General features: G+C 45.5%; 2 protein-coding genes and 1 non-coding gene across 10 annotated transcripts in view; 1 reads left to right on the top strand and 2 right to left on the bottom strand.

Moving 5' to 3' along the window:
* The first annotated feature begins 26,843 nt into the window (after window positions 1-26,843).
* hdac7a (histone deacetylase 7a) lies at window positions 26,844-126,210 on the top strand. Of its 8 annotated transcripts, none has more exons than XM_088915319.1 (26): window positions 26,844-26,964; window positions 57,878-57,946; window positions 89,085-89,281; window positions 90,062-90,149; window positions 94,057-94,174; window positions 94,928-95,031; window positions 96,099-96,221; window positions 97,809-97,918; window positions 99,569-99,670; window positions 100,257-100,431; window positions 102,625-102,824; window positions 103,515-103,721; window positions 105,071-105,281; window positions 105,525-105,658; window positions 106,351-106,471; window positions 107,149-107,198; window positions 110,701-110,808; window positions 111,434-111,489; window positions 112,516-112,603; window positions 113,570-113,689; window positions 115,052-115,149; window positions 116,957-117,075; window positions 118,831-118,964; window positions 120,218-120,302; window positions 121,801-121,954; window positions 122,868-126,210. In XM_088915319.1, exons 1-26 carry the CDS (start codon window positions 26,946-26,948, stop codon window positions 122,917-122,919), a joined length of 3,042 nt encoding a protein of 1,013 aa, XP_088771445.1. In that variant the 5' UTR covers window positions 26,844-26,945; the 3' UTR covers window positions 122,920-126,210. The 8 variants fall into 8 exon arrangements, with proteins under 8 accessions (XP_088771445.1, XP_088771488.1, XP_088771471.1 ...); XM_088915336.1 differs by lacking the exon at window positions 26,844-26,964 and adding an exon at window positions 56,727-57,438 and having other exon boundaries at window positions 100,257-100,404; window positions 105,074-105,281; XM_088915327.1 differs by lacking the exon at window positions 26,844-26,964 and adding an exon at window positions 56,727-57,438 and having other exon boundaries at window positions 100,257-100,404.
* On the bottom strand, window positions 56,003-56,095 carry trnar-ucu (transfer RNA arginine (anticodon UCU)). Its single transcript has 2 exons — window positions 56,059-56,095; window positions 56,003-56,038 (listed from the first exon to the last, which is right to left on the bottom strand). It is a non-coding gene; the product is annotated as a tRNA-Arg (tRNA).
* A 4,359-nt stretch (window positions 126,211-130,569) lies between the features above and the next one.
* The window catches only part of twist3, a 17,419-nt gene continuing 4,174 nt past the window's right edge, over window positions 130,570-143,814 (bottom strand). Inside the window, exon 2 of the mRNA XM_088910346.1 lies at window positions 130,570-131,752. The gene's annotated coding sequence lies outside the window, so the exon portion shown is untranslated. The remainder of the gene's footprint in view (window positions 131,753-143,814) is intronic.

The following is a 143,814-nucleotide window of genomic DNA, read 5'->3' as shown; positions in this document are numbered from 1 at the left end:
AAGACAGATGGCTGTAAAGTTTTAATTGGGTCTTCATTCTTCCTGCAGCATGCATGGGCACCAGTGGGCCATGCAACTGCATGAGGTCAACAGTGGGGCTGTCCGTGCCGCCCTGCCCCTGCCCTGCGAGAAAAAACACAGCCCCATCTTAACAGGGAGGATTAAATGGAACACGAGATTTATTTTCTGGTGAGATCTGGATATTTACCATCAATAAGTCTTAAATCCCAAGGAATTTCTTGACTCGTCTCTGTATTTCTTTTCCTCCTAAATGCTACCATATGTCTCCTTGTGGAAGTGCCAGAGTATCTGCAGTGGGGAGACTGAGGCTGGATCCTTGATAGCAAAAGGAAAAGAAGAGGTGGTGTGTGTGTGTGAGTGTGTGTGTGTGGGGGGGGGGGAGGTCAATACTCGCCATCGCCATCATCGGGTCACATCAGAGACGCAAATTAAGAATGAAATGAAAAAATCAAGTAACAAAGCATATTCCAACAAAGGAGGCAGGCAGGTCAAACCCAAGTAGCTCCCCTGTTTCTTATTACAGCCGAAACCAACAAAATGTCTGTGCAGGCGAACAGATGGCCTGGGAGCACACTCGCTTTCAATCAAGGGCCCAGACTTTATATGAATCCTAAATCTGGCTGTGCCCCCCCCCCCATACACACACCCTCAGTCTGGCTTACGTAAGCCAAAAACAGATTTTCAGTCCCCTGTCCCCTTGTTAAAACAGGGTAGTGGGGCCTTGACTTCAGGGGAAACACCTTCAGATTCATTTTTTTAAAATAGCCTTGGAAAACTAAATGTCTTTGACAAATTTATTATATAGCTGTTTCACTCAGGTACACTGAAAGAGAAAGGTTTGTGGATTAAAGATGCCTAATTTCACCTGTAAGAGTGCCAGAGGTAAAAGTTTTGTTTCAGTAAACGTCAGGGGACAGAACAAATCTGCTTCTTCTGCATAGCTTTAACTGAAGCCTGTGCAGGCCTCCTGCTTTTATTGCTATTCTGTGATAGTGGAACACATAAACAGACCTTCTTCTGGTTGGATGTTCTAGAAACAACTATTGCACTACCACCTGTGTAGTTAGAACTGAGTTCTGTAGAGAAGATTTGATATAAATTTGAGAAGTGCATTCAAAACTCAGACCAGGAGGTACTACCTTACATAAAGAGTTGTGGTTGTATGGAGCAAGCTGCCCAGCTATCTTGTTGAAGACACTTGATGTCTTTCAAGAAACAGATGAAACCCAGGGATCCTCCCCTGGTTTGTGTCCTTTCATATGATCTTTCACATGTGCTCAGCTGGAACTGAAGTTAACACGGACAGCCATGACCTCTTGGTCCCTAGCTACTATTTAAAGCCCTGCCTCTGACCCTGGTCCCTTTGCCTAAGTCAGGTTGCAGGCTGTGTTGAAACTCCTACTGGGGTTGACTTCATCTTCTTGATATTTAGTCTCTGAGCCAAGGGCGGCAGGCGTTTTATCCATCTCGGCAGACACCCTTTTTTTGAAAAGCTCTCAGTGATTTGTAGCTTAACAGGTGATGACCCTCTCTTAAGGGTCCTTAATGTTTAAAATGAACATTGACAGTTTTATGGTGACAAAGCTATAGTGTGTAAAGCATAAGAGAGGAAAATTCTTTGCTCTGAGCCATCAGAAACATTTATATTGTCAAACGCTCTTAAAGTGCTGAGCTCCAGTTCTGCTGAACAGAGGCAAGAGAAGTAACCCATGTTCAAAAGAGCTGTGGTCTGCTCTAATGGGTGGTGATGCTGACCCAGTTTTTATTCAGTCCTTATTCTTCATCACCGGCTTTTCATTTCTTTCAGCTCAGCGTATGAAACTCAGAGATCCCCTTGTGATCATTCTTCCGTTGTTCTGCAGCGTCATCCACCAAAAACTAGTTAAACACAATTACTGTACGTGTTTTTCTTCCAGATTTTAACCTATTCTTGCGTTGTAATTCTCAACCGATTATATACAGCCGGCACGTTGCAGACATTAATTTTTTTTTTTAAGGTGACCAGTTTAAGGCCCTTCTTTAAGTCTGTGAGGTGGGGTGAAGTTATGGGTTTCTAGTGTTCTGAGAGCTCTGGTGTCATTAACAGGCCAGGAGCAATGCGACTTTTGCGAAGGGGCTTCCTTGTAAAACCACAGCACCCTGCTATGGTGACAGCTGCTCTCCAGGACACCTGTACTGACTGAGACCTCTATGTCTGGGGCTGGCTGCCTGTGGTCACACTGACCTACTTTTGCAGCACCTTTCTCTGTTCTTTCTCAGAGAGGTAGAAACTTGCCAGGGGAAATTCACAGCTGTGTTTTGCACCTCCTCTGTGCTTTTTAGCTACGTGCCTAGTGTCCTTTATTCCATCTTCTTCTCGTGTTTTAAAGAGAAAGCTAACTGACAGCAGGCAAATTGACTTGAGTCATCTTCTGTTAACACTGAAGAACAAAGAAATCCTAACCTCTAACAGCTTGTTGGTTTTCTGGTTTCCTTCATGCTTACTGGGGCTTTACGGGGGGAAAACGGGATAGTTTTCAGGGTGGGTGAAGATGGTTAGACCCCACTGGATTAAGTGCGGAACACAAACAGGTCCACAGCTCTGAACCACAGTGGGTCTCGTGATTAAGGGGGTGTCAAATGTCAGAGAGGGTTGTTCCTCATTACACCCTAAGTGCCTCCTGTTCTTAGTTTTAAATGCACTTCCACAGGGTTTCCATATAGGTTGCCCTGGCCCTGTGATTTCTAATTGGTTGTGTGTTTTGCTGCGGGAGCCTTGTTGTGAAGGGGTGTTGAGTTTGTTTTTTTTTTTAGCAGACAATTCTGTTTGTAACAAAAAATGATCTCTATAAATTAGTTACCACAGTCCTGAAGTCACTTGGTGGAATTCCCCTTTTATGTGCAAGTAATGCACTCTAGGCCTCCAGTGCCCACAAGAAATCTTCTGAAAGCAAAACAGTACATTTAAAGAAATAAAGAGGTTGGTGAGTGCTAATTCAATCCGCTGCCAAGGTTTACATGCTGCGTCAGTGGCCAGTCCTCTGTAGAAACACTGCAGACGTCGAGCTCAGAGCAGGCGTTGGGGTTCTGCTCCACGTTCTGCTCCACTTTGCTGAAGCACAGTAACTCAAAGAGGCCGAGAATGCTATGGCTGAGATTGCAGACAAGATTGTTAATGTTGTGGTTGACAAAGGATTGATTGGAAAGACTGGGGTTTTTAGTTATTCTTTGGTATCAGAGAATTATGTGCTTAATGTAAGGCCTTGGTAGACATTATTTTTGTTGCTATTTTAGAGCCTTAGTTTTTTTTTAGCATTACAATGCTAAAATTAGTCAATTAGTCTCATGATATCATTTTCTGGTAATCGCTGGTGCACAGGCGTTCCGCTTATATCACTGCTGTATAACATCTTTTTTTTAATTTCCTGCTCTTTTCTCTGTGATAAAAAGATCCATCTTCAGCCTTTTTCATGCCCCCCTGTCTCTATCTTTCTTATCTCAATCTCTTTAAGACAAAAAGATCACTTCCAGCTACATAGCTACGTTGTACAGTATGTCTGTTTCTATGAGGCGATGAACTGATCTGTCCCAGATCACTGCTGCAGTGCTCCGCTCTCTCGATCTCTTTTCTTTTTCACTCCTTCCACTTCCCTGAAGGAACAGCCTTTCAGAACCGCAGACCCTGCTCGGCTGTCGCTCCTCGCGGCCACGGGTCTCGAGAAAAGAGTCTCGCCCACTTCTGCACTTCTGCCCAGCTGGCTGCAGGTTTTCTGCAGCTCTAACCGCTTCTACTCTGTGGTGTTGCATCCTGCGTAACTAACGAGGTTTTAATGAACACAACCTCCTCGATCACAGAGGGGCACGCTCTAGCTTGGGCATTTCAAACTGAATGCACAGTTGATACTCTGTTTCCTAACATGAACCTTGCCACACCTGAAAAGCGGTGTCACACACGGTCCGCAGACAGGGCCTGTCTTGTCCTGGGTTTTGCGCTTGGGGAAGAGAGCAAAGATCCGAAAAGCACATTGTTTTAAATTCCGGACTATTTTTAAATCCCAGCCTGAAAAACAACTCCTTCACGCCCTAGGGACTATTCCTGATTGGACCAGCTGGCTTCCATTTCTCTCTCGCCTCCCTCCCTCCCTCTCTCTTTTCTTTTTCTCTTTCTGTCTTACCCTTTAAGAGCGCTTAAGTGAAAACAAAAACAACATCACTGAGTGCAAACCTAAAAAAACCTTTCACACAAGTTCCTAAATATAGCTTGTGGGTTTGCTCTGCGTTTGTTTATTTTTGTATCTGAAAAAGGAGATAATTTTGGCTAAAAAAAAAAGAGACTGCTTTCTGTGTTTTCAGAAGTAGGGGATAGTTGAAAGATGATAAAGTAAGGGCAATTCTCACAAGGAGTAATATGGAATCAGTCCTTTGATAAATGCTTGTTGTCTTTTAAATCCAGTGAAATGGTTTGAGTTTGTATCTGTGCTGCAGGCATGCAATCTTGTGTGTCTGTATTGGTAAGCACAGAAATGAGGTACATGTGAGTGAAAGCATTGATCAGTGTGTAGTCTTAGACAGAGCAGTGTCCTCGTTAGTTAGGGGCTACAATAGTATACCTCACGGCAGGGCTGCAGCCTGATAGTTCTATGTTATGCACTATCCTTGTACTTTATTACAACAACTGGCATTCCATTTCTTAAGAATATAATGTAAAGCATACCAGTCCTGTTCAAATCCTGTCATACTCTTCTGGTCTGATGTTACGATTTTGTATTACTTGTCATTTTCTCTTGTATTATTCTAAGTGGGGTTCATGCCAGTAGGGCTGTCGTAACTGTTAATTTCTCTCCCCCTCTTGCTTTTGGTCATCCTCTATATGTCTGAGAGTCAGTGTGGCGTGTGCCCAGTATCTCTCTGTCACCTGTGTCAAAGCCTAACATCTCTCTGCTCTTATTTTTCTCCGTTTTAATTTGGAAATTTAAAATTTGTCTATTTCGTGGTTTTATTTTTTGGGGCGTATTATTTGTCTGAGGCTTTATCCACAGCCAATTCAATTGACTTTTTTAACATGCGATATTAGATATACAGTAGGTTCATACAGTTGAATTTGTTAGAGCATACTGGGCGCTGTACTGTACCTGGTTCACTGGTACTGCAGCAGTTTCCCCTCTCTGGGATTTGATCCATAGGAAGACCATAGCCCTAACACCTCCTCCGCGTTTTACAAAAAGTCATTCCCAGAAGAGAACAACTTTTTCCCGAGTGACTGTTTTTGAATGCTTCTACTGTATATCTGCCATCCACGGGCCACTGGGACACGAAGCACCCCCTCTAAGCACACATCGCTCATCCCTCCCTTGCAACCTCTCCTTTGACTTTTCTGTTTTTTTTTTCTTCTTTCTGTCCTTTTCTCACTTTCCCGAATTCCTGGCTCCTCTGTCTGATCCAGTCATTGTGTGCGACTGGCCCGGTTCCTTTGTAGTACCTTCCTCTCCCTCTCCCCTCTATCTCCTCTCTCTCTCTCTCTCTCTCTCCCCCATCCCTTAACTTTCCTGCCTAGCTTGTCTCTCGCTCCCTGCCTCTCCGCTCTCTGTCTCAGCGGCTGCCCCCTTCCCTCTTCAGCTCGGCTCCCAGAGGAAGGGCCGTTGGCTGGGAGAGCAGGAGGAAGTGTGTGGGGGGAGATAGGAATCCTGGAATAGGAAAAAACTCCTCAAGCCGTGATTACTGCGCCGCGCAAACACAGTCACACCGCACTGCCGGCCTGGCCTGGTCCGCTAACAAGGCAGGCGAATGCTGCATTAACATCGAGATAGAAAAGCAGTAAGTTGAGGTTAATCTGCTGCTGCTGGTGGCGAAGGGGGTTGTGAACAACGCGTGACCCTGCCCTTTGCACCGGTGCAAAGGAAAATAAGCAACGAAGACAGCACTCCACGCTGGTCAGGATGGATTGCTGTCGAGACCGTCCGTGAAGTGTTGTTGGTGAGAGCTGCAGGGGCCCAGTTCCAGCATGCAGCCCATGTCGAGTAACGGGATGCCTTTCTCCGGGGCTGCCCGCTGCTGATTCGTTTCGCAATGTGTGATAGGCTTGGGCTCGTTCGAGTAAGTGGGCTCCAGGCTCTCCGCGATGTGGACTCCCAGACAGAATGCTGTCGTTTTTTCCTCCTCGTTGGTCCAAAAAGTGTGAATGCAGGACATTAATAACCCTGGCTCTCTCATACAGTTGCCTGTTATTGTTTCCCTGGAAAAGGTGATGTAGTGGATGAGGTGTGTGTTGTGGGGGGGAGGGGGAGAGAGGGGGTTGTCAGCTTGCTGCACCGCTCAAAAACCCACTGAAAGTCTCTTTTATATTTCCTGCTTGGACAAAACAAATGACCCCACATGATAAAGAATGATCATGTAGATATTGTATGGATAACTGTAAGTACAATAACATGTACTGCATTGTAATCTTTTAACCCCACCGTTACGCTCTTAATCTTCCCCATGTCACTTCCCGTCTTTCAGATGCAAACATTCATTTTGGAGCTGGATCTGCGTTAAGTCTTTTTTTATATCAGCTTGTCGGTTTCCCCTGTAGACGTCCAGGCAATTAAGTTCCTTTCTGTTGCTGTTTAAGTGCAAAGGTTAGTTGTCATGGTGAAAAATAATCTGAGGAGAAACACTTACAGTGCATTGTGTGGAAGACGTCTATTAGGTTACACGGCAAGTGTGAAATGAAGTTATCTGCAAAGGTCAGATGACTTAATTCCATGTCATGAATGCTGTACAAGGGGACTGGTTATCTAGATATGTGGTCATGTGTCCATACTGGAGTTCAGGGGAGGTAAGCTTATCCATAAATGTTTATGTTTACCTGTATAAGTTTACAGGGTGTTCTTTGCCATTATACCACATTTTTACCATGCATTTACTTTTCTTTTTAGTGGTTTTCCCCAGTGAGAAGAGCATCATGTTTTCAACGCTTCTGTACACTGTATCATGATTGTGCCATGGTTTCTCTGTGTACTTTTCTGTTCATGGTACTGTATATCATGGCCAGGATGAGGTCATGTCCTACCTAGTACATAAAGGAGCAACTTCATTTCCATCTGTTGTTCAATTTGTTTCAAGGGCTCCTTCGAAAATATTTCTTTGACTGCGCTGTGTGCTGTGGACAGTTCTAGGGATTCTTTGTGCTTTAGTGGCAACTTAATGAGCAGGGAAAGGCACATGTATGTATGTATATATGTGGAAGGGTTATTGATTTTTTTTTTATTGCTCACATAATGTTCCTCTTCTGTCTTCGCTGATGCTTAGGTCATCCCCAAGACAAGGCTGTCCGTTCTGGGTTCTGGAGGTTTTCTAGGTCTCTTCAAGGCTTCTTCAAGGGCTCTTCAAGTGCTGGAAGATTTGAGAGAATCACTTAAATGGGCTCTGCTCATCCAATAATTTACAGCGATTTAGGCTGTTAAGAGCCTAAATTGGCATAAAAACCTGCAGGCAGTCCAATACCAGGATTGCTCATCTGTGCCCTAAAGGATAAAAAATCAAGCTGTTTTCACCACCGCGTCTCAGAGCTGAAACCCAGCAGTTAAGGAGAGAAAAACATGCTGGTGAGTCAGTGATGGGCAGTGAGAGCTGCTTTTTAAGGAAGTGCATTCACAGGGCACTTGGGTTTAGACTCTTTTGTCTTGGTTGTTTTCCCCTGGCTCTTTCTTGGCAGTTCAATTTCTTATTTATTTTATTTGTGTTTTTGCGTTGTTTGTGTATGCAAGTTAAAAATGGAATGTTTAACCAACATAAGACATTTCCTGTTTTGATTATTCCCCCCCAACTCTCTTCCCTGACACACACTTTCTCTCCCTCCCCCCCAAGCGTCCAGGGCTGTTCTGAGTGTTTCTAGTATCGTCTCCTTTAAAACCTCAAACTTCAGGTCTTTCACATTTTCCTTTCAGACTTATTTTTAACAGGGAATGAGTGACAGTGAAGTCACACTGAAGGGTGTACGCAATATGACTTTAGAAAGGCTGTCCCAAGCCTTATATCGGCAGTTCTATCCTGGATAATGTGCTGCTTTTACTTCATTTTTACGAGTCTGTGCTTGAGAAGGTATGGATGATTAAATATGTATCAAACAACATTATTTCAATGATGGTCTTTAATACATTCCTCTGTGATTGTACATCACCCTTTGTCAATCTCACTACTGAACTTGTTGTGTAACTTCTTAATATTAGTAATTAAAGTGTTATTTCATTTAATTAAACTACGACAACAATATACCTCTCATGACACCACTTGCATTTTTGTTAATTAAGGTGTTTTCCCCATCTTTGCAAATCTATATAAAACATATGTAGCTTTATTTACTGAATCACGTGAAGCCTTGTTTGTCAGGACATATTTAGCTTTCTCTCCAGTTAATTCCTCTGTTAGTCTCCAGGCTACTTTGCTGCCCATTATTTGATACAAGAAGCTCAGTATAGCTGTCTCGTTATGATTATGCAGAGAGGCCTCCTAGTTAGGCTGTTGCTGAAAGGTATTAGTAGACCAGTAGGTGGTGCTCTTCACTCTGCAAACCTTCCCTTGACAATTTTCCCATCATCCTAACTTCACAGCATTGCTGTAGAATTGGTGAGTATCTGGGGTTTGCAACTCACAGATGTTTGGGACATGCTGGTGTTTTCTCATCTTCTGCTGTGGATGCTACTGATTTGTAGAGATACAAATTTATTTGCCATTTAAGACGGCTCTCCCTAGTGAAGTGGGTGCAGCAGCCCATTAATTATGCTCATAAGTGACATTACTAATTGCAATTTAATGTTCTGTTTTACCTATGAGCTAGTTACTCTCTGGAGTAGCCCTTGCCTCCTTTTTGTTACACCATTCCTGGTGTTTAAATTCAACTACAGCAAGATATTGTCAGAGTGATTTTACGATGCAGTGAACCTGGTGACTTTCACAGAACTGCAGTTGAAGATGTAGCAGTCTTCGGGAGAAATGACAATACCAGGAAGACCGGGAACATTTTCCCACGGGCAAGGCCTTATCCCCCAGTGGGTTAACAAGATCGTCTTGAATTCAGGCCCCCATCTTCTCTCAGTCCTTTTCCTAGTTTGCTGGTGTAGCCTAGATCTCTGAAACCCTTCTCCCTGGTGCTAGCTGCCCCTCACTGCCAATTTGTTTGGTCATGGTGGCTCAGTCTGGCTGGAGCATGGAAGCTGATCTTTTAAAGTGATTTAAAGTTTAAAACAATCAGCTATTTGAATTTTTTTATCTTAAAATATTAACACATGCATTACTTTATGTAGTCTTTCTAATTTGCTGTTTAGTACCTCAGTCTAATTTAGGATCACCCTTTGAGTTTTTAGAGGTCACCCTTAAATCATCCGTTTCTAAACACTTTAAAATTAAGTGGTCAATTTTACCGTAATGACTCAAACAGATGATTTGATCAATGAGATAGTTTAGAGGTCACTGGAAATTAAACTTACCAACACCCTAATGGATATAGTGCTGATGGATCACAGCTGTCCATTCCTGACATATTTGAGCCAATTAACTTCCTAAATTGATACAACCGCAATTGTGCTGTTTCAGTTGTGTGTTCCATATCTTTATAAAGTGATGATTTAAGGGTGAGGTGAACTACTGTGTGCCTCAAATGTAAACGCTGAGAAGGATCAAACCGAGAATTATCCAGAGGAACAGCAGCGCTGTCAGGAGTCCAGCTGCACCTGACCTAGCGATCTAGCTGACATGTTGGAGCTGGCCATCACAGAATTATACTTGCTTTTTGCTTCATCTAATTTGATTTTCATCAGAATTGAGTTTGCAAACTGAACACCAGGACTGTGTGTCTTGCTACTCTCAGGAGCAGAGCCCCACATATACTGTACATCGAAGCAATGGCCAGCAACACCGTTAACGTTCAGCATAAGGCCCTTTTTCTGTACCTGGAATCTGAAAGATTTAACACAATTTCAGGTCTAAGTGATTACTACATACGCATCTTTACCTTCTTGGGCATATCAGCTGCACATGATTGGATGTTTCACCTTGTTTATCTCTGTGTTTGACAGTAACTTCACCTTTGACATTAAGAAGGCTAGAACAGCTATGAGCAATTCTGCAGGAGTGATGAAATACCCATCTCACATGTTTATACGAGCAGGGTGATAATGCAAGGCTTAGATGTGCAATCAGTGTCTGTTCTCACAAAGTGTTACATTTTCATGAAGGAGTCCTGCACCAAATCAGAGGTAGAGTTTTAAGTGATGTAGTTATTTTTTAAAAAGGTCAGACATGATTGATCAACAGTTTTTTGGGGGGGAATTGTGCACATGATATAGGTGTGGAGGGCTGCTGAACAGCTGCCTGCTAGAAATGTTGCATTAAAGAAAGTCTTCCCATTTCCTTTTTAATTGCTGCCCCTTGGTGTGCTGCTACAGCTCTTCAGTTAAAGATCAAATAGATCTTGCCGGGACTGGTCACGAATGTTAAAGCATGCAAACACTTTTGCGACATGCAAACATAATTGCTTTCGATTTCACATGGGGACAGTTCAGTTTCTTGCATTAATTGCATCATTGTTATATTGTTAATTCTGTAAGACTGCAATCTCAATGATGTTGCAAGGCAAAGATTCTGTTCGAACTTCTGCAGAACTTAAGATGCACACGTGTTAAGTTGTGAAGGAATGCATTGGTATGGATAATGCAAACCAACCTGTTTATTGAATCAGTCCGAAACTGGTTTTCCATTGTAAAAATAGAAGAAGCTCTTGTTAATATTGCTAATGAACAGAGACAGGTTATTGGTTGGTCTTGCTATCAGTTCTTCACGAGATCTATGTGGTATAAACAGTCATGCTAACACCTCGGATTACTGGCTTCCCATTTTAATTTGCTTTCACCATCTTGAAAAGGCCTGTAATAACCCCTTAGCTTTTTTAAAATTCATTTAATAAATTCCTTCTTGCAGTTTGTTACCATGTCTTCATATTCCCAACACTTAAAATATACAGTTATATAGCATTTGTACATTTCAGACATTTCTTTTAGTTTAATAATTATTAAAGTGCTCGATACTAAGGCATTTCTGAAGTCAGGAGAAGGGAAAGCAGACTCGTAATGTCAGGGCAACGCCAAACACTTGGAGAGGTTGTGGGAATGGCAGTTCTCTTAATTCCTCACTTCCAGATTATCAATGTCACGTTGGGCAAAAAAGCACTTTTCATTGCATGAAACACTGGCTGGTGAAAGTCAGTGTTGCTGAGCACGAGGAGCTCGGGGGGGAGGGGGCGTCTGACGGAGCTGGGAACAGGGCAGCTGGAGCAGGTCTCACAGACCGCACCGGCGCGATGTGCGAGCTCATCACACAGAGCAAGCGAGGGCTTCCGCTAGCGCAGGTGCACCGAGGCAGGATCTGTACTGTATCAGACCTCAGCTACCGCAGCGATAAATAGATAAACATGGCCGCAGAAAACATTCTCCTGCCAGAGAACCATCTCAAAGGGAATGGCAATTAACGAGCTTTTTCAGGGTGGGGGGGTGGGGGTACAGACTCGCCTCATGGGCCCCCCGAGCTGGTTCGGGCGATCCAGCTGTTCCTGGGCCTCTTCTGCTGTTGCGGTGGCAGCTCACCAAACAGGTCCCTCTCAGGGCAGTGGATCCAAGGCAGTGGGTTGGTGTTCAGCTCTAGATAAGCTGGTTCCTAGAACTGAGAGAAGATTCTGTACTTTCTGGTGATGTGCTTAACCTCCCCCAGAGCACCTGGCTTCCCCTGCTGTTTTAGCACGGCAGCTCACAGAAATGTGTGCTCAAACACACACACATTTGAATCGGGATCGTAGTGTAATGGGAATAGACTCTTGGTTGTTTCCTCACTCACTATTCTTCTCATCGACAGTGCCTCCAGGTTTTTGGGTGGTTTGTCAAACTGTGCCCCTGCACAGTGACTTAATGCATTGAACCCCAAAGTCCCTTGTGGTCACTAGCACAGTTGGAAAGGTGTAAGCTATTCAAAAGCGACATCTGGTAAAATAGAAGGTTGAGTGATCCTAATGCTGAAAGCTCTCAAAGCCGTGCAAAAACCTAGATGAGAAGGACAAACAAAAGTGTATGAAATTTGCCTTGGTAAAGTCCCATGACGCCCTTGTCCTGAGACATGCAGGTCTAACACTTGTAGCTGTGCCCCACAAGCCATGTGCCATGTGCTTAATGATTCATTTATTTGGCCCATGCTTTCATTCGTAGCAGTACACTTTCGCAAGGTTGCGGGTTTGAGTCCCAGATGGGTCACAGCTGCTGTACCCTTGAACAAGGTTCTTCACACACATTGCTCCAGTAAAATGCCCTAGTTTATAAATGGCTACACATTTAAGTTGCTTTGGTTAAATGCATTAACCAAATTAAATGATCTTATTAGTAAATCCGTGGTGCTGGGTCATGTGCTGTGATAATAAATAGATTATTCTATAACGGACTTAACAACCAATGACTGTCTGGAACCATTGACGAGTCCTTAGGCTTGAGGAGAAAACCGTTTGGCACCCAGGAAGATCTGGGGGGAAGGGACTTTTTAATGACTTTAAAAATAAAAATTGATTCATGAAAAGTCTTCTTTTAGAACTGTGCGTGTTGGTACGCATTTGCCGTGCTTCTGAAAGGCCTCGCTCTTCGTTCTGATGTAACCGTGTTGTAATTGCAAAAGCCCCATACAGGTGCTACGCCTGTGCTCTTATCACAGCGAGAGGCTGAGCCGAAGAGTGAGAGTGTGGTTTGAATTCCTCTGCTCTTGGCAGCCTGTTTCGTGGTAAAAAAACCCCTCTGTGCCTGTGTGTCTTGTGTCTTGGGGCTGCGGATTGTGAGTGTGTGGGGGAGGGGGTGCGTGCACAAGCGCACACACAAACACTGCACCTGTTCATGAGATCGCTATCACACTTCAGACCACCACCCTGCAGTAACCCTACAGGCACCCGCCATCGCTGGGATGGGCTTACTAGAGTTGCCTGCTGCAGACACCCCTTAAATAAGCAAATTGTTTTCAAACACTTAGGTTTGCATCCAGTCTCTTTTCGGTGAAGACTGATGGGTTAAAAACACGACAGAAGTTTAGGAACTTAGTTGTTTAACTTAAGCAATATGACATTGGTGTAGCTTCTGTATATGCTTATGCTTGTGAAATTTGGTTTATAAAATTTTGGCATCTGACATTGCAAAGTGAAATACGCTGGTATCAAAATATTTTTCTGATACAAGTCCAGATTGAGTCTAGTAAAGGCCTTTACTAGACTCAATAGAAAGAATAAAATGCTGTGTTGCTGATTATTTAAAATGGGTGTTGAATTATGCTCTGTTGTGTTAGGACACAAATGTCCTAATGTCAATTTGTCTGTCCCAACCTTTGCATCTTGATAAGTCAACGCAGAACCAATAATCATGAGCAATGGTAACCTGATCAGGAAACGTTCTACAAGGCAGAAGTCAACAAAGGATGAAAAACGATCCCAGCCACGCCTCTTTTGGATTGGTTGGTATTCTTCATTACATTATGGACATTATGTCCTGCAGGGTCTTCACCATAATTAAAAGAGATGGGAGTCCTGAAACCTAGTCAGTTACTTCTAATTTAATGATATTTCCATTAATGTTTGTCTGTATTGTTTGGCAGTTTGGATATACTAAAACATAAGTTCAGGTGGGTAGCTGCGTCAGCATGCGTAGGCTGCAAAGGAACAAGTAATAGGTTTATTCCATGCTGAAAAAAAGAAGAAAGAGAACACAACGTTTCGGCCGTGGAGCCTTCTTCAGGTGTGTCACACACCTGAAGAAGGCTCCACGGCCGAAACGTTGTGTTCTCTTTCTTCTTTTTTTCAGCATGGAATAAACCTATTACTTGTTCCTTTGCATACTAAAACATAAGACAGGTTACAAATGAGAGGAGGTCGCTCAGTTTGGTAGTTAGTAGCTTGTTGATCCAAGGATCCCATCCAGCTGTTTCTTGAAAGAAGAAGAAAGAAGGTATCGTCTGCAACCAAAGTGGCCACAATGCTGAGTAGCTAAGTCCACACTTGCACAACCCCTTGGGACTCCTATACTCAGTTTTAAAAAAACCTTCCACGTGCATCCTCCGATTCATGTTTAACCATTCATTCAGGAGAAGTCCACTGGGTTAACATTGCCTGTGAGGATTTTGAATACTTGTATCAGGTTCCCTGTTGTATTGAGGGGCTGCCTGTAGCTTCAGTTCAGGGGTAAGCTTACATAATACGGTACTTTAAAATTATGCTTCAAAACAAAGTGGTAGGTCAAGCTAAAAGCTGTAAATATGTAAGTTAAAGACGGGATTGTGCGTCCGTTCACGCTGCAGGATGGCAGCGACACCACATCTCTGGCTGTTGCTTTTTAATGCGATAGCAATAATTACTGTTCGTTTAAATCCCGTCACAGCTGCGGGGGCTAAGAGTAATATCATGAATGGGATGAGGCTGTCCTGGCCAGTGAATGAGATGAGGTCTCTCAGCCTGCGGTCTATCCCCTCTCCCGCTGAGCTCCAACCCCAGCTCCGCTGATGTGCCACAGCTGTCCCCACCAGGCACAGCCTTTTCTTGTTATTTTCTTATTTAGTCATCCGCTACGTCTACACCATTGTGCTAATTAAATCCACCCTGCTGCTTTTAAAAGCCCTCCTGTTCCCTGTATCCTCCCAGTAAATAAAACTGCGCCGCTCCTCCCTCCTCCCCTTTCCAGAATCCCAAACCTTACTGCACCCCAACTCATACAGCAGAAAAGCTTCCTGTATTATTGGAGTCATGGCTCCCCCTGGGACACAGCCCCCCCCCCTCACCCCCACTCAGCCTTCAATTTTTTTCTCTCTCTCCCTCTCTCATTACAGCTGTTTTCTCTCCTCACAGAGCCACATTCTTCAGGGCCTGGTTCTGGCAAGCAGGGTCAGTTCAATGATCCACTGCTGAGCCATGGACTGTGTGTGTGTGTGTGTGTGTGTCTTTCAGACTGCGCAGACCCACACTTGTGGGTTTGAGCCTCTAGGAGTCTTTATTGCCTCATTCATAAGCCCTGATATTGTGCGTTTGTAGTCTGTGTTTAGAATGATGAGCTGAAAAATCATTCTGTCCCGTATAACGATTAAAAGCCACACAGCGTTATCGGTGCCGCAAGAATGGAGTGCCTCAGCAGGACTCCTTGTCACTCCATCCAGGGAAGAGAACTTTATGAGGGTTTTTCTTTTTCTCTTTCTACAATTTCCTCTCTCTTTGGGTTCATTCATAATGCTAAGGAGGTAACGGGGAACTAACAAGCATTTAGCATGGGTCTGAATAGCACTCGTCTTTGCACGTGCCATACTGCTGTGCTACTGTACATGCGTGCTTGGAAAATTAAAAAGGTCCTGATAGGCGGTTCACAGCTCCACAGTGCTGACATGCCCCTCCATTAAACCCCACGACCAGCTTTGTTACTTTTAGTCCATTTCTTCTAAACAGCCTCCCCCTTTCCCACCTCCAGCCCCCCTCTCTCCCTTCCCTTTCTTCCCTCCAGCTATTTTTAGTAGCAGACAAACAGTGGGACAGGCCACAGCCCCACAACAACTGGCCCAGTGGCCTCCACTTTCCCTCCACTTTCCTGTCTCTTCTGTCCTGTTCGCCACTGTCATCGCCGCTCTGCGCACGCTCGGCATTAACGGAGGGAATTTGGAAAGGTCAGGAATAAAAGGTGTGTTTTTTTTTGGCTTTCAGTTTTTAGTTTATTTTTAATTGAAGCGTCGTGCATTGTGACGTACTTGTGTCTAAAAGGTTTGTGCATACTCCTTGTCATCGCCATATTGCAGAAGTCTGGAGAATGAATTGTACTGAAATCCCTTTACTGTGCGGCACCAATGCATTTCTTGGGCCTGACAGTGTCGTTTTGTGTGCCCAGTGTGGGTTAGATCCCTTCTGAGGTGGGTAACACTGAGAGTTGCAGGGACACAGGTGATGAGTCATGCCAGTTAAGGAAAATCTGCTTGAATTTGTTCAATGCTGCTGCCTATCCCGCTTTTTGCTACCTTTCCTCTGGAGCTTTCAAGTATTTTTTGCCTTGTCATTTACTTTCGCAAAGTGCTCAGCAGTGTCTCCTCGCTGTTTGCAAGGTAACTGACGTGCATTTATACAGGAGTGGAATCACTGGTTCTGTTGCATGGCATTGCGTGATGTAATTGCATCTACTGTATTCTTGTTGTTTTGGGAAAAATACATTGGTTGATTTTTTGCGGCAATTTCTGATGTGGTGTGGAGTGAGACTCTTTTCTGTGCCTGTTAAAAACAAAATCCCCAAATCCTTTTATTGGAGATGTGTGTTGGGGGGTGGGGGATAGGGTGGTATGTGGTCAGAGCAAGCAGGCAGGAGGTCGGACCGAGAGCACATGTGGTCCAGCTTAGTGCTGATCTCCAGTGTCTCTGGGATGTGACACCACTGACCCCTTTAAGCACTTTTACCCCTGAGGATAAATATAGCTATTAACTCCTGAATCACAGAGCAATTCAGATCAATTCATTAAAAGGCTTTATTTAAGTGCTTGAGGGAAAGGAACTGTTGGAAGAGTTGCGTAGGTTTGAACAGTAGGAAACATTCAGCTGCGCTAATAAAGTGTGAGGAAAGAACAAACTGCCTGCAACTCCTTAAAATCGATCACCTGTGTTAAAGGTCTTTGTTGAACTGTATGTAATATCACCCATCTGCCTGCCATTTTTTAGTTAGAAATCTCAGCCCCAGAGCAGATGTGAGGACAGGGAGGCAGAAATCCATAGGGTTAATTTCTGTACCTGGTGCAGTGCCGCTGTACAGTAGGCATCTCTTGGGTGTTTATGGTTGCAATTCATGTGCTTTGTAAATGCATGAAATTCAAGATATTACAGTGTTTAGGGTCATGATTGCATAATGTGTTCTACAGTAGGATCCCAGAGTAATAAATCCCTTGGGAATGGAGGTTGGTTATAATTGTTCAACCGTCATGAGTGTTATGGTAGAAAAAACAGAGATCCATTTAACATATTTTGTCAAATCATTTGGTTCAACATTCATTTTTTGTGCAAGAGCGTGTTTATAAAGAACATGAGCAATATGTGGGGTTCCAGGTGAGACTGAGGTACCTCTTGGGTGGGGTTTGCATGCTCTCCGTGAGTCTGTGTGGGTTTTCTCCAGGTGCTCATGTTTCCTCCCAACTCCTGCAGACATGCTGGCTGGGTGAGTCCGTCTCTCTTAATTGACCCTCTGTGTGTTTGTGTGCTCCCTGTGATGGACTGGATACCCATCCAGGGCGTGTAGTCCAGTCCTGTGCCCTGTGTTCCCAAGATGGGTTCGGGTTTGCTATAACCATCACTAGGATTAAGTATCTTTCTAGTAACAGATGGATGTAAAATACTGTATGCCAGCTTCAAGGCCTTTTCTCTTTTGCTCCTCTATAAAAGTAAATCTTGTGTTCCCTCCTCTGATGTTGTCTTGCTGTTCCGTTCTACATGAAAGGTTAAACAAAACCAGTAAGAAACCTCACCAATCGAAACAAGCAAGCGAAGATGACAAGAGCTGTATTTAAACTATTGCAGAATGTTGTTAAAAAACATGCAGCAACTTTTTTTAAAGGATCTCATTTCAAACTGTCCTAGAGTCAATTCTGCTGTACCTCAGGTGGTATCGGTCCGTGCAGGACTGTGCGTGACACATTGTCACAAGGTTAGGGTCCCATTTTTGAAGCACACTGTAGACACTCGTCAAAACTGTGTTTAATCAGGGGGATACAACAGTGCTGGCTGTGTAGTGATTGTTAGCACAAGGAGAGCTTGGCACACATTCCCGCTGCTCAAAAAGCTTTTAATTGTTTACCAAACACATTAACGCCACATTGTCAGCAGAAATCATGTCAGACAAACAAAGAGGGGGGGAGTGTTAACAAACTGAGCATCACGCCAAGCTGATTAGCACAGCAGCATCTCACAGCTACACAACCCCCCCACCATCTCTCGTCAGTAAATGGAGGGGACACGTGACACAGCTCTGCATAAATCGGAGACATGTTAGCACAGCAGTCAGTTCCAGTTAACACCTGGGAAAGAGCTGGCCAGGTTATTTTTGACGTACAACAGCGTAAGCTGACTTTAAAAAACCTGAGGAGATGGGAAGCTTGTTTGTTTCTTATCTCTCCTCACAAAGCACTGATTAACAACTGCTGCTGTTTTGCAGTTTCCAGGCGTTAATTGTCCCAGCCAGTGATATTCTAACACCCTCCCAGGAAATACGTCCTGAATAAATATTTTGCAGTGTTCAGCTGATGTCTTTCTTGTCTCCTGTGCACCGTGCAGGAGATGACTCAGGCCTGGTTGGAAAAGCCCGGCCAAAATACTAGGAATGGGAATAGGAAATGAATGGACTCTTTGAGTGACAGGAAAGCACTGGTGGTTGTGAAGCCTGAGACAGGATTTCACTCACATTTCCTGGCCAAAACAACCCACTGATCTCCAACTGACTGAAAATTGTGCACTTTAATCCCTCCAACTGTTATCCTCATTGTTACTGTACATCTTCGACTGCTGAATGGCAGAAAGGGACGTGATTGGGCCCTCGGTATTTCAGAACAAAGTGGGGCAAGCCTGTTCAGGCTGTTCCTGAGCTGCTCTCTGCTTGCAGAGGCCCAATGCATTGTTTCATGAAGGTTTGTAATAGTTTTGCGAGCGAGTGCAAGCATTCCGCAGGCATGGAAAACTGGAGAACTCTGCTACGTCCGAGAGATTGAGTTTTAACTGGCATGGCTATGAATGAATTATTGAGATTGATCTGGTCTGCAAAACTTTGTCAAACCCCGTCTTAAAGCATGCACATGGATACATCCCCAAAACCTGGATAATGGGTAATTCACACCCTGCACCCTGTCTCCTTTTAATTGGATTCCCTTTGATTCTGCAGTGTGAGCCCTCTGTGCTCTGCCTGTCGCTCTGCTGTGCTTTGCTTCAGCCTCAGTAATGTAGCTGGTCTCAGAGGTCTCGTGAACTGTGCTTGGCTGATGTGTAGGATGTTTACTCAGGCAGAAGGGGGTTTGTAGCTGATCTCTCTCGTCTTCTTCTTGGACTCTAGTGCTCAAGCCACAAATTTCCAGATGATTTCAGCTCTTAAGGTTTCAGGGTTCAGGTCTGTCTTATATCAGTCCTAAAGGCTTATTTGTTTTATTTAGCTGCTTAAGAACCAAATTAGATTTCAAAATATATTTTTACCCAAGAATAACATTTACGTGATATAAAGCGCTGCACTCTAAGTGTACATTTTTTTCTGAGGAAGAAGAGATGTTCGTGGTTGCTCATAGTGGAAAGCTGTTTTCTACACTGTCGTGCAGGTTTTCTGAAGAGGCAGCAGCATTGCTGTGCCTGTACAGAGAAGATAACCCCTTTAATTCATTAGTGATCCTGGCTTGTTGATTATGTGTGGAACAGGGGAAAGGGGCCTGGCCTGTTTCCAGTCTCTGCTTCTCTGCCTCTGGTGCAGGTATCTCTGGGAAAAGCAGCAAAAACATCCCATCGGAGCTACAAGGAATCACGGTCGTCTCCTGGTGGAAGTGGCTGTGGATAAACCATAATAAACAAGTCAAGGACTTGCACATCTGTCGTGCTCAACCTTGCAGTGTTGATACTCTGGGTCCCCAGTTGGTTTCTTTTCGTGCCTGAATAGCTGGAATTGTGGACAACCTAAAAAACGAAGGATTGCAGCCTTAAGGAAGCTCTCTGACATTTTGTGTATGTGGTCAAAATACCGAAGTTCAATGCTTAGCGCAATGGAAGCAATGTTAAAGGGGAGATTGTTATGTGTTTTTTTTTCTGAAGTGTTACAGTTTGTCGCAAAATTGATTCCCTTCTTTGTTACTTCTGTTTTATTCATTGTCCCGCAATTTCTGCGTAGAGGTAATAGGAGGCTGTTCATGGTTAAATCATTTTGAATCTCACATGGCCATCATGCGGATTAAAGTGGAAAATATCACTAATGCATGGTCACTTCATATTCCTCCAGAAGGTGTTATTAGAAATCTCGTTCACAGGACATGCTAACCTGACAAAAGAAATACAGTTTTTTTTAAAGGTTTCTCAAAGCTAACTAAAAGGAGGAGCACTGGGGAAGCTAATGAGTATCACACAGCACTCTGAAGGCTTTGATGATCCAGATGCTTCTGCCTGTGCGAAGCCATCGTGCTGTTCACGTGACACTATAGACTTTATCCCCCTGTCAGCACCAAGGAGCCTTTCCAGAACAGTCTGTTTTGGACTCAAATGTGAGCCTAAGCAGAAACAACAGCAGAATTGCACGGTTCACAGATAATAGGAAACACAAGATGTATGAAAGGGAATTGGAGGTAAAATGCTGATGATATAATTTTCTCCTGTGAGTGATGAATTAAAAATACCTGGACCACATTCTGAGCTGTGATCCCCAGGGGCTGGGGTTGTGTACCATTGACAGAAATGTGACAAAAACACACTGTACGTCTGCACCTTTCAGAAGGGAGTTCAGTGTAATGTAATACCTCTGACCGCTGTAGTCAAATTCTTCTCATTTATTCTGTCAAAACTTTGCAGTTGTTTTCACTTGTAATTTATTTTTTTTCTTGAGAATTAGCAGCATAAAGGAGATACTGTAAATGACTCGAAATTCTTCAGAGGCCAGTTGCCAGCACGTCCATTTTAATTTTGTTTCTGGTTGGACCTCGGAAATCAATTTTCTTCATCTGGAATCACTGCTTGCCCTTGGATATGAAAATCCAAAATGTTTTCATATATCTGATCCGTTGTCAGATTCGCATTACAAAAGAGAAGCTTTGATTCCTCTGGACGTGACACAGCTCAACGCCCCTTTAAGTGATCCCTGTCAAACAGCTCTGATTTTTCCTTGCGTTCCAGTTTCATTCCTGCCAAAGCCAGAAAAAAAAAAGACAAAAAAATATTGGAAGGGATCAAAACTATTTCCCAGTGAATTCCTTCTCTGTGAAAATAGACGATAATAGAATAAAAATGTGTGTCCAATTGTTTTGTTTTTTTCTAACAGCAGTCAGATGTAACTCATTTTATCTAACTGGGTTAGCAAAGGTCTGGCACTGAGAAGGTTTTTTTTCTATTTTTTTACTCTACTTTTATATTTTGCACTGCTGAACGGACCGATAAGCGGTCTGCGTGTCCCTGAGTCAGCCCATCCAAAGGTTTGGGTTCTGGAAGATCCGATCAGTCCTTCAATCATTCTATACACTTAGCACTTTACAATTTGAAAGGGACCCTCATTATCTACCACTGAAGTGCAGCCCCAACCTGTTGTCATTTCTGGCCATTCTGCACCAGCTGATCAAGGGAATGAGTGGGGAAATGGATAGATATATAAGACTTTATTGATCCCGAAGGGAAAGTATTTCACCAATGGAATCGAGAAGGAATTTTAGGGAGGCCCAGAGCAGAATTTAGCCGGGACACCTTATCTGAGGGACACAATATCCTACCCCTGTCCTCTATCGCTATATTGGGGCATTCATTTGGAAAATCTGGTCCAGACAGAGGAGAGCCACCTACTGGGCCACTAACACTACTTAAAGCAACAGCCCACTTTCCCATGGAGGGCTCCCAGTCCAGTACTGACCAGATCGCCTTTTGAGATTTAACATGGTTCAGAAACTTGATTAGATCAAACTAAAATTTAAAGGGTCATACTAAAGGGATGGTTATTCTCACAAAACGTTGATAATTTGTAGGTTAATTAAGATCTTTGGGGAGGGCTTTATAAGGCCTTTTTTGTTGGTTTTACAAGAACTGCTGTTGATGCAAGGAGACAAGGAACAAAAACAGAGACAAAATAGTCTATGAGTAGGATAAGCAGGCTTAGGACACGTAAAGTCTTACTTTCTTAGTTTACAAGGTCTGGCTTTGCATTTTGTTTGCCTTGGGACATTATCATTGGGTCATATTAAAGGTCTGAGGCTTAAACGAAAGCCTTTCTAATATAATCAGCTTCTGTTGCTCGGTCTGTGATGGTTTTGAATGTCCACTGGATAACAGGGAAGAGTTACCAATACAGTTGGTGTCCAAACCCTGATTTGAACCAAGGCCTAATGAAGCCGTTGTCGAGCAACAATAGGACCCTCACAGATGATTCAGTTGTTTCAGTGCGTGTTTTTCTAAGGGATAGCATTACCGAAGGCCGATCCAATTTGAGTGACTCACGTTGTCTCAGAATCAAGTTCAAGACTCACTGCCGGACCACACAGCAAGAAGGCCGCTCAGGGTTTTTGTGCGTTCACATACACAAGTGTTCTGATTTTTAAGTGCCAGATTGCCGTTTGTCAGTCCTTGAACCCCTTCCCCTGTTTGACACACCTAAATCCAAGCAGCCCTTCTGCTTCTCTCATGTGCCCGTTTGTTTTGGGAGAGGGGAAGTCTGTGTAAAAGCCGAGAAAAAAACCCTCCTAATTTGAGTAGAAATGTTTACTTCGTTCGAAGTTGGTTAGACCACAAATGGTTTGATTTGTGCCTTCAAGAGATTAAAATAAACAGAAACTCTTCTTAATGTGCGGTGTGCCGAGGTTTAATGCTACAGAGCTCCCTGCAGGATCTCACTTAAGTACTGCTTCCTTTCGGCTATATAATCAGCTCTTGAAGCCGAAGACTAGTGTGCATCGACAAGAACAAAAAGGACACTGTGGAACAACAGCTCACCATTCAGCCCACTCATGTACATCCTGTAACCTAATTGATCCTAACAACGCATGTAAGTGGTGCTCTGAGAAATTCTGTTTCATTTTAGTGAAAATGTACAAAGCAAGGGTATCGGAAACTCATGCTGTATTTTGGACCTTTTAAATGTTTGGAAACAGCTCTGTGAATTTTGATTTGGTTTATTTTATGGCGTATCACATCTCTCGTATTTAATTGCAAGCTGCGCCCTCACTTGAAAGTGAGCTGCGCAATCCCACTCCCACAGCACATATTTATTTTTCCTGTCAGATATTAATAACACATGTCACTTACAATTAAAACAGCAGAACAAAACCTTGCTGGGCTGCTGTCATATGGAAATCATTATTAAACAACAGCAAACAGGAATCCGAGGAACACATTCAAATTTGTTGCTTTTCTTAATAAAAGCTTGAGAAACGATCTGTGTTTCCGGAAGGGGCAGATTTGTCCCCCACCACCACCTCCAGAAGTGGGTGTGGCGTCGACGGCCGGGGTGCAGGCTGGGGTGCCTGTGAGAGGCTCCTCCAGACCCCAGGGAAGAGGGGGGGGGGGCGGGACGGACGCGTGAGAGACGGAGCAACATGCCCTGCGATTGCGTCACCAGGCCCCAGCAGGTCCCGTCTGCTCACAAATTGGAGGGGAACATGCAAGGAGACTGTCCCTCCCCAAGGCCCCCCTCCCTTCAGTGTTACAGACCGTCCTGGGACATGGATTGGTGGTGGGCGGGTGGGGGTGGAGGGGGGGGGGGCTGTTTCATGACCTCAGTCTACTCGGAAGTGACCACAGCAAGAGCCCAGTAAAACTGCTGCTGAGAAAGAGTCCTGCACAGTCCTTTCACATAAGAAATGTGTTTCGCAGGAACCATTTCGTGTGTGCATGCTTTGCTTATGCGGTATATAGAACAGAGAAATCGATCAGATAACATCAGTTTTGGTTTTTTTTTTTTAACAGCGGAGGACATCTCTTTTTCTGGTTAGGCTTAGCATTTCCATGTTATAAAGCAGGAGACGCAAACCTGGATTTTGAACTGATCAGAATCTGCGGTTAAATCCCAGCAGGGCACGTGTAGCCAGTTCACTGCACAGGACTTCCTCCTCCTCCGAGGATCACAGCAGGGCTGTTGGCTCTAGCCTGTTCCACCACACGGCCGATGCGATTGCAGGAGCAATTGAAGATAACCTCGCCAAGTAGGAATGGCATTCTGTAACCTGGCCGTGCTGCCTGCAGACGGAGAAAGCTCTTGTCTGTATGAGTGGCGGGATCGCTTAGTGTAGCTCCACGCATGTCATGCCATTGTGACCTCCCTGCAGGCTTTCTGTCCTCAGCTGATTCAGACACTCAATATTCCCATTCCGCCTCCAGACACCGCCTCCGACTCACGCACAGTTATTGACTGGGATGCTCCGAACACACTTACCCAAGCCAGGGCATCCAGTCTGTCTGAAGTCTGTGTTTTTCACGAATGTAGCATGGCTACCCCTGTTTTACGCTGGGAAACACTCAGCACTGTGCGCCTGGTGTGTGCCATTGCCTGAGGGCCTGGTTAGCTGAATCACATCATCCTAAAACTCCCACCTAAACCAAACCTACATCTTTTTAAGCACTGAAACCTTTTCTCCCAGGCCAGTCTTGCTTTGTCAGGAAAGCAGAAATAACCCACCGTTTTCCACATATCTTTTGAGCCAGTCCCTGCTATGCATTCTCATTTGATTTTGGGTCAGAACGTTTTAATAAGGTTGTGTGGGACGATGCCTGAAAATGAAGCCGTAGCACAGAAAGTGATTCCTGGTGATATTTTTGTGATTTGTTCACCCGACATAAAGAAACCCATAGTTGCTCAAAAACCGCGATGGTACGTCTGTCTGCTTTCTGCCAGTCCCTTCTTGTTGTCCTCTGAGCCTCTCTCCTGGTTCTGGGACCATGTTGTTTAAAGCTGCAGGAGCTGCACAATGTGAATGTCCAGCATCCCATAACGCAGGGGCTCTCAGCCTCTGAAACAATGCCCCCCTTTCAGTTGACACAAAACCACAACCCCCCCCCAGCCCCCTCTTAGGTGTATGGGCCAATTATTTGAACTTCAGTTGCTATTTGTGAACTTAATTTGACATCCGTGAAAAATCATCTTTATTTTAAAAAATAGTGGAAGAGATTGAAGGATCTATGATCCAAATGCATTTTTGTTCAGTTTTGACATTTCCGGCTCTGTGGAAGGAAGACCGCGATGCAAGTCAGCTTCCACATCAAGTCTGCTGCGGTGCTTGTTTTAGATCACCGCTTTAGATCATTAGATCACGCAAAAAGATTTTGCTTACAAGAATTTGCTGGTTAGTGGCAAATACAAGTCAGTGGCTATAATATGGAACATCGGGAGCTTGATTAGAAGACAAGTCTTACGTTTCTTTAAATATAAATTAAAAATATAAAGCTGCCTATAAAAAGCTCTCTCACCCCCCTTTGGATCCTTATATGCTCGCTTGGGAGGGCGCACCCTGCCCGTTAAGAACCCCTACACTAATGGCAAGCCAAGGGAAATACACGAGGAAGCAATGAGAGAGGCAGACAGAATGTTAGGATATGTAATCAGAAGCGCACGTTAAATGAAGGGATGCTAAATTTGCCCGATTTATTAGTAAGGCGATTGCTGTATGTGATTAAATATTGTGTAGCGTTTTTGTTGACATTGCCACAAAAAAACTATTGCTGTCCTGGAATCGGCTTAACAAACAGTATCTTCATATGGTAAAAGGAATGTCTCGTGCAGAAAGACTTGAGCAGAGCTCACTGCGAACACGCAGCTTGTCTTCGTACAAAGGCTTATGGGAGTGTGGAACAAGCTGTGCATCCGTGACTCTCTCAACAAAATGGATGAGATCCTCTGATTAGTTCTCTGCCAGAAACTTAGCTAGATGGGCTGAAACCCCCTCTGCTCATTTGTAGTCTTTTCTGTGTTCTTGGGGCGTGAAATGAATGGACAGTAAATGATGCTACGCTAACAGCTGGACAGTTTACTTTATAATGCTTCAAACATCCAGAGGTAGGCAGCCCGTCGCCTCTGGGTCACATGAGACCCTTGGAGAAGGTCTGTGGGATGCCAAAAATTTAATCTATCGAATTTCTCAAAGCTAACAAAGTTTCCAGCTGATTTCGGCTATTAAGGACAGCTAGAAGAAGTGAGATGCTGCTGCTTTGTTGACTGTGTTAATGGCTCTGAAGGCTAGTTACAGGGAAACAACTTCGTTTGCAGCACATCTTTTCAACATGCATTTTGTTTATGTGTGAATTAATTACGTTCTTGATTGTTTAACTGGACAATCACGAGGGTAGGCTAATTAAGGTAGAAATATATCTCTTATCTTACTGTTCATGACATTGAATTATTACTGTAAGTTGGGCAGTACTCCACTGCTTTTTGCAGTCTTAATGAAGAAATAATGCAGCCATTGTGTCTTTTGCATATACACTGCTCAGCGCTCTGCTGTGCTGGAATAACAGCTGCCTTAAGTGCATTCTCTCTAAACTGTAAGAGAGCAGCAACTTGAGGCCACATGATGTTAGCATGGCTCTGCAAAAGCGAATAAAAAGCAAGTGAAATGGAAAAAAAATACAAGCTCTTCTGCATTCGTATTCTGAATTTCTGCAGATGAGCATAGACTCAGGATAATTTAATTTTCCAGATTGTGTGAGCGGAGTGATTTCAGCACTGGAGAGTAATTTGTGTCTGAACAGCGTTAGTAGGGTTGAGATTTTGCTGCAACCTTAGCTTTGGTGAAATACCCTGGCACCCTCATCTGAACACTTTTATAGACTAATACTAGACTAATTGCATCACTTTAACAACTGAATAACATCTGGATCAAAACACAGCTCCTATCAAAGTCCTATTTTCTTGTTTCTTTACATTATATGTTTGTGTATTTTATTTGTATATATACAGGGCAGGGGCTGTGAGTGTGTTTTTCTTTTTTTTTTGCGTCCTGATATAGTGTTTCCTGCCATTGTCTCACACAAGACTGCCTCCGGGACTTTTGAGACGGTCCCTCCCCCTTTTCCTCTGTGCTGTTGGCAAGGCTGGGCTGCACTGACAGTAATGCACTCAGTGATAGTCGAGAGCAACTGTGCGCTGCCTTTCGCTACGGACCCTAACTCACTTCCCAGCTAAAGCCTTCAGTGTCCACCGCTTGCCATCTGACATGACCCGGACCCTGTAACTCTATAAAACTGGATGTTCAAGCAAGGAACTGGTAGGACCTTTTTTTTTGTTCTCTTAAGACAGTTTTTCGTCTGTGCAACCAGCTCCTGCTTTAGTTTTACTTGCTTGTAAGTCAGCCAGTGGGTAATCTGGAGTCTCCCAACACAGCACTCAGCAACAGGGAAAGTGGATTTCTGTGGGATGCTGATTTTGGCTTTTTTACGCTTTTTCTTAATGAGGTCAGGAGATGATTAACCCTCTAGCGTGTCGGCTTCCTTCGTTTCTTAGTGTTGTGTGTGTGTGTGCATTGTTCTTGTTCTGTCTGCTGCCTGCTGCCTCCACACACAGCTGAGTGCCTTGCTGGCCGGCTGCTGCCCCATGCAGGGGTCTCACACACACAGTATCTACTTGCCTTAAACCCTGCAAAATGTTGTCGCCCTCGTAAAAGCGCTCCCCAAGCCTGCACAAGCACTTGCTTTTTTTGGAGGTGTCTTGGCTTGTGGAGTGGGGGGGGGAATCAAATTGGAAACAGACCCACCCACCCCTAGTGAGCATGGATCAGAAGTTCAGGAGCCTGGCGGAAAAGGAAAAAAATCTCAGAATGCAGAAAAATTGAGGAAGAATCCAGGGAAATCTCCGCTTTTCCCAAGTTTGTGTTGCTGAGAAAGGCATGAGTTGCAACAGCGGCATGAAGTGAACTGATCGTGTTGCTTTGAGAGATGTGGTCTGCCGTGTCCCTGAATGCTGGATAAGCCCTCCCTCTCTCTGTTCACACTGCTGAGGAGCTGTTGCAGGGGATGTGTTGTGTGATCTCACTTCATTTACAGCTGTTCTCACCACCTACAGGAGAAGCATACCTGCTGACCTTTCGATCGCCTCTCGTGGGTAGCTAAGGTTTGCAGTAACGAGAGTAGTGTCTCTGTGCATGTGCCAGGGCTAGTTCTGCATTAAATAATGAGAGTTTGCCACATATCCTCTGCACTTCTTGATCTGATGCTGTTTTATTTTTGACTAGCTTTGCTATCATTACTTTCCTTTTCTGACAGTGATAATGTGTCATGAGTGTTTCATGAATGCATTCCAGTGTCTTCTGTGAATTCTGGCTTTCGGAACTACTGTAGATAGCCTGTAATTTTCCTTTTAAGTGTCCCACTGCAGCATGAGCACAGTGAGCCGTTCCAGGGCCACTTGAAGGCCCAGAGCACGACCCGTTCATTAGTGTGCAGAAGCTGCTTGCCCCAGAAATGAAGAATGCTTGTGATTTAGTGTTTCTAAAAATTTCTAAAAAATGTCCACCCGATTACAAATCAACAGGCAGCTGTGGTGCTGCTGTGTGGGGAAAACAGGTAGAAACACATGGCTGTGTTGTAGATCACCTTCGTCAAACTGCGGTGTGACCAAGAAATGTTAATTGTACCATAGTAAAGGCAGGGGGGAGGTATTTTTTCTAGAACAGGGGTCTGCTGCGCCTTCTGGTTTTTGCTACAGCCGAATTCTTGATCACACATCCATTGATTTCAATTTTCAGTCTTAGACATATTATTACATTTGCTTCCGGTCCTTTAAAAACCTGCAACCTAAAAATGTTAATTTTGTAATTGGTATCAAACCAGTTCCGTTGTCGAGGACTGCTGATCTAGGGCATTCAGTAGAATATGTCTGTTTATAGCGGGCTAATTGAATCTCTCAAATTCATTTCTTAATTTATTAAAGTGTAAGGAACAGAGATTTGAACTGTTTGCTTGTTTCTCCCGTCCCGTGCAGGGTACTGCTGTTTTTGTATCACTGACTGGATTCTCTTTCTTGGTTGAGATCCACCCCTGTCAGTGTGCTTGTGCTGAGAAAAGATCAGAGCTAAGAGATTGAACTCACTTGAGAGGCAACCCATTGTACACTGTATTCCAGCGTTAAAGGCTTTCTGTTAACAACTGTTGTGCACACAATGCCAGAACAGTTTGTGGCCCGCAGCTCTGCTGAGTGTGACGTGGAAGCACACATTGGGGTCAGATCATGTGAATGGCTGGGGTGGAGGGTGATACCCACACATCTCTGTCCCCCTGAGTTACTTTGCTGGAGGACCAATTGCTTGTCTGTGTGGGCAAGCTCAATTACAATCGACAGCTGGCCTGCTTGACCTAGAAGGTCTGTTTGCCGTCCCTTTGCTGTTTGAAAGGTTGCATCTTCATGGTTCAGTATCATGCTCACAGTGTTTCAATCAGAAAGGTTCCTTAAAGCAAGCTGCTCACTAATGCTGGGTATGCGCTTGAATAGTATTAGTCTGAATTTCTTAAAATCCACATGGTTCCTCTTATGATTACAGCACATTGAAACAGTAGTTTGCTCTAAGAGGGACCTCTTCCCTGAAGCAAGACACGTTTTGGGCCAGGTCACTGACTGATCACCCCTCGACATGTTCCTGAATCCCAAGAGGTATTAGGATTGTTTTTTGGGAAGAGAGTGTGGGACTCAAGTCAAACTCAGGCAGAGAGCAAAACAATGTAGTCGGCACAGGGGGCAGCTAGTTGTCACTAGTATATTTGAATTACAGCATGTTGTGTGATTAAAATGATTTTTAAAAAATCACTATCACAACTTTAAAGTTCTGTTAAAAGGACGCTTTGTTGTAAAAAAATCCACCTTTTGTAATAAACTCCTGCAAGGGCACCAAAGTATCTCTGCCAGTAAAAGCCTAACATTGAGCCCTATAGTCCTGGGATAGTAGTTCAGTAATGTCTGGAGAGGCAAGCATGTCTGCAGGTTTTCATTCTAACTCAGCTCTTAGCGAACTACCTATCTCATAGTTTCTCCCAGCAGGTCCTGCTGCTTAAAAAATGATCTAGAAATCCTGTAGACACACTGGCCTTCCAGGACCGATACTGGACAGCCCTGGACTCTGTCATCAGTGACTGTGACTAGGATTCCCCAAATGAGAGATCACAGCTGGCCAGGCACAGGCAGCATTGAGTCAGCCAGGGTGTCCTTGTCCGTTCAGATCGGTCGTGACCCCTGTGGAAAGGTGCTGTGAGCCTGCAGTGCTGTTAGGGAGAGTTGCTGCATTTTTTAGCTAATTGCCGACTCTGTCGCAGGCACTCGGTGTTAACGAGAAGGTAATTGCTTTGACAGTGTGAATGTGGCCCTAGATGAAGGTTGAACTCCATCTGTCAGTCAAATGGAAGCAAATTGTCAGGTGACAAAGCGTAAAGTTAGTCCTTTTTAATAAAGTTGGTATTGCCACTTTTCTCTTACACACCTGTGCTTTGTGGAATGTCCACCTGTTCTGGCAACATCCTGTACACCTGAGGCTGAGATAAAGAGAAGGTTATTCCAAATTTCAGAGGGGGGCTGGGCTGCAGAGCAGACTGTGTCGTGGACAGCAGGCCTGTACTGTAGTAGGGCCCTGTAGACCTGGCAGACCCCTTTTCTGTCGTGTACTGTGCTGGGCTGTTTGCTAATTGCACTGTTTAGGAAAACACTCATGTTCATCATTCCTGGAGTCAGCCTATCCCAGTAGCTAAGCGAATAAACACATCCTTCTGAAATACCTCAGACGTCTATATTGAGAGTGTGGTATCAAATCCATATGTCAAATAAGTCGTGGCAGGGCTTTTCTGTAACAGACACTTGTACTGCACATCTCTGATGGTCTTCTGAGCTGTTTTTTTCCCTTCTGTCAGTGAAACCTGGACGGTGTCTCAGAACCTGCCTGTCTTTACCGACAGATGCAGGTTACTTTTAATCTTCTAGGGAGTGCAAATGATGGTTAGGCAGAGATAAGAGCTAAGAGAAAAACAAGTCATCTCTCCAGATGTAAAAAATAACACGCACTGTGTCACAGAATTGAGGATTGTTTCCTTCAGAATGGCTAGTTCAGTAAAGGCAGATTCAATTGCTTCGCTCTTAAGATAGGGAACTTGACAGCTCCTGGTCTTCTGCAATGGATGGCATACACACACCTTGTTTCAGCAATGCAACAGAAACATTTAGGGAACTTCGCCTAAACCAGACTGCTGCTACTCCTGTCCCAGAGATTTGCAGTGTTCCTTGGTATTTGCTTCATCTGAGCTCTGAATGACTTAATGGGTTCGATCGGTTTCTTAATGCAGAAGGAGTGAGCATGTTTTCCAGGTCTGTGGGCCGAAGGACTGTAGCTGTCTAGGATCGGGGTTGCAGCCCCTTGATTTAACTAGTGTTTTTATTTTGAACACTATGTTTTTTTTTTCTGGGAGGGGAGAGGTTCTGTGTTTTGGATGGACGAGGTAGAAAGATCTATGCAGAAGCTGGACGGACAATGTAGACAAACATACCTGGTATTAGATTGATCAAACATGTCAAAACAAAGCAGCTGAAATATTCAAAAAAAATACAACTGTCTCTTTTTCAACACAGTATCAGCAGTATTTTCCCCCTGTTAATCTCATGTTAAATAACCTAGCAGTATTTTCACAGATGTGTGAAAAAATGAACATTGTACAATGTGTTTTTTTTACCTTGCGTAAACACCGGGTGACGGCATGAACCTGTACACTCCTTCAGTGATGTTCTTGGCAATAGTTTGAGGGAAATTTTTCCTTAAGACGTTGATACAGCCCAAGCAGGACAGGGAAACCTGGTGAGGCTGTCAAGGTTTTCTCGCTGATACGAGCTTTCTGGCAGTTTGAACAGCTCGTTAAGCGTCCCGGCTGCAATCTGAAGATGGTGTAGTTCACTCTTAAAACCTGCAGATGGCGCAGCACAGTCTCACAAACTGAGGCTGGCACACACCGAGCTTCACCAGCATCCACTCCTGGAGATCAAACTGGCAATTCAGATCAAGTCCTGTGAGTGGACGTAAAGCTGTTTGAGCACACACAATAAATATATGATTTAAATGGCAGTGGCCCTAAGCCTTCCCTTCTTTATTCAACGCAGAACCTGTGGATTGTGTGTGCTGGGTGCTGGTCAGCAGAGACAATGGTCTTGCTAAGCTGGTGTATCGGTATCAGCTTTTGGTCACCCGAATAAGGACAAAGGACAGAAATCTTAGTATCTACTCTCTCTCCCCTTTCCTCGCTCTCTCATTCTTGGTCATTAGCACGGCTGTGATTGTAAGCACTCGATTGGAGCACTTCCTGTCCAGGCAGGAAGTAGGAATTTCCGGTAACCCCGACGACTGACCTAGCCTAAGAGGAAGTGTCTCTCCCAGGAGTTGTTGTGTTTCTTTGTTGATCATTCTTCTTAAAAACTTCAGTGATATGCAACTGCCAAAAATCTGCAGTTTTTCGTGAATAAAAAGGCCGAAATAGCAATTGACACAGCAGTGTAATTCGACCACAGACACCAGATTTGGCAATAAGGAATTCCGCCCTGACATGAAGACCCAGAGGATTACTCACCATCCTTTCTGCCTCTCAACCATCATGCTGAAAAATGCTCTCTGTTTAAAAAAGTATAAGAGCCGCTGCCAGTCCTGGTGGCCTAGGTTTGGAGATACCAAGAAATGTGCCCTGGGAACCATTTTCATGTAGTATATCCAAGACAATGGTAAATATAGACACTGGGAAAAAAATAATGGAGCGGGATGCCAAAGGAATATAATTTACTAATTGGGACAATCTGTTTTCACCGCTGATGCCATGATGGGGACCTGAAATCTGGTTTGTTGCTGAAAAAGTTGTCATGGAGCTACATCAGTATCCAGTATCCAAGCTCACATACTCCTCCCGAGATGAGTTTCTTGAAGTCATTAGTGCTTGGATACTTGTCCTGCAGCCCTGCTTTGCCAGTGTAGGGAATGATGCTGTGGCACAGAAAAGCTACAAAGGAAAAACAAATCCCAGTTTCTGTATTTTACTCACGTCGATTTTGTCTTTTGGAAATTCGATCGCAAGGCTATTTTGCGTTTCTGGATAAAAAATATTTTATCCAATACAAAGTCGTGGGGATCTCGGAAGCAACAGGCGAAAGGCAGGACACACCCTGGACGGGACGCAGTCCATCGCAGGGCACACACACTCACATCAGGGCCAAATTTCCTACCAGCGTGTAATTGGACTGTGGGAGGAAACCAGAGCACCCAGAGAAACGCATGCCAATGCAGGGGTTCCCTCCTCGCAGATAGCAGCCCGTGTTCCAGCTCTGTAAGACAACAGTGCTATCTACTGCGCCACCGTGCCGCCCTGGGAGAATGAAACAAGGTCACATGTTAAAGCAATGAGCAAATTTAAACTTTATAGTGGTTTGCTTATTTTTTTTAAAGCTAGACACAGTACACGTTGATAAGTCACAGTGTCATTCTCTTTAGTGAAGTAAAAAAGAGGCCTCTGAACTAGCCTTACTTGTTTATATTGCTGCTTTGCCAAAACACGTAATTTCTTCATTTCCTAGGGCTGAATTATTCACATTTTAAACCGTGGCAGTTCCAGACTCTAAAGATTTGGAGAGCTTAGATGAGGGTGGAGGACAAGCTTGAGTAGTGAGGGAGGGGGCTTGGGTAAGGGGGAGGGGTGCTGTTGCCCTCCTGACTGACTCCCCTCTGACCTCTCACTGATTTGCACTGTATCCCTGTCTGTGAACATGTTGAAATAAAAAAAACAGAAAGATATCTAAATTCCTACCTCAACCTACCACGATTTCCTGGAATGGCAGCTCATTCCTCCAGCTCCTGCCTGCTGCAAGGAAACGTGGACTACTCCAGGAATGTCAAATTACATTTGCATGTAAAAGCAGTACTCACAATACTAGGAAACGCTTTGTTTGTGAATCTTTGTTTGCCACACATTTTACACGCAAAAAACGATTGTTTATGTGAAATGCATTGTGCGTGGGGTGTTCTGTGTAAGTGTAGGGCTTGTTTGTTTGATGATCTGCAGCCATGCTTGTCCCCATTTTTATTTACAACATGCGTGCTGAGCTGTTCGCTGAAGGTGTAGCTTTAGTTCAGAAAGAGCCTCAGCCATGGCCTCCCTGGGACAGACAGCTGAGCCCAATCTGTGGACACGAAAGGGTTAAGAGGCCAAGCCAGCTAGAAGCAGGATTTGGGACAGGATATCCTGCCACAGAGAGAGCCGGATCTAACCTCCAATTCAGTGCCAGTGACCTGGAGAGACAGGGGGGTGAGAGGGTCTTGGAAGGGATCACATCCCACTCCAGATCATCGCCTGTCCCGTAACACAAACCCATGGACCCAGCCTTCCACATCCCACGCTGCTGTTCTATCCATCTCCACGCGAATGCCTTTTTTATTTAGAGCAGTTGTCCTGTCTATGTGTGTTGCTTAACTTGCTTAGCATCCTCTGAAGACCCTCTTGCCACAGTGAATACCAACTTGGTGCCCCCCAGTCTGTTGAAGGATAGCTCCCTCCCTCTACCCCTCCAAAGTCTCAAACCATTACTTCTTTGTACATATCATACAGATGTTATAGCACAATCAAACTTTAGCTCTACGATCGCCCTTCATTTCTTTTAAACTTGCTGAATGCAAACTTCAGCTTCACTTCAGCGTCTTACCCCGGCATGTCTGTCTGTGTAATAAATATTCACAAACTTTAGAAATAATATCTAGAGTGCATTATCTCCTCCTGTTGCATCTGCTTCTGCTTAGCGCAATAAACCATGATCAGCAGGACAATGATTGTTCAGAATCTCTTGGTGCTCAGTGAGAGGGCAGCCAGAGGCAACATCCAGGCCTCCTGGGTTCACTGTAGAAGAAAGTGACTTCAGTCTAGTGGTGATAAGATACTGGCTCCCTCTTGTGGACACAGAGGCTTCCTACGTGTCTGACGATTCAGATGCGTGGTTGAGCTAGTAATCCACAAGAGTCATACAGAAACCCATTGCAAACTTTCCACCAATTCTATTGCCCAAGTGGCTATTAGGTTGTGTTTTTAGGAATCCGATGTCAGGATTGCTGTTTTTGGATTGTGCCTTTTTGCAGTGAGCATTAGTCAGGTTCTCCTTGGTTAAGTATCAAAGTGGTATTTGCTGTGTTGGGGTTCTGTTAGGGAGCCCTAGTTCCTGCCTGATCTCCTCAGTCAGCTGAGGGTCTGTTAACTGGCAGTGTGAATAACCCTGACTTCTCTTTGTGCAACCTTTTTCCTCATGGTTCTAAACCTTTTCCTGCTCATTCTTTCTGCTTCTCTTTATCAAGGCAGAGGTGATCCCCACACAGCTTGTCAAGAAGCAGAAGCTGTGGATAGGAGCACAGAGTCTGACAGCCTGGTAACGGGGGTCAGCCAGCTGAGACTTGACCATGCGAATTTTTGGAAAACGCCGAATATTTCAGCACAGTATTGCTGACTACACATTCGCGCTCTGGGAAGAAAGGGATGTCGTCATGTTTATCTCAGCTCTCTTGCTGTCAATTTTTATTTTCTGCACTTTGACTCATCCTAAGCATTCTAATGCTCTCAACGTTTTCTCATCAAGACCTGTTGAAGGTCCAATCAAAAACCTTGACTATGTAAAACTTATTTTCTACATCCTCCAGTTTTAGAGCATTCAGTCTCGGTGAGAAAAGTATTTTGTACTGTGCCTCTGGGACATATCTGGAGGCTGCCGGTTTGATTTGACTACGGAGGGTGCAAAGGTGCGTCTGGCTCTCCTGCAAGGCTTCTTGGTGTTGGAACAAGTCCTGTTGAGCTGCGATGAAGCCAGCTGGGAGGCTCTCGGCAAAACAAGCCGAATTAGTCTCGCCTGGAGGAGACGCAGAGGCCCCTAGGTCTAACTCAAAGTAGAACACTTAATGTTGAATTTAAAATGATGCAGATTTACTCTCCCAGAACAATGTGGGTTTCTCCACTAGTCTTCTGTTTTACCCGTCTTGGCTGATGGTATGTGAGCAAAAACGAATGGTTCTTGCTCTGGTTAATTTGGAAATGTAATAAGCAAACCAAAAGTCTGTAAGAAGTAGGTTAAGCCCAGCACCGAAACGCTGCAATTGCCTCATGGAAAATGAGTTTACGAGATATTGTATTGAGCAGCAATTGTATGCTGGTTCCATTGGTCATGTCATGAAGAATAGAAACCTGCTGTGTCATGCTAACCACAGCTATTTATACAGTAATAGCAAGATTGAGAATTCGTGAATCGGCCATGTTCAACGTCAAATCTCTACGGTGTGTGTGTGTCACAGGGTTTCATTTTATGCCCCTTCTGTCACATTCAGATGTCCCACTCTGTGGTTAATCGAAGCTCCAGCAGCTCTGCCTGCCGCAGCGCAATGTCTTGCGTTAAAGCACAGTCTGGGCTCCGAAAGCTGCAGCCCAGTGCCTGCTGCTGCGCTGCGCTTTGACTCAGTGGAAAGAGAGCTGTTGAGCCACTGAGGGGCTTCATGGAAGGCGATGATTCAGCTAGTCCGTTATTCGGCGGTCTAGCGATCGGACGAAGTCTGCCCTCGGACCGCAGAGAGCAACACACTGATCCTCCTGGAGGGGTGTAGGCGTGGCTACCCTAGTCCCTGAGCCTCGCTTTCCAGCAGGTTCGGTTCAGTTACTCACCCTTAGATGTCAGTCGTCATTTTTGGTCACTTGGGGGAAAAAAAGAGCCTTTTTTCTAACGCAATGATTTTGGTCAGTGCAAAAGTCAAAAGTGGTACTGGCAAGATATAGGTAAGATGATCATTTTTTCATATTTAAGATCTGTAGTTTATTTCATTTAAGAAGTGATGTGCTTATGCTATACTTTTCTTCCCAAATTTCCTTCTCCTTTCATAATTTCTCACAAGACCATGAGCCCATTGCAAGCCTACGATGTCCATCCATCCTTTTTCTAATTCCTTCATCCAGTACAAGGTCACGGGGGAGCCAAGCAGCGGGGGGCGAGGCCGGGTACACCCTGGATGGGACACAGTCCATTGCAGGGCGCACACACACACACTCGCACACACACCGGGGCCAGTTTTTCCTGTCTACGGACTGTGGAAGGTAACTTGAGCACCTGGAAGAAGCCCATGCAAACGCAGGGAGAACATACAAACTCCACACAGATAACACCACAGGAATTGAACCCGGGGCCCCAACACTGCCAGGCAGCAATGCTAGCCACCGCATCACAGTGTCACCCAAGCTTACAATGTCTGTATTATTAAATGCATACACATGTTAACAAATAAAAAAAAGCCAGTTTTTATTTTTACATACACATTTTGCTGCCCATTCATATGGCTGGGGACAATAGCAGTGGCGCTGCCCCTCCTGGACATTAAACCCTCAGACCACTCTACTCTACACTGCCTGCCTCTGTGTTAGATTGGTCGTTTTGACAATATTTGCTGTGCACTGTCATCTCTGTACTTTAAGGCCAGAGCATGGGGTTGCAGGGTAAGGATTCTCAGGAGGCACCAAGGAGGCTTACAGATGACCACTTTTGTAGGTGTGTTTTTGTATGCGTGAATGTCAGAGGAGCAAGTGGAGGGTTTTGGGAAGAGATTGGCTGCAGGCCCAGCAGCCGCTGGTCTGAGACTAGGGCACAGTTGGAAAGAGTGGGATGGGAGAAGGCTGATCGCTGTTTCCTCCTGCGCTCCGTGGGCCAGACGACAGTTGATCGTATCAGACCTGTGGGAAAAAAGAAGTCAAATTCACAACAGTTCACATGTCCCTTGGGGGGTGGGGGGTGGGGGGAGGTTGGTTTCCAAAATAAAAAGGCAAGGCAGTACTCACAAAACTGTTTATCTCTTTGAATCTGTTGACAACTTAGAATATATAGTTCAGTGGTGTTCCCTTTTAATCTTGGGGAGCACAGTGTTCTGTCATTGTACGAGCACACAAGAATTCAGAATCGAGACAAAGGATCCATTAGAATTGATTCTTTAAATACAGGAAGAAATCGCAAAAAGGCAGAAAAGAATTCTGCTCTTTTGTTAAATAGCATAAGAGTCCTGTTCTGTGTTTAAAGCAAAAGACAGCTTAGCCTGAGGTCATGGAGAATATCACAGATATCTGTATTAAGACCACTTCTGTTCCTGATTTATATCAATTATTTAGGGTTAGGATTTAGGATAGAGTTCTGGCTGGGACTTGGACTAGTTTATGGTTGGAGGCCGGAGGAAGGTCATGGATAGTTTTAGGTTGGCAGTTTGATCCTGTTTGATTAATGTCATTTGTAGAGCTGGAGCTATGATTGAAGCTAGGGCTACTAAATGTGAGTTAAGAGTTATGTTTAGTCTTATTGTTAGTGGAGTCAGAGTTAGGTTTATGGGAAGAAGATTAGGTCTTGAATTAGGGAAATTGGAACTGGAATATGGTGAAAGTTAGTGTTAAGGTTGCAGTCAAGGTTATCATTCAGATGGGTACTAGGGTTAGGTTTAATGTTATAGTTTAGGCCAGGTTTAGGGTAACCTACAGAATGAAGCTGGGGCAGTGGTTGATTCTGGTATTACATTGCCAGAACTGTACTGCTGGGGTTTGGTAGGAGCTGGGTGGCGTTTTGTTTAGGGTTTTGATTAGGTAAGGGAGAGTTAGTGTTGGAGCCACGTCTGGGTTTAAGGTGGTTCACTGCATATTTATGGGAAGCTTAGGGCAATTCCAGACATGTTGATTAGACTTTCGTGCAGTATCACACTGTGTGCTGATGTCAGAAGTCATTCAATAGGGCTGCAGCTTTGCCTTGCAATACAGTATATTACAGATTTACAATATGTAATGTACTGTTGGTCATTTAGACTGTAACCCAGCCTTGCTTGAGTTCCAGAGCTCAGGATGTTGAAGATAAGTGACTATGCTTACATAGGAGGCACAGAGGGGTTGGTGTCTTATTTCTGAAGAGAAATTCACCTTGTGGAACTACATTTGCAGGACCCAGGTCTCCTACACCTTCTGCCTTCTTATGGAACCTGTCAGTACAGCAGATACATGTCCTTTATGCTTTGCATGGGAAAGCATTCAGGGCAACTTTTGAACGCAGTAATGCTAACCACAATAATAAAAATCGACATGCAAATGTACCTAGCTCATCAGGTTGTTGAGTGCGCTGTGAATGCAAAGCCGCTGTTTTTCCATGATGAATCACGTCGGAGACTGAGCAAGTGCCAGGGAGCAGACAGGATTCTGTCGTGACTCATCTGTCACCTCTTGGTTCAGAGGAAACCCCAGAGAGGCACAGAAAGAGGCCACCTCCTCCTCTTCGCCACCCACAGCCCTAGCCTACCCTAACCCTTACACACTCTAACGGCTATTTTTACTCAGTCTTGCTCCTCCCACCTTTTCGGCTTGTTGTTGCTGAAAGGAGGTGGGTGTTCCTTTGTTTGTTGATCTTTTTTTAATATTTTTTTTTAAATCTTGCCGGGGCTCTATTTTTAGAACATTCGAGGTACCTTCCAGTAGACTCTGGAATTTCCCGATGTTCTGAGTCTTGCAGACAAGCGCACAGTCCTGCTCAGTGACTCCGGGTGCGAGAGAGTTGTTTTTCCCTGTCTGTGTCAGTGTACTTGACAAAACGGGGAATGGTGGGGGGGGCTCGAGCCTGTTCTTATTTGGGTTTCCTGCATATGCCGGCCATTACAGCAGAAGGCAAACCCATCCACAGATCACCCAGGAAGATCCATGACACACAAGCACGCACCTGACAAGGTACCAGGTAAAGAAAAAGCAAAGCCTTTTCAACTGGTATATTGAGAAAACGTCTGCGAACTGTCAGGCCGTCCAAACCTTGCATTCTTTACCATCTGCTTCTTGGTGTTTTGAGAATGTCATGGTATACATTGAGTAAAACTTTTTGCTGTCATCTTGAATTTTGCCTTTCTGCAAAGATTGAAGTTTAAGCTTGATTTCCTGCCAAAAGCGGCCAGTCAGCCAATGTGTGTCCGTCACTCTTTCCAAGCGCACAGGCTTGTGAACCATTCTGAGTGCTGGCTTTTATTAACCATCTTCTGTCTTCTTCTTTCCTCGCATCACTTCCTGCTCTAAAGATGTTGGGGGAATTTGCAACGTGCAATGGAAATCTTTTTAATACGTTTTCCAAACAGCGTTTGTGTACCTGTAACCTCACCTGGTGTTCAGTTTTCAAATTAAAATCATTTCAGATGTACGCACTGCAATTCTGTTCTGACGGGATTGCCGTCTGTTCGACGTCTTGTTAAAACACTTCTGAAAGCTGGTTAGGAGAAAATGGATGGAGGACATCTTTTGGAGTTGCACAAAGTCGGGAAACTCACTAGCAAGTGTTGTGGTTAAGGTTATTGACTCCACAAGATTTTTCCTCAGGATTCAATTGTTCTCATTCAGGCCAGTTTATTCTGCTGTTTTCGTGTAAGAACAAAAGCCATACAAACAGAAGCAAAAAATCAATGTGTTGAAGAAGAAATGCCGCAGAAATAAAATACGTCTCCTAAACCTGCAAAGGCTTTGATGAATTTTACTGCAGATGAGATGCTCTCTGGGGGCCAGGGACAGATACTGGAAGCTTAACAAGCAACAAAAATTGGAAATATTCCCAGATCACAGGTTTAAATAGACTTTAAATAAACAAATCATGTATTGTAAACACACATGTATTCAGTCACCCAGTGTACAACTGAAAAGACAAAGGGGGTGTAGCATATTCTCATTCCCTTTGTTCAGCAGTGTTTCATCCAGGCGTTATCAGAGAACCACATGCTTCTGGTGAGGGTCGTGGCAACCCAGAGCGTATCCTGGAAGTCCAGGCCGCAAGGTGGGACTGCTTCCTGGACGGGATCATCGCCCAGTCCATCGCAGGGCGTCCACACACGCAAGGACACACACACACAGGGTCACTTCAGAGACAGCTCTTAACCCGGCCAGCTCGCCCTTGGGCAGCGGGAGGAAGCTGGAGCACACAGAGAAAGCTTAGGCCATCACAGGGAGAGCATGCAGGCTCCACACAGAGGGTGTCCCGGTCTGGGTCCAGGAGCTGTGATGCAGCAGCGCTATTGTTGTAGTCAAGTTAAAGTCAAGTTGCACTGTTGTTCACTCATTTTATCAAATCACTTCCCCACTGGCATGGAGATCACTCTTTAGAGGATAGTGGGGATACAGTAGTTTTCAACTTTATAAAATGTTCAGCAAAACACTTTGCCCAGGTCCACGAGTACCGGCAAACTCAGCAGTGCGGAGAACCGCTGTCCTCGTCTTTGCAGTTTGACAGGATGGAAGTGTGGTGATGGCCATTCAGAGTGAACAACAGGTTTGGAAAAACCCACTGTGTTTTTCATTTACAGAACTAAACAATAATTGAATTCTTTGGGCTTTTAACTGCTCAGGATTTTTTAATAACCCATCTACTGTGATTCCTGAAAATCGTCTTGTCTTTGTAGCCGGAGTTTGATCTTTGAGTTAGAAGTGTGGGATACATAAGCATCCCAGCTGCCAAGACCCCTTCCTGGAATCCACACGCCCAGCACTGTTTATCATGAGATCACTAACAGAACACAAAATACTGCAAATAAACTGCTGGTGGTTAGGAGGCGTCCCCTATTTCAACTCCTTGGGCTTTGATTTTCAGTGTTCCATTTATATTGCTCTTCATCTTGGGAAATTTTCATTGTAGTTTTAAAATAATTTAGAATGATTGCATTAAGGATTAATTGCAATCATTAATTGAACTGAAAATCCTTCCAGCCCCCCCAAAATACTTGTATAAATGCAAAAATATAAAAATGTTGTGAATTCCAACCTGTGCTAATTGCAGCCCCACTGTTTGCATGACTTTTTTTTTCAATTCTGCATTCACTGCTCTTAAACAGAACCTTATCAGGGTACTTTCTGCAGAAAAGCAGCAAGGGATTTTTCCTGTTTTGGAAAGTAATCTTCGTAACTGCTCTTTGAGAAAGAACACGCCACCCTTGGTAGCTTGAAGCGCTTTGCTCTACGCATATTTTCCAGTCAGTCAGAGAGAGAACCTGTGTTGTGGGTTCAACTGACACCCACCTCCCCTCTCGACTAGATAGGAAGAAAAAATTCTGAACGAGATCAAATAAATAAAAATTGAGCTCACAAAGCAGCGCGCTTAAAAAGTAGCCTGGGAGTCTATGGTGGTTTGGGGACTTTGTTAGCGACAGTACCTCAGGTGGAAACTCAGAAGGCTGCCTTTCAAAGGCCCTCTCTGAAACGAGCTAGAAAATCTAGTATTTTACCAGGGCTATGCCTCTGAAACGTGAACATGACAAAAATGTTTTTTAGTTTGTCTATCCGGACAACACGATCAAATAGAAATGTTAAAGAACAACACATTCTAGGGACAGACAAAAAGGCAGTACAGTAGGTGTTATTTTCCCCTTTCGAATTGTATTAGACCTTATAACTGTAATGGTTGGTCAAAGCAGAAAAGGGTTGGTTTGCTCAATGGACGCCCATCTTGCGAATTGGACTGCGGCTTGATGTCTTCCCACACCGTTGCTCTTTTAAAAACTAATTAAAGGTTTTAGAGGGAAGGAGGCCGTCCAATCTCTATTGATTTTTGTCTTGCTTGTAGCTGTTTGATCCTATACGTTCATCAGACTGTTGGTGGCAGATCCGGAAGGGTTCTGAAGAACTGGTGTCTGTATTCTAAGCTGGCAGTTCTTCCTTATGGTGCCAAGCAGAATTTTTACTGATCCACTTTTTTTCCTCTCTTACTTCTCGGAGCGCAAAAAGTGTGATTTTATTTTTGTGCATGATGACTTGAGAGTTTGAGGAGAACCCCAGATCGACTCACAGTTCTTAAGCACAGTTTTGTCCAGCGCCGGCTTGTGGAAGGCACTGTTTCAGCTCTCTGCCTGATCGAAATCTGTTCTGCCAGAGGCTGGAGAGGAGACCCCCTCTCTGGGTTTTCAAACCGAACCGGTGAAGAGAAGTGTCATGTTGGGATATTCCAATACGATCGCCTCCTTCACTCATACAGTACCATAAATGCTTTTCTTTGGTCTGTGTGCTTTTGATACTTGCAAACAGATGTTAATCATGAATCAATAAAGGAATCTGCATTTGTTGGTTTCTTATATTGACCCATCCCTCATTGTCCCTGTTGGAATATTGCTGTAGCGCCTGGTATGAACTGGAAGGTCCTCCTGGTTTTGGCAGCAGGTGAGAGGGGAGGGTGTCAGCTAACCCATGAGATTGCGAAAAAGGCCAGGGGTTGAGTACAGAGAGCTTGCTGGAGGGGGATTCTGGTCAGATGCTCCTTTGATGCGGGAGATCATCACGGAAACTGTGCTGCGAGCTGCGCGTCTGTGTTTTCTGTCGCGAGCGAGTGCAAGCGTGCCGTCACCGTCACTCCGAGAGCCGTGTCAGCCTGTACACGTGCCTGCCTGTGCTCTGCCCGTCCCAGCCCCTCTCATGCTGGACTGTCCCTATCGGCCCATACCCGACAACCGGCCCCGAGCAGAGCTGATGTGCAGCAGGAAGAGAGGTAAACCACATGTGCTACTCTTCTGAACGCGTCTTAATCTGGGGAACTCGCGACTCTCGGGCTGACTGCAGGGTTTTTGGGTCCTTTGATTACAACTGATTTATGTAATTGTGCGACTCCATGTTTCGTTTTTACACTCAGTGCCTCCTGTGTGCAATAATGTAGACTCATTGCGCTCTTCATTGCATGTGATGGGACTTCCGTGACTTGGCTGCCACAGATTTCTTTATGAAATGACTACTATGTTTTCTCTTTCTAAAACACTCCAAGAGACCATAGGGTATGGTATGTAATTCACCATACAGTCCATAGATACTGTCTATTAGATAGCTGTCCGTTTCTACCATCACTCGGTTGGCATCATCTAAATTTAAAACCGTACTCCAGTCCCAGATCTAGATCTTGAAAGCACGACTCGAACACTCAGGGTCTGGGACTGGTTCTGGAAAGAGCCCATGCTGTTCACCCCTATGCTACCAGCTACTGAGGTTTCCCCACAGAACAAAAATAAAAGAAGAAAAAAGATCAAAAAGCTTTCTGTGGAATCTCTCATGCTTTAAACTGGAGGTTTTCCTGTTTTCGCCCCCACTGTGTACCTCTAAAACATCAAATATGGTCTTAAATCTCCCCTAACTTAGCCATCTACCCACGTAGCTCAATAGCATCAGTGGCTACATTTTAGTCCTCTCATTCTATGAGACTGCTAGAATGGGTCTCAGAGGCATACAGTAGCATCCCTGTAGAGGACTACATTCTCTATGTTAATTAGAAATTAAAATCCGGCACAAATGAGCAAAACCCCATACTTCTCTTGACTTGCTTTTGCAGAGAAGCGCAGTCTTCCTTGGTTAACTGTACACAGAAAACGAAAGCATTGTTCTCAGCCCGCAGGTCGACGGGCCAGGGGCTGTGCTAACCCGTCCAAGGCTGTCAGCAGTTGTTGTATTTGAAATGCTTTTTCTGAACATGCAGTTAAAATTGATAACCGTTCTGTTTTTAAACAGAAACCCGGAATGGTTAATGCCAGCCAGTGGTATAACCACTCTGTGATTATATTCATTGGCTTTGTTTCCCCCAGTATCGGGCTTCAGAAGTGCAAAACCTGAAGGGAAATTTAACATAAGCAGATTCGGGACTGAGAAAAGCAGAGGCAGTCACACAAGGCGCTGTGGGTGTAAGGAACAAACTACCAAGCACTGATTCACTGGGATCCTTCACGAACACAGCTTGGGGAGATTCTTGGATCTAGAAACTGTTAGTGACAGAGTGAAGCGTGGCGGACCAGACAGCTCCCTGTTGTTTAGTCAAGTGTCTTCAGGTCCTGTTTCTTTCTGCTGCTCCTCAGAAGGATGAGAAGGCTGTGTAAGTACTGTTCAACAACCTTCTAGTTCCTTTTAATTGTCTACAATGACTGGGTGTTTAAAGGGGAATTGGGTTACGTGCTGTAAGTAAAAGGGAATCAAAAATGTTTTTTCCCCCCCTCATCATTTACCATAAATGGTTGGGAGATTTTTTTTATTTAATTGTGCACGATCTGTAGAATCAATTAATTATTATAGCTCCTTGGGATAAACCTGGAGTGTAGACGGCTTGCTTTGAAATGCTTCTTACAGTGCATTATCTCCTGAAAGCTTGGATCACACACTGAATATGTTTGTCAAAATGCTGTTAGGACTGTAAGATGATTGTGAAGAGAATTATTCACAGGCGGTGTTGACAGGAGGTTTGTGCTTTTGTATTTCCTGTTTGTCCCATGCCTCATTAGGTAGTTTTGCTGCTCTTTCAAATTTATTTTCCGCAGTCATTAACTGTTCCAGTAGAAAAACCTCTTCGAGACCATAAGGGCGCATTAGTCACGCCCAACTCGAGAACATCATCAGTATAATTCCATGTGTCAGTTCCCTTCCAGAAGTCTTCTTACCTTGTCTGGACAAATTATCACAAAATCACATTTAATCCATATTATATATATCATATATACAGTACTGTATATATATATACTGTAAATATGCAAAGTAACTGATCAGAATGCATTTTCACATAATAAATAAATATAAAATAAACCTTTAAAGTAGTTTGCAGTATTCATTAAGAGTGAGAGAAAGAAGTGAAGGGATCTTACTCTGGTTCTTATTATAATTATTCTGTTTTCCAGGGAAAATTAGATGTCCATCTCAGTTTCTAAACTATGTCCCAATGAGATGACTTTTTTAAAGATCATTCCTATTCATTTTTTAAAACAATTGAAGTTCTTTAGACGCTTTTTGGCTTCCAGTTGATTCCAGATGGTGTACAGTGACAACTCGATAATTAAGAGCAGATTTGTTCACAGAACATAAAGAATATCCACCATTTCCCTGCTCCTCCCACATCAGAAAAGCTGGAGAGAAATTCTACAACAAACTAATAGTTTGAATTTTTGGAGCTCATACAACATACCGCATAACCTAAAACACAGTGTTGTAAAATCTAAACATAAGGGTGACATATACAAAATCTAAAACAAATTTAGTAAAGAACATATTTAGAGACAGAAATATCTTTTGCACCAAGAGCACGCTTACTCATTTTGATATCTGCAATACACATGTGAAAGTACATGTAATTCTAAACCTTAAAATCTTTATTTAAGAAAGTAAAATCCTGTTGAAATTAATCCTTTTAAACAGTGCCTATTCCACTGCATTGAAAACAAGGGTATTAAATGCTCATTGTATTGGGTTTTTATTTTGATTTATTTAGAAAGATCCTCTGGTCAAAATCCAAACTTGGCACTTATTAGGGAATTTAATCTTTTCAGCTAAATACACACTTTTAGGTCCCCCACCTAAAATCATTCCGATAAATTGTAACATAATGCTCCTCAGAACAAATTATCTGTCCAGTTGTCTTTTCCATTGCACGCCTTGATACAGACAATTTTCACATGTGAGATGACAGTCAAGGTGACACTTTAATAACCAGAGAACCTCTATATTCAGCCCAGTCAGCACACAGGAGTGTTCTGCTCTCTGCAGGTAATCAAAAAGCAGGTTGAACTTTTTAAGAGTTGGCACAGTGCCACTAAAAAGGAGCTTGGCTTTTTAAAATGAAGGTTATTTCCAGTTACAAGCTATTGTCATTACAAGTGAAACAGGTACGGAAATTCAAACTTTCTCTGAACATTCAGCTACAGTACATCTTTAATCCTGACTCCTGTGAAGTCGTCCTGACTTTTCATGTGTTTTCAAATCAAACCTTTTGCTAGACTCTGTAGATTTGCAGTCAGTGTACTGATGAAAGCTCCCTTTGAGCAGTCAGCAGCTAGGAAATTCTGTTGTGCTGGGAGAGCGTTACTTTTCTGATTAAACTAGCAGAGATCTGCATTTTTGGTGTAGTAAAGTTCCATAAAGGTCAAACCAAGGTCTGGAAGCTTTGCACAGATAAGTGCAGATCTAAGCTAATACATTTAACTGCAGTGTGTCTTGAGACAGTTGGGGAAAGTCTGCAGAATTGCCTTTCACCAAAAAAGAAATGGGGAGAACATGTGTGTTTCAGCTCTAAGACTGGGAGAATCCCTCATCTCCCAGAGCAGGCGAAACTGAGTGGAAGTGCGTGCAGTGCTGCTGGGGCACTGCGCGTGTTACTGGGGTCTCCGCTCAGCACCACACCCTGTCAGAGCCATCAGGCATCTGCTGTTTCCCTCTCGGCTCTCCATCCTGCCATCCCGGCACGGCTCCAGCATTCCCCGCATTCCAGCTCACTTCCTTTGGGAGAATTCCTGGAGGCTGGCAGGGAACTCGGGCTTCTCCGTGCCAGATGGATACTCCATTTCTCCCCCTCCCCTCTCACTCTCTTCCTCCCTTTCTCCCTCTTTTGCATTCTCCCCCCCCCCTCCTCTCTTCGTCTCTCCCTCCCTCCTCCTGTTCTTTTCCACTTCATTTTTCTCTCTCTGCTGCCTGTGTCCATCTTTCGCACCACCTTCCTCTGGGTGCTACACCTCCCTGGCTTTCTAGTCCTCCGCTGTGTCTCGCCCTGCGCACATGCACTTCTGCTGTCCCTGCTGTGCCTCTGTCCTCTCTCTCCGGCCCGGTCATTCATCCCCGTCTCTTTCTCCCTGCTGGTTTACCTCTGTCTGCCTCCATTCTCTGGTTCACCCTCGACCTCGCCGCCCGCCTCTCCTCCCTACTTCCCACACAGAACCCCACTTTCACACCGGTCCAATCCCGTTTTTTCAGAAAAGTGAGCTGAGAGGACGAGGATTAAGAATTAGCCGGCCTGTATTCACGAAACAAGGCAGCATTGTGAGTGGTTCAGTGGTCAGAACAGACGTTCCTGATCGAATCCCTCTGGCCCATGAGCCTGCTGTGATTTTCTGCCATTGTCCTCCCTTCTCTTTTTCCACTGCAGAATAAAATTAAGTAGCTTAAGTAACAGGTACTTAACATTTGCCATATCTTTTTCATTTATTAAGGAACTTGTGTTTGAAGCTATCACAGGGGCATTTTCTCTCTTCATATCCTGTTTGAGCAACAAAGAAGTTCTAATGTTTTATATATATATAAAGTATTCATCTGAAGTTTGTGAACCTACTTGTTCCTGTACTACCTCTTTTGATATTATTTCCTCTGCTGTTGTGCGTGTCATCTGTTAACCTCGGAATTGTTTTTTTGCTGCGCCTGGGCTCGAATGTGTAACTTCTCAAACAGTTATGAAGACGGGAGGCAGGGAATCAGGACACCATGGTGGGTTTCTCTGAAGCTCACTTCAGAGAAGGACAGGGCAACCAAGCCTAGAACACACTGGAACAGCACTTGAATGCTTCAGCGTCCTTTCAGCCAACCTGCCACAGGATAGGAGGATAGGAAGCTCAATAGGAAGCTCATAGCTACACAGGCAGGTTGGTAGGTACATGAATGGGTAGTTACTATATATAGTTAAATGATAGATTGATTTAGAAAGTTCAAATATGTTTAGATGATAGACACAAATGTAAGCAAAACAAGGACAAAGAACTATTCAGAACCAACTTTAAATCTGGTCAGATGAACAGGGAGAAGCAGAGAAGTCCTGTCTTAAGTGACTAAAGGATAGCACGCATCTCTTTATAGTCCACAGAATTCAACGAGTAGTGGCTGTCTGAGAGGTGCACTGCCTGATCTCAGCACAGGTGATCCACTGGTGCCTGGAGGGTGACAAGGGAGGGCGGACTGCTCTCACTGGTATTGATGAAGGACCTAGTGTAGAAATCAGGCAGACAAATGGAAACAATTGAGAAATAATATCATTTTTTAAAAACAACGTCTATTTTGTTTATTGCACGGGTCTCAGAGCTCAGTGAATCTTTACCTGCTCCTGGTATCTGGGGTTGACACCAGGGCGGTGCCCAGCTCTGAATCCGCCCAGCGTTGACTTGTTTTCACTTGCTGCCAGTTGCATTTGCTTAAGTGACTAGTGGGATTTTTCAAGAGCTGGTTGTGGCCGAATTGTTTGGATCGGGCACAAACGGCAAGGATAACCAAACCACGGCTAATCACGGCCTCACATTTAGCTGTCTTTCTTTTTTCTGTTGGCCTCGTTTCTGTGCCACCACCACAGGTCATTCTGGGGTTACAGCCCAAGCAAAGAAATTATTTTTAAGGGAAGAGACAGAATAACTAATTCATCATAACAGCCACACCTCTTCTGTAACGGTTTTTAGTGGCAGTTATCAGAACACTTCTAAAGGTGTGACTGTTATTGCATTGTTTTGAAGATCATGCTCCTCTGCTATGGTTCTGACTCCTACTGACTACAGGTTGTGCATGTAATAATACGGACTTTTCTTCATTAGCGCTATTGGAAAAAAAAAACCCAAAGCATTGTAAAATAATATTATGTGCACACAACACAGAAGTAAAAAGAAAAATCACACAGAAAATAAACGGAAGTGTTAAAGCAGAATTATTTATGAAAAGTTATAGTAAAAAACTAGGTCTTTAAATAAACTTGAAGGATGTCCAGTGTCTCAGGCTCTATATATACAGCAGACAGAAAGCTCTGTTGTCCACTGTGTGTAGCCTGGTTTTCGACCTGAGACAGTAGATTTCAAATTAAGCCCCTGAAACCCTGCCTCTGATTGCTAATGCAAAGATGGTCGAGAATCTGACTGCAATGTTGATTGTCCTCACTGCTGGGATAGAGCGGTCCAGTTCTGTCTTGTTGACATGTGTGACCTACTACTACTACCACCACCACCACTACTACTACAGTAGTTCCTTACATTTCTATAGGGCTTTTCTGGACACTCCACTCAAAGCACTTTACAGGTAATGGGGACTCCCCTCCACCACCCCCAGTGTGCAGCCCCACCTGGATGATGCTACAGCAGCCATAGTGCTCCAGTACACTCACCACACACCAGCTCTCAGTGGGGAGGAAAACAGAGTGATGAAGCCAGTTCACAAATGGGGATTATTAGGGGGCCATGACTGGTAAAGGCCAGTGGGAAATTGGGCCAGGACACCCATACTCAAGCACATGTGGGAATGGTGCTGGAAAGTTTCATGATCAGTCACTTAGCACTGTTGTGCCTCTTTTAGACCTTCATATCGGCAATGCAAACAATGTCAGTTATGCCTGACAAGACAGACATTCACGTTTTTAAAGTAATTGCAGAAACGCATACGGTATGCTGCTCTGGGTGGTATAATGACAATAGTAGCAGTAGCATTTGCTGTTATTGATTTGATAAAGTAGGACCTCTTGGAGTCTCATGGTCTGTGTCAAAAAGGCAGTTCTCCAGTTCAGTCATCTGGCTTTCACCCCAACATCCAAGACAACCCCTGAGCAAAGCAGGCTCTTGATCTTCTTCATTTGTGCTGTGACTGTTTCCAAATGACAAAGCAACAGTCGAGTTGAGTCACCTTCTACCTGGCTAGTTGGCTGTTTGTGATTGAAGACTGACCAGTGGAGTGCCTATTCTTTCCCCTTTTCCTGCCCTCCTCGGTGTTTGTTTGCGCAGACATGGTCGCCCCCCACACCCCCCCCCGGCCCAGCACGCCCACGGCGACAGACAGATGTGTACAGCTGTGCCGTGTGGCAGTTGCTCAGCCGGCCCAGGGCCAGCAAGGAGAAGGTGCGCGAGCCTGCTCTCTCCGTGTCACACACACACCGCTCAGCTCTAAATAACGCACAGAGGAAGCCGCAGAAGTGAATAGGAAGTTTCAAGGTACCGGAACCTGAGCAAAAATAGTTAGCACGTACCCAAAGAAGCGAATGTTATGCTTTCCTTCCCTCGGCACAGACTGTGCTGGCCTCAGACGACATGTAAGCATTGTTTGTTGTTTTTCCTGAATTCTCTTATCTTCCGCACTATCTTGTGACTCGGGGGCAGCGGGTTTTTCAGACGCGGTGGTGTGTCTCGGGCGAGCTGCAGCCTCGAACCGGTGTCTTCTGTCGCCGGGTGAAATTGACGGTTGGCTCGTTGCGGCCCTGGGCTGTGTGCCTGGCGGTTTGGCCAGTGTTGGCGTCGCAGGCTCCCTCTGCGCCCGTGTGGCAGGGAAGGAAGCAGAGGGCAGTGATTTACCAGCGGGCTGTTCCTGCATGTGGCCGTGCTGCTCAGCTGCAGCGGTGCTGGGAGACGCCAGCTTCTTTGGCCTTGCTTCCTGTGCAGTTGTCGTCCATTCCCATGCAGTCTTGTCCGTTAACAAGTGCACTCTGTAATTTGAGCAGCACAAGAATAGTACAGCTGCATAAACTTGTTTTTATCTGCATTCGGGCCAGTTAATAGTATTGTGTGTAGTCAGCTTTCCGAGATAATGCTGCCTGCTCAAAGGATCGGGCCAGACACGCTGGCCAGACAGGACCTGGGTCTTTTATGGCAAACGATTCAGTTCGTGGGGCAGTGAGAATGAAAATCCTCATTTTGGAGTTGACATTTTTTGGAAAATGTGACTGCAAGAAAGCACGATGTTCCTACACTTGTGCAAAGTTAGGGTGGCAAAAGTGGAAAGCTCTGCTTCCTCACAGTTCCAGGGTCCTGGGTTCGATTCCAGGCTGGAGTGCCTGTTTGTGTGGAGTCTGTATGTTCGCAAGGAGCTCCAGTTCTGCCCCACTTACTAAGGGCAGGGAAGGTTAGAGTTATTGCAATTATTAATACTGAATTATGTGAGATCTCTCCTCTGCCATGATTTCACTGTGGTTTAAATGGGCAACGCTAGTGCAGTGTCCCTGTAGAGACAGCTAACGGGCTTAAAAAAGGCACATTATCAAAACCGCGAAGCCTAAATGCTTTTTTTAAACTCGCGTCCTCCTGTACCTTCCCCTGGGGGGACAGCATTCCGCAGCCGAACATTGATACAGGCTCGTCCAATCAGGCTAGCACGTGGAGATGGCCAGGAGGCGCGTATGTTAGCCCCGGAGAGTCACATGTACACTTCACTGGCTCCATCCCTACAAACCCAGCCAAGAGAAGGGCTGAGTGAAACAATGTATGCCTTCATCTGCTTTCCCTCGCTAAAACCCCTCTGTTTTCCCCCAGGGCTCTGGGCGAATGTCTGTCACTGTGTGTAGAGGAGATCCTGTGTTTTTCCCCTTTTTCATATCGATTTCATTGTGCTGTTTCTTTTGGTCAGTCATGTCCATAATAAGACCGTTACCCTAGGGGCACATTGTAGGACTCAGAAAACAAGTGTCTGTGACAAATACTAATCAATATCGTCAGGGTAGGCTGAGCAGGCTACTGTATGTCTATCTTAATAGCGAAATGTGGGTCAGAGTTGGAATCTACTGTATAAGGAAATTAATTAAGGATGCAGAGGAGGAGACACGTCTTTACACAGAGAGTTGTGGGTGGATGGAACTCCCCATGAACTGACAAGGCTACACAGGGCAGCACAGTCCTTACCGCTTCAGCAACTGGCAATTCCAAATTGGCCGAGTTGAAAAAGAAAACGGCAAAAGACAAAGTGAGCTCAAAAAAGCAGGTGTTTTGCAGTGTTTCATGACTGAAATCTGCTGGAGGCTGATTAGTGCTGAAGTGCTACCTGCTCACTTTTCCATTCCCTCCCCATTTAGTTTCTGGGCCCTCTCTGTACCCCATCTCTGCACAGGGGCAAGCTTTCCAGAGAAAGTTCTTGCTTCGCTTCAGACAGGTGGCACAAGGGAAACAGAAAGTCTCACACTGCCCGAGAAACAAGATATTTACAGACACAAAATCAGAAAAGCAGTGAACAGAAACACTTAGGTCCTCTGGGTCATTTTTGTGTCTTATTATAAACTACAAATAAACTTGCTGAAGTTAGAAACATAAAATAGAAATGTCAGAAGTCAATATAAAAGTGTTACTTCCTGCCTGTGGGTAGCACAGCATGACCTACTATACAATATGCATTTCTACCGGGCTCTTCTGTAAACAGCACTTCAGACGGGTCTGAATTTCCTTTCCCAGTAAGCTTTGTTTCTTTCCCGTGGTTGAAAACGCTGTGAAGCAGACGCCAAGGCAGTGCAGCAGACTGACGTGGACTTCGGGTCTACCTCCTCTCTCTGAGAGACAAGGGCCAGCATACACCTGCGTGGGAGGCTTTGCTGAAACGGCTGACCGCATCCTGCGCTGAGCGCCGTTTCATTAATTAACGGGAATTTGAATCTTCATATTTTCACATCAGCTCTCCCTGTCCCCCATGCCGCTGTAAATGTGGTATTTAAGGGTGGACAGTGAACCTTCTCTCACATGGACATTTTGTACTGAATGAAGCTGCAGGGCTCTCTCTATGTGCCAGACTCGGAGTCAGGTTGTTCCAGTTCCTTTAAGATTTGGGCTGGCTACCTGAATGCATTGAAAGTGGGTTACCTTAGGACAGTTAAATGTTCCTGCTTGGTAGCTAAAAATCCAAATATTAGATAACCCTAATGCATTATTACCCCCTATTTCGTTCTCGGTATTAATATTACAGTCATTTGTAGTATTGCTGGTAGTTGTAATACCAGCTGTCACATGTGGCCCAGTCTGTAATGTTATGAATGGGCTTGTACTGGCCGCGCAATGGGCTGGTAGACTAATAAGTCAGCAGAGGGCTCTGCCTCCGACACAGAAGATTAATCCTACTGGTTACTTCAAGCCTTGCGTGCAGAAAATCCGATTAAAGTGAAAGAAGTGGAGGGGAGACACTTGCGTTTTCAACTGATAACTCGCTTCCGAACTGCATCCCCTCACAACGCAGATCATTACAAAATGAACAGGACAAGCTGTCCCCTAGGGGAGCCGAATGAAAAAAAGAATAAATGTGAATTCCAGCAGGTATAGCTCATTGGCCTGGGCTTCTGTCGATGTGTGTGTTCTTTCTCCAGTGCTTGGGACCGGGCTGGTCTTCACTTGACGCTTGATCGGCTTTTGACCTCAGTCCTGAGCCGTCATTCTGCGTTTCATCACTCAGACGCAGAGCCCCTTGATCACTCGAGTGTTCAGGCAGGGGCATAGGTGCTAATGGCAGTTGTCGAGGACCACACGGGATCTGTTTTGCGTTGCTTGGAAGAGGCGTGTGTTTAAATTGCTGAGCCCCACAGGGGCTAGCCGGTGAAGGTATTTGCATGAAAGTCCCGTTCGCACGTTTTGCTTACAGTAATATGGAAAAGCTAACATGCACTTGTTTCTGTTGTCGTTTTTTTTGAAGTCACACCTTTGCTGTTTCCTCTGCTCCTGGTGAGTTTTTGCAAGCCTGGGGGCCCCGTGTTCCTCTCGCCGTTCCAGGCCAGCGGACCGAGCTCTGTCCACTGGCGGGCCCGGCGTCCTTCTGCTCCTTTTGCATTTTCTCTCGGATGATTCACGCTGCCTTTGTGTTTCTCGTGCCCCCAGTTTTCTCTGCTCCTTCTCTCGGTGTGGTCTTGCTATTTTCAGCTTGCTCCGGATGTGATTCAGACTCGGGGATTGTGTAATCAGCAGAGTAACCACAGAGCTCGCTCTGAGAGCGCCGGCTCTCCTGTCACACACTGAAACCTTGAAAGAAACACCACAGTCTCTACAGGTTTCGATATTTGTCCTCCTCAAGTATGTGGGTCTGTAATGGGGACATTTTCGCAGAATGGAAAAACGCATAGCGTGTCTAGGTAAGCGAAAGGCAAGCTGTTGTATTCTGGATCCGAAGGTCTTTAAAAATCCACTCACGCAGGACTCTTGTCTGCCCCTTTTCACTCTGGCGTGTTCAGCGGAGACCGATTCGATTCGGCTGTGTTGTCACTGTCGGCTATTGTGCTTCCTGTTCGAGGTGAAACCTAGACAAACCGTTCCACAGACAAGTCAGAGCAACAGGAATTCCCAGCTCACAGGCTGCACAGGGCCTTGGAATGGAAAATAAACCGAGAGGTGATTTGCGTGTGATGTCACTGTGTTAGGAAAGTGACCGAGATCAGTGCTCAGTGTGTGCTGCTGTTTCCCAGAAGGACAGGCAGTGTGGTTCGTGAGAACCACAACCTTTACAGCCACTGCACTGCTGACATCGGGCAGCCGGACAGGACTTTTTATATTCACTGTATCTCAGGAAGGAAATCCTAATCATTTTGAGCTCTGTATAAAGTGTAGATCAAATCTAAAGCATTTGGAATTCTTCTTACATGGTCGAAGGCGGTGGCTGACAATGGGACCTGGCAATCAGCATTCTAGTTCTGGCCTCAGGTGTCTTGTCTGTGTGGGGTTTGCATGTTCTACACGGTTGCGTGTTTGTATGGATTTGTTCAGGATAAAGTGGTCTCCTCCCAATTCCCAGAGACTGTTTTTGCTTACAGGCTATACTGTATTGTCCCTTTTTCTGTGGTCCTGCTTTATGGTTGCCTCTAGCTTTATACTGTAAGTTTAATATTTCTATTTAATTAGAGCTGTGCTACTCCTTTTACCTTTACGTGCTTCACTGAACACATGACCCATCAATACAGATGTGCTGCAGTATCATCTGTTCCTTTTCTGTCCCTCATGAATTGAGGGCTCTTGTCTTCCATGAACCTGAAGGTGTACAATAATATACACTATGTTGTAGTCAATGAGCTTCTTCAGCTACTCTGACCATTTGTGTGTGTGCCTGTTTTTTAATTGTTGCTACTTTTATCATGTACAGTATTCTAGACACCACAGCAAAGAAACAGCATGCATTTTTCTTGACTTTCTGCGTCTAATGCTTCATCTAATTTTCTACCTGTTACAAAGTTCTGGAATGTGAAGTTGTGAATTGAACAATCCCTCAGAGCACAATTTCCTTTGCGTTTCTTCAAACTAGGGGTGGCACGGCAGTGCAGTGGTTAGAGTTGCTGTCTTGTAGCCCTGGGGCCCTGGGTTCAATTCCTGGGGTGATGTCTGTGTGGAGTCTGTATGTTCTTCCCATGTTCATGTGGGATTCCTCCTGGTGCTCCGGTTTCCTCCCACAGTCCGAAGACATGCTGGTACTGTAGGTTACATACTGGAAAAATGAACCCTGAAGTGGGTTGGGCTCCGGCTCCCCTGCAACCCTGTACTGGATGAAGTGGTTAGAAAATGTAATGTGTTTAATGTTTCTTTATTAGCCCTATACGATTTCTTGCATTAGGAATTCATCTTTTCGCAGACCCCAACTTGCTCTCCATGAGACACACAGACAGTGGGAGAAGCTTGGGGTCAGAGCACAGGGTCAGCCATTGTACGGCGCCCCTGGAGCAGTTTGGGGTTAAGGGCCTTGCTCAGGGGCCCAACGGAGTAGGATTCCTCTGCAGGCTGCGGGATTTGAACCGGCAACCTTCCAGGCGCAGGCGCAGATCCTCAGCCACAGAGCCACCACTCCGCCCCAAAAATGCGACTCTGGTGGGACTCGAACCCACAACCTTTGAATCACCTCTCATAGTGCTTGACTAGAAGTCCCATGCGCTATCCATTGCGCCACAGAGCCGGCTAAAGGGTGTATGGAGGGATTTCTTCCCACTTGGAATTTTGTTGGACTTTTTTCCCTTCACAATGTAGTAATCCTGGCATGGGGGGAAAGGGTTTTATGAGTGGCGCAGTACTCAGGCCCTGGAGGGACTGACGAGAGCGTCATTCGTCCTCAGACCTGCATTTCCTGCGGGGATGGTTCCGAAGCCCATCGGCCTCTGGGAGACGCAGGAACCTGGCTCTGCACTTTTGGCAGCCGTGGTAGAACAGGTCGCTCAGATGGTTATTTTCTTTAATTGCTTCGCTGCCGCTCAGAGCTTATTCGGGGAAAAGAACGAGCCCATCGCTTGTGCCCGCACTCGTTGCTCGCTCGTTTTATCCTTTTATTTCAGCAGGTGGAGCCACGAGGCCAAATTCACACTTCAAAAAAAAAAGAAAGAAAGAAACGAGAGTAACTCGAAAAAAAGTTTGCAATGTCTGATTGGCTGCGTGCTTCGCCAATGGTCTTCACCGCCGTGGAAACAATGCAGGTTTTCTGTTTGAAAGAAGTCGTGTGATGTCACGGCTATTTTTGGTGGTATCCGCCTTGTTTTCTATTTCTGTCTCTCTCCGGGGCTGGCCTAACTCTAAGCCGCGATACCTCTCTCTCTCTCTAGCGTTATTAGCGATTCTCGTTTGTCAGTTCTTGGTATTGTTGCCTGGACGTTTGCAGAGAGGATTAGTGTGGATGCAATGAGAAGCGATCTCTCTGGTTTCTTGGGGGGGATGGGGAGTAAGCGCAGGTGAATTCCGAGCACGCAAGACAGTGCCAGTGGGAAACTAGAACAACCTGTTGCACTTTTTTTTGTGTGTGATAACTCATTCATAGAAGATATTCGGCACAGCAAAAGCGAGAGCTGATTTATCTGGGTACTAAAGAGGAGTCTGTTGCGGCTTTCCTCCCCAGTTTCCTGCACTAAAAGAAGCGAAGAGTTTTGTCCGGACTTGGGACTTCCAGAGGCGCTCGTGCCCGCGCGCACGCTTTCCTGTGCGGAGGCTCGAGCAGCTCGCGCAGCTCGCGCTCCGAGCCTGCCTGCCTCCCAATGATCCCCCAGACCCGGCTCGCGAAGAGAGGAGACGCGGCTCGGAGAATGAGCCGTTGTTGAATAGCGCACCCGGCGCGTCTACACTCGGGGAGGCGAGGGGGCTGCTTAGCTGCGCCGTGGCCGTCTGTCACGCCAGAAGTTTTCTTGAATGTCTTGAAGGCGGATGTTGGACGACCACAGTTTCTTAAAAAATGAGCGGAGCTGCCCTTGTGATGCGAGAGTAAAGACGTTCGGAGCTCTGCGCGTTTACATATGCCGCTGTTTGGAATAAAAACAGGTTTGTTGGGTTTTTTTTTCTAAAAAAAAACAAACAAGTTTTGGTTTTTTTTTGCCGGCTTCGTTTATCCTTATTCAGTCGTATTCTTCGTGGCTTGAAAGTTCCTTGACGCTTTACATTTCCCCCCGCCCCCTCCTGCGTCGCTCTTGCAGTTCAGATAAACTCGACCTCCACTTCGCTCACAGCTGTCACGACGCGTTCCCGGGCTGTTGTGATCGCCCCCGAGACCGAGAGAGACGCTTCTTTAGGAAATACGGCTCATCGCTGCAGTTTGTGCAGAACCCTCTTCTGTATTGACGCGGAACACCACCCGCCCGACAGCGAAAGCACACGCACCCCCGCCACACCTGGTGACCCCAGGGGCGCGCCCCCCCCCCCATGCCGGGACTACTCCAGATGCTGAACACCATTTACGAATCGCATCCTGTTTTCTCCGCAGATGGAATTACAGCACAGGGGCAGACTCTAAGACCAGACCAGCAGGAGAGCGATTCGCTAGGAGCTACGGGTAGGGCACCTTTCTTTCAATTCGCTTCACCCCGTCACCAAACTCCATCCTCATCTTCATCGTCCGTCCCCCCCAGAGATGTGTCAGTGAGACACAGAGTGACCCTAAATCAGCGCAAACAACGCGATTTACCCTCTCAAGCGCACATTCATTCCTACAAGTCCAATCCGTAGTCCGCATCTGTGGTTCTTCTCAAAGATGAACACCTTGTGGTGATTGATGTCAGTCGCTTTTTTGATCGGTGCTTCCGTTTATTTGGCGCTCGCCCGGTGAAGCAAAGCAAAAGCAGGTGTCCAGGAGAGACCGACTGAAACATTCCAAGACGTGTCTGTTTTATATTTTGTTGTGCAAAAGTGATAACAGCTACAGCTGTCCACAAGTCCCTTTTTGCTGCTATGTTCACTCCGCAGTCGTGGGTTGAAACCACTGCAGAAAACTTTTTTTAAAAAAAATCTGTGAATTTATCCGTGTACCCTTGTGTTAGAAGGCAGATGGATTAAAGGTCGAGTTATTCCTCAGGAAAGAAGCTTCTTAAAACTGCTGTATCTCCTAATAAGCAAAAAAAAAACAATCGAATATACCTTTTGTTCTCATGTAGCAGAGAGACCAGAGTTTAGCCTTTATTGCCTTTTTCCAAGTCTTTCTATCCCTAATGCAGTCATTTTACACATGTGTTTCTGTAGGTCACCCTGGGTATAAGAGCTTTTGCTGTGCTAAGAAATACGAACAATTAATAATAGATCCATCCCTTATCTAGTGCCCTATCAATGACACAGCCACAGCCCGGGAGGAACAAAAGCTGATGTTTTTGGAACTCCACAGTGACAAAGACGGCAGTTTCATTTAAGTGATTTTGTAGCACAGTGGCACAGTGTTCAGTACTGCTGGGTTCCTGCGTTCATCTCCTGGGGTGCTGTCTGTGTTCCCATGGGTTTCCTCCAGGTGCTCCATTTGTCCCCCACAGGCCGTAGGCGTGCGGGCACGTTAATGGGCTTCATTGGAGCGAGTGTGTGTGCCCTGCGATGGCCGGCGGGCGTCCCGACCAGGGTGTATCCTGCCTTGTGCCCGTTGCTGGCAGGGATAGGCTCCGGCTGCGCTGTGATCCCGGATTGGAAGAAGTGGTTAGACGGTGGATGAATCTGTAGGTTCTGCTTCAGCTGTGGTTAGATTTCAGCAAGACAGAGGCTTTCACAGTGGGTATTATTAGTTTATACAATGGTAATATCAGCCTGTTGTTACCTTAGGAAAACCTCAGAACAATGGCCGTTCAGTTCAGGGTTTAAAATTTCCCCTTTTGCGGTGAGTTGAAGTGATATCGTCAATAATCGCCTCAGTTTAAACAAGTGAGGAAGTACAGCAGGCCTTCAGGGAAATACACTTTGAGCATCATTGCAGCGGTCTCTGCAGTCATCTGTTCTGGGAAAGAGCCCAGCCTTGCAACGGAGATTTGAAATTGTTTTCGCTGTCCCTGGCATCTCATTCTCTTGACCCGTTTCCATACGGAGTGAAGATTGTCCGTTACCTTTTGGATTTTGCAGTCCAGACCGCAGGCCTCTTTACAATCTGAGCTCACTGTTTAAACAGCCGCAGTCTGCACCAGGTGTGGGGAATTGCTCAATGACCTGATTGTTTTTTTTTTGCTAATTTAATTACCAAGAAGGAGTCATCAAGGCTATGTGGCATGTCGTTGGAGCAATGCACCGTATGAGTTAATTCAGACACTGCCAGAGTAGTTTCTCAGAATTTGCATGGATCATATCGCAAGCTACGCCACTGTAATTCCTGAGGGATACTCGGCTTTAAAGCCTCCATGCACCGAGCTTGTTTTTTCTCAGTCTAACTCAAACCGCTGCTCAGATTAGCTGTTGGAGCTCCCTAGATTCATATACAAGTTTGCTTCTATTTTCGGGGGATTCTAATCATTCTCAAGAGGGCGGTTTGGGTAAGAATGTGGTGCATTTGCAGAAACTAACTGAGCAACATTATCTGAGTTGTAAAAAGTAATGAGCAGGGTCCCCCTGTGACATACTGTAGCAGGGGGTCTGAGGTGGAGAATTTCTTTTTTTTTTTAAGGGGCCTGATGTCTTCTGAGTTCTTTTAACAAGGGAAATGGATCCCTTCATACAGGGGACCACTTGTTTAATGAAGCAGAATTTCTCTTTTAACAAGGCGAAAAGGCGCCCATCCTCGTTGCCTCTCAGTTTGAGCTCCGCTGTCGTGTCCACCCTTCTCCACAGGCAGGGACAAAATCCTCACTGTTCAAAAATCTGCAGTTAAATGGGTAATTTGTTTTGAAGAGCGCCGGGTTCTCTGATGTGTGGGGCGGCCGTTTCTGGGGAACGGCAGGACATCGGATAGCCAGGGCTCGGATGTCTCCGCAGGGATCCAGTATCCCCGGAGAGCCGCGTCTCTATTCACCTCCCAGCGCGGCTCCAATGTCGCCTTTCTACAGCCCTGGTAATTTCCCACACACTTTGTAAACGGATTCCTCCATGTCTGAAAGGCTTTGGCAGGCTCCGGACAGAAATGTGCTCCAATCCAGAGCAGCCCTTGTGAACGCTGATGAGCTGGCCTTCAGCGCCCGGGTGAATCCGAGCTCGCCGAGGGCCAGGCGGAGCTGAGGCTGCTGGCTCTCCTTGCTGGTGCGGGCTTGAACTACGCCCCTGCCTCTGGCTGCCCGGCCTCCTGCTGGTCATCCCTGTGACCTGTCTGGGTCTGTCACGGTGCACGGCGCTGGTTGGGTGACTGCCAGCGTCTCTGCCAATTCCTGTTCTTGAACATGGAATAGGAAAGGGAGTCCTCTGTTTCGCAAGGCCTGAATTACAGGTGTTTCTTGTTGTCCTCGCATGAGCCACTCACAGAGTGAGTGAGCCTTACAGTAAAACAGGGGACCCTTCTAACTCCTGGAGAGCTGTAGCGTCTTTTGAGATTTGCTTCAGCTCTTGGTAACTTAATTGCACCCATTAGCGATTTGAGACTCTCGCCGTCTTGAAAAGCCGATTGAAGACCATGTGTCCAGGTGAACAGATTTGACCGTTCAACACTTGGAAAATCAGATTTTGCCAATGGACCTGGTTAGAAGCCAAGAGCAGAGGATGTGTTTTTTTTGTGTTATTTTTGGAAAGGAAATGACCACGGTGCCTTCCGCCCTGATGGGGAAAAAAGAAAGCGCTTCCCATTTGAGCGGGTCTCCTCCTGGGTCCTGTGTCGGATTGGGCCCTGATCGTCGGCAAAGGTCTTGATTTGCTCAGGCTCCAGGCTCCGCCGTTTGGTACTGCAGGTTCAGTTATGCGGGTCCTCGTCTGCGTGCGTGTCGAAATCCCGCAGCCTTGCGTCTTTTTTCCAGGGAAAAAAAGAAGGATGAACTTGTTGGCTTCGAGGGGCCGTTTGCAGGTTTCTCACACCAGGGCTGTCTTCTCTCCTTTCTCTGCCCAACTCGTGTTCCCGGAACATGGAGAAGAGAAAAAAATCCCCCAAAACATACCGGGAAAAGTAAAGATGAGAACAAAAAGCACAACAATGGGGAGATTGTGTTTTTTTTAGCGCTGTGAAGATCACATTTCCTGTTCCTTGTTTGTGCTCTGGGTAGCTGGCTCCGCCGGCCCTGGTGATAGCATTTACAGTGAAACCCGACACAGCAAGCAGAAGTTAACTCTCGGTTACCGGTGGGCTCTGTCACTGACACCACACCAAATGTCAGCCCCCGACTAATTGAGGCGGCGCAGGTTCTCGCAGGAGAGGCTGGAGCAGCAAGCAACAGCTAGTGCAATGTGTAAGCACCGTAAGAGCAGCACTAAATGTCGCCCATGCGATATTATACATTAGAAAGCAAGTTTGCCACAGCTCATGGGCAGTGGTGGCAAGAAAGAAGGAGAAATGACATCTTTAATAAAAGGTGGTTTGCTATCAGGTATATGAATGCTTGCTGGGATCAGTGCAGCGAGAAACTCCATTAAATTCCATGGAATGCGTGTTTACAAAACCAACGGCACAATTGGGACTTCATCAGTTTCTGATTGTGTGAGTAGCCCTGCCCTGACATCTGGGAAAGATCGTGTTTTATTGCCAGTGTTGTTAGATGATCTACACAGGAGACAAGAGGGATGACGTTGGTGAGATTACAGGACCTGCTGTTTCGGCAGAGGCAGGCTAAAAGCCGAGACACCGTTGTCAAAGCTGCCTTGTGAAAGAGGCTGCTTTAGGAGTAGCCCGTGTTTCTATGTGAATTTCGAGTGCCTGTAGTGCGCTTCCCCGCTGTCCAGTTCCAGATCTTGTGTGAGCTTCTGACCACGTACTTGGCAGGCTTGTCACTCAGGTCAGTGAAGGCTTTCAGTACCAGTAGTAAACGAGCTGGGGCAGAGTGGCAGTGTTACTATGGAGCCCAGGATCAGGTAGCCTGTTGCTGTAAAAGTCCGCTCTTTAAAACGAAAACCTATACGGTTCGTCACTGTTGCATAGCTGCTGGGAGATTCTACTGTTACTCTTGTATCGGTGATGCTGTCTTTCGTGTGGTGTGGTCTTTCGTGAGTTTCCCAATTTAAAAAGCTGTGTCGAACTGGTATATTGACTTCCTGTAATTTGTTTGTAATCGGGTAGTTGCTTTTTTTCCCAGGCTGTCTGTCCATCTTCTCTCATTGGTTACTCAAATGACATTCAGAAACAGTGCCGTTTTCAGCCTGGCAAAAAGAGAAGACGGATAACAGATCATAAGAAAAGATACCAAAAAACCCCAAAACACCATGTACGGAGCCAATGAACACGGTTTATTCCGTGCCAAAAGGAGAAAGAAAAGAAGCGCAACGTTTTGGCTGTGGGGCCTTCTTCAGGTGTAAAACAACCGAAGGAGCCTCTCGTGGTCCACCTGTCGATGCCGAGATTGAGCTGGGAGTGGGAGCACTGTGACAGCCGCCGACGGCCTCGTCGGGCGTCTCCGCAGGCCCCCCCACAAGCCTCTGGACCCGACCCGCCCACAGTGTTACAGGTGGGCCACTTTGCCCCTGTGAGCGCCTCGTGTCTTCCACGCCAACGCGGCGGAGGAGCACGGAGCTCTGTGCGAGAGAGCCCGCGTTTAAAAACATGCCTTTTTCCAGTTTAAGCCGTGCGTGGACTCATGTAGCGGCCTGACTCTGTGGCGTGGGTTTGCTGTTGAGGCCCCTGGTCGCACTGCTTGTCCAGGATGTCCACAGAGGCCTGCGAGCAGAGCCAGAGCTCTTGACTGTGTGGGCATTTCCCTCAGCTCTGGACACAGTTTACAGGAACTCCGCTCTCCAGGAATGGGGAACTGGCCCCTCTTTCCAGTGCCTGACTCACACTCTTTTCTAACTCGTTTTTAATTTTGCTCTCCCCGCTTGCCTCCAGCAGAGCAAGGGCAACAGCAGAAGGAGGTTTTAGAGGAAGTTCTGTGCGCTGAGCAAAACGAAGTGGACACACGCTTTTAAGCTTTCATGACTTTGCACCTGGTAGGGTTTGCCTAGGTTTGTCTCTAAAGATAAGCTTTAATCCTTGGGAAAGCCGGTGTCGTATACAGTATGTGTAAAATTCAGTGTTTGAACAAAATGAAAATAAAATGTATCTATGGCTGTTACAGGGCTAAAGCAAGCATGAGTGCAAAGGAGTTTTCTTGGAACCTCCTCAGAATTAAAGGTTACATCCTTGTTATACCCTATAGTTTTTACACAAGGTCTTTCCCTGATAAGGATGCAGTCACACATATTGAAGATATTGTCTGGGTGCAGGGCTGTGTCAGTGCGTGTTGGCTGCAAGGGAGCAAGTAAAGGTTAATTCCAAGCTGAGAAGGAGAAGAAATGTGACATTCCAGATGTTGAGTCTTCTTCAAGAAGGCTCAGCTGAAACTGAGTATTTCTCCTTCATACCTGCAGAAGGCTCAACAAGCTGAAACGTTGTGTTTCTTCTTTGTAATTTTCAGAATGGGATTAGCCTTTGCTTGCTCCTTTGCAGACTCTGGAGAGGAAATGCATAACCCCACACTTGTGTGCCTTTCAGCATGGCTAATGCGCTTGGCACTGACAGGAACTGTGATGCCAGCCCCCTGGGTGAGGTCATGGAGCTGGAGCATATGTAGGGTGTGATCTGCAGTCTGCCCCGACTCTTTCAGGACAGAACCAGAGGCGTGTTTCAGTGGTGTCTGGTTGAATCGGTCAAGTCACCTCTCGGCACCTTCGAGAAGGTCTGTGCGTGCTGCTGGGTGACCGTGGGCATGGTGCTTGACCTGCCCTGATCACTCAGCGTTATCTGGGAGCCCTTATTGTTGGTTTAGATAAGGATACACTCACTTGACACGTCAAGTACCTATCAGCAGCATTAAACTGGAATGTCTGAACAGGGTCTAGGAGGGCACTCCAATGCGAAACTTGGAAACAGGTCATGCAAAGGTGTGCGAGCAACATCAGAAATAAACCTAGATTGGTTACATAACTGATTACCATCTATGTAAATAATACAAAAGACTGGAAGCGGATCCAGATACACCAGGAATTTTCTTTTTTTGTGTGTGTTGACAAAAACAGAAACTCGAGGTTTTTCACACGTCAGCCCCAAACCCCTTCGTGGTCCCTCTCTCAGGAGACAGAGGGCGGCTCTGAGGCTTCACCTTGCCAGTCTGTACCTGAGTTCACATTGGCGCTCTCATCAAACAGCTCCAAGCAGCTGAACTTACAAGGGACGGCAGACAGCTGATCTGGGGTCATCGCATTGGTGGAAGGGAGAGCTTTCTGCCATAGCGCCATTATTCTTATAATGAGTAGCGCGTTGCATCGGTTGGTTTGTGTGTTAGCTGTCGCACAAGGGTGCTGGTGGCCCTTTGAGCTCATTTACACAAACGTGGGGACACAGCACTGAAGGGGTCACTCTGCGGAAGTCCGTTTCTTCTTCGGTCCCGTCTCATGCTTGTCGCGATTGGGAAAGCAAATGAAGCTCGTTCACTTATTCCAACGACTGTGTTGTAAAGATAGTGTGCTGTGTACCACTGGAGATCGGTCCTATACACGTGAGACCATGACAGAGTGTTCCAGGGACTTATTTCCGTTGCATGTGGCCAACACTTGTGCCATTGTGGTCTTGCATGAATCCTCTTTCGGTCACAAGATATCTAGTGCCTGCTGGCGTTTACTCGCACTGTCCATGAGAACATTTCCCATGGTTGTCACGATACAACTGGCCAGCTCACTTTCAAAGCACCCTAAACAATACTGTTTTGAAAATCAAATTTGCCAGTAACAGAATCTTTTTTTTTTTCCAGTTGGTAAAATGACCTCTGTGTAACAGAAATGATTTGAGTTTCAGAGTTGGTAAACAAACACTGTCATAATGCTCTGTAAGTCTGTGACACGAGGTACAGTGCCACGTGTTCTTCAGTGCACTTTTCTGAGTACCTAGGAGGAATTTCTACATCACTGTCCTTCCCATTTTACTGCCTGGAGCTGATTCTGTAACGTGTAGTGCACAGGATGTGAGCTACGTAGTTTGACATTTTAAAAAATTAAGATTTTGGGGTCTGTTTCACCATCATGGAGTTAATGTAAGGTTGGGTATTATTGATCAAGATTGTTAAAGGTGGTTTATCTTCTCCTGCTCTTACAGCTCTGGTCTAAGAGGAGGAAGATTTATAAAAATAAAAATAATTAAAATATTTGTAGGAAGCTTTGTTGCTGTGTCTTGGAATTCTTTCATGCTGCGGTCTTGCCAAGCTCTGCTTCTTACAGGAGCAGGCTGGTCGAACAGTCTGTCTGCTACTGTAGATGGTGCCGCATTCTTTTTGGTACAAGTGACAACTATTCCTAAGCTGGATTAGAGGGTCTTTGACACAGAATATTTTCAACAAGGGCACAGAGGATAAAGGTCTGCAGAGATGCAACTTTTGCATCTGAAAAGCAGGGGCATCTGAAATTTTCAGGGTTCAGTCAACCAAACAGAAAAATGACTTGTAAAATGTGCTGTACGTTTTTTTTGCCAAGAAGCAGAGTACGTCCGTGAATGGACTTTGTTAAAAATGAATCAAAAAGTGAATCGCCTTGGTAACAAGGCCGGGTCAAAGTGAATTGAAAAGATAGAAAATTCGCTATGTCTCCCAAAAAGGGGGTGGCAACATTTGGAACGCCTTCCTGAAAGAATTTCAAATACGTCTCGTTTCTTCTAATTTTTTAAATGCTCTTTTCAAGAGGCACTGAAATAAATAGATACTTTATTGGTCCCGTGAGGGAAATAGCAGAATGTGTCTCACGTAAAATGGGAATGTGGTGCCTTTGCTTGGAGTCCTGCTGAGATATGATGCACACCAACCAATTCTTTCTTTATCTAAAAATCTCTGTCCAGTTGGCATAGTTATGTCTCTGAAACCTTCCCTTGTGGCACTAATCAGTGTTTTTACAGTTCCTTTATTTCTGCAAGTCCCCTTTAAACAGGTATAAATAATGCCATAGACATGGCATGTACTGTAAATAGACACCTATTGAGCCTTTGATCTAAGGATTTGGGAAGATGTGGTTTCAACCTGATTTCTTCCTGGGTAATATAGGGTCAAGTATGCCATCAATGATGCCTACCTTTTTTCCACTTGATGTAATTCCTTTCTTGGAATGGGAGGAGTGGTTAAACTGTTTACAGATGTCAGGGTGAATGGATCGAGTCCAAGTCCCAGCAATAATAGATCATTGTGTGCCATGCTCATGAGACGTCAGCGTTCAGGATCAGGCAAGTGACTTTGGGGCAAATTTTCTGCATTTTTCAAGAGACCGTAGATTTATGATAGCAGTGTGACGCTGGCTGGGTAATGTGTGCCCGGGTAGGCAGGTCATGTCTGGTAGTCTACGGGTGGAGCGGGTGAGCCTGTGCTCGTAGCAGTAGCACGGTTTTCTGCTAGTGCAGGTGACCTTTGACCCGAGGTTAAGTAGCTGCTGCCCTGTGGTTTTCCCTCTTGGCGCGGGAACAGGAGCTGGGATTGTGGCAGTCAAGCCCAGCACCTGTGTGGGCCTGCCTCTGCATCCAGATGCACTGCCTACATAGCTCTGGGGGTCTTAGGGGGTCAAATACATTCCCTGAAGGAAATAGAAGTGGCCACGATTTTCGGAGGCGGGGCTTTGCATTATCCTGTACAGCCTATTGTCCCGGGAAATGGCGGCAAGTGATTTATTGGATGCGATCAGTTAGCTGCTGGCAATCGAGTAAACCCCGGCTGGCCGAATGGCCCCCTCTCGTTTATAACCTTTATGTTCCTGTTTAAACTGCTTCACAAAAGTAGCACCACCTCCTACCGCCACCCGCAAAGCTGAAGACTTTTTAAACACACTTCCCCTGTAGTTTCCACTTGTGTCCTCTACTTCATGTTTCGCTGTTGATTCGGAAGAAGCTGACTGTTTTTTTTTTAATTTTGACTGTTTTTTTTTTTTAGTTTACGTGCCTGGCAGGGAGTTTACACTGAGCAGTCATACAGTATCAAAGCAGACATGAAGGTGAAGAGAGAAAGGCTTCTACATTTTGAGAGCTAGTGGAGGGGTGCCAACAGCTCGGGGGGTCTCCAATGGGCTCTGCACCCCAGTTAGCCACCCTTCACGCTGCAAAATCCAGGTTTCGCCCCACCCACCCCCGCTGCCAGGCAGCGCTTGTTTGAAGTGGGGACCCTGTGCGGCGAGGCGCTGGAATCTGCTCTGCGCAGGCGAGGTGTGTCAGAGCACCTCCAGGGCTCCGCGGGCTCTGATTACAGGCCACGGTAGCGCACTCTACCTCCTGGATCGGCCAGCCCCTCATACCTTTCTTTTTTGGGAGTTAATAATTAATTCTATAAATGGAGAAGGCTCAGGGGGTAAACAAGGCAGGGGAGGCGGGGGGTTGGGGGGCTGGGGAATGTGGATCTGACTCCGAAAGCCCCGTGACCCAGCCAGAACCTCTGAACCCCTTAGCACTGCTTAACAAGGGGGAGTAAGACTCCATTAACAAGGCAGAATTCCAGAAATCCAGGTTTTTAAAGTCCTGTGCCAGGTGCGTCTGTTTCAGATCCTTTGCTGACAATTTGATTGTAGTTAAACAGTACCTTAGGCTCCTCATTCCACAAGTTGAGGAAAAACGGCCTAATTCTGTGTTCCAGCAGACCTGATTTTTGAATATCCTGTGATTCCAGCAATTTAATTGAAATAAACATGCTGTCTCACTTGATTGTGTTGATACCCCTCCACCTCGGTACCACATGGTACCTTTCACCACGGGTCAGCGATATCGTCTTGTTGACGTGTTGCGTGTTTCCTGCTAGATCTTCACCTTCAGCAGGCTGGTTTTCTGAGCCTGACGTACGGGACAGTACTTCTTTTTCTGCCAGACGAAATAACTGGACTGTTGTTCTAGAGAAGGTGATCAGACAGGCCCCTGGATCCGGCTGTATGCAGTGACTATGACAGGAGTGTTTGGAGGGGTGTTTTTCTTTTCGACTTCATGGCACAGGGCTGACCCGGGCAGATACGGACTTCTGGGGCTGTGGGGCTGGCGCAGAGGAAGTGCAGGCACTCAGGGAAAGGATGTCTTCATATACACGCGCTATATATACCCCCGTATATATATACACGCACGCGAACACGCGGATGGCTTCTCCAGCTGCTTCGGAAGCGGCTTGCTCCCGGACAGCTGTAAATTCCAGATGTCCCTCCGGAGCCCTGCTCCCTGGCCCAGCCGCGCTCCGTCCTGCTCGGGCCGCGGCGCTTTCCGGCCGCCTGTCACCCCCCCTCCCCCCTCCGTGCTGATTTATCGCCCGGCTGCCGGGGGGACAGGGGGCCGGCTCAGCGGGCCACAACCCGACTTGGTGCAGCGTGCGTCCCGTTAAGGACCCGGAAGGCGTCTCGGGGGGGATTTCCCTCCATTCAAGCCTGTCTTCCGTCCGCCCCTCGGCTTCGGGCCTCCAGCCCTGGGGCGACCCCGGGGTGTCTCCGCTGCGGTCATTGCCCCTCGCGGGGTGCGGGGGCATCTTCTGCCACACGTTGCATGCGTGCAGTCTGCTCTTGGAATACCCGGACTCCTGACAATGCTGGGGAGGGGCATCTCAGAAGCTTTAATTCAACACGTGAACGGAATAAAAAATCGCATTCACATTTCTTATCTTCTGAAAGGATGATGATTGAATTGCGCTAAGTCTCTCCTTCCTCGGGCTTTGCTAAGGGGGGGACTAACCCCCCTTACACCAAAATCAGCAAATACATTTAGGTGTAAAACTGAATTGTAGTTGAAGTCTATAAAAATGAGTAGTATAAAGATATGTCTTTAAGCAAGTGGTAAAGATGTCCACATTAGGAGAGTTTGTAATGGATGTGGGCCATAAGCTCAACAGTTATAAAGCCTGGTCTGCAGCAGATCTCAGACTGAGATTGTGATGAAGCACAGTAAGTCTTTCAGTGAACCTGGACCTGGACTTCTCAGTGAACTTTACTTATGCTGGAGCACCTTAAAATCCACATTGAATTTTACTGTGTAGGACAGAGCACAGGTGTGATATGGTGAGATGCCAGTTTTAGTCAGCGCCTGAGCTGCAGAATTCTGGACAGACTGAAGCCTGTTTGGTACTTTCATACATACCCTGGTGAGTAAGGCATTACGGTTGTCTAATCCTGATGAAACAGGCTTGCTGAAACAGGAAGCACGCTAACCTGGCAATGTTACACAGATGCAAGTGAAGTACTTTCATAATTTCTAATATTCTCATGACTTAAGGGTTAAAACTAACACTGAGGTTTCTGACTTTGCTCAAGGCTTTAATTTCAACACCATCAACAAAGACTGTGAAATCATCCCTGTTGTGGTGTTGTAGGGAGCCAATAAGCATAAACTCAGTCTGATCACAGTTTAGTTTCAAGTTTAGTTGGGGCCCTATCGTGATCTTGATACAGCAGGACCATACATAGAGCAAAACACCTGGTTACTTTTCCTCACTAAATTTCTTTTGACGTAATTTAAAATATAATGTCCACTGACTGTCAATTAAGGTTCAGATGTTGGATAAGCATTTTCTGCATTGCACTCAAGTAATTAACAGGGAAGGAAATCCCTAGCAACTTTCCAGGCCGAGGCTGGGATGAGCACTTTGCCGTTTGATGTCTGTGTTTTGCAAGGGTGTGCAGGAATTTGCTTTCCCATGGAAAGCAGAAGTCTGGAGATAGGACAACCCAAAAGTCTGTCATTTCCTCAAACTGATTCACATTCCACGCACTCTTCGCCCGCAGCAGAGCCGGGCATGCCGTCATGAGGCTCCCGCCGGCCGCGTGGCGGTCCTCGTGCCCCGAGGAGGCCTGGCGTGTCTGCGCTGGGCTGGCCCGCCGGGCCCGGGCCCGGGCCCACAGAAAGGAGACGGGTACCGGGATGGATCCGTCGCCAGGGGAGAAACGCAGCTGCCGTGCACGCCGCCGACGCCCCCGCCTGCCCAAACGCAGCGGCTTGCTCTCTCGCGCCGCTGGGCTTCTGCCCGCCCGCCCGCCGCTCTTCGCCCCGGCCGGCAGATCCTGACAGCTGACAGCACGAGCGAGAGGAGCGCTCGGCATGAGCAGCTAAAAGTGGAGATCCTGTCTTGCACAAGGCCGATGTAGCAACAGCGCATGCACCCGAGCGCAATGTGGGCTTGTGGCCACGTCATGTTTAGAGACCAAAAACAACCGACGGAGACAGAGGCCCGTGCTCGGTCTCCACACCTTTAAATACTTAAACATCCAAGACGGGATTTGCTTTTCTGCTGGATGGGCTTTATTGTTAAAGAGTTGGGTGAAGGGTACTCTGGCTTTGTAAATGAGCCGCCAGGTGGGTTTCTGTGCAAGCAGGTAAAGAGTCTGGGAAACGTCCTCGGCTCTCTGGTGGTTCAGGTGAAGACGACGCAGAGGGAGTGGAAGGCAGTCATTTCCAGCGGGGATTGAACTGGGGGCCTCTTCATTGGCTTGTGGTGCAGGAAGCGTTTTTGTACCTAAGGGATCACTCATACCTTGCAGTGGATAGCAATGAAACCACCTTGCGTAACGCAAGCCCCGGATTTATAGATTAACAAAGGAGCCTCGCTGCCTTATCAAAGAAATGCGATCCTTCTTGTTATAAGTTTCTAGCTGTAGGTGAGCTGACTTAAGGCAGCATTTAACTGCAGTTTGATCCCAAGACCATACAGATGACTAGAGTCCAAAACACCTTTCCAGGAGCTCCCAGGTGTTTTTTTGAGATGAAACGGATTCACTATTAATGCAGAATGTCCATCTGTTTGCAGAACAGCTGTGTTTGGATAGGTAGAGGTTTGTCGTTATAGAGTAAAGCCTGTATAGTCCACTGGAATGCGGTCGAGCTGAGCTGAAACACAAAAGTGATTTTTGATGTGGTTATTTTTTATTTCTTGCCTGTGTTTTGGTCACTTTCCGGCGTGATTTATTTCATTTTACAACCTCTTGCTGTTCTTTTAACCCTGAAGCATCATTCGTCTGTGCCGGAAAATAGGTAGATGTGAAATATTTCCGCCCTTTGTGGCTGCTGCATCAATATCAGCTCACAAAGTGCTGACGGATCAGGCTCAGTGAAGGTTTTGATGCAGTTCATCGATAGCTTGATTGTCTAAAATGGTCCGTTTGCGAGATGAGTGTCGGAAACGATTGGCCACTGGAGAGCACTCCAGCCCTCCCCCGATCGCGGGAAGACAGTGACCTCGGTTACTCCGGTTCGGATTTAATTTGGTCAAACTCCCTGCGGTGTCGGTGCGGTAACTCCACTCCAGCTCCAGTTCAGCGCTCCTTGGTGTTCTTGGTTTCCCTTCCCCTGTTTGTTTGGCGGCCGGCATCTTTGCGGAGCAGGATGGTCCATTTCCACTTCGGTGACCCCAAGTTCAAATCCCACTCAAAAACAAGACGGGTTTTTCAGCGGTCTGGCCTGACATTTCTCAGACATCTCACTGAATCTTGAAACCACGAGTCATGGTTAGCCCTAAATTTGTCTCGCTTAGTGGATCAGCCCCCCAGGCCTCAAGTCTCTTGGTTTCATTTTTTTTTTAGTCTTTAAGTACAGTATTCTGGTGTTAAACAGCTTCAAAACCAGTAGATTGATTGAGGAAAGAAGAGAATCGCTGGAGCGGAAAACTAGCCATGAGGGTGCACCACATGTCTGGCACAAGGCCCCGGGACTCTGTGTTCTGGGATGTTACTGGCTGTACGTTTCACCTTCATCTCTGATGCCGTTTTGCTTGTGCCCTGCCCGAGGGTAGCCAGCTCAGAGAAGTGGTTCACACTCTTGTTGCATAGCACCTTGATCAGTTTCAGGTTTAACGAGCTTTAATCACAGTGGGAGCTGGATGACGTTTTTTGTCTATGTTTTGTGTGGTGTAGATAACGTAGATGACAATGAATTTGCATCGACAAATGGGGAGTTGAAGCATTCCGATATTCATTGCTTTTCTGCTTCGTGATTGTTGCAAGAGCTCTCTGCGGGCTGCGCTTGAAAAAACTCAGACTTCCATGCCGTGCTGCTCTGCAGTGGGACTGTCCCGCAGTCCTCATAATCATAGTCTCCGAAGAGCTGGTTTAAAAATAATCCACAAGTTGGACAGTACACTCAAAATTTGACATTTTTTTATTGAAGCAGGAGGGAGGGGGGAGGGTTGAAGCTAAGGGGGAGCAGAGAACAACAAATCCAGTAATATCCTTTCTAAACTAAAATATACCATTGAACTATTTAACCTCCGAAAAGAAAATGTTCATATATAGCAGCAGAAGAAAGAATCCAGTGACTAACTCCACTAACAGGAAGTGTCTGTTTTTTATAGACTTTGCTTCCTTTGTCTAGTGGCGTTGCCGTGGTGACTTGTCCTCCCCTGTATTTATGGGCTGGCTGTGGTGGCGGGGGCTGTGACTGTGATGTGATTATAGCTGATGGCAATCGCAAGGACCTCCTTTTAGTGGGGGGGGGTGACTTATCACTGACCAGCAGTCATGCACTGAGATAAGAGCTGCGTTCTGACTAATTATAGCCCCTCGTTTTTGTCTTCTTATTCTATTTTGAGTGGGATGTCTGCGCAGCACTTGTGAACTGCTGATGCTAGGCCTCAAATCACAAGCCTCGCTCAGGCCAGCCAAGAAGGAAACAAGACAATGGTGTCTATCTTAATGATCTAAACAGCGGAGGAACTAATTATCGAGAGGTTGCGCACTGCTGATTAAACCTCCCACTGCTGTTTTTAGTTCTCCTGGGACTTGCCCCTTTATTTAGTTTGCATTGGTAATTGCTGTAAAATCTCTGTCTTGATAGAAGATGCCCAGTCTAATGGAGTGATTTCAGGGTGAGGTGATAGTGCCTTTCTTTTTCTTTTCTCATGAATCTAGAACTTCATTCAGCTGGCTTCACTCTGATCCAAGAAGCTACCCCTGGATCAGATAACTGCTTACTGTCAAAATGGGCCCAGGTGGGCTGACCGGTCTCCTCTCTTTTGTTACTGTTCTTATGTTCTTAAATTTCCTGTGGATGGTGGATTTCTGCCTTTGCAGCAGACCTCACAGACAGAGGTAGACACGGCTAAGCAGATAAACACCGCTTGGTCTTCAGACCTGCAGTAATGCTCAATGAAAGCCAGCAGCAGAGCAGCCGTCTCCCACTCCTCTCGTCCTGCAGTGATGTGAAAGTGTCAGCCCAGCTGAGGGCACCGAGCTGGAGCGGCTCCGATCAGATGGAGGAAAGTCATGATAAACTGACTGTGGAGCACGTGGTCTGAACCCCAGCACGGACAGGACCGATCCCCACCAATAGACCTCTGCACAGGCTGGGAAGAAATGTGCCCTGTAGCAGTCAGAAGGACTCTGAGGTGCTCTGGAAACTCGGGTTGCTCTTTGTTGAGGAAACGTTCCGCGGGGATATGGAGCAGCATGAGCCGTAAGCGCTCGGAAGTGATGGTGGCTCGGCACTGTGGTGGAAACGATGGCTGCCAGACGTGGCGAATGCCTGAGAAGGAGATGATGATCCTTTCCTGTTGCAGGTTAGGAAATATCCATCAGAACTGTAAAGAAATTCCTGATTAAACACAGCTTTAAACCATTCACAGTCGTGGATTCATTCATTTATCCTTTATTCCTATATTCCTATATTATATCCTTTATGGTGGGCAGTTTTTCCTGATATGCAGATAGTAAAACACAGATGTTCCGAAGGCTGTTTTACTGTTTTAATTTTCTGGGATCAGTGAGTTCTGGACTCTGTATCCACTTTGACAAATCTGTCAAATTCTTCATTTTAGATGCTTCACTGGTGCCACGTCTGTGCACAAGAGTGGTGCTTATGGCAAAATCAAATTTGATCTTGGATTTGTAGCAAGAAGGGATGGAATGGTTTCCCGAAATCTGTAGGATCTGATCTGTGCTCTGCTTTTGTGTCGGTGTACATTTCCTTCTTCAGCCTAATCCCTGCTGGTAGCTGTTTGTTCAGAGCACTTCCAGAGTCTAGGACAAGCTACCCAGGCATGTTGCTGAAGCTTACGCCCTGGCTTCCTTGGAAAAAAAAAAACAGCTGGATGAGATCAATTGTTTACTAACTACTCAATTAGCCAGATGGGCCAAACGTCCTCCTCTCACTTGTAAATGGCCGTATGTTCTTAACATGCTTAGTCACAGACATCGCGTGCAATTTATTTTTTGATTTCCTGACACTAAGAGAGAAAGCATTTTTTCCTACAGAGTACCCGTTCCTTACTCACTAAGAGTTGTTACTTTTCTCATTCCAATCAAACACCTGCACTGCAGACACGGCTGCTTCAGCCTTGCTCCTTGACCAGTCATCTCCAGGCCTGGTCCTGCAGAGCCCCAACCTCAACCCTATGATTGGAATAGCCTGTTATTTACAGTTTAAGCAATCGATCAATAAAGCAAGTAGTGTTTCAGTGAAGGAGGCACTGGTCCTTGAAGGCTGAAAGATGGGAATAGCTTTGTTCTAGATGATCTCTGCATAAGTGAGACCCATCACCTGTTTAACTGATCATTGTTAAGTTGTTCCAGGCCTGTAGAAGTGGATGATTTAAGACTGCTTATAAAACCTGCTGGAGACCCCTGTTCTAGACCACCTTGCTGGGAATAACAATAAAGAAAGGCATTTCAAACCCAGGTAAAAGGATCAGCAATGCACAGTTTTGAATTACACTGAAAGGGTTAAACTGGATTTCAACTGCAGGGAGCATTCATCATTTCGTAAACTTCCCAAAGCACCTGGGAGGAAAAAAAGTAGTTTATAAAGCAGAAAGTTGCTATTATTAGCTCAGAGCTGAAACACGCGGAGTGCTGTGCTGAAATACCTGTGTGTTTGCATAATTACACCATCTTCCCCTCAGGCCCATTTCGCTTAATTATCATTTGTTGTGCACCAGTTGCTTTAGCAGCCTTAGAGGTAAAACAGCCATTACAAGAGGATCGCTTGTTGCCTGAGTTCCTGGTATTGGGTTGCAGGGGCCGTCCAGGCAGAACTGAGGGAGGATGTTGAGCGCTGAAAAAAAAGAACATAAAACGAGCTTATCTTCATGATTTCCTTTATGGAAGGCTTTAGTCTCTCTAGTTTCCCATTCTGGGGGGGGGGGGGGGACAGGTTTATAGACACCTGAGCCCCTTGCGATTTCCATAAACATACATATCTTCCCCGAGCTAAAAATACTGAAGTATTCTGCCCTGATCCTCCACAGAAGCAAATCTAATATCCTGATACTATCGGCCCCGCTGGTATGATAAGTGTTGTCATGAAGCAGCGAGTTCAAGGGAACTTGGGAGCGGTTGTTTGACTTGCAATACTGCCTTCCCCCGCACTGTGGGATTCGGACATGTACCAGTTACAGATGCTGCGTCCAGCTCAGAGGTGGAAATATTTGTTTTTCTCTCCAGCCTGTCAGGTCCCTGCTGTTCTCTTTATCTCCCCCCCCCCACCCCAGGGGAACTTGGTCTCCCGCCTGCAGGCACAATTTCCATCTGGGGTTTCGGAATTCAGCCCCTCCGATCGGGAGAGTCTCGGGCTTCCCCTTCAGTGCAAGACGCCCCCGCTTTAACGTGGTCACGTTTTTCCCCCCAAGAGAACTTCCCTTTAGGAGATCAGTGCAGCCTGCAGCCATACCAGAGGCTGTAATTGTTCCTGAATGTCTTGAAGCATCTGCCCTGTGTTCGATGTGGGTTAATCTTTATTTGTAGCACCTTGCTGGTTGCTTTGTCGGTTCAGGCACTATCAGGCATGCAGGTGTTTCACAGAACAGCCCTGTAGACTGTCGAATGGACCATGTATGGGATAGGAATCCTGCAGAGTGCCCTTTCTGTGTCTCGGGTGATATTATTCGTTTGCCATGTGTACGCTGTGGCATTATGTTTGTGAAGTTGCACACTCAGACCTGCCTATTCCTTATTGTGCACCGCAAAGTAACTTTCTCATAGTCCCCAGTGCTTCCACGCTGTATCGCCCAGTTGTGTTATTAGTAATTGCCTTGAATAAAAATCACAGTTGAATACATAATGTTTCAATGGATGAGTGTGTTTGTTGGGCAATCTATAGGGTTTTCTGTGATCATAGAACTAATATTGAAGCATTACAGAAAAAACCTAACAGTATCACTGATACTCTGGTAACCTCTTCCTCTCCCTACACACGTTTGAGGGGTTGGAGTGCTTTTGCACTTTTGCAGATTAACACAAAACTGCTGGGAATGGGTAGCGTTTCAGTAGGACACTAGGACCCTCCGGATTATGATTATGGATACTTTGTGCTATTAAAACCCTAAACTTGAGATGCAGATGGACACAGGGGTTCCTGTCATCAGGAGAAGGTTCAGATTGGGGGCCGTGTTTTGGAAAGGATGGTAGAAGCTAAATAAGTCCAATGTATTATTTTGTAACTCTTTTTAATGTGTGTGAGCTTTTCTCGGTGTGACCCAAGACGTTCAAAGTCGTGCGTCATGGAGGTTGACGTTCTGGTCTTGCTTGGGCGATGTTTTCTCCTCCTGAGGTGGAGATGCTTATTAAATCCCACCGTCGGGATCATTCCTGACAAATTCCCCAAATTCCTTTTCTGTCAGCTTCTGCACATCGCAGTGTTTATTCAAGCTCCGTGAACTAACACACCCTTTAGGCTATGCTGTTGAGGAGAGCTGTTTAATAGCTTTAATGGAAGACAGGCCCATCTTCGTTCTAACCACGGTTCAATAAAGCTGAAGTATACAAGCAAATGTTCTGGTATAAATAACTCTGCTGTGCCCTGGTTATCTGAGACAGATACAGCTGTGACACCTTCCCTTCAGGGCAAATGAGCAGAGGTGTGTTGTTCACACTGAAGTAAATTGAAACACAATAGCCACCATCATGAAATGCTATAAGAGCAAACTGTTGAAAATAAGCCGTGCGTGTTAGTAGCTGTCTGGGATGGCCCTGGAATTATACATGGACACAGCCGAGCCAGTTGGTGCTAAGTCCTGCTGAGGAGAATGGGATCCCTGCTTGGCGTTTGTAAGCTCCCATGTCACCATGACTTAGTGCCTGGAATCTGCTATCTCCTTCAGAAGACAAAACCAGGAAAGACACAGGAACAGAACATTTTCCCAAGTACCTGCCCAGCCCCCAGGCGGTAATGCAAACTGATGCAGCCGTGCTTCAACCCAAAACGGCATGAACACTATCTGGGATATGTGGGGTGTATATTTCTTTGCAGTTTAAAACTCCACCTGCATCTGCAGATTTATACCCAATAGAATAAAAATGTTTTTTAAAAAATCCTGATCTGAGCAATCCCCTGTTATTGAAGAGGGGTTAACGGAAAGCTCTGGCGAGAGAATTGGTTCACATGTACAGTATTTAAGTTACACGCTGGTATCTCTTCAGCTGTGTTTAAAACATGGCAACTTTCTCACTGAACTGAACTTGAAGTGCAAAGAAGTTCATTCGATTTCCAGTGTAGCAAAAGCCTCGGGGCCTCATCTTGGTAGCGCCAAGGGGAAGATTGCCAAGGGTGAAACAGAGGGGCAGCAGTCAAGAAGTGAAAAGGGAGAGTTCCAGTGTAGCTTGGCAAGATACAGGGATTCCTTCATGTCTTCAAGGAAGCTGATTCTTATTCCTTTAAAAAAGGAAATTAATCATTCGCCCCTCAAGCGGCCACAGTTAATTGTGTTCAGAACCCCGATGAGCGCCGCCAGTGCATGGTGGGATTGTTATTTTTAGGGCCCGACTGACTTTCGGGATTTTCGTGCTGCAGTCTGGGAGTCCGATGCCTTGCACAGCAGACCGCTCACTCAGATACATTACCTTGTCTCAGTTTACAGAGTTTTGGCAACACGTTTGAGCTCCAACACCGGTTCCGATGAAGGTGTGTGCAAGTTTGGTAGCTTTGCAAGGTTTGCTTTCTGCCTCCCTGCACTCGGGTGGAGCAGATGTTTCATTTCTGATTTTACGGTTAGGGTTCCAGGCCAAGAGAAGGCTTACTATGCTGTAGGAGGGCAGATTTAATTAATTGCATTTTAATTAGCTTTTTGTCTTTGGGGCCCAAGTGAACTTTAGGATGAGTTCTAATTTAACCCCTATCTACAACTTTTTTTCAGAGAGTTTTCGCTGCTTATATTATATATTGCACTGCATGGTAATGGTATTCCAAAACTGAGACATATCAGAAGTTGTAAGATAACCAGATCTACTGTGTAAAAATGTTTAATTTGATCATTTAAAGTGCAACTAGAAGTATAGCTGCAGTCAAATTTAATGGTTCTTGTAACCCTAACCCTACTATGGCTTCAAAGGCTCGATCATTTAAATACCATTTTTAATACCTTGTTCAGCTGATTAAAAACATGTCTAAAGAAGATTCGGTATTGAAGAATATACATTTCCAGAAGGATTTTTCAGTGATTTTGAGATACGTATTTTTGCACTTTTGTCTTTATACGGTACCAATTTGTGGGTGCCCAGGGTGCAATTTAGTTAAAACACCTGGGTCAATACCCCTTTTCTTTTGAAATATGCTATGAGATCTTCAGTGTTAGGATAGCATGTAGCACAGTGTCCCATTTTGCCCTTCTGTGGGCACTGGTTTGGAAATCATGTGCCAAGGAAAGAGCACCACCAGGTGGTCCACCCATACCCTTCAGAACAGCAACCGGTTTCGTCTTAAAGCTGCTGAGCAGGACCGGTCCAGCTTAGCTTTTGAGCTCTGGTTAGATCAGGCTGCAAGGTGGCAATGCTGTTGTCATTTTCAGGGTTAAAATCTGAAATGGGCGCTGTGGCCAGGCTGAATTCCCCTGGACTGCAGGAGTCTCAGTCACTTAAGTGTGCGTTTCCTCTTTTGTCCCAGCTCGGGTGACTTTGTTCAAGGCTGAGATTCAGTCCCAGTGAATAAGATCCCATGTGACCATCCTGCTGTTTCAGATTGTGCCTGGTATCTGTCTCAACTGAAATGCACCATTAATTTGTTTGGCGTCACACGCATCGGTCTGATTCACTTCTATATTATGAAGAGCCCTCCAGGATTTAAAACCAGATTCTTGAGGTGATTCATTTTGGAGTTATTCTATGCATGTGGGGTTAATCAAGGAATCGAAAATGTTTATGATGTAATTTAATGCATGTCAATATTTATTAGCTTGATGCTTGTTTTAATTAATCCATCGTCGTTACTGACAAGGGATTTACACTTGAGACGAGAGATGCTTAATGCTCAAGGACAGGGTCAGGTTTAAGAAGCAGTGAAGACTTGTTTTGTCCGTCATATAAAAAGTATTTGTAATGCGGTGTCATGTGCTGTGTTGTGTAGTGTTCCTTGTGCTGAGCCCTTGTTCGCCCAGAGTCTGGCAGTGTGTGGGGATGTGCAGTAAACAGTGTGCTGTTCTTTTCTTTGACAGAGCCCTTAGGCCTCAGGACGGGCCAGGAATAGCACTGCCCTAGACGGATACAAATGGAGCTGTTTAGATGGATGGAGCAATAACCTGGCATGTTGAGAATGTGGAAAGTTTGTGAGTTTCGGATTTCAGTTTTATTCGGGTGAAAGTGTCACCTGCTGCTCTGTGCTACAGTAAAAATATCAGCGTTCCCCTGGGTGTTAGAAATATTTTAGGAATCGCGCAGTGTTCTGGGGCTGATTTCTCAGGGGTGTCAAGTTATTGCTTTCTGTCATTTTCCATGGGGAAGAGGAGTGTTTTCAGTGAGCTTTCCATACCAAAATGACACCACAAATGTGTGTATGAGATGATTTTTGGCCTGGGGATGTGGACATTTTTTTTTCTGAAATTGCTCACTTTACAGTGTATCTCCTTTCACTACACTGTCGACTGTGAATGAAATCGTGTGGGCCCTTCTCAATTTCTGTGCTACAGAACTGGTTTCTCAACAAGTCAAGAGGGGGGCGCATAGTGTTCTAAACTGAGCACATACTTGGTGTCCAGGAACAAGATTTATCTCTGAAAACTTTCTTAGGTATTTTAAACCAACATTACAGGCATAGCTGAGGCAGATTTTAGACATGAATAATGTCACGATGATCTTGGTCGTCAGACAGGCATTCTTCCAAGCACATTGCAAATACTCGTCAATCTTTTCTCACTATGGAAAGATTTCAGCACCATCTTTGGATAACAAACACACCTGTGGATTTCATAAACAGCCAGCAGTCACTGCGGGGCTTTAGCTGATGGGGATAATTGCATTCGCTCATGGGTTTCTGGTTAAGGCCAAGAATGTTTTTCCATTGAAAATGTTCCATCGAGAACTTGATTGCATATTGGTTCAGAAGGTCACGAGAGAAAGCCTGTCCTTGATGCAGAAGGTATGGACAGTGAGTGGTAAAATGGATTGATTTTATCTACAGCCAGTACTGCACACATTAACACTGAACGTGGCAGTATCTGTTCCTAACAGGATTCCTCTCTAGCAAAGAGGTACCGAATATGCAGAATTGGTGAATCGATTTCCGTGTTACAGCACTTTGGAAATTTGTTTGCGGTGGCTGGACGATGCACGGTTCTTACTCTGTTCCGTCATGAGTGAACCAGTCCCTGACTGGCTTCCCAGTCCCTGTTCTGCTGCACCAAAATCCCGAAGCAACATGATCAGCCCTCCAGATCTCTGCACCCCAGAACCGCCGCAGGGAGGGGCTCTTGCTGATGTTTCATGATGGATGAATGCTGGAGTTGATTTGCTTTTGTCCCTACTCGTTCATCTCTCAAGCCAGTGGCGCTCCAGTAAAACAGACGTGCCAGTAAACTTCAGAGGCACTGGAAGACATTTCTGCAGAGGAGAAAAGCTGTAGAGGAACTAACAAAATCCCCACCTCTCAGCATTGTATAGGCTGTTTACAGTTGGACTTGTAAATGGACATCCGTAGGTCTGTTATTTAAAGTGCCTGGAAGTGTGTGCTTAGCAGCAGTAAAACCCTAAACAAAAACTGGAGAGCCCTGCTGTGAATCACTTTAATGTTTTGGAAAAAAAAGTTCTGCTATATATAGGTAGAGGTCTTTAAGGCTTCTGAGAGATACCGTGAAGGGAAATTCCATGAAGCCTGGGAGAATTATCTGTCATAAATGCGTCTGTTACAAAACCATCTTTGAAAAGTGCAAACTGGAGTCAAAACAAGGCCAGAAATAGCTCAAAACCATTTTGCAATTAGGAACACCATTTCCTTAATTATGGCGGTGGTGATTTTTTTTGCGATGTGGGTCAGCTGTCTTCTCTTTCTGTGCCTGCTGGGTTTTAAAAAGGCAGCTCTTTTGTCTCCTGTATTTCTGTATTCCCTGTGTTCCCCCTGTTTCCAAGACCGTCCGAGGGAATGATCTGTTGACAAAGTGCTTTCGCTGGGCTGTGAATACCCATGTGTATACCTGCTACTTGCAGCAGAGCAGCCACATGCCGAACGCTACTCTTTCTAAGCCGGGCAGATGAGAGGCTCTTCATGGTGTTCATGTGCTGTGAGCTCCTTGCCAGTCTGTGGGGCAATTTTACAGAAGCCAACTGTAATCAAGGGATTCTACTAAGACTTGCAATTCTGGTTTCCCTATAATGGGCAGCTGTTTTTCTTTTCTTAGCCCAACCACGGAGAAATCCACAGAGCGGTAATTACACAAAGGAAATTATAGAGTGTTGCCCTGCCAGAAAAGGCCTCCAGTAAACACTGTTTGTGTTGGGGATCTGTTCTGGTTTTAGGGCTGCAGGCGTCATCCTGCAGCTCAGTGTGTATTAATGCGATTACGACCGTGTTACTGTTATTGCCATTGATATTCTTATCTTTTTCTTCCGGGATGTGCTGTGGTTTTACAAAATGGAGCAGATTCCTTTAGGGATACAGTAGGGAGATGGCTATGGGGATCTCGTTATTAGTCCTGAGAAATGAATCTAGTGCTGGATCTTCTCCAGGGAATTTCTGAAGGGGTCCTGCTGGAAAGATGCTGGCCTCTATAAGGATTGTATTCCTGGAATCCACAGGAATTTGTAGCAGTGTACTGTAGCTGCTTTTATCCAATAGCAGTCATTCCTGTTTAAGTGAATGCCCCTGGGCAGCAGGATCCAGTGAATAAAACGTTCGCATGCTGTGGAATCACTGTAGTCTTGCCGTTTCAGAACACTTCCCATGTAATTAAAGATCAAACCTGCTACAGCAAAGTTTTTATGCTAATATTGTGAGAACCTGCCCTAACCTTAACCTGCGAATCGGCACTGTGAACATTTCCAACATTGCATCCTCGTTGTAGTTAGTATTCAGACCTGTTTTTGTGCAGGGTTAAACGCTTTTTATTTTTGTCCTAAGAGCTGATGCGCGATTAGAAATCTTTTCACCAAGGCAGCGCCTTCAAGTACACCTCGGCTTGGAAGCAGAATTCAGATTGAGCCAGTGGGCACCTGGCGGAGGGCAGGAGAAAAGGGCATCGCCGCTGCTGGCAGGAGTGAGCCCGCTCCAGCTGTGCTTCTCCGGCATTCTCTCTATGCCAGAGTACAGAGCAGCGAGATCTCTCTGCGGAAGGATCTACTGAATCTGCACAGCCTCTCTAACCAGTGGGATCGGGAATGAGCCTCGGATAACATCACTGCCAGCTCCACGCAGTTGCCTGTCAGGCCTCCAATCCTGCTTTCTTCACACAGCCGAGCGTGGCAGGGGTGGGGGGTATCTGGGTGCTTGTTTTTCACAGTGCTCAGAGGAATGTGCCACCTGTGTAGCCTCTTCCTGTTCTGTCTGTAAAAAGAAAGTGAATCACATTTGTGGCATTCCTGTCTGCCCCGCACGCAAATCGCCAGCGCACAGCCTTGACGAGCGGCTCGATCCTGCGAGTGTGAAGTTCATTATTGTTCATCGGTCATGAGGTCGATGTGTGAGTCCTTATTGTGCTCATGTCAGGCTGTTGCTGAAGCAGATTCTCTGGGATCATGTAGGAAATGGCCTTGTGAGATTCTTGGATGAAACCAGACAAACCAAATTCTTTCCTCTCATTTCTAAATATTCGTGTTTCTCGTGTTCCTATTGAAATCGTGAAGTTTAAAGTTGATTTCTGGGTATGAGACATGCATGCTTCCTTGGAACTCTTGGCTTACAGAGTCCACTTCAACAGTTTAAGTTTAGCTGTGGATGCTGTCTTAAATCATTTGAAGCTATCATTCACCTGTTCTTCTGGATTAATATTATGTTTAGTCAGATCTTTCCTCTGAAGCGTTCTCTGGAAATGGGCCGTTCCTGGTGTATTCTGGCCGATAAGAAGTCGAGGCAGAGGAACACCAGTTCAGTCCCTCTCGGAGCAGGGGTGTGACTTTGAATTTCTGGGGGATTTGACCACATCAAATCATCGAAACTCCGTCAGGAAAAAACTGAGGATCATTGAGGATCCTAGGAAGTTGTCTTTAACAATGTGGCAGGGTAATTTGTACCAGGCTCCCACTACTCTCTATGTAAAGAAGTGCTTCCTTCTTCTGGTCCAGCAAATACTGCCTTATAATTTCTCCTACTGATCTTGTGTCTTTGGTTCCTTAGTGCGAAGTAGTCCATTGGGTTGCCTTTGTCTAAAATATTTCATGACATTTCAAGTGCTTAGATTTGGTTTTCTCATACTCTTTTACTTCTTTCAGGACTAAAATATTCAGTTCCTTTTCTCTTATGTGCAAGACATTCAGCTTAAACAACAAATTTACTTTCAGGGTAGCAATGTCATTTTGTAAGAAGGTGGCCTGAACTGAAGACCAAGTTCTCGCTATCCTGTGATGAGAGGGACGCAGAAGCATGCCAGCTGATCTTATTAACTAATTAGTCTTGGGGAGTGAGAAGCGTGTGTGCCTTGGAGCTATGGTGAAACGCGTGTCTGCCCCAGGGGTTCCTGTGGCACTGCGAAGGCCGATGGGGGGTTCCTTTTCGAGATTAAGAAAGAGATGAGCCCTGTGCTGCTGACCCTGAACTGAACAATACTGTGTACAGTTATTACCATTAACAGACAAGCACTCTACTAATAACCCAGCAGCACTGCACCCTTTACAGTGACCTCTGTGCATTTTGTGATGTCGCATCTTACTCTCATGTGGAAACGCTGACTTTATTGAACTCGACTTCTGCGTCCTTGCCATCTGATGTTATTTTCCTCTAAAATAGAATATTTTGTATCTGGTTTGATTTTTGACCCCCATCAGCATTATGTGAGTCACCTAGAGTGCATACAGTATATATATGGGGAGCCTCTCAGTCACATGTTAGTGTTTTTTTTAAAAACTTCTTATTCATTGAAGAAATGGCTTACATGTTAAATATGCACGCAATCTTTAGCTCGTTATCTTCTTCCACCTTTTCTTTTAGTTAACAATTGCACTTTTTTAACTATTTCACGTAGATGGGGGCTAAATACAGAAATAGAATTATTCAAATCTGCATTAGTTAACAGAAAAACAACAACAAAAGAGCCTACCCTGAAATATTACATCATTTTACTTCTCGAAGTGAAATCAGGTCTTAATGGGGACATATGTTTTTCCGGTTTGACCGGTATTTGCTAAACCTTTCTGGCTCTGAATTAAGAGAAAATGCTGTCCTCTCCATTGTATAAATGTCATTCACAATATCAGTCCGCTGTTCAGACGCCGGTGGCTGCACGACAGGGTTTTAAGCATGATCTGTTGAAATGCGAGCTTCCAAGCGCAAAACAGACTCTCTCTTTAACAGTTCACACCTGACTGGGCTCCTAGGCAGTAACTGACATTCCCCTCTGCTCTGTCTTATCCTCACTCTAAATCTCACTCCTTCTCAGGCTAAATTTTGCCTCGGTGAAAGGAGGGGGGAATGATTCTTATTCTGACTGGACAGGCTCTGCCACGTAAAAAAAAAAACACGCTGTTTTTCTTTCTTTTGTATTCCTCCTGACTCTTCTTCCTCCTCCTCAGCTGTGTGCAGCTTGGCGAGAGGCCAGCGCCGCAGGCGAGCCAGGCGAGATGAATGACATTTGCATTTCATTAAAACCCCGGGTCTCAAAGTGCCACATCCTCGCACACAAACAAGCACGTTCCCATCCGCGGCTCCTCCAGCGCTACCAAGCCAGGAGAAATGAGGGGAAAAGTTGTTGATTGTTTTTGCTTGTTAGCTTAGAGGAAGGACACAGCTGGCTGCTCGTTTTCTAAAAGGGATTGATTGTAGAAGTAAGGGGGTTGTATTTACAATACATGTTCTCACACATGATCCATTCACAATACCCTCGCTCCACTGCACACACACACACACAATCCTTCACACACACAATACCTTCACTCCACTGCACGCACACACACACACACAATACTCTCACTCCACTGCACACGCACACACAATCCTAGACACACACACGACACCCTCACTCCACTGTGTGCACACACACACACAATACTCTCACTCCACTGCGCGCGCACACACAATCCTACACACACAGGATACCCTCACTCCACTGAGCGCACACACACGATACCCTCACTCCACTGCACACACAATCCTACACACTCATACACAATACCCTCACTCCACTGCACACACACACAATCCTACACACTCACACCCGATACCCTCAATAATAATAATAATAATAATAACAATAATAATAATGTTATTGTTTTATTGTTGTAAATGTTTGGCTTATTTCTATTGGCAAAACTGTAATTCATCAGCCACTCCAGTAAAGCACTTAATTAGGAATTTGACAAAAGGCAGATCTTGCTGTTGGGAAAAGTGTTGTCACAGTTCTTCAGGAATGGACATTCCTGTGGTCCTCCACGCCCTGTGTGGCCGGAGATGTGGCTCAGGGAGGGCACAGGAGGCCAGTTTCAGACTGGGACACTGCAGCATGACTGACACATGCCTTAGACACGCTCCACTCTTCCTTTTACTTTTGTCTGTTTGTCATAGTGACAGGAATGTGTTGAGAAAATATTTGTCTCTTAGTTTCCTGTTTCATGATTTCAGCCACATTCAATGTACGCTGTGCTTTTGGTACACATTTTCCATATTTGTGCCGCTACTGCACAGAACCATTTGTTTGATTTCCTTATTTTCTTCCCTCAGTAGATCATGGAGGTTAGAGTAGGGAGTTGCGTCAGCATGGGTAGGCTGCAAAGGAACAGGTAAAGGTTTATGCCATGCTGAAAGGAAAAGAAAACAGACACAACGTTTTGGGTGTCAACATCTGAAGAAGGCTCCATTTCAGCATGGAATAAACCTTTACCTGTTCCAGTTGATCATAGTGCATTCTTACCCAGGGGTCCGATCACTGCAGAATTGCACTGAAATCCTGATATTGAATGACCGATAATTACAGGTATGACAGGAGGTTTTACTTCGGCGTCTCATGTTTGATGGTTAAAAACCGGTTACAGCTCTATCAGTGCGTCCTTCCCGCCTTAATCACTGTTGGGACAAGAGGAGGCTCCTGCAGAGCCAGCGAAAGCTGTCCTGGCATCAGGATTCCTCTGTCTGACTATCCCCTCGCTCAAAAAACAGCTCTCCACCTGCATGAGAACTTCTCTGACACCCAGCCTTGTGTCTGGCACGCTTTCAGAGTGTGGCAAACCCTGTCCCACTTTCTGTACCTCAGAAGGTTTTGTCATCCTATCCTTCCTGTGATACAGGAAATTCATTCGCTAGCTTTCTGAGTGTGTTACTAACATGCACTTGTACCTGATTCAGGGCGACGCCTGGTTACTTTCAGTGGTATCGGATGTTTTGGGGGGTCTGTGATCCAGCCCTGGAAACCCTGTGATTCCTGTTTTTTTCACAAATGTAGTTTCGTAGAAGAGCTGACAATCGCATTCCTACCCCATTGATGTGGCAGACGTTAAAAAGGTCTTCCTGTCCCTTATTTGCTCTGTGGGGAAATAACCCCTCGGGTGATTTAGGCCAACGTGAAGATCACTGGCTGAAGACTCTTGCTGCTCCTTTATGAAGGATCCAAAACAACGATGTGCTTACCTGAAGGAGCAGTGCTATGTGCACAGTCTGCTTGAACTGAACGATTTCCCCAGCCCTGCCGGGTGGTAACCCTTGGCCCCTTGGGGAGCCAACGCCGTGAAATTCAATTCGACCTCGGCGGCGGCTTCACACAGCAAAATCATCTTTGCCCCAGCAGGACCACAAAATCTGCTGTTGTGAAGGAAATGAGCCTTCCGCTGAGTCACCGATGCAAATGTTTCAATATGGAAATCATCGAATGAAAATGCTTGATTCGCAATGGCGGAAAAGAAAAAGAGCCGGTTTCCAACGTGGGCAGAGTGTTGCCCTTCTCTCTGGCCGAGATAAGCGCCCGAGGCCGGACTCAAATGGACATGCGGGAACGGAGCACAGAAGCACGCCCGCTTTTGTGTTGTGCGGGAGATCTCCAACGGAGGGGGTAGTTTCTCGTGTAGGTTCACAGAACGGGAGCCCTGTAATCGCTGGAGCCCCTTTCCTGGAGCTCTGGTTTGAGGTCACCTGGAAAGAAGTCACCTGTGTTGTTTTTTTTTTTGTTTCTGCCGGGAGTGGCGTTCAGGGATCAGTTTACAGCTGTGAGTAGGACCAGTGTGTGAGGTGGCAGCTTTGTGAGTCCGCTGGTGATTCAGTGTTTTTCCCACTCTTACTGTGCAGCAGTGTAACTAAGCCAGGGACACTGTGCTGTCATATTCATGCTGCCTTGCTTGAACTCGCTGACCCATTCAGCATAAACACACCCTGCCATGCCCCGGTCCCGTACAGCTCTTTAATAGATCTCTATTCTGGCTCTTTGCGGAGCACAGTTCTAAATGTCTTGGAGTTTTTTCGGAAATCTTCGAAAGGTTTATTGTACAGGCGTGTGGCGGTCAGCAGTGGCTTTCTGATGGGGTTTTCAGTGACCTGTACCGTGCAGATCTGACCACATGGGAACAAGGCCTACAGTACTGCAGGTGTCTAATGCTGTTCGCGTGATCATTTTTGAGAGGCATCAAAGTGGATGAATGTGTTTTTATTTTACAACGTATGTCCAAGGCATGTGTTGTACTAAAGAGGTTTACATTGATGACCATAGACATATAGACATATCCATAGACTATGGGATTCCATAGGTTTTTTCCAGCTGAAGCAAGATTGCAAGTTGTCTAAAATTGCTCAGGCCTACTGCGCAACAGACCCTAGGCTTGAAGCAAGGACAGCAAGGAGTCGGTACTGCATGCTTGTAAATGGGAGCCTTAGTATTATCTGGTTCACTGTCCACTTTGAATTATTCTTCACACATCAATAGCAGGTACGTGCATTAGAAGCAGTGTTTGGATCGAGGTGCGTGTCACAGACTCAGATGAGCCCCAGTGCAGAGCAATTTTCCTGAGGTTTTTTTTTCACAATTTTCACGAGTGAGGCTGTGGTTGGCGCTTGTTGGCGGTGGATACTCAGCAGCTCGGTAACACTGCGTTGCCGTTGGTTTAGTTTTTTTTCCTGTTGGCCTGTTTTCCTGTTTTTTTCCTGTGTACCTGTTGGCCACCCTTTGTTGTTTGTGTACTGTATTGTAATAGCATTCAGACGCACAACAATAACAACACCCCCCTTCTCCAAGCATCAGAAAAGAAAAACCGAAGAAGAGAATGGGGTGGGGGGACAGAGAATCAGACGCACAAAAAGAACTACTTTTCATGCAGTTTCTGTCTGCTGGCCACACATTTTGCTCGCGCTTTGCTTTCTAATGCCGTTCTCTCTCTCTCTCTGTCTCTGTCCACCGCAGCGGATGTGAGCCCCCCCGTGTCCGTGGCAGTCCCTCAGGCCGCCCCCATGGACCTGCGCGTGGGCCAGCGGCTGGTGCGGCCCGGCTCGGAGACCGCCATGCTGACGCCCCTGCCCCACCCCCTGCTCCTCGGCCCGTTCCCCAGCCCCCAACCCTGCGCGCAGATCTCCCAGCACCAGCTGCACCAGCAGATCCGGGTACGGCTCTCTTCCGGCTCTCCTCCCGGTCGGGGGGGGGGGGGGGCGTGCGTGGCGTGTCTGGCCGGAAAAGTGTGGCCCTGCGGTGTGCACGCTCGACTACAGCACACAGGCGTGTATTTCAGGCTTGTGGATGCAAATTGGAAAGCACTGAGTCTCTCTGTTAAAAGAAACACCTTCCCATCTTGCTAAAAGGTTTTCCCGTTTTGGTCTTCCTGACACCCATTTGGAGGGAAAAGACAGAAGAAACATGCTTTGTGCTTTTGCTAGTCTTGAGAAGATCCTCTCCTCTGCCAGAAATGACAGGCAGAGATGCAGATCATGGCAACAGTTACACAGTTGCAGTATCGGCCATGAGCGTGCTGGTACTGTAGGTGGTTCTGCCAGGGCATGTTGATGGGACACTTCTGCAGCTTTTCAGAAAGATCATGTTTTATCTGATCTCTGGCGTTTTTGATGTGAGGCTTGTCTTTCTCTTACGGGGAGGAAAACAAAGGCCTCATGCTCACAGTAATGAAATGGACAAGAATCCGAAACAAAGTGACTACATCTCATCCCCTCCTTAAGGAGATTCGGCTACACCGCAAGAGGCTGGTTTGTGATCTAAATAGTAAAATGTATTACCACAGGACACGAAACATGTAAGTATCTCAGAGACGAGATCATTCGCTCTGGTAGTTGCCTTGGTCAAGATGGTGCTCTCCATCTAAGCAAATGAGGCTTTGAGATCACGTGTTTGCCCGTGAATGTTAGTAGGATGTGCAATGTTGTGTTTTGCAGTTTAACATGGAGCAGCGGCGACGAGAGCAGGAGCAGGAGAAACAGCAGGAATTGCAGCAGCTGTGGCACAAGGACAAAAGCAAGCAGAGTAAGTCACGGCACCCACTGTTGCTCGGGCTGAACAAGTTCAGGGAGAGAGTACTGAAGAATTCCACTCCTTAAGCCTAACCCCTTCCCAGAGCCTTAGACTAACCACACATTTATACCTGCATGTGTCCACGTTCTCATGTGGCAGCAATGACTCTGTGTGCAGAAATACTATCCATGAAGGAATTTGAGTTTTTCCGGGGGGCAAAACACCATCTCTCAGCTCTCAGGAGTGGGGCTTTGTGTTTATCAATAGGGAGGGACTGTGCACGTTCACGAAACACTGTAAAAACAAAAGTTTCTATTTGGAGAAGTAGCAGTTGATGATGTCTTCTGCTTTTTTGGGGGTTTCCCAGTCTTACTTGGCTTTAATCTTTAGTTAATGATTCTAGATATGCCAAAAACAACAAGCAGGTCACAATTCCAAGAATTCATCCTTCTATATATATATATTGTTTTTCTGTGTTCCTTGTCCATACTTGATCTTATCTGTATTCTCCCTTAACACAAAAAAATGTGATCCCAAAAAAACAGTTGATCCAAAAGTACACTATGCTCTAGACAAGAGTTCCGAGGTAAACTCCTCCTTGCAAGCTGGGGAAAGCTTCATTGTCATGATTTGACATGAAATGAGTCACATTGCTAGCTTCCTGTGTTTTTATTGCTTTGTGCTTTATTATCTGCGAGGACGCAGTGCAGTTCTCAGTGGCAAGGATGAGGTCAGAGGTGCTTTCCTGGTGTTGCCAGTGGCAAGATGTGAAGAGATTGTTTGCTCAGAAGGGCTCCTGTCTGCTGATCGGGCTGCTGAACCACAGTTCTGTCACTGGTGCCCAAGCACTGCAGCGGTGTGATCTGTAGATCTCCTTCAGGAAGAACATTTCTGTATCCGTTCTGGCAGCTTACTTGAAGTAAAGAGTACACAGATGAAATCACAGGCATGTGACAAGCTATGTGGGGGAGGAGTTGGGGAAGACTGCTTACAGAGTTACAGACAATAGCTACAGTGAGATGGCCTTACTGTTATTTGTGGAGGTGTTTGGAAGACCTTGGACGTCTGATAACCTTGTATGTGCTCCACAGGTGCCTTGGAAATTTAAGGCAGGGCTTCTAGGGCACTGCAGTACTTCAGTGCAACCAGTACCTCAGCTGCTGCATGGTCCTTCTGACTCTCGGAGTCAAAGAACTCAGGAGCTGATTGCACTTCAGCACCGGGGCAGAGCAGATTGGAAAGGCCCGTTGTCTGTCAGGCCCTGATCTAAGGGGCCCAGATGACCACGTTTAGCAACCACGTTCAGCACAAGGCCGTTTTGGCGGCCAGCGAGTCTCAACTGCCGGGAGGAAGAAGTGCAGAGCTGCTGAATCAGAAGCTGTCTGTGTTGTTGTTAATCTGGGCCACAGCTTCTCCTTTCCAGCTCTCCCAGGGGTTAAAAAAGGCAGCAGTGTTTTAGAAAAAAAGAGCAGAAGCTGTTGAAAGCTGGCCATCTGCCATTGCACTATAAAAAAACAGTGTTTTATTTTCAGGGGGGTGGGGGGTATATTAATCTTCTTCCTCTGTATGAATCGAACAACCCCAGGTAGCCTCTGGCAGGGGGTCCATAGCAGGAAAAGGCCCAATTCTTTATAATAAGGTGTGTTTTGGGGTGATAGGAGCAGTTTGAAACTCAACACCCCAAGGCTACAGAGGTTTTTATTCAGAGTGACTTACATTTGTACAGCTAGAGATGTTAGTGGAGCAATCTGAGCAAAGCACCTTGCTCAAGGGTACTTCAGCAGTGTCCCACCTGGGGTTTGATCCCACAACCTTCCCGTTACAGGCTCACACCCCTGACCGATGAACGTTAATATTCCATGCAATTTGCTCTACAACACTGAACCCTGGTCTTCTCATAAGCTGTCTTTCTGTAGAGGTCCCTATATTTTGTGTAACCATGTCACAGTTGCATTAAGTTTTAGAGTTGCAATTCTTACAGGCTACCCAATATTGGTCTGGCCCTCAGACCATGGAACTGGGATAAAAGGATAAAAGAAATAAAATAAGAAAGAATTATACAAGAAAGGGAAAGGGACCCTGATGGACCTAATAAAGGTTTACTGTGGTATACCATGGTAAAACCTGAGTAAAATTTGGGAAAGCATGCTGAAATCAGTATAGATGAATCTGTCTCCTGTAAGTGGAGTTTTGTGATAGGAATGAGTGGCATAAATCATTAATAAATCATAAATCAATGGGGTAAATTATTCATAAGGCAATAAGTGTAAGAGAGCTGCAGAAGGAAGGTTGTAGCTAAAGGAGTATCACCTATGTAATACAAAATTAAGTCCAGAATTGACAAGCAGAGCAATATGAGAGGATTCTCTGTTCTGCTGTACGGCAGTGTGGGGGTAAGAGAGGTCAGACCTTGTGTCATGAAAGTGGGTAGAGGGTTAGGAGAATTGGTCAGAGCTGGATTTGATAGCTCAAGAGCTGTCAATCTATGGTGTAGAACAGTTCGGTCAGCGTGTGGAAACCTGAAGAATTTTTCCAGTGGGGAATTTTTCTCCAAGCTGTTAGCTGGATCAGCTGTCGTGCAGAAAGCAGTAGCAACAAACAGGTCACTCACACAAGCTTTAAAAATAGCAGGCTTGTATTTTATGCAAATATTGACAATAACAGCACCTTTTCTAATCTACAGACAACAGGGAAATACTATCACCAGGGTAAGGTTTGATAGACTACTGAAAAGCCCTGAGTCAATATTGAGCTACACCTCCAGATCTTAAGTAGGTAATTCTTTGTTTGGCAATTAAAGGTGTGAGTCAGTTCCTGCACCAATAAAGAATATATATATATATCAGCTTCCATCACCCTGGGTCAAAGTTCTTATGTTCTGCACTGGCTACCAACTCCATTTAGCAGCTGAAATATTTTAGAATATGATCCGTGCTGTTGACCTGTCATTCCTACAGCTCTTTGCCTCATCAGAGGTGCAGATCAACATAGAAAATCACTCTCTCAGAAACTGGAGTACAGACAGATTTTTTTTCTGGCAGTGGTGGCTCTTTTCAGAGTTCAGCTGATATTAGCTAGAGCATGGAGAGCCAGCCTGCAGTCTCACTGAGCGCTGTTGGACAGCTTGTACAGCCTTGTTTGTCATTAGGCTGGGGTCATTATGTACAGTAGCATCTGCTTCACACAATGAGAAAACAAGGTTAGCCCAGTATTGCATTAAAAACATAACAATGTGTTTGCCAAATTGTCTTCTTCCTTTAATGAGGTTAAGCACGATTAGCTGCAGCTCCATCCAGCAATAGCCTATACCGTAGGTGTCTGGGAATAGAATTATAATTATAGCCATTTTCAGCTAAGCCAGCTAACTACAGGCATAAAATACTCAGGATTTTACTACCAGTGCCACTATTAAAAAAGAACATTGTTTAAAAGGCAGATTACACATAATGGCTATTACTGCCTTAAATGACCTTTCAAGACAAAAATCAAATGAATTGATTTTAGCGATTCTGGGTTAGCTGACCATTTGCATAGCAAAGGCCGGGCCCATGTGGCTTCAGTTTTGGGTTGACAGCTTGCTCCCAGTCCCTCTTCACAGCCACATGTGTGGGAATTCCTGTGTGTGAGTGCATGTCAGCTCTGCTTCCTTTTCCACTTTTTCCTTCAGTACGGTTCAAGAGCTTTCGGAGAGCATGTGGTAGCAGTTACCATAGGTTCAACACACTTTTGAGTGCCTTATTGTACAAGTCTGCAGGGGTCATTGCAGAAAGACATGTGGAGACTTTCTTTAAAAAACATCCACGGTTCAATTGCCTCCATTCCCCTCACCTTGGAGAGAATGATGAAGGAATTGCTGTTCCTGCAGGATCTCGTGGAACAGAAAACAGGATTCTGATTTCATGGCTCTCTTGATTGGCAGGTGCTGTGGCCAGTACAGCTGTCAAACAGAAACTACAGGAAGTGATCCTCAAGAAACAGCAGGCTGCCTTGGAGCGTACCAACTCCAACCCTTTGAGCAACCCCCCTGTAGCCTACAGGTGAGCCAACCCACACTTGTTCTCCTTCTGAGCTGGTGTCGTCTGTTTGCGAGCCAGCCAGAGCCATACACGCAAATTAACAGTGAGGCTTTTCTCAATGAGCGTATCCCCACAATAAGAGCCTTGAACACTAGGCATGCAGTTTTAGTCAACTGAACCCCAATAGGATTGCTATCTGTTTAATGTGGGTGGCAGGTTCAGTCTATCTGTTTTTGAACGGTGTACAAGTGTAAGGTTTTTGGAAAAGTATGTGAGTCCTTTCAAAAATGATCAGAATGTCTTTCTTTAAATACTTTGAATTAATTGTAGCATTAACAAATGTGAGGCCATTTGGCCAATCCAGCTCATTTGGTAGTTAGTAGATGTTTGGTCCACAATCTCATGAAGCTGTTTTCTTAAAAGAAAACAGTGTTTCAACTACAGCAGCATGGTGCAGCAGCTTGTTCCAGACTCCCACAACTTTTTGTGTAAAGAATGTGCCTCTCAGTTTGAAATGCTCTTCTCTGCAGTTTCTCCACATGTGCCCTCTTGTTCATGGTTCACTGGGTTGGGTGTGTCAAGGCCCTTGAGGATTTTGAGTACTTGTACTGTATCACAGTCTTTCTTTTTCAAGACTAGTAAATGTATCGAGTGAAACCTCCATGATTTTAATGGCTGCAGAATATAAAGATCAGATACAAATTTAAACTAAATCAACAAACAGGCCGGCTATACAAAGACACTGGTTTAATGCTGTGGGCTATTTATCTGCAGGGCGCTGGCTCCGGACCCCGATGTCCCCCCTCCCTCTCTGATGGTGCCCCCGCCACCGCAGCCACCCAGCGACTCCCCAGAAGACATTCCGCTGCGCCGGACAGGTTGGTCCATCGCCACCGCATTCAGGAAGTTGCCAGTTCAGTCCGAGTCAGTTTCCTTCATCCTCTTGCCTGTTCTGGGAGGAGAATGAAGACTCCTGGCTTGCGGCAGGACGAGCCGGGTGCTCAGGTGACACTGTGAGAGAAGGTCTGCTGGGAGATGAGTGTGGGAGGCTTCACAGGAGGCAACAGAGCTGGTCGCCTTAGTCCCTTTAAAAAAAACAAAACAAAACTTCTCATCCAACCCAGCGCTCGTCCATCTTAACACATTATTTCTCCAGACCGTTATTCAGCAGATCCACACAGATTTTGGGTGAGGCTGTTCAGTTCAGAGAGATCATCTGTATACAGAATCCAATCTCAGACACGCCTTACAGAAGCCTAACAAAATGCACACATCACTGTGAGATGAGATGGCGCCTTGTGTTTGGATATGGCAATATGAATATTCACCAGCCAGCTCTACAGAAACATTAATTCACGTTTTTGGAAATTGATAAAGCGCTAGTTATGTGTTTCATAAAGGGCTGTGATATCTTGAAATGAATCTGTGCCCATCTGGCGAAGTAGTTTAACATGTCTTCAGCCTCACAAGGAATCATTCCCCCCAAAAAACAGGGACGGGTTCTCGGAAATCAGCGCTGTGTGTGATGTCAGCTCGTGTCCAAATGGGCCCTGCAGTGTGGCCTCATTGACTAAATGGGATGAACTTCTGCTCTACTCCTACATAGAAAGATGAGACAGTGAATGAAGAGCCTAGTAGATGAGTGGAACTGTCCATTTCTCTTCCAGTAACACATGGTGAAATCCAGGAAAACAGCAATTTACAATAAAACTGGAGTCACCAATTTGGCAATTTAGCAGACGCAGCACAGTGGGCTGGTCAGCCAGTGAGACAGAACCCCTGTGTGGGAGGAGCCACCCAAGGCTGTAGTCTAACTGTCATCACTGTATTAATAATTAGTTGGCAAAATTTTGAACACTACAGCAGCACCTGTTCTGAAAGAGCAAGGATTCCCTCCAGGAGGGGTGGTTAACCTGTGTAACAGGGCGTCGTCCTGTTGTTTCAGCCTCCGAGCCCAACCTAAAGGTGAAGAACAAACTGAAGAAGCACCTGGGCACCAGGAAGAGCCCCCTGACCCGCAAGGAGAGCGCCCCTCCGACTGTGAAGCAGAGAGCCCCTGAGACTATGGGTGGGTATCGTGGTCTCTCCTCATCATCGGCCTGTGATGCCAACACCCCAGTGACGCTAAGGCTGCCTGCCTGGCTTCACATTAAGTCCTATCACTGTTTTGAATGTCTAGATTCAATGCCGTGAATTATTTCCCTTTGCCCAGCGATGCATTACCAGGCATTCAGGCTCTAAAAATGCAAAGTGGCCCTTCTCTCAACAGTGGCTAGTCTTCATTGATGTTCCCCAGGCCAGTCATGTCCACTAACTGCACGTACATAGAGCGTATATCCCCCAACTGTACATAAAAACAGCAACAAATAAAGGGACATGGATTCATTTGAAACAGCAGATTGTTTCAGGCATCTTGTCCAGCGGTATCTTCAAGGAAGCTGGGTACTGACTTCAGCAACATGGCTGGGCAGCTTATTCTGTACTCCCACTTACCTCCTGCCCTCTGGTTTTATTACATTCCAGAAAGTGGGACAATTAAAAACGAGTCTTTCCTCGCAAGAATGTAACGTGTGGTCACACCATGCGCAAATCGGTGACCTCAGCGCCTGTACTGTAGTACACCAGATAAATGCTTGATTGATAACTTCAGTAGAAAGCCAAGTGCAAAACAACAAACCTTGAAACTAGCCAATTACACATTCCACATGGGTCTGTTTCGTTTTGTATTATTGGTATACTGTTGGCCAACATCGTTTTTCACCTTTTCAGTTTTTAACAAGCCTGCTCCTTTCAAGTTTTATGGATGCAGATGTCCTTAAACATGTGTGTGCTCAAAACTGTTTTTTTAAGAGTCTGAATCATGAATTGAAGTCTAAATATGTTTTTTTTTGCATTAGCCTGGGATTCCAGTGTCTGTGGGTTGAGCAGCTTCAGTGCTTTAAGTCTCTTTACAGGAACCTGAAATTCAGATTGAAAGCAGGGTGCTGCCTTCTTCCACCCTGGGCCTTTTTTTTTTTCTTTTCTGATTAAGGTTTGACGTCCGATTTGCATTATAAACCCTCCTGACGTAATCAGTGCTGAAGTGTTTTTAAATGGTTTTCAGCTGTAGTCATTTCCTTTGAGAAAAGGCAGGACTGAGTTGCGCAACAAGTCTCGCTGAGGTGCGCTTGTTCACCAGCGAGGTCTGGAGGTGATTAATACTCTGCCAGGTGGGAGATTTCCAGGCAGGTCATTTATCCAGTTCTTGCTGGTATTGCTCTTCCAGAGCCTCTCACGTAGCTTCCCATGTAAAGGGAGTTGTTTTGAAACACGATAAGAATGGACTGATTCACGAGCCATGATGGGGCTATTAGCTCAAGGTTTCTTAGAATATCTTTTCCGTTCCGGTTCAATTTTTCTGTTTTACTGACAGGCTGTGAATAAGGTTCCCGTGTGGCATTTCATATGCCACTGGTTCTTTGATTATTTCTGCCTTTAACAACTGATCGAATCCCTGTTTTGCTGGCATCCGACGGCAGCCGAGAAGCAAAAGTACAGAATCTCCTCACTGATTGGTTGATTGTCCGATGAAAACAGCATGTTTCAGCCTCTGTCCTGTGATGACTCTGGTGAAGACAGATGTTGAAACAGCTGTGTTCATTTCTCTCCCCGCCAGACTCCTCTCCCAGCAGCAGCAGTACCCCCGTCTCCGGCTGCAGCTCCCCCAACGACAGCCTGCCCACGGAGAACGGAGTGCTGCCCCCGACCGCTGGAGTGTCCCATGAGGTGAGCCCCCAGTTTTCCTCTTCCCCTCGCCCCTGGTTCTTCAGCCTCTCGGGCTCAGCCGCTGCCTGAACGAGACAAGGGATTCCTGACTTCATTTATCATGTCTGTTCGCTTTCTTAACCTTGTACTCCAGTAAATAGGGTCAGGCTACTGTCATAACCAACAGTGTTCCTACCTTGCCAACACACGGTATTTGTCTGGACATCGATAATAAATCAGAAGGTTTTTACATGTAAAATAATAGATATCTCATCTTTGGTACCATCTATTGACCTTACCTTACCTGATCTTACCTGAACAAATTACATTCATTCAATCTTTCAGTCAAGGGAAGGGGTTGTATGTAATGTGTATGTATAAGTGGCATTTGTGTTAATAAAACCAATGTTGTCTTGCTGCACAACCACCTCCACCCCACAGAGCTAAGCACTTTTTTACATCCTAGCAAGTCTTCTTATAAAGGGAGTCTATTGTAGTAAAGAGCTCATGTGTGCTGTAGTTTGCCCTTGTCGGTCTCTGAAGTAGTGTTTTGGAGGGGATTTGCGGAGCCTGTCTTTGAGGAAAGCGAATGGTCCATTCAGAAAAGTGTGGGTCCGGTTCACACGCTCTGCTGGGGCAGAGGTCACAACCAGGGTCACCGCCAGGGCAGATGGAAGTAGGATGGAGACACGGGGGGGACCAATCGCAAAGCAGAGGTCACCATTCCTGTTTTCCTGATTGGTCACCAGAACAAAAGGCCGCCTGCATCACCAGAGTCTTTCTGCTCCCCTCGTCTGGTTCTTGCTGGCTCCTTTTTCTGTTTCTTTTAGGGTCCTCTCGTGTGCTTTCCTCAGCTCCTCCCATTTTAATTATTTCTTCCTTTTTTTTTTGTTTTGCAAATCTCATTAGCTGCCAGGCCGTTAGTTTGGAAATCTGAGCTGTGAGTTCTTGGAAACCTTGTAGGTACAGAACGCAGGGTGTGCAGGACTCTCTGGCAACGGAGTAATCGAATGTTTTAAACAATGGCCCTGGAGACAGGCTTCACAGCAGAGGCAGACACTGTCCATGACACTTGATCTCTTCGTGCATTAATTAAACCTTTTGACCCAGGTCTGTTCTGATTAATTCATTTAGAGGCTGCATTGATGAATTGAATATGCTTCCCACACACATGCTCTCTCGTGGTGGCTTAACAACTCTTCCTCTGCAGGAGTGCAGAATTTAATTAGATCTATTGAAATGAAAGATTTAAGCCGCTTAGAGAATCCTAAATATGGGGAAAAGATTCAGTAAATTTTAACTTTAAATAGTATCCATTCTAGATCATTAGCCCTTTAATTTTTTACACAACGAGAACAAGCCTTCTCATTGCAGAAATGAGTTTCTTTGCCCCCTTTGTCCTTTTATTTCTCTACCCCTGTGAATGTTGAGCAAGAGCTGGGTGGTTTGATGAGACGTGTGTATGGATCCCCCACCTGTCTCTCTCCTGCCCATTCTCCTCCTCTGAGTCTCATGCACTCATTTTTTCCCCCTGTTCAGTTGAGTCGTTTCCCCACATTCGCTCCCTCCCTCGTTTGTTCTCGTCTCTCCAGGCGCCTGGTTCCCTTCAGGTGATGCCATCATTCCCTTATCTGTTTCGCTGCCTGACTGCCTCTGTCTTCCTCCCTCCAGGCACAGAGGCTGCTTCTCCAGGATGGCACGCTGGCACACTTCACCGTGCAGAACCCCTCCGCTCTTCCCACCATCACACTGGGCCTGCCAGCCAACGCCAAGGTGTGTGTCCGACAACGTTCGTGCAGAGTCGCAGCACCACACTGACTGGCACAGCCAGGACAAGACTTGCCTCTGGGAATCCAAGTGCTTTTCCCTAGAAACGCCGGCTTCCACCGTGACCTCTGATAGGTTAAACAATAGATACTGAAATCGTGCTTCATGCAGTGACTGAACATGTGGCTGCGAGCACCTCTGTCTCCTGTTGCTCAGTGCGTTGGCAAAAGACAGGATCATCATCTCGTTCATTTGGCTGTCTGTAGTTTATTAATCAGCGTGTCTTGTCCTGCCTTGTCCGCAAAGATCCCAGCTTCACCATCATGACTGGGCATTACGGGCCCCTCTCTTCCAGAGTGGATGCTCTTCCTCTTAACTTCCACTGGCGTGTCCAAGTCCTTGTTTGTTTGTTTGTTTGTATTTGTGCAAAATTAAAGAAACCATGTGCCCTTGCCCGGCCTTCAAATGTGGCTTTGAGAGCAGGCCTTCCTCTCTATGTTCGAAAACCCCTGTTGTTCCAGCGGCAGTCTGTTTCTCCTCGGCACAGCAGTGGCGTGGACGGGGTCTGATCCTGCTTGCTCTCCTCCTGCAGGGCGATGCAGAAATGGGCTCCCTGAAAGCAGCCCGGCTGCCCATGCTGACGGGGGCGGCCCCCCAGGTGTACATGCCCGTGGGGCTGGAGGACACGACTGGGCACCTGTCGCCTCGCCTGCAGCCGGTGGTCATCCTGGAGCCCTCAGGTCTGATTTCCACCCCCTTGGTCACCGGTGAGCGCACAACATAGGTCAGAGACAGCTGTACCAGTCTATGCCGTTTGTTCCAGGTCCGCTGTGCACTCCTGTTTGAGGAGCGGTCTGTGACAGTAGCATAAGTATTTTCTACAGTAACATGCTCAGAATTGCTGGCTCAAGCTTGGACTACGCTTGCTTACTGCAGCCAGAATTCGCCAAGCCGAAGTGTACAGTCGGCCAAGTGGCACTGTGATTGTTGTGTCAGTGAGTAGCACAGAACTCCACTTATCAGAGATAACACTCCTGTAAGGCTCATCAAATGACAAAGATCCGACAGGTGCACATTTCAGGGGAGTATGTTCAGAGGGCTGTTCTCGCATGCAGCACAGGGGTTGTAGATGTAAGCCAACGGCCAGGTTGGTCACTATCCATCAACGATCTCCAACCAGCCTCATGGATCTTGTTTAAGTCTGCAAAGAAGAATGCGTGAAAAGTACATTTTTCTGGTGTGCAAAGTTCGTAAAGACCCATCCAAAAACACAGCTGCAATTAGTGCTGCTTCACACACATACAATACAATACAATACAAGTCCAGTTTGAACTTGCAGATGTTGATGAAAATATTCTCTTGAAAACACAATATACATCATTTGTAATTCAACAAAATGTGGAAATCACTGGAAGGGACTGAATACTTATGCAGAAGGGACTGTGCATTTGTGGAATTTGTAGCTTCTGCGATATCACAATCTCAAATTATTCATAGGAGTTTTTCCTAATGTAAGAATGTATTATTTTGTGTGGGGCTATGAGAAACAGTGTAGTGGGTTCACTTTGCTTGACCACGTGTTCCCCAGTAAGCATTTATAAGGGATCAATCATGTGCACAGACAAATAGAATCATGCTTACCCAGCACAGGCTCTGGCAAGATGACCAGGGTGCAGCCCTCTCTCACATGCAGATAAGTCCCATAAGAACAGTTTTATTGGAACAATACAGAGCACACACACCCAGATACAGCTCTTAGCCAAACTGCTCCCTAACTCCAACACACCCTTATTAATGTTTGCTGGGGCAAATGTGAATGCATTTTTCTTTTCAGTTTCTGATGTAAAGTGAGGTTAATCATAGTTTTTGCTGGGCCGTAGTGTACAACTTATCCTGGTGTCATTATGCATTTTCCACAAAAAGGTTTACAGGGTTATTGCTCTTGTCAAGTACTCAGTTGATCTCTGAAGCCTAATCCTTCTCTTGCAATAAATTCAGCGTTAAGGAAACTGAGGTTGGTGGTAAACATACTGACAAGCAGCACACTCAATGCACTTGAGCTCTTTGCATTTCTGAAATGCAAAATCCCAAACTCCTTGCATTGTAGGATGAAACTGAAAATGTCCTTTGAGAAGCCTGTTCATGCCTCATGCCTGATAAGAGCTCACTGTGTTGAAAGCGAAGTGTGGTGGTAAAGCACAAGGTAGTCATGAGAAGACTAGAGAAAGCACAGAGGTGTGACGAGGCTTGAGGCAATGAATGAGCTTTTTGAAAACCATGAGAAACTTTGAAATTATGCTGTGCTAAATTTGTGCAAAACCGCACTAGATGGTTTCAATTTCAAAAGCTAATGGTGATCACGTTCTTCAATAACCTCAATAAGTTGTGCATTGTTGGTTTTAAAACAGCACTGGGGTATATTTTAATGTGGGGCATGCTGTGAAAATCAGACTTTCAGCAGTCTAGTTAGAGAAGCGCCCTGGGTTTCGATTTGCTTGAAAATGCCTGATTTATTTCTGTAAGGGTGTTTTCTAGTGGGCTTGCCTCAAATGGTGTGGTGAACTCACAAAAAACATAGGCTCTTCTGTCAGCTGGAGCCTGATAATATCCAGATGGCAAATGTGACTCAGAAAGGTGAGCACTGCCATCTAGTGTTGAACTTTTGCATTTTATAACAGACAGTCCTTGCAAGCTGAGATTTGCTTTCATTTTCACCACTGTAACATATGTCCTGATAGTAATCTAGAATGTCACGCATGCAGTCTTGGCATGTATGCTAAGCGTATATCAGAATAAACAAGTTCGAGTAAGGAGCTGCGTCCGCATGAGTGGGCTGCAAAGGAACAGGAAAAGGTTTATTCCACGCTGAAAGGAAAAGAGAGCTGTCCGACCAGTGTGAACTGGGCTCCGTCAGCACCCTGTGTTGTGACGCGCGTGACATGGGGTTGTTTGTTCACCAGTTCCAGGGCTGGGTCCCATGCCCCTGCAGTTCGCCCCCCAGCTCGACAGGGTGGCCGCCCTGGGTCCCCACAAGCCCCTGAGCCGCACTCGCTCGGAGCCGCTGCCCCAGAGCCCCCGGCCCCTCCACCAGCAGCTGCTGCAGCAGCACCAGCACAGCCAGCTTCTGGAGAGGCTCAAGCAGCAGACACACCTGGGCAAGGTAAGGCTCTTCCCTGGGCTGATGGGAAACTCTTCCAGCACATTTCCAGGCGTGACTCCAGTGCGGGGAAGGAGGCGTGGTCACATTTAACCTGGATTTCAATTGCTGTGATACAGATAGAACAGATGAAAGAGATTCCACAATGCATTTGCATGTGTGTACTGTATATGCATATTTCTAATTCTGACATGTCTGCTCAGAGGGTAACATGATGGTAAGTGCTGCTGCCTCACTGCCCTTGGGGAAAATGGGCTCCATTCCCACCTGAGACAGCTTCTTTTCGGAGTTGACATGTTCTGCATGTGTCCACATAGAGTTTCACCAGGTGCTCTAGTTTCTTCCCACCTCCAGAGATATGTTGGCGGGATTAATTGGTGCCTCTAAATTATCCCTGTGTGCTTGTGTGTCTTCCCCGTGATGGACCGGTGTCCCACCCATTGCGTAGTCCTGTCTTGTGCCTTGAGCTTCTAGGTAGGCTGTGGATTGCCAGGACTCTCACTAGAAATAAGCAGCTTTCTGATATGTGTGGATTTAAATAATATAAGGTAACAAACATGAAATGCTACTTAAGCAACACAGTCTCGTGGCATGGCAGCAGAATGGCAAGATGGAGGAAGGGCTGTCCCCAGCCAGTATTGCCTTCAGGCTTTATTGTGTGGGTGGGTGATATTGTGCATGTCTGTGTGCCAGCTGATGTCCAAGCCCAGTGAGAAGCCTCGGCTCAGGCAGATCCCCTCAGAGGACATGGATTCTGAGGAGGCGGGGTTGACCGACACCCACCAGCGACGCCCCAGGGCGGAGTCACTACGGGAGGCGGAGTCTAGTGGAGTAGAGGGGGCGGGCGAACAGGAGCAGCACCAGCAGATAAACATCCAGCATGCGCTTATTCTCAATCAGGTAATGTCACATGCTCTCTTGCTCCCCATTCACAACTACACACGGAGAAAGGGAAATGTCTGAGAAACACTATCTGGGAAACACATTAATACCATCTTTGTTACTTGCCTAGTCCCTTCTAAATAATTTCATTTTGACAGTCGCAATGATTCAGCAGCACACATGAGTAAATGCAAAAATATTACTTCTTGTGAATAAAAAGGTATAATTCCCTGCACAGATAGCCATCAATGGTTAGGAACATTTATGCACTGTAGGTTAAATTTTTTATTAATGAATCTTTTCTATAGTGCTCTTCTCAACAGTTTTCTGCAGAATGCTATACTGGATTATACAGCAGCTCACAGTGTTGTACAGCAACAGTAGAGCATTTGTGCACAGAGGGGAGGAACTCGAAAACTCCCAGTAGGTGAAAATAAACCTTTTGGGATCTGGGGGTCTCAGGCCTGATGGGTGCTCCATCTCCAGGCAATAACTGTGCAGTGGATTAATTATTTTATTACACGGGTCAAATAAACTATACACACAAATAAACTATAGAGTTACTCAAATAAGGTAGGCAGAACGCAGGCAGATGGTGTGACCTCCCTTCTAAGGTTCTGGTTTTGGATTTCAAGACGTCACATAACTGGAGATGACAGGATGGCAGTAGCCATGTGTTATTCTTTGTGTGAGCATTCTAAACTTTTTGTGCATTCGCTAAGTGTTAAATCTTCAGTTACATGTCACAGGAAGCTTTCATCTACAGTATGTCATTTATCGCTGAGGAACCATGGTGCGGTTTCCCTTTCTCCTCCTTAAAAACAGCCCAAGCTGCTTTGATCAACCCTATTTAGCAGATTTCTACCCATGTGCTTGCAAGGTTTCAGGAACTGTAGACAAAAGTGCTCTCCAAGTGATCCGGTGTCGTAGTCATGTGATTGCTTCACTGAACCCAGTGAAGTGTGAGTGGTGTAATATCCCCCTGAGCCACAAGAGGGCAGTAGAGAGCTATACGTCAGTCATGCCTTGCAGTTACCATAGGAGGGCACCATAGTACTGCACTTTGTGAAAATGAGTATTAAAAAAAGGAGTGCACTAGTTTCTGATTCTGGTCAAACTAAAAGCTCAATAAGTGTCTAGTGTTTTATTTCTGTGCAGAGGTGTTGGTGGTTTTACACTATGGAAGGGCAGTCCTTAAATTATGCATTCAGGGTACCATCTGTTGAGTACACCAACTAACTTTAGAAGCAGCTCATGCTGTGACAATCCCAGTATGTCAGTATGCTGTCCATACAACATGGGTTATATCCTGCTACCCTGGCTTTGCTCTCACCTTCCCCTCTGTCCCTCTTTCTCTCTTTGCACAGCAGTCGTTACTCTGGGAGAAGCAGAAACAGCTCCAGCAGCTCCGCCGGCACACGGCCCAGATGGAGACGCTGGCGGTTCCCATGGTGCTCAGTGCTCACCGCCCTCTGTCCCGCACCCAGTCCTCTCCGGCCTCCGCCACCATCACGATCCCGGACAAGAGCCTCGCACTGCCTGTCCAGGAATCGCCCACCAAGCCTCGCTTCACAACAGGTAGACACCAGAAGGCCCCTCACCAGCCCTTCAGCTCGGATGAGTCCCTCCTGTCTCAAGGGGGCGGGGTGTTCAGTGTTTCTACCGACATGGAAAAGCCTGCTCAGGATAAGGCTGAGGAATTTATCAGACTGGCACTGCAATCCGTTCCAGCACAGGGAAGCAGTTGGGTTAGCTGCTTTCCTGTCCTCTGGTAGTGTGGTGACCGGTGTCCTTTCTGTCTGTCCACCCCTCCTCCTGCAGGCCTTGTGTACGACTCACAGATGCTGAAGCACCAGTGCACCTGCGGCGACAACAGCACTCACCCGGAGCATGCTGGGAGAATCCAGAGCATCTGGTCCAGACTACAGGAGAGAGGGCTGAGGAACCAGTGTGAGGTAAAGACACTCCCACCCCCCTCCTCGTTCGTCCGCAAGAGAGCCGATCCTGATACTCCAGTGAAGACCGGCGCTTCTCTTGGACCATGTGGCCAGTCCTCCTCTGTCAGCAGCTCTTGCTCCTTTTTATTAGAAATGATTGTACAAAACAGAACAAATTAGAGCGAACATCTCATGGACCAGTTCAATACTTTATTGCCATAACTAGTTTAATGGAATTTGGTTTGGTGAGCTCATACAATTAAAGACATACAATACAAATATACAACATAAAGCCAATAACACAGTGCATCCACCCAACACATTCAGAAGCCATTCTTTTTACTTACCATCATCCCTTAAACCACTTTCATATCTTTAGGCAAAGGTCTGCTATATTGTCTTATCCCAAAGCAACAAGTAAAGCCTTATTCCATGCTGAAAAGAGAAGAAAGGAAACACAGTGTTTCTTTGGGTGGGAGGTCCTCTGGGGCCCTCTAATATTCCAGCAGTGGCTGTTATGTCAGTGGGTTACTCATTGCATCGCTGTCAGACAGTAGTCTGCTGGCACCAACATGCGGCACAACTCACAGGCGCACGACTCCCATAAACACGGTTAGTCTCAAGAGTGCAGGGCCTTCCAGCGGGCTCTGCCCGGCGAGGCTGCCAGGTGTCCAGCGATGTGACGGTGTGGCTGTGCCTGTCTCCTTCAGAGCATCCGGGGCAGGAAGGCCACGCTGGAGGAGCTGCAGTCCGTCCACTCGGAGCGCCACGTCCTGCTGTACGGCACCAACCCCCTCAACCGGCTCAAGCTGGACAACCGCAAGCTGGCCGGTAAGTGGCCGGGCACTCCGCCAGCCCGTCACAGAGACACTGCCAGCTCGGGGCCAGCCGGTCCCAGCACTACAGCACAAAGCCACCCTGTACATCAGGGCTCTCTCAGGCTCGGGTCCTGGGGATCCCCCATCTCCTGGTGGGTGCTCCCCCCGAGCTTGCACTTGCATACTTGGTCTAGTTATTTTATTAACTGCGTAATTGTAGCACTACTAACCTGCCTCCATGTGTGATGTATAGATAACTATACCTTTAATGAAGTCCGTGTCTTGTTTCATCATATAAAAGCCTCTTTAATAATTAGGTTAATTGTTTAATTGACTACTTAGATTTGGGGGAAAAAAACAGCAGGCAGGAGACTGTTTGATTTTCTGCTTTACGTGTAGCTGTGTAAAAGAGAGTGCACCCCTGATGCCCTGTGTGGTGATTCTGACACACCAGGCACACCTAGAGGCAATGTTGTTCCGTGCCGTGACGTGACGGTGTCGTGAGAGTTTTCTCGGCCGAAATGAAATCTCGACGGCACAGCTGTCACGGTTCTGACAGGACCCAAGTCATGAGACCACCATGAGGAGAAAGACCTTATCAGAGCCTGACTTACCTTCACTGCTTGAACAAAGCGTTAAGTTTGCCTTTAAGACTGTTTAACCTCGTCATCGATTCTCTCCTTCCCTCAGGAATCCTGTCCCAGAGGATGTTTGTGATGCTGCCCTGTGGGGGTGTTGGGGTAAGTTGGAGACCTGGACATTTTCCTCACCATTCCTTCCGGTCTTTAACCCTCCGTCACTACTACCCCAGTCAAGTACCTTTGTCAGCCGGGCCCTCATGCCAAGTTTCTAAACCCCTTCACTTGCAAAGAGCCATAGTGGGGGGCACTACGTTGGGCTTCGCTTATCTGGGCTCCACAGGCAGGAGCACAGGAAGGGGGTTTGCAGAACATTTGGAAAAGCTGCTCAGTGCTGGAGGAACAAGCCTATTTTTCTTGCTCCCTCTCCTTTTTCAAATCAATCCCCGCATTTCAGAACTGACCTGAAATTCCAGTTCAAGAACATGGAACTGGAATTTGTCATAGGAAAATACGAGGAGAGACGGAGAAGTGTGTGTGTGTGATTGTGTGTGTGTGTTCATGGAGAGTTTTTTTGTTGTTGATTTGATTTATCCTTGAGAACATGTCGGTCTCGGCAGAGTCGGCACGCGTCCCACCTCCTCATGTATCCTGATTTTCCTACCCTGTTTCCACCGGCCTCCCCGGAGAGGGAATTTTTGTGGAGGTCTGCCTGAGTCACCCGGCTTTCTCAACCTGGAGATTTATAGCGTCTCTGCTGGCAGATAGGCAAGAATGGCGTCTATTTTTTTTTGCTCTTTTCCCCCCTTTAATTGTCCTGTCATATCCTAGCACGAGAGATCAGATTTGATGCATCACAGTTATGCTTCTCCACAAATCTGATTGTGATTTTCCACAGAGCAGGAAACCGCAGAAATAAAATAAGAAAATGGTCCTCCTGCCACACAAAGTTCAATGTATGCCAAGAGCCATGTGCCCAGGGTTGGCCTTGCTTGGCAGGGCTGGGCTGGAGAGTATGTTTATTATCACATTAGACCTCACTGCCTTCTGTCATAAACCTGAACCACTAAATACAGTACATGTTGACAGTCTTCTGGGAGATTCGAAGTAGATGCACAGCAGATCCTGGAGAGTACCCTGACCTGCTTAATTGTCTAATAAGCCATTGCTGGACTGCCAGTGTTTGAAATATAGTTGTTGTTGTTGTTATCATTGCACTGTATTATCCTTGGCCTTGCTTAGTGACATTCGCAGTAAATATTACCGCGCCTGCCACAGAGAGTTTTAAGAACAGGTGAGGCTAGAAACTGCAAGAGGAGCTTTGGACTATGAACCTTTGTTAACCTCAGTGCTAATTATATCACCCGATAGCACCGATAATCGAGGTACCTGGACTCCCACACGGAGCAAGTCAAAAGACTGAGCTTGGTTATGAATCATGAAGTAAAGGAAAACATTATATTTGAGAGACCAGCTGAAGGGGCTTTGGGTTCAACGCGTATAGTGAATGACTGAAACCGCAAAAAGAGTATTACACCTTGAGTTGTGTGCCAGACTAAACACCCCTTTTATAAAACAAACATGCCCGTATGCGTTAATTGCTGCTTTGCGTGTCTTAGGCATGTAGTACGTTGTGCGAGGTGCTCTGAACAGATGGAAATCCGCACACTGCTCTGGTATTCCTGCAGCTGGGTTTCCATGTTTGGCACCAGCTCCTAACTTTTCTGTCAAGGTTCATCCCATGAGCAATCCAGGCTCTGAGGGAAACTGGATCGTGATAAAACGACACTCTCCTTTTCTGCGTTGTGCAATGTGTCGTTTGCAGAATTCAAAACTCGGCGTTCCGCTCCTTGACCTCTACGCCAAGCACAGTGTGTGTTCTAGGGAATCGAAAGATTTATTGGCTGCGGTGATGGGACTGGACAGATTCCATCACAGATTCAATTCTGGTCCTGCTGGGGTGCTGTCTGCATGGAGTTTGTATGTTCTCCAGGTGCACCAGTTTCCTACCATTATCCAGAGAAATACAGGCGGATTCTGTGGCTTCTAGTGTGTGTGTGTGCCCTGTGATGAACTGGCGACCCGTGCAGGCTGTACCCTGCCTTGCGCCCGTTGCTTGCCGGGCTAGGCTCTGGTTTCCCCACCACTCTGAATCAGATGAAGTGGTTAGAAGATGGATGGATAAAGCACAACAGGATTCTTGTTGTTGTTTGCAGTTTCCAGAGCCCCTGGCACTTGGCTCTTCCGAGGGCGGGGCTGGCAATCACAGGCTCCCTTTGATGGGGCTTGTCTGTGGCACGAGTCTTGTATGCTATGGTCGGAGTGCAGCAATTTACAGTTGAGAGGGGATTATCGGGGTGGGGGGAAGGCTGCATGCATGATGTTGATAAGGCCTTAATCCATGTAGATTTCCGGACTCTGCTTCCCTGGTGATGCGAGCTGATTGAAACAATATGTTGATGACAATGATAAAAGAAATTCCTCTGATTTCATTGTTCCGTGGTGCCAAACCTCTAAAAAATGTGAGTTTCGTAAGGAAAAACAAAGTCACACGGGAACACGGCGGCCTTTTGAGCTGGCGCTGTTGTCGAAATCTTGTCTCCGTACGCTAGGAGTGCTTCCTCTGGGAATCCTGGGAGGACAGGACGCCCTAGCCCAGAAGGGGCACACTGCACGGCCAGCCACAGCGGCGACCATCATTCAGCTGCAAAACCTGTAGAAACGCGTGGAGCCTGCTTTCTTTCTCCCATTAAACCCAGCCATCTTTCCTTACAGATTTCTACTGTTTCAAAAGTAGAGTTGTGGCCTTGACTCAGACCTCACCAATTACATAGTCCAGTTCCCTTACAGTACAGTAAACCACAACACACAGCCCGCATTGCCAAGTGTGTACATGGATTGTTGTAAGACAGAGCTTACAAGTGAGTTCTAGAGATATAGACTGTGCAGCGCTCATCTTCTTCTAATAGGCTAAAATCACAAGTGTTTGCAAAAGTGAAAACAGTGTATTTTGCTTTGTCATGCTGTGGGGGGGTCATTTGTTTTCTGAATTTGATGATGATGATGATGGAAGTGAGCCTACACATGGTTGTTTGTGACACTGGGAGATGGCCTTCTGTTTTACTGGTGTACACAGAGGGGTCTGGAGAAGAAAAGTAGATGAAATCCTGTGATCGGAGCAGAAAGGAATTTCACATTGGGGTGATGTCGAAGTCCGCAGAGGGGGGCCTGTATTAGTCCTCTTGTTTTGCAACCTGATGTTTGCAGGGAGATTGTTGTGGCTTGTGTGGAATTCGGGCTTGGAAAATGGTTTGCGATTCCCCGATAACTTATGAGCCGGATAAATGCTAGAAGGAGAGAAGTAAAGAATGAATCTCTCGTGTTCTCACCCTTTTATCCCCGGCAGCAGCTGCTGAAGTTTGCTTTGGAGTCAGGCTCGCTGTTCCAACAGAATGGATTTCATTAGGGTCACATCTGGCTCCAGCAGCACTGTCACACCAAAGGGCTGGTATCCAGGGCTGGTAGCACTGGGCGGAGAGCAAAGTGATGCCCATCTAGGGGCGCAAGCTCTGCGGCTGTCCCCTTGGCGCTTCTTGCCTGCTTCCGTGATGCTGTTCCTGTGTCTCTCTTTGTCTGCTGATTGGCCGGGTGTGTCCTTGTGCAGGTGGATAACGACACCATCTGGAACGAGCTTCACACATCCACAGCCTCCCGCATGGCGGCTGGCAGTGTGACCGAGTTGGCGTTCCGAGTGGCCAAGGGAGAGCTGAAGGTGAGGGGCCAGGAGATGCCCGGGACTGTCACGCACATCCTTGACAAGCAGCACGCGCCACATCATAAGGACCGTGTTAATTCAGTTCAGTTTAATTCAAAATATTTTACTCATCCCCAGGGGGGCAATTTAAGATTGAATTACCAGACCCCTCTTAAGGCTTGCCTAAAATGTTTTTCCCTATGGTCTCAGGAGATTCTTCTAGGTTGTCATCATTTCATTTGGCAGATTGACAAAGGATGCAATCTCAGTTCCAATGCATGTGCCATTTTCGTACTGCTGAGTTGTGCCTTTCACAGTGTATCCCCACCCGAGATTCGAACTCTGACAAACATCAGTGTTGCGCAACACAGGGGAAAACCATGCACAAAGACCACACACTCCTGTTTCTCCCTCATCCGTTACAAGAGCAGGCCACCTTCATCAGGCTGTCAGGTCAGCGGCACAAAGCTATCCCTCTTGGGTTGTGCTTAAAGAGCTTTCAAGGGTTTTTTTACATGTTGTGTTTTTTCCACTTCCTAGGATCACATCCATATGAATGCTTAGCACTCTGCTTCATCCTCCTCCTCATGTCTAAATGGGCCAGAGTGTATTAATAAGCACTTTCTCCCCCCCTCCCCAACAGAACGGTTTTGCAGTCGTCAGACCACCAGGACACCACGCTGACCACTCAAGCCCCATGTGAGTCGTCAACTCGCTTCCAGCCATACATGCAGAGGCCAAAGTGCGCTGGGGACACAGCACCAAGAACAATTAAAACCTGTCAGATCCCTGGTGTCTTACCTGGAGCATCGATTGATGTGTGTAGCTGCAGTGCTTGAACTTTGGGGACTTAACTTTCCCAGGACCATTTTACAAGAAGCACTAGGGGGAGCAGGCCTCAGGCCTCAGCCTAGCCTGGTGTGCGTGGCGCTCAGTGAACAGAGAGCACATGACACCCCCTTCCCTAGTCGGAACGTCAGTGTACCACAGAGCCCACCCCCAGCAAATTCATACAGATTAGGGCTAGAGCAACTGGGGTGAAGTATCTCACTCAGGGTTCAACAGCGGTGTCTGCTGCAAGGACTCAAACCCACAGCCTATCAATTATGAGTCCAGAGACTTGCCCAGTATGCTACAGTGCCCTGCAACCAGGGTTATAGGATATGCAGCTGCTTAGCCAACACCTAGCTCTCATTAAAGCAGGCAGCCTCAAGGCACAGTTAGCAGCTTACTGCCAAGATGCACAGGGAGCCGCTGACCTTCACACCACAGCTCTCCCACACAGACCTTACTGCAGGAGCACTCTCTAAGGCAAGGTCATGTTATTCCTGATGCAGAGCCATGGCGTCAACTGGTAGCTCTCCCTCTGTCTGGTAGGACTAGCCCCTGCCTCGGGAGGAGGGAGACAGGGCTCAGGAATGGGTGGGGGAGGCTGCTACCAGTTTTTTATAGGAGCTTGTTGATCACCTGTCTCTGAACACGAGGTCCTTAATCTGGATCATCTGCATGTTTCAAGTCCTAACCAGGACCAGATGTTCTGTAATGATGTCAGTCTCACTCTGCTTTAAATGGATATTTATGGGATGGTAATGAAGGTGGTTGGGGAGTGGGGGCAGCAATTGATTTATGTCTCCCTTGTGTTTTGTTTTGCTGACTGTGCTGTCCTTTTTCTCCCCCCCCCCACCCCATCCCCTCTCTCTCTCTTATTGTGTCTCTATTTCCCAGGGGATTCTGCTTCTTCAACTCAGTGGCCATCGCCGCCAAACAGCTCCAGCAGAAACTGAGTGCCAGCAAGATTCTCATCGTGGACTGGGTGAGCTGGTCGTACTTGTGTCCACGTACTCATGCAAACACACACTCTTGTCTGCGCACTCGTGCAAACACACGCTCGTAACCTCCTATTTGTGTAAACACACACCCGAGTCCACAGACTTGTGCAAACACACATTTCTAACTTCCTATTCATTTTAAAACTCACTTGTGTCCGTGTACTCAAGAAAACACACACTCATGTCCACGTACTCGACATATGCACACTCATATCTGTGTACTCACTTGTGTCTGTGTACTTGTGTAAACACTCGTGTCCGCGTACTCGTGCAAACACACACTCCTGTCCATGACCTGTTTACTGCTTTTCCAGCGCAGGTCTGGATCAAAGCTTTCCTTTTTTAGCTATTTTATTTCCACTTTTAACACATCTCAGCCTACACAGCACAGTCCAGGAGGTTCGGCGCCGATGAATGGAGGGGCACGTCCTTCGCCAACAACATGGGAAAACTCGAACCCGCGTCGCCTGGTTCATACAACTCAGGGCTGGAACCCTTACTGGTCGAGCCACTGGGAAACCCCAAACATAGTTGTTCTCGTTTCATAGCAGCCTTTTTCCAGCCTCCAACCTTTCCTACCATTTCCAGCTCTTCTAATCCTCCGGTGCATGCTCCGGGCTTGATTTATTAACTCCAAACCCATATCTGAATTACAGAAAAATGCAGCAGGTGCGTTGGGACATCTTCACACTTATTGTGAGTCATCGTGCATCAGCAGGGAGAAGCTGTTTATGCTGCAGTCGCACTCCACTCTTGATGCTAATGCCAGATACCGGATTTAATCGCTCTGGTTTCTGTTATTTGTTTTTGATGACTGTCCACTTCACTCACAGATACCTCTGGAGAGTTTTGGAGAGTATAGCCCAGGCTGCTTCCCGGTGATGAGGAAAGGCCAGACGCCAAACAGAGGGGTTGTTCATTCATTCTTTTTTCATCTCTGATGTGTCCAGGATGTGCACCATGGCAACGGTACCCAGGAGGTCTTTTACAACGACCCCAGCGTGCTGTACATCTCGCTCCATCGCTATGACGATGGGAACTTCTTCCCTGGGAGTGGGGGCCCAGCTGAGGTGAGACCCCCCCCCCCCCCTCTTTGACTTCATCCTATGTATGGGTTTTTGTAACATCCAGTGCTGCAGAGCCGATGCTTCTTTCACAATGTGGTTCCACTTCTCTAAGACTTCTGGGGGGGTGGGGAGAAAAAAAGGAATGTCAGTGTCTCGGGGAGTTGGCCGCACGGAGCAGGGATCATGTGCTTTCTGTTTGTGTCTGCATCCTGCCCATGTGGAATATCAAAAAGCTGGAAAAGGTTGCCTGTAATATCCCCCAGCCCTTTCGGGGCACGGCTGGATTTGAAGGCATCCGTTAAAGGAGCCACGAGTCTCGTTCATTGTCTCACCTCCGGCTGTGGTGGGGAGAGGCGGGTGGCGCTGTGATGCTTTGAAGCCCCTCTAGGGAGCCTTTAGGCCTTCTGTGGTCAAACCCAGGACCCTGTCTGCAGCCCACGTCCGGGAGAGAGAGGTCACCTCTGGGGGCCTCTCTGCGTTTGCTCCCAGGCAGTGCCATGCTTTTTTTAGCCAACCTCTGCTGGCAGTTCCCATCCAGAAAGCAGAAACATTCTCATGAAAATTCATTTAATCAGCAGCTCAAACGTAGTACACAAAAAAGCTCACACCAGCACCAGATTGTTTTTTTCACTGTTTTTAATAGTAAAGAACATGCATGGGGTGCTCTTGCTCACTTTAATTATATACTGCATGTGTGTTTAGATAGAAAGGAAGTTCTGTATGTTTTCTAAGAAAAACACATGTAGTATATCGGATTGACCCCCCTAATAAGGGGTAATAATCTAATCTAGTAAAGATATAATGAAATATCCCTTCCAGGAAAGAGCTTGGTGAGCAACACTAATGTAACACAAGGAACTCGAGCTCTTCCCTGACCTTCACCAGCTTATGATATTTTTCAGTTTACAAAGCAGTTTTGCTAAAATGATGAGATCAGCCAGGCACATTTCTCCTGGTGAGTCAAGTGTCTGGACATTCTTGCCCACACTGTCTACCCTCGTCAGGGGGAAGAGCCGTGGGCAAGATGGTCAGCGTAAAAAGATTAGGTGAGAAAAATAAAATGTCGAGCTGTCCTGCTATAAGACTAGTGTTTCAAAAGGGGGCTGTCATACCTGCAGTGTTGCTTATACACCTCCTCCGTCTCTCAGACTCTAAATCACCTGTACAGTCTGCTATCCAGGTCTGTCCTGTTGGAGTGAGAGGGGCCAGTGCTGTGTCCTGCACAGTGCTCAATTCCAAAAGATCAAAAACAAATTAATTGACCACTAACCACATCAGCGGAGTCTCTGCGTTGTGGATCAGTACGTTCCCAGTTTCCTTCTCTGATGAGGGCATCACCGGTCCGGATTTGTGTGTGTTTTTCAGGTGGGCACTGGTCCTGGGGTGGGCTTTAATGTAAACGTGGCATGGACAGGTGGCCTGGACCCGCCCATGGGGGACGCGGAGTACCTGGCTGCTTTCAGGTGAGCTGCAGCTGGCGCAGAGGGTGGGGTCACAGCGATGGTGCACACAGCCTGCCGCACACAGCACGCAGAACTGGGGCTTGTAGGTTCTGGATGTTCTGCACGAGGCCTTCATCTTAGACACAACAAAACATTACAGGAGTGGCTAGAAGAGGTCCCTTCCCAAACCCTTCACAGTGTTTCAGTGATTCACAGAGCTCATGTCTCCTCTGCAGAGTTTTTTTTATAATTGCTTTGTATTCCTGGAGTTTCTGTTCTATCCTTTCCATTCAGCTTTGTACTGTATGTCATTGGAAGTTTTATTTTTTTTTCTCATTAAATTACTACCTTCATTCCATTTTGCTGCTTCAAAAAAAATTGAGTGCAAGTTTTTTGTTTTGTCAGATTGGTAGCAAATAGTACTTGTGTGCAGTGCTAGAGTCACTGATTGATCTCACAGGTTATTAAAAGCAACTATATGAATCTGTATGTTCTATATAGAAATATCTGTATATTCTCTGTCGAATTATTGACCTGCTGCTATTCCAAGTGTTGCTCTCCAGTGGAGTTCTTTGTGCTCGGTGCTGTGGAAGCTTGGAGACTCGGCATTTTGAGTTTGCGTCTATAAGCTCAGGAGACTCATGGCTTCAGATGTGGGGTCTCCAGCGTCCCAAGTCGGCCGCAGGATCGGCAGCACAGCTGCAGTCCCCAGGAATGAGTGCCGAGCTCTCGGAGAACAATGGCAGGCAGTTGGCAGGACCCACTTCCCTTTCTTTACCACCCAAGGGACAACGCATGAAAGAATAGCACGGCAAAGGACCCAGGACATCTGTAAACAATAACAGTTTCGGCTCTAACCCCCCCCCCTTCGCCCCCAAGTGATCTGTAATGAGCTCTCCTTCCCCGTGCTCACTTGCAGCTATTGAGCTATTCCAGTCAATGTGGGTTGGTTTATTGGTCTAGAAGGGGGGTGGGGAGGTTTAAGATGGAATGGGGGGGGGGGGGGGGGAGGGTGTTTGGCTTAGAGAATCCAAAGCAGGATAATTAAGCCTAATAGATTTCAGATGGGGTTCTATGGAACTGACAATGACGTGAGAAGACGGCAAGCTCTAAATAGGAACCAGACGGAGGCGGAGAGCTTTGAACTCGGCGCTTGGAGGAAATCAAACGGAGCGCTCTGTAAATCACTGGCAGGCTCGCCCGTCGCCGCAGGAGCAGGCCCGAAAACAACAGGGAGGGCATCACCCCCCAACCCGGGTCTAGGTGGTGGCAGAGCTGGGGGTGGGTGGGGATGTTGATCTCGATCTAGATCTCGAACTGAGTGTAAAGATCTTCCGTTACGTGTCTCTAAACTAAATTCTGAGAGAGAAAACAACTTGCAGAGAGTGGATCACGCCTTCTGATCAGAATATCCGCTTCTGTGCGCTCGATGTACAGTAGGACTTCGGTTGCACACAGTGCCCCTCGGTGGCCAAAACAAAAGCTGCAGCCCAGGGTTTTTTACCTTTGAACTGTTTTTTTATTTAGTTGTGCATTACAAAGGTTCCCCTTCTTTCTTGGTCAAATGAAGCAGTCATTCAGGCATGCCTGATTGTCCTCACTGTCACGGTCCATTAGAAACCTCGTAAGCCGTCTTGGCTGAGGGTCTTTGCCCTGTGATTCAATGATAATAAGCATTAAAGGATGGGAAACAGGACCTGACTGCAAAGATGCTTCCCGTTTCTTTTCCCTTCAATAATCTTTTTTCCCCAGGTCAGTATCGAGTTGAGTGGAGCTGGGAGCTGACGCGTTCTCAGCTTGACCGTTTTCTCTGCTGTCCTGTTTGCAGGACTGTGGTGATGCCCATTGCCCAGGAGTTCTCCCCTGACGTGGTCCTTGTGTCGTCTGGGTTTGATGCTGCCGAAGGTCACCCCCCGCCTCTTGGAGGTTACCAGGTGTCTGCAAAATGTCAGTACATTCAGCACGTTCCGAACGTTTCCCTTAGTTTGTACAATATATATTGGAGAACGCTTGTATGCAGTAGGAAACGTGATCTGTAAGGAGGGAGTTTTACAGCACGGGTTCAGTTTTTCATGACGGAAAACTATTTCACCATTTAGTAAGCAGTAGACTGTCATCTAGAATGTAATGCTTGTCCATGAAATTGCACAGATTAAAGTACTGCCATTCAAAAAAACTCCATAAACAAACTGACATTCATAAATAGCAATATTTCCTTTTAATAGACATCCTACTAACATTCATACACCAGAAACCATATATTCTCTTGAATTGCTGTAATTACATGAACACATTGAACTCATTAGCAGTGAGTGGGTTAGCGGATTCACTGGTCCTCCCCAGCAAGGGGGGGTCTGTCTCTGTGGCTGTGCATCCCAGAGCAGTGTGGGAGTGGCTGTGGGCCTGTATGCTTCCCCATGGTAGTGGACACCTGTTGGTCAGCCAAACACTTAGATGGACAGTCCTTCTTGGTTGCACAAGCAATTATGTGGAAATGCAACCAGCATGCATTCAAAAGTAATGCAACTGTCAACAGTTAAATATAAAATATTATTATTAATAATAATAATAATAATAATAATTTCTTAAGCTTATATAGCACTTTTCTGGACACTCCAATCAAAGCACTTTACAGGTAATGGGGACTCCCCTCCACCACTACCGGTATGCAGCACCACCTGGACAGCAGCCATAGTGCACCAGTACACTTACCTCACATCAGCTATCAGCGGGCAGGAGAACAGAGTGATGAAGCCAGTTCAGAGATGGAGATTATTAGGAGGTCATGATCGGTAAAGGCCAAAGGGAAATGTGGCCAGGACGCTGAGTGACACCCCTACTCTTTTCAAGAAATGCCCTGGGAGTTTTAATGAACACAGTCAGGATGGTGCCTTTTTTACAGTATAGTGTCCCCGTCACTAGGGCATTAGGACCCACACAGACTGCAGGGCGAGTGCCCCCTGCAGGTGCCACTGACACCTCTTCCAGCAGCAACTTTAGTTTTTCCCAGGAGGTCTCCCATCCAGGTACTGACCAGGCTCACACTTGCTGAGCTTCAGCGGGTTGCCATTTGGGAGCTGCATGATGATATGACTGCTGGCATGGCTTCTGCTACATCCTCTTAAATTGCTGCTGCAACAAATCCCATACTGCTCTGGGCCAATGAGGGCTTGCAGGCATGCTCCTCTGGCACACCCACCTGTCAGAGCCATTGAGTGTTTCAGAAAGCTGTGAACCCCACAGCTCCCTGCAGGAGAGCAGGCCCTAGCCTGACATCACTGCAAACCTGAAAGGCATGAAAACCTCTACAAATGTCACAGAAAATTGTTTCATATAGAAATGTAAAGGAACTCTTCAAATGCACTAAACTGCGTGTCACTTTCCGGCGTACAAGATCAGAGCATTCCTGAAAATGTGTTCGGTCAACGCGAGCACCTGCCCCTTCATTATAACGTATCGCCATCTGTAGACATCGGCCTGTCTTCAAGCTCATTCTGAGCTTCTGCACTGGTGCACAGCAGCAGGCAGGGTGCCTAGGGGGTTCCCAGGCTGGGGTTGAGGTTGGGGTGTTCTGGGTTGGTTCCCAGGCCGGGGTTGGGGTGTTCTGGGTTGGTTGGGGTGTTCTGGGTCGGTTCCCAGGCTGGGGTTGGGGTGTTCTGGGTCGGTTCCCAGGCCGTGTGGTGACCTTGCCTGTGCACGCAGGTTTCGGATTCCTGACGCGGCAGCTGATGCGGCTGGCCGGGGGGAGGCTGGTGCTCGCGCTGGAGGGGGGCCATGACCTGACGGCCATCTGCGACGCCTCGGAGGCCTGCGTCAACGCGTTGCTGGGCAATGAGGTGAGTGGGGGAGCGCGGAGGGAGGAAGGGTGGTTGTCTCAGGGTGTCCCTGAGATGGGGCCCCCTTTCCTTTAAAGCAGACCATCTTCCGCACAGCGTTGCTGCACCATATAGAGAGGACCAAACCACAGCAACATTCGAAGATGTGGCCTTGTACACCAGGCAGGCCCTGATGCAGGCACAGTGAAGACTGCTGTGAGCGCTCACTGTGTTTGGAGGTGCTTATTTTAATCTGACTCCATCTGAAGTGCCTCTTTCTGTAGTTGGCGTGAGTGGTACTCTGGATTGTTTTTCTTTTTTATTTTTTTCTTTAAATTTAAAAATCACTCCCAGGCTGCCAGCTTGAAATCTAAGACTGTTTGAAAAACAAAACATCATTCTCCACATCTATTCACACAGCAGCCACATTCAAAATCATTTATGAAGTATCTCGGTAGGTTTTTTAGTAGTTGAAGTTCTCACTTTGTACCACTGGAATGTCTTTGTAGTGCAGTCCGACTGGCTGTTCTATTAAAGATCCCAAATGTGCTCCAGTATGTGACTTCCTAACAACACACCCAGATTCAAGTTAATTCCCTGGTTGTCCAACACAAAGCACTAACACAGAACTTTAAATATGATAAAAACTGTACAGTAATAAGAATTTCATTAAATAATACTACTGCTACTGCAAGGAGTCGTGGGTTTGATTCTGCCTGTCTGTATGGAGTTTGCAAGTTGCCTCCAGACATCCATGTGCATTGCACGACTCCCTTCCAGAGGGAGAGGAATTGTGTATTTTCAATTCTCCGTTGCATCCCTTGTGGGTTAGGGTTAGGGTAAATAAGTCTTTTATTCAAAGTTAGATAAATGAGAACGAATTTTCCTTTGCAATGACAGCCCACCTATTCAGCAGGACGAATACTGGAGCAGTTTGGGTTGAGTACCTTGCTTCAGGGTATAACAGCCACATCCCACCCAGGCCTTGAACCCACAGCCCTTTGGGTGGGACTCCAAAGCTTAACCACTAGAGAGGTGGACTGCTACATTCATAAAAAATGAGAACAGGGCAGCAGCCAAGAATTTGGGGGGTTTGCTTTGTAGTAAAAAGCAGTTGGAGAAGGTGGTTGATGTAGACTGGAGATAGCAGCTTTCGAAACTCGATGAAGGTGAGAGGGCCGTTTCAACTTCAGTCAGACCGTTAGCCGTGCTCGTACCCATCGGAGAGAGCGCTATCCAGGAGTGCCGGCTCTGAGCCCTGTTCTGTGCCGCAGGGGGAGCCCCTGTCCCAGGAGGTGCTGCGGAAGAGGCCCAGCGCTAACGGGGTGCGCTCGCTGGAGAGAGTGCTGCAAGTACAGGGTGAGTCGTCGTCCCCCAACCCCCCCCCCCCACACACACACACACACACCGGCGCGCACACTCTCCGCCTACAGCAGCTCGCCTGACTCCAATTAACTTCAAAGGCACGCTGGCGCGGTGGCGAAGATCCCATCTGATTGCACTCAAATGTTTCTGAAATGTTTAATTAAAACTGCGGCCACAAGTATTCAGTCCTTAATGGAGAAAAATGAGCTTGCATGTGTGCTTTTATATCCGTCATGAACACACACACTTACATACGTGGAGATGTGAATTGAGAAGGCTGTGCTGGGGTGAGAGGGGCAGGGCTGGCTGTGAGGCTTGTCTGCTCCAGTGCCCTCTGCGGGAGGGTTCGTTGCCAGCCCTGTCTGACAGGGTGCAGGGCTGCCTTTTCCTAGGCACCGGGCCATCATTTCTTTTCATTTGTTTACAGTTAAAGACATTAACTCACGTTCACCTGCTCAGCTCACAGTAGCTGGTCTGCGAGAAGATGGCTATGCTTTTGGGCATCTAGTGGTCCGCTCTCACAAGGTTTAAGCTAGCGGAGGGGTCGCTTTGAACGGGTGGCTGGAAAGACAGAGGAGCCTCCCTGGTTCTGTCATCCGTCACTCATCCTTCTGTTTTCAGCCACCACTTTGTGGGGCGCTCAGTGGGGCGCGGTGAGCTGGGGCAGGCCCTGGACTGGACGCCAGTGCATCGCCAAGAGCTCTCGCTCACATGGGCACGCAGTTCCCTGCACGGTGTTCCAAAAGCGGATACGAGTGTTCCTCATTCATCCTGTATGTGCTGTAAACCAGGGGCTCCCAGCTTTGTTCCCGCGTGACTCCCGTGTCTGCTGGTTTTGTTCCAGCTGAGCGCTAAGGCTACAGCGCTACTTCTATCACCTGCTTGCTGGTTTATAGACCTTCTTTTACTGGTATCTGCACATAACCCTTAGTTTCACAAATACCCTGCTTAAAATATACAGTATTGTTTCACATACAGAGCTACAGCAATTTCTCCTCCATTTGTTAATAATTAATATACTCCCTTATTTTTGTCTAAATAAGCTTACAGTAGAAAAACTTGCCAAAGCCTTACATAGAAACAAATTGCTATATGTATGGAAATGCTCTTGTATGAGTCTTCGCAGTTTCAATATTTCAACAGAATCATAACCAAGGAATGTTTTCCATATTGAAGCTTTCAAAAATAGAAACAATTCCTACAGTGTCTCTGACACAACCGAACACATTTAATAATTACAGTCTTTGAACATTTTAAAAGGAACAGACTGATTCATGTCTTGACTCATCTTCTAAAGAACAGAAACTGCTACTCCAGTCATGCGTTTGGAGTCCATGCTGTGTCTGTCTACAAGAATGTGTGCGCGTGTGTGCGCTTATGTTTATGTGCATCTGTGAGTATGTGGGTGTGTGTGGGTGTGTGACCGTGTCTGCCAGTGTGTGTACCGTGCTGCGTTGTTCCTAAGCCCGGTGTTTGTCTCTCCCTCTCTCAGGTCAGTACTGGAAGTCCGTCCTGCGGTTCGCCTCTACGGTGGGTCTGTCCTTCCTGGAGGCTCAGAAACACGACACGGAGGAGAACGACACAGTCACCGCTCTGGCCTCGCTCTCGGTGGGGGTCAACCCCGCAGTGGTCATCACAGACAAGAGGTCAGCCCCTCGTCCGGCCACGACCATCCGAGCAGCTGTACTGTTCCACCCCAAGAGCCAGTCTCTTACTCACAAGTCTTCCACTGCCCCGCTGAATTAGTTTCCCTGTATTCCCAGTAAGAAAAATGACAGTGGAACTGCAGTGTCAGAGAGATAACGTCAGGTGTTTCTCTTCTCTGAGGACCTTGCACTGGCACTGAGTGTTCTGTGGATGTGAGTTCTGTCCACTCTGTTCCTGGAGGCCGGTGTGTCTGCAGGTTTTCTAAAGCAGCAGAACCAGAAGAGCTCAGAGCAGGTGTTAAATTGCTTAAATCACCAGCTGATTTAGGTCATTCAGCACTGACACGACTGAACGCTTTCAGACGCGCTGGCCCTCCATGACCTGGATTAGATAGCACTGGGTTAGAACCTTCTGCCAGATGAGAAACCTTTCAATATTGCCTGCAGCAACAAACTCAAAAGCCAGAGTGTGTACTGCCAGAGGGTCTTTTTCAGTTTTCAACAAATCAAATGTGTAAGTGTTTTAAGATGTAGGTGCAGTGATGTACCATACAGTAGGGCATCAGGGCCAATCTGTTGACTACTGTACATGGAACATTTTACTTTATTTTCTGTTTTAATTGGTCCACTGAAAATGGATGAAAACAGCAGGAAGAAGATCTAGACTAATCCAATCCAGGAAGTGACCCTCTTATCAGAGCCGCAGTGTCTTGACAGTGCAGTTTAATAACATTGTAGCCTTATTATCTCCTGAGCGCCTGTACCTGTGTGGCAGACATGACTATTTTCTTATAAGGATATTCCAATGACAAAGCGCTTTGGGATTTCATGATAATAAGAGGTCATCAGATCCTGGTTCTCTATCTGTCTGAAATCTCACAGTGGCTCACTATCACTCCCCTGCCTCCCACAGGCCTCCAGATGACCCCATGGAAGAAGACGATGATGATGATGACTCTTTGTAGGGAGCACTGACCCTCAGCCTTTGAACTCCGTGTGGCAGAAAGCCATTCCCCTCTGAGCTCTGGTACTATGCAACATCCCAACAGGTTGTACTCTGGGTCCTGCCTCACAATCTCCACACCAACTGTGCCTCACACAGCAAAATACAGCATTGCCTTAATGCACCCAAGAAACCATTCCAAGAGTACGGACCATTCCAAGGACGTGGCTCTGTGGCCTACACATTTTCCAAATATATGTGTTCTTTTTCTGATTCGTTTGATCAAGCACAACTTTTTGAGCCGTGGAGGTGGAATAAACATTAATGTATACATATATTAAAAAGGATTTTACACACCAACAAGCCTGTACCACGATGTCAAGAATTGTTGTTTTTTCTTCTGAAGAGACCAATGCTGTTTTATGAGCATTCCGGACTTTGGGAAATTCCACAGACTCTTGTCTCCCTGTCCCGGGGAGCCCCGAGTCCCGTGCTTGGGCAGGATTAAGTACTGCTGCAAGCCTGGCACTGCAGTAGCCAGATCCTACAGGTCCAGCATATCCAAAGTCCTCTGCTTCAGCCACGGACCAGATTCAAAAGGTTCTTTTTAAGAGTTGGGTTTCAGCCAAGCCTTATAATCACCAGCTCTCATGCAATCCGGGTGCTACTGAAGACTGTCGGTGAGCCCCCACCTGTGGAAAAGCCTGGTTTTCTAGGATAAGAAAGAGACATGCGTTTCACAACGAGGAGGTGGGGGGACAGGATCTGGGAGACAACAGAACCTTTTGATATTCACTTGCAGCCACTGTGGAATTTTGTGGTTCATTTTTTTAAATTAATTGTTGTAGTAATTTAACCACTAAAAAACAAAAGAGGAAGAAACGAGAAAGCGGCACCGCGATCTGTGGTCTGTGACTTTGCACTGTTCATTCCAAACTGTGAACAATTAAGCTTTCCAGCTTTGGAAACATCTAGGTTATTTAATTCTTCATAAGACTTGTACTTAAAAATAGTAGGCTTTTTTATTTTAAAAGTAACTTTGACATTCTTCTTTTATATATAAAAAGGCATTTCTTTTTGGCCAGATTGAGGTCAAAGTGAAGACCAAAGACTTTTGTGTTTCATTCCAGTATGGTTTGAGGATCATCCAGTACTTGTACCATCTCCTTGCCAGTTGCCTTCCACGCCTACATGCATTGACCCCGGATTGCGTATGATGGCCAGTCCATATTTCTGATATATTAGGCTGAGACCCAGCTTGGCAGGGGTCAGGCCCAGCATGTAGATCTTAAAGCCTCAATCCCTTTTCACAGACTGTGGGACCAGTGGGCTACCTTGATCTTAAGGAGGAAGAAAACGCGTTCGACTGATTTATACACGTCGGCTTTGGAAGGCGACGCAAAATCGGTCTTCGCCTTTAAGCCTGTGACTGTGTGGGCTGCTGTTGCCACAAACACGCTAGCCTAGGGCTTGACAGAATGGTAATGCACTTAGCACAAGTCTTAGATAAGCAACAAAAGAAAGTGGGATTGCATTGCTTGTGATCCAACACTCCCTTATGCTTAAAAAAATCATTCCTATTTGCTATTGATTGTATTAAAAAAAGACCAGTATTTTAACCTGTGGATAAATGAACCTACTGTATTGTATATTTGTTTTTTAATTTCTCTACTTCAAAGCAAATTAAAAATGTTAAAGTGTAGTATTTGGTGGGATCACAACTCAACTAAGAAAAACTGTATAAAAAAAACTAAGGGTATTTTACCTGTACAAAGCCACCTCATACTATAAAAATGTAATCAGGAAAAGTTCATGTACTCTCTGACTCTATTGGTTTATCTTGAGCGTTTCATACAGAATGCATTGTTCTCTTGTCAAGCCAGTTGAAAAACCCAACCTGAACCAGGTTAGATATTGTTACAGTAAGACTGTGAGCCTGTAAAGGCTGGAGGTCTGCGTTTGTACCGCGCTGCGGAGTCCGTTACAGAGTGGATCAGAAGCACCTCACGGGTTTTCTGCTCCTGCAACTTAGAAACACTGGAGCCAAGGAGAGACTAATGCACCCGGTGGAGCCTAGCCTGATGTGGCAGTGCTGCTCTACAGCTCTGCTTCTGCCTGCCTCTCACTGAGCTCTTCACCTTTTAATCTTGTAATTACAGTGTGCATCCATAAGATCCACTTCTGTTCTGGGGTCCTTCTATAGGAGTGCTCAGTGAGATATAAAAAAATAGGTTATGGTTTGTTATTAGTTTAGGAAACGGACTTGCCAGGGCAGCATGGTGAGAAACTGTATTCAGCTGTTGAAAGGGTATGTGACATTGCCAGATTTACATGGGATAGAGAGGTGACAAAGCCGGTAGATCCATGTCCCTGCTCTGTTGAAATGCTGTTTGTTTCATGTGTTTCCTCTAAGCAGGTCTGGCCAATGGCGAGCACCATCTGAAAGTGTAACACTGTCCTGTGTGTAGATTGCTTCCCCCCCCTGAACTGCAGATTAGCACTTTCTTTGGCTGCAGTCTGACTCGCCCCGGCTTACCAGTGTAGAACACAAGACCATGTGCAGGAGAGAGCAGGCCCATCTAGTTCATTTGGGTTGAAGTAGCTAATTGAACTGAGGCTCCCTCACCCAGCTAGTTTTTGCCTTTGAAATCTAGGATTTCACCTTGAGCATCATGGCTGGGCAGCTTGTTCCAGACACCTACGGCCCTGTGCATAACAGAAGTATTTCCTTCTTTCACTTTTAAATTCACTTCCGTGTGGTTTCTGTCCTCTGGTTTGTGTTCCTGTTAAGGCTATCGTCCGATTAGTAGTTTTACACCCACTGTCCAGTCAGGTCTGAGCAACATCGGGTGCAATTCAGGACCCTGGGCAGCCTTTGCCCACCAGATTCCATAGGACTGTATCAAAGCATCTAATCACTCGAGTCTCACAGCTGCACTGGTGATGGCCATTGGTGTTCTCCCTCTCTTTTTCATTCCTGCGCGCTGCAAAGGGGCAGGCTGGAGACGTAAGGATGTAGAATGTGCTCTATGCAATACATCTCTCGTGCCCTGCTCCCTGCACTCCAGAGGGCCCCTTCGGTCTTAATCAGCGAGGTATTTAGTGCTCTTTGTAAATAGCTATATAGCTCCCGAGACCAAAACCCTTCACCAATGTGCCTTGAATTGTTTAATAGACTATCTGTAGATCTAGCCTCCATAAACTGGATTTTTCAAAAAAAATCTTCTAATTTTTTTCCTCTATGTACAGATGAGAATGACAATGTTTATTTTGTACTGTGGTTTCTCGCCTTTATTAAAAGGGAAAAAAACTATTTGTATTTGTTCCGTGTCAGTTCTTCGCTTGTGGCGTCTCTGTCGTTCCAGGTGCTGGTCATATTCCCGTGCGGCAGGCCAGTTTTCTTCCACACAAACAGTGTTAGGCAGTGAGCGAGTGGGGAACAGCTCCCACTGTCCAACACCCCAGAGCCCGACTGGCCGTATAATAGCTTCTGCAACGTCCACTGTCATCTACTGCATGGCACCTCGACACCTGACTGCTGCAATCCAATCGATTTCTCAATGCTTTTGTGCAGCCAGGGTCTTAATCTGCATATTAGTCCTGCTAATTAGGAATAAGGACTGAAATCTGGCTGTTCCAAAGCTTTGCTATGTACAGTAGTACGTTGGAAGGACAGCCTGTTGTGTAGCCCTGGCCCACTTGGGTGTGGAATTCAGATCTCGGATCTCATTTCAACGTTGGCTTTAGCAGTGTCAAGACCCAAGCTCACAGGCTCACTGAAGAATCAATCACCTGTTGTAATGTCATGCCCACTCATGCTATGATAACAGAAATAATTGCAAATAGATACAGAACAAGGGTCGAAAAAGCTACCTGACATGCTACTGGGATAGAGTCTGCGTTCGGTTTACCCTGTATTTTGTCAAAAGCTCAGCATGAATTTGTCTGGTGTTACATTTTATTAATTTTACTAAAAATAAACGTAGCAACGTAGGGGGGCCGATGTTGAGGAACACGTTTGCTTTTTCTGCCCAGACGGCCAATAAATATTTGTAAGCATTCTAGTTTTTATTTGCAATTAAGCGGTCTCCTGCCTGAGGAGACGCATGGTTAATGAAATAATTATGTATGTCTGGATATTCCAAAACTGGCACCGACTCACAGCAAGAGTGTAGGGTAATGCTTTATTTTAAGCATTGCTCATTAGGCCTGTATTAGTCAGTTGTGACAATCGCATTTGAAAAATGAGGGATCGGCTCTGTAAACTGCTTTGCCTGACGCTTAATATAAGGCTGTTGCCTTGTTAGCAGGTAATTTTCCTTTTGTGTTCATCATAGTGAAGCGATCTCCATTCATGAGCAAATGGCGGACATGCTGTTAGGTTAAAGAAAGTGAACGATTCGTTGTGCTGGCGACTGGGGGAAACGTCCACTCTTTGCACACAGATTTACAAGCCAGAAAAAAAAATGCCTTTTTTGTTTCTTGCACCCACTGCGGGCCCCGTTACACCCCGTATCTTGTAACATCTTGCTCATCGTACTCGCCTTCCAGATTCCCTTCTGGTCGCGGATGACCTCGAACCCACAGCCGGCCTGTGAGCCGCTCGTGCCCGGGCCGAGCCCTGGACCGCACTGCCGCCTCCTCCTTCCAGCGGCCCAGCCACCGCGCGCGGGGTTTGCCGTTTGGGGGAATGGAGGACTGTTGTGCCGATGTAATTCAGGCCAGGATCCGCTCTGCAGCTCGGCCGTACAGTGTAGAAATGTGTATTGCACTCTTGCAAGTGTAAAGGGCTGCCTGTTGAAGTCGAGAGAGGACTACGAGCCTCGAAATCTGAAAACCCAGATGGGAGATCTACAAGACCCATAATACTAGATTGCCACCACTGAGCGTTAGCAGAACTTTCTGGGGTACCCCCCCCCCCCGCCATCCCCTAGATGGATCATTATCTGATGCCTCTTGCTACCATTCCCATTCCAACAACACAAATACTGCCCAGAACTGAACCTCAAAAATCACGACACCTTCAAGTGACCAACTAGAAGGGAAAGCAAGGAAAGGGTGGGTCCTCTTGTCAAAGCCAGATGTTTTAAGAAACGGACAGATGTAATGATCAAGTCTTCAAGCACAGCAACCCTTGATAAAATACAGCACAGAACACCATATATATAAGGCAATACTATTTTCCTGAAGTATCTGTTTAATGTAATATTTGCATGTAACGTTGTACTCATTGAAAAACGTCGAGGATTACTTGTTTGCAGGAAGTGTTCGGGGCTCCTCCTTGCTCAGTGAGTACAGGTCTTCCTCACCTGGTCAACAATGTGGGGAGTGGCAGTCATTTTGTTTCACGTTTTGTGCGTATATCCACAAACAGAAGGATGAATTTGTAAGAAATGAGAGAAGGCTGCACATTCTTTAGGGGGTTCCTCTGTCTTAATTCACACGGTGGAGGTAAAATATTTCTAATCGCTAGAAAACATTAAATACGCAAAACAACGGCGCGCCTTTTTTGTTCTTGTCGTAAATTACCGAAGGTAGAAACATGCATATAGTCCCAGCCTCGTATGTGATTGCGGTTTAGCGGGTTTTTTTCCCCAGTGAGAACACACTTATAATTCATTACATATAACAAATTTTAATATGCACATAAAACAATATCACCGCCACAGCGCGCGAGAGCAGATTGACGAGTCACGAACCCCGACTAATCCCGGCAGGTTTGGAAGAGCGCATGCGCGTAGGGAGAGTGCAGATGCCCGGGGGGGGGGGGGGAGATGGTTCAGAACTTGTGCCACCCGGTATCAGCATATTAGACGGCTAACGCCTCAAGTGAGAGAGGTGCTACAAAATCGTTCAGTTTGAAAAACGGGTTAAACGTTGAAAAAGGTAGAAATGAAGTGCCGGAAATATGCCGCTTACACCTGACTGCGAGCGGGGCCGCAGGACAGTGAGGCAGCAGTGCTAACCACTGCGGCACCGTGCCGCGGTAATCGACCATTCCCGTGACTTCCCAGCCGGGAAGAAGTAAGGCACGGCTGCGCTTTTAGCCGCTTTGTAGCAACAGTGGGCTTCCTGGTGGTTCCTCCCGACGCCGAGCTCTGTAACATTTAACAGCCAGTCAGCAGAAGGTGTTGTTGAAGAGTGATAATTACATTGTGAAGGAGCATCAAACTTGCTCACACTTTGTGATACAGTACTTAATGATGAGAGTTTAGAGCTACTGTCAAGTTTAGCATAATTATACTGTTCATTGTGCATACTTATAATAATTTACCATGCATTTGGAAGATAACCTGATCCTTTGCTTTTTCTCACAAAGCAACCTTATCTGTATAAATTAGGGCGGTATTATTCCCGTAAGAATTAGATGAATTAAGAGTCTGAATCTCCCTGAAGACGAAGTTAAAGGTAAATTCGTTTTCTCCTATGACGCCTCTTTTGATTTTGGCGGTGGTTCTGAACGACGAGGAGCGCGGGTGTTCGGGAAGAGCGACCAGCTCGGTGGAAGACCGCGATCACTGCAGCGCCCTGCGCTCCGGGAAGTGGGGCTGTGGCGCGACATCTCCCGTGACCCGTTCAAGCCCACGGTTGAGCTGGAGGCGAGACGGCGGGTTCTATCTGGTCGCCGCTTGATCTTTAGAGGGAAGCTGTGAGCCAGAGCCTAACCCAGGAGGCAGGGGACCTGAGGTGAATGGGACGCCGGTCTATGGTCGGACATGCATACGGGCACCGCATGTTCTAACCTGGGACATGCTGACAGGGCGGCATGGTGGGGCAGTGGTGAGCATTGCTGCCTCACAGTGCTGGGGTCCTGGGTTTACCTGGACCTGGGGTGCTGTCTGTGTGGAGTTTGTATGTTCTCCCCAATCATGTGAGCTTCCTCCACTTTTAATTTCAAAATGTGTGCAATTTTTTTTCTTTTCATGCGTCTGCACATTTTAACCGCTGTGTGCTAGAGGTCACATGACACTGCTGAGCCCCACGCTAAAGGTCATGTGACCTCCAGGGCACCACATGCTAGAGATTGAAACCTCTACGGTGCCTCGTATAGTCGCATGAACTCCATTTTGTCCCAGAAACTTCTAGAGATGCTGGCTCTAAAAATAGATGTCTCTAAAAGTAATGTGTTTGTGCTTAGTATTTCACTTTAAGCTGAAAACAATCAAGTGTGCGGTTTGTGAGTGGAAACTGAAGTAGTTTTAAAAAGATATAACAAGAAAGTTTGACAGTATCTTCAAAGCTATGTGATTAGGGGGTTATAAATAATTAATTTGACTACTTAGGCAGGCTTGCAAAGTATTAATCAAATGCCTGGAACCTGATTTCCTGCCTTCTACCAATTTGCTCACGGAGAGCCAGCGCCATTTATATAATAAGAGCTACACCTTCACACGGGTGGGTCGCTGTCGGCGTGTGGATCAGGCGTGTTGTTGAGCCTGACTTCGGCGGCCTCCAGGGAGCCAGCAGCGAGAGACGTGCCGCTCCAGTGCTCGCGGTGTGGGTAGAGATGAATAGTGCTGACACGTGTGAGGGGCTGGATGAGGCATTTCTGCTCTTCCTCCTTCTTCCCGTGCTGGTACAGGAGTAGCCTCTGGAAGTCTCAGGCTTATCATTGCGAATGGAACAGGAATATAAAATAACTGGAGACATTTCTTAATGACAACAACGAGACTGCAAGCAAATGTGACATTTTATTATCACAAGCAGAGTGCAGGGACAACAGACACAGCACAAAGCCTACGGTACTACAGACAGCATGTTTGCCATTGGAAACTAAAGGAAACCTGTAGGGAGCTAGTATTCCAAGTTCCTTCTGCATCTCCCGAGTACACTAAGACAGAAGTTGACATACTGAATATGTACCCTGCTAGCCTACTACTATTTTGAATGTATGAAGTTATGTACAGGCTTGGTCTCTAATGGCATGCTTTTAGTTCTATGTGACATTTATATACTGTCTGTCATTCCTATCAGGTGTCTGAAGCCACATTAAGACATTTTGTTTACCAGCTCCCAGGATATTGCATGGCTACACTAAACATTTCATTCATATACTTTACATTTTTGTGCAATATTTATTCTTATTATTCCACAGGTTAGCCAAGTAAGGCAACAGAACACCACAGTGGGAATCCAGTCTGTAATTCAGCGCCACTGCCTTGTCTTGAAGCTGGTGTTTGACATGTTCTCTCTCCTCATGTTGTCTGAAAGGTAAAGATGCCTCTCTCAATAGCTTAACAGCATCTTTGGCTTTACAAATTCTTTTTGTAAACAGTGATGTATAGTTACATCTTTTTCCATGGAAAGTTTAAAAGCAATATAAAATCTCCCATTATTATGGCTGATTATTCTAAGTCGCTCAGCTGTGACTGAATTGTAATTTTTCAGAAAATGTCGCAAAGTGGGTTCCATGCCCTTTCCGTGCTTCCTTCCCAGGACATGGACCAGTTGCCACAGTGCTCTTTGGAATGAGAGGCTCATCAGAAGGGATTCCTTTCTCACCCCTCCACCATGACTGCAGTAGTGGGGGGAAGAAATTGCGCTTCTTGGTTGTCCAGGAATCTTTCCATAGATGCAAAATCCTCAGTGCAGTTCCTGAGATTGGGGTTCATGGTTCAATATTTAGGGTCACGGTATGTTTCAGTCTCAGAGGGTAAGCCACTTCCAACCTGATAACTGGTCATTCATTTGAGGTGGAGGCAAGTGGGGAGGAGGGAAGGTTGCAGACTTGCAAACATTAGAAATGCAGTGCCAGACTACATTAAAACCACTCCTGTACAGCACTATGTACAGTTTTGCATTTATGTTGTGCCTCTGTCATTGACGAGAAAGGTCCAGTTACCAATAACCAGAACCTAGGAGCAAGAGAGAAAAAAAAATCAGTATTGCAGTTCCAACTGCGAAGAGTATACAGGATATTTAATATTTGCTTGTGAAAGTATAGATTTACTTCTTTGCTCTAAAGCTGTAGTTTGACTGGACTATGTTTGTAAAGCAGCACTCACCAACCCTGGTCCTGGAGAGCCCCAATCCAGCAGGTGTTGTATGTCGTTAATAAAATCGCAAGTTTCTAAAAGTATGGAACAATACTGTTGTGGTAAACGGGTGATATGTTAAATTAAAGACATCAGAAATCATTTAGGACTGAAATCCAAGTACATTTTAGCTATCATGAATAACAGTTCTCTTAACTGAAGAGATTACTTGCTATTCATCAATAGCTTACAGGTACTGCCTTCATCTTTAAAACATACGACCTGTAAAACTAACCGGATTAGGGCTCTCCAGGACCAGGACCAGGGTTGGAGACCCCTGTTCTGGACCAATCCTGCAGCACTAGGTTATATGCTTGTACTGTCTGTGTGGAACAGCTAAAACTACTGCAAACTGGTGACTGAGAAGAGCTTGTATCCTTCTAGTGAATATTACAGGAGACCTCACAAGCAAATAAAAAAAAATAGCTAAGATGTTTTCTTTTTCAAAATAAAAAAAACAACAGGGTTCAACTGTGTAAAGTACAAGGCATGTCGACAGCAGTCTATTTGTCTCCTTTTTAAAGCAGACCCAAAACACTTGGTGCCAAGTCACAAGGGTTAATAAAAAGCAATCAGGAACTTACTGGATAAAAGGCTGCTAAATTACAATTGTCCTCAAACAGAAACCCTAAATAAATACACTGTGTATTCATATAAAGTATCCATAACTGCAGGTGAAATTAAAAACTTATAAATTCCTAAAGGAGGGTAACGAGAAATGATTTGGTTTTTTTTTTTAACGAGCAAATATTCCTGCCTCTTCCTCTAGTTTGTGTGTAATTAAGCGCCAGCTTTTCCATGCCGAAGGAGAGCAGCTCAGTAAATATGTGTGTGGTTTTGAAAATCAGATGGATGCAATTACTCTATAATCCACAAATTGCAAGGAATTGCTTGCTTCTCTTGTGCAGTCTAGGTCTGCTAACAGGGCGAACCTACTACTCTCTCCCATCAGCTTATTAATAAAATAGCAGAAGAAAGCACTGTGGTATTTCCCTGACAACCCCATGGACCTAAGCACTCAGTTATTCAACCTGTAGCCAGACACCATTCAGGCTACAGTAGTTTTTCACCTTTTGCTGTTACAGAGGTAAAAGTCTTTGCCTTCTCTATACTCATACATGGTTCCTGTTCAAAGAGGGTTACAGAGACCACAAAAACACTGTTGCTTCTATGGAGTGCTCACATTTTTACTCAGAAATAAGGAAAAGACTCTTCCAGGACACTAATTCCCAACATAATTTTAGCCTGATGTCTTTTCAAGACATACCTCTCCATTAACCTCCCCTCTTATGGATACCTGGACTTTATGGACACATTATCTCCATGCCTCAAATAAACCCTAACATTGGTTTCAAATATAACTGCACTTTAATTATGAAATACTAAAAAAAGAACCAATAGATCCACTGGAATGGGAATCACTGTATGAAAACAGATTTTCTACACTAATTGAGAGGTGAAAACCATCCTTTTCTTTTTGGGAATCCCTTAGCCAGGGGATGCTAAAACACTGTCTTGAAAACCAGTGGTACAGGGTATAAGAACTACAATTAAAGCCTAACTGACCACAGATATACTATAGAAGCTGTAGCTGAAGGACGATTCTACAAACCTTTCTTGTTACACAAAGATTTTAACAGTTTTTTTACACATTTGATATACCTGCATATGCTTCAGCTGTGTTCTATATTCTGTGAACTGGCTATGTCATTCCATAACAGTCTGTCATTTCCACAGGCTTTCGTGTCATGTCAGGCTTAACATGATCTGCTGTTCTCCTGTGATTCTATGCAGGAACGTGCATGGGGAAAAATGTTGGCAACACCAGTGTTTTCACTGGGGACTGTGGGAGACTACACCTAGGAAAATTAACTGGAAAAAATATTCCACAATGCAGCTGCTTGGAGCACAGCACCGATCAACAAATGCAAACCCACTTAAAACTGACAGTTTCAAAACTGCTCAGCTTTTATGAACAAATGCACCAAGCTAGATGAAATATCACTGGTGGAACTCACGCACTTTGGCTGACTCGACTGGTGTAAACAGATAGGTCCCTACATTAAAAATACTTTGGAGCATAAATCCCCATAGGAGCTCAGATCTCCATTGCGCTCTTTAGTGTTTTGAATACAGGACCCATATTGTTTAAGGACATTTCAGGTTCTTTTAAATTAAAAGGGCATTTTCTGACAGAAAGCTCAGAACTTAAGACTTAGTATTTAGACTGTATGTCTACTTGGAGAACACAGATTCACACAAGACGTATTTAGACTGTAAGTGTACCCGTTATTTAATGAGCTCTGAATACCAGTAAAAACTTATTGGTGTGCATAATTATTTTCATTACATGATTTTGGAATACACCCATCAATCATCAGAATACCACCTATTTCTGGTAAGGGACTGCAATCTGAAGAGGATGCTGGTCCATTACAGGGCTAACACACACACACACACACACACACACACACACACACACACACACACACACACACACACACACACACACACACACACACACACACACACACACACACAAAAGACATCAGTTAACATAGTTAACTGTCTTTAGAAGGAATGAGGAAACTGGATCACCTGCTGGCACACCAGAGTGGACATGGAGAGAACATGCAAATTTGACACAGCTTTTTAAATGAAGGTCTAATAGTATTCCACTGCTAATTAAATTTAGGGTTCTCATATTGGAATTTTGTCCAAAAGCATTCTACCAATTTCACCATATGGATCCTGTGGAATCACTTCAAGTATTTGCAAAAGAAACCTACAAGCAGTTGCCTTAAGAATTCAAGTCATTAAAAGAACAATTCCAGCACCCAAATGGATCGTGGGCCTATGCCTATGGTACTGTAGAACCTGCAGAGGTCTGATCTCTTGCAGGTCCTACAGCACCATGAAGATGGTCAATGAGCAGAGATCAGGCAAATATGTTACAATGGGTAAGTTAAGCAAATGACCAAGGCTCAGTTTCCCTTTCTGGCCTGGCAAACACACACAGAAATTCCCAGCTCTGCTCCCCTGGGGTCCAAAACCCAGCAGGTTCTCCAAGTTATAAACAGCCTGGTGTCGGGGAGAATGGTTAAGTGGGTCAGTTATCCCTTTGCCATCAGGCTTTTCATGATTTACACAGAGTCTGCTGAGGTCCAAATCCCCAGGACCAGAGTAGGGAATCTGACCTACAATATTCCACTACAAAATACAGTTCAAATGTTCAGCTAAAAACTGACAAATTCTGCAATGCAGACCACAAACCACTTAAGAAGCCTCTTTTGTTTTTTATAAGGACACAATGTGCTTTTTTTCTGGAAGCTTGTTCTTTTCAGGCCTGTCTCCTGTTCTTTCCCAGAGCTGTCACGTCTGGCTGATAGTACAGCAGTCAGGAGCTCCAGCACGGGGGACACATGGAGATGCCTTGCTCTTTGAGTTTCTACCCTCACTTTTCTAAGAAAGCTTCCAAACCACCCTTTAAAATAAATAACTGACCTGTACAGAGAACTGAAAAAAAGTCTATCTGGAGATTAAACAGCATAACAAAACAAAGCTTTGAAAACTACTGGCAAACAAGTTAACAATGGCTGCATACACAGAAAAGTCACCACAGCTAGCGAGAGAGGTGCGAGTCTGATCAGAAATCAGTTCACTTGTTCATTTTGAGAGGGAGGGGTTATTAACATTTACTGTGGCACAGGAGGAAAAAGTGCAGAAAAGGATGATGCCATCAGGATTAAAAGTGGAGTTAAGAGCAGTCCGGTTGTGGGGGAAATAGTCAAGTGTATTACAGCCCAGGACAATCATGATACAAGCAGGAGAGAATGGCATGATGTAAACTGTGGAAAACCATGAAAAAGCAAGTGAATCAGTGAAAGCTTCTATTGCCATGAAACAACCACAGGAAGATTAATATTGCAGATTTTATACGGTGAGACTTTCGGAAGAGGGGACACGGGTTCATTTCTTCAAGTTCTATGCTCTACACCGCTGCTGCACGAACTGGGTCATTGTTCTAAAAATGTGAAGCATTGCTTAAATATCTGAAAATTCAAGAATAAGTAACTTTTTCAGTGCTGATGAATGGTTCTCTTCAGGTTAGCAAACACCATGGAGCTTTTAGAAAGATGAGTCTTGGTTAAGTTAATTTGTGCCTACAACTGCAATCTGCACTGCAATGATGTCATAATAGTAATGTCCCCATGAAATGACACACAGAAAGATAATATGAACTATTCTGACTAGCTGTCCTACTTCTGCGAACGTTTTGTTTTATTCAGTCAGAACCTCTATTAAGAATAAACCTGCAAGTGTTTAATGTTGCTGATGACTTTTACCAATTTCTACATTTCTATTTAAAACAATCGTGACATTTTCCCTAGCCTGCTGTTCACCTCCCGATAGCGTGATCCCGTCTTCAAGCGCATTCCTGTCACGCAGGTTTTTCAAAATGTCAGTCGGGTCACAAGTGTTTAGTTCTTACTTTTCAAAACCATACCTTTTCAATCAATAATGCTGTTCTTTGATCTCTTCCTTCCACGCTGACTGTACCAGAAATCCACCCAAAGATGCTAAAACTAAGAAAGCACTGAAAAAAACACCTCTGGCAAAGTTACAATTTTCCCAATCCTGAGTCAAACAAAGGATACTTTTACCTTCATAACAGATGGTATTCATGTTGTAACAAAATGATGTTCATGCATTTAAAATGTATATACAGTACAGTACAGTGTTTCACAATGCACTGCAGTTGAACTCAATACAGACCTATTCAATACAGAATAGGCAAATCTGAAACCAAGGCTATTTTAGATGAATTAGGTTTGTACTGTTAAAAACACCTTCTGCAATTTTATATGCACAATCTCCACCCTCTAATACTTTCACTTCAGAAACAGCTGACATCAGATCAGGAGAATATATTGACTTTTTACTAACCTGATGATGTGGATATGAACACAGGGACAGGGCTGTTAATCTTAAACCCAGGGGAATACCATCACCCAGATAAGGGGCAACAGCCAAAGGACTATGAAGGTGATTATTTCTGTAACTATTGTGATCTGCCAGTAAACTAGGTACCAGGATGATTAATGTGGTTGCTTGTTGGACAGCCTTCAAAGTGTTCGGCTCCAAAGTTAAATTCACTCCACATTTCCTGGACAGACAAAAATGTGCTATGAGTTGTGAAAATAAACTTGCAGGACCAATAATACTAGTTCAATAACAACCCCGGCTCACATGTAATGTATTATAACTATTCTTATTTTCAATGACTGATTGAGCACAGCCTTTCTTTCATTCTGAAAGTTAGGACATACTTTTCATGGGAAGAAAAATAATTCTTACGTAATATACTTCATATAACTGTATAAATATAGATATACAGTCACAGAATTAAGTATGTGTCCCTTATTTCAAAACAATGAAAATTGTAACAAAAGATCCAGGTGAATGGAGATGAGAATTCAGGTGTGCCATAAGTGTAAGCCAAATCATCCCTCTGTCAGATCAGTGCATTAATTCGATAATTTCTGTTTTTTAAATATCACAAGATGAGAGAGCTAAATCATTTTAGTCTCGAACTGAGAAGACTGAGTTAAACCTGTCGGAGTTCTGATGAAACACACAAGTGGCAATTACATGGAAACGCATATAAAACTTAGAAAACATGGCGCTTCTTTACTCAAAGAGTTCTGGGAGTCAGGAAAAAGAGCCAATTATTAAACAAGCTAGATGAGCTGAATGGCCATACTTGGGCCAATAACTTCATGTTCTTATGTTTGATTTTCAGTGCCTATTGTTGTATTGGTTTAATATGGGATAGATATTTGCTGATGGTTATTGGCATATGCTGTCCTGAACAAGGCTGTGTCACCATGTAGATGCTGGTGTGTTGTCCTTTTATGTGATGTATGTGATCAATAAGGATGTACACATTTTTAATCCATTGTTGCTTTGTCCCGGTTTTGTTCTGCACATAATCCTACAGGCACACAGCACAAGCTGTACAAGTCTGGAAGGTACTAGCCAGAGCTAGTCTCTGTGCTGAAACCAAAAACTAACCCAACTGAGTAACGGAGACGGGCTGTCAGGATCCTCAGCTCCGAAAACTACAGCGTATAAAGTGTATTTTCCAAGTGTATAAAACAAGACAAGGGCAGTCGAGGGACTAAAGGAAAAGCTCAGTACTCTTGCCAGGCCGTAAATCTGCACTCAGTCACTCACAGTGGATTTGATCACTTTCTAGAAGCCCCAAGGCTCCAAAGGCATATCTTCTAGATTAAAGCAGTTAGAAAAAGAACTCCAGAAGATTTCAGAAAGCAACAAGGAGAGATGGAAAAGGCTACGGTGACCTCCACCGTGTGCGCGCCTGGGTTGGAGCAGCACACCAGACGAGGAACCGTACGCGGCCGGCCCAACGAGAGCCACAACCACCACCAGCCGCGGCAGCGCTCTGGAAAACAAACAGAAACGGTAACACATTGTTGCCTCTCTGCCAGACCAAACACATCCCAAACCCAATAAATCAGAGGAAGGCGGGATGTCTCTTCAGACACGCAAGTGTTGCAGCCGACGGAAAAAAAAAGACATTGTTTTTAACGGCAACAAAGAGCCAGACTTCCTCAGCTCAGATAAAAGATTCTTGCAGACTCCCTCCAAAAGCTGTGATCAACTTTTTCCAGATCCTTAGAGGGGAATTTTGCTGTTATAACGAAATTCGGAGAGTGAGCTACTTATTCTTATTTCAGTCTCTGAAAAAACTGCAAGATCAATTAACACAAATAGAAGATGCATCTATATACCATATGCATACATAGAGTACACTAACAGATTAAATAGAATGCTTTTCCAAGTGTGTGTCTGAATCTTTTCATACACTTTTTAAAACATTCTCTGGTGCTGTTTGCTACAGACTTTAGATAGTAAGACATCAAATGCTATGAATGCCGATGAAGTTTTGGAAAGATCTTAAGAAAATCATAAGAAAGCAGAAGCTGGTATTTCTGGTATCTCTGCAGTTCTGTTTGCCTTAATGAGTGCAAAGTCCTAACGAGTAAATCTCTCCAAAACTGCTGTGCTATTTCTAGATATACAATTTTCCAGTGGTGTGCTCAAACCCAAGACGGGATCAGTGCTAGGTGTAGTTACAGGGTTCCCTGCTCTCTGACAGGCCAGCCTTCTGGAGCTGCTGCTGGCAGTGCTAGTTCACAGGTGAGAATATGCGACACTTATCTCAGAGACACAGATACCTTGCTTTACAATATAAAAATAATAAGATCAAAGTTCTCTTAGTTCTTTTAGGTCCTTCTTAACTTGCATTGTTAGTTCCTCTACTTGTCTGGAACCACATTTTGAGACAAAAACTAATAAACTGTTACAGTTAGTTATTTTTTTATTCTATTCCTGCTAATATTGAAAATCACCGGTATTAATGTTTATATTCTTTATCTACTACACAGAATAAAATGCTCACTCTTTTGCAGATGATATGGTAGAGTAATTAAAGAAGACGACTGGGGAACAAACATTTCCAAAAAAGCCTGCCTAATGTATAATAAATTATCTAAATCTACAAAGTTGGGCAACAGTTTAAAAATGCAGAGCACCATGAAGCTTTGCAGTGAGTACTTGAACTCACATCTAAAAATGAAAAATGTTCAGTAAAGTCTCCATAACATCTCCCTTTTTTCTATTTAAATGCAGCTAGGTCTTTAAGTGGTTTCAAAGCTCACGTTTCCCTTCTATATACTGTACACTTAAAAAATGTGAAATGTTGCAAAACCTAACTTGTCCTGAATAAGGACATCTGCTAAGCAAGTACTAGCAACAAAAACAACAACACAAAACAAATAATAAAAGAATTGTCACTAAAGAAAATTACTCATTTCTGAATGTTTGTGGATCTGAATTATTTTTCCGTCCCTTCTAGTTTTACTGTCAGCTAAGGCAGTAGCAGATAAAACATTCTAAATTAACTGACTTAAGCTTCAGGGTGTTTATCCCTATCTGCTACCTTACCCAACACCTTCCAGTGTCCCGGAGAACAGAACAAACTCCACTCTCAGCCCTGGGTGCCTGAGTCTTTCAGGGTTGTTTTACTGCTTTCTGCTGAATACATAATATCACTGTAGCGGCTCTGCAATGAAAACCGTGATGATACATGTAAACATATATGTGTATACATAGTACCTTTGGGCTTGGCTTGGTGTAAATCAAAGTACCTTAACTTGTTACCAGCTGCAAATATAGTACTCAACAGGCTTGTCAGAAGAAGCTTCTGGATAACAACAGGCCACGTTTCTGCTTAACAACCAGTTGCTGAGTTTTCATTTAATCTGACCATATCTACTATCTTTAAGCAAAAAAAAAAGAATTATAGGAACTATATACATTATATTCCCTGATACAGTATATATATTTCACAATATTAGAAACAGGAGCTGTTTATTCTTTTTGTGATGTTATGAAACAGTCACACCAATGAATTTGACTTATTTCCCCATCATTCAGACATTGCTTGTTCTTACACACAACACTGCATTTATAAACACATTTCAAAGCGCAGGGTGGGGATGGTAGTCTGGAAATGTAACGTTACATGCCCACATGATAAATGCGAACCGCTGCTCATGAGACCCCTGGTTTCAGCGTATTTAGACTAATGAGTGTGAAACTAAGTAACAATTCAGACTGCCTGACTTTAACTACCTGACCAATCCTGTTAACACTATGATCCACAATCCTACGATACACTTCAGAAATAAACAGCTGTGACAAAACGTGACAAGCGGACAGTTTCATAAGAGAAGGGAATATTAAAAAGTGTGTTTAGTGACTCCGGTCATTATCCGTAGCTCTAAAACTGAATGATCCTGACTGGGTCTTGTCAAGCACCTCCAGTGACAACCAGCTGTACTAATTTCTGCTGATTGTCCCGCAAGAGAGAAATCAATCGCTCATGTAGTTCCTCCAAGCCCTTGAGCTAATGAGAGGCGAGGAATTTTAATTAGAACAACATTGCAAAGATTAGCCATATTGTTTGATCTATTGAAAGTTTGGATGATATTAATTTAGAAACCTATTTTCCCCCCTATTCGAGTTAGCCCTGGCTAGTTTCTCTTTGTCTTCTCAAAGATAGACATAATCTCTCCTAAAAGAACGTGATTCACAACGTTTTAACGTTATGCTTTGTGGATTGCACACAGGAATGTCTACCGCTGTGGTCTTTTAAATGAAGGGAACAAGTTTTTAAGGCAGGACAAAAACATTCACTCTCAGCCATTTTAATTAATCCATTTACAATTCCACCAGACTGCAAAATTTAATGAATGGTTTATTGTACAATTCTGAATAAAATAATGTAAATCCGAAGACATGTAACAAACAGTAAAATACAAGAAAGAAAGATCAATCTTTGATTAATTTTACATTTCTGTCCCTTCCTGTACACACCCTCAAATTGCTAATTAATTGTAGAGGTTAATACAGAGTATCAGTATATCCAAAGTTATCAGTGGACTTGATTTTGAAACAGAAAACAAACATTTAAATTGCAAATCCCATCTTAGAGAGCCACACTCTCCCACCTTACTGCACTTTTATTTTTTTTAGCAGTTTTTGGAAGGCTTATAATGAATTGACCTTTCCAGCATCTCGGCTTTATTTCAAATGACCTACATGAATGAAAACCACCTCTTTAAGAAACCGATGATTTAAGGGAAATCCACTATACCTTCTGCACAGTGGCCTAACACGACCTGGGGCCGCCGCCTTTGGGGACAGACATCTAACAAAATACACTGAAGCATATCACAGTCCACTGTGGAATTCCATATGCGATTCTTTGTGTAATATTATGTTATGACTTACAGTACCATTGTAACACTGAATTACAATATTACTATATATAATTACTATCTTGAGCAAGTGCTTTTCTGTACAAAGGCTGGCAACAAGCTATGCAACTTTGTAAATTTAAAATCCAGGTGTCTTACATGTTTGACGCAGGCCATGACAATAAAAGCAGTATATAGAAATCATCCAGAAATCACTGTCAGACTGTGGGAGAAATAGCTCCAGGCACAATATAACAGTTACTCATTTAGCTCTTGCACCAATGTGTTGGAAAGTAAGAGTAAATGCCTTAGTTACAAGCTCCCCCCGCCAGTCCTCAGCCCCTCCGTTGCGGTTTAAGCTTTTCAACGGATCCTCGTGCTGCAGCTTGTAACTTATTGCTGCCACTTCCACATCTAATCTTCATGGCCCTGTAATCTCCTGTGCTGCACAGGCAGAGATGATCTGCAAAACTCTCTTCCTCTGAGAGGTGGCGGAGGGGGATGTTAATCAAAGCTGGCTCTTGCAAACCATCGGTGGAGAAACAGCGGATCCACTGGTCTGATTCTCAGGGCCCAGACTGATAGAGGATATGGACACACACTTGCAGGCATGTACACACAAACCTGCAGTCATGCCCTGGCACACACCTACCTAATGCCTCACAACTGTTTCCAATCTAAAGATTCCTGGATGTCTGCGTTCTGTAGACTTTGATTGCACGACACTGGATACTAGATCCTCCAGTAAGGACACCGCCTGGGGGGCGAAAAGGGGAGCTTTAATTTTTTTTGCCCCCACAGAAAATTGCCCGAGTTCAAAAGGACTTCCTATACCTGCTCTGGCCCCACCAGACCTCCTGCTATCCCGCTCAGAGTTAATTCAATACGTAAGGATGTACTGGGTAAACACGATTTAGAAAAGAAAAGCTCAATCACGTCTACACATCTCTAAAATGAGCGTTTTCTACATGAGACAAAACCACAGCAAAAAGCAAGCAATCTGGTACTTCCTATTACATTCCTACATTTTTATTATTTCAACCGAAATTCTCACTATTCCAGCTGCAGAGACAATGTAACTTTAAATCTCATTCCCTAAAAGAACATCAAATTAACACGCTAATGAGGGACCTGGGATCTAAGACAGTTTTCTGATTGCTAAACCCACTCTATAAGAGCAGCACAGCTAAAGGAAAATATTAGCATTTGCACTTTTTAATAATGCCCTCACTGGTTTATGCTCTGGTCTGCAATTCACAGGAAAACCAATACGAAAGTACCTGGCAGCAAATTCTTAGACTTGTGATTCTGACACCGAAGAGGGAAATGGAAAACATTACAAGACAGAAGCCACTTGGTAGGTATAGTGTGTAAGAGATTAAGTCTTTCACGACCTTACTAAACAAAAATCTGTGTATATTGACAGCCAGTCTCATAATTGCATCTTCATTTCAGGATGAAACTGCAGTGCCTTTGTTAGGGAAAACTTTGTACAGTGTTGAATCTTTTGAGAAGGTTATCTATTTGTTGGTTGGACTGAAATGCAGCTCAATGAAAACCAGTAGTCAACTAGTTCAACATATTTTTGATTACTTCAAAATTGTACGATGATTTCTCGCAAAACAATTATGTGAAATGGGGAAGATATTGCAAAATAAAATGAAAACTGTTTTTTCAAATGTGGGTTAAAAAGGGTAGAGCACCACTATTGGATCCGAGTAAAAATAATATGGTTTTAACATTGATCCACGCGATACTCGCGATGCGAGTTTGAAGTTTTTTTTTAACAAAAACAAAATAATTGGCAAGCCATAAAAAAAAACAGTTCAATTTAAATTTTACCAGCAATCCAGCTGTAATGAGGGCTGGACGTTTAGGGACGAATTTAAATATTTAATGCAACTATTTAAAAACTCTTTTTCCTAAGCAGGTAATTTTTTTTTGCTATAACCGTGACCTGACAATGCTCAATGAACTATATCTGATAAACGTTTTTTTCACATTCTCAGTCTTGTACATCACAGATTTGAACAA

This window comes from Atractosteus spatula, chromosome 1, assembly GCF_055471065.1.
Source record: "Atractosteus spatula isolate fAtrSpa1 chromosome 1, fAtrSpa1.hap1, whole genome shotgun sequence".
Taxonomy (NCBI): domain Eukaryota; kingdom Metazoa; phylum Chordata; class Actinopteri; order Semionotiformes; family Lepisosteidae; genus Atractosteus; species Atractosteus spatula.
Note: the sequence above shows the minus strand (reverse complement) of the source record. Positions and strands in the feature narration are given on the sequence as shown.

What these genes read in the sequence shown, in the direction of transcription:
- hdac7a (XM_088915301.1), top strand. Translation starts at nt 57,414, where the DNA reads ATGCCGCTGTTTGGAATAAAAACAG. An exon ending in TTCCACCCCCTTGGTCACCG is followed by an intron (nt 100,432 to 102,624) that starts GTGAGCGCACAA and finishes TTTGTTCACCAG; the next exon opens with TTCCAGGGCTGGGTCCCATG. An exon ending in AGATTCTCATCGTGGACTGG is followed by an intron (nt 112,604 to 113,569) that starts GTGAGCTGGTCG and finishes TGATGTGTCCAG; the next exon opens with GATGTGCACCATGGCAACGG.